The sequence below is a fragment of the Pezoporus wallicus genome, unplaced genomic scaffold (assembly GCF_028554395.1).
Source record: "Pezoporus wallicus isolate ANWC-B61680 ecotype Strahan unplaced genomic scaffold, APGP_CSIRO_Pwel_v1 contig_360, whole genome shotgun sequence".
Classification (NCBI taxonomy): domain Eukaryota; kingdom Metazoa; phylum Chordata; class Aves; order Psittaciformes; family Psittacidae; genus Pezoporus; species Pezoporus wallicus.
Window position 1 is genome coordinate 4,861,329 of NW_026640059.1, and position 143,311 is coordinate 5,004,639.

The 143,311-nt window shown below is 39.0% G+C and overlaps 2 protein-coding genes across 18 annotated transcripts; both read right to left on the reverse strand.

Moving 5' to 3' along the window:
* Positions 1-380: 380 nt before the first annotated feature.
* On the reverse strand, positions 381-83,383 carry TRIP12 (thyroid hormone receptor interactor 12). Of its 16 annotated transcripts, XM_057417098.1 has the most exons (43): positions 83,171-83,380; positions 52,506-52,652; positions 42,857-42,982; positions 41,239-41,897; positions 41,101-41,160; positions 33,398-33,503; positions 32,048-32,184; positions 31,033-31,116; positions 29,578-29,673; positions 28,431-28,579; positions 28,105-28,140; positions 27,919-28,014; positions 27,419-27,511; positions 27,120-27,281; positions 25,357-25,425; positions 25,089-25,254; positions 24,130-24,247; positions 23,834-23,990; positions 23,372-23,525; positions 22,605-22,833; positions 21,766-21,884; positions 20,743-20,950; positions 19,484-19,584; positions 19,185-19,359; positions 18,639-18,780; positions 17,528-17,719; positions 16,474-16,625; positions 14,938-15,110; positions 14,291-14,364; positions 13,988-14,187; positions 12,993-13,120; positions 12,578-12,729; positions 11,981-12,123; positions 11,253-11,409; positions 9,959-10,057; positions 9,320-9,434; positions 8,988-9,142; positions 8,332-8,496; positions 6,941-7,105; positions 3,365-3,478; positions 2,337-2,431; positions 2,033-2,136; positions 381-916 (listed from the first exon to the last, which is right to left on the reverse strand). In XM_057417098.1, the coding sequence occupies exons 2-43, from the start codon at positions 52,601-52,603 to the stop codon at positions 720-722; spliced, it is 6,120 nt and encodes a 2,039-aa protein (XP_057273081.1). In that variant the 5' UTR covers positions 52,604-52,652; positions 83,171-83,380; the 3' UTR covers positions 381-719. The 16 variants fall into 16 exon arrangements, with proteins under 16 accessions (XP_057273081.1, XP_057273080.1, XP_057273074.1 ...); XM_057417097.1 differs by having other exon boundaries at positions 14,938-15,095; positions 41,101-41,897; positions 83,171-83,379; XM_057417091.1 differs by having other exon boundaries at positions 41,101-41,897; positions 83,171-83,379.
* A 36,423-nt stretch (positions 83,384-119,806) lies between these two features.
* Positions 119,807-128,986, reverse strand: SLC16A14 (solute carrier family 16 member 14). 2 transcript variants are annotated; one of them, XM_057417122.1, is made up of 5 exons: positions 128,893-128,986; positions 128,337-128,613; positions 127,507-127,650; positions 122,900-123,895; positions 119,808-121,206 (listed from the first exon to the last, which is right to left on the reverse strand). In XM_057417122.1, exons 2-5 carry the CDS (start codon positions 128,596-128,598, stop codon positions 121,058-121,060), a joined length of 1,551 nt encoding a protein of 516 aa, XP_057273105.1. In that variant the 5' UTR covers positions 128,599-128,613; positions 128,893-128,986; the 3' UTR covers positions 119,808-121,057. The 2 variants fall into 2 exon arrangements, with proteins under 2 accessions (XP_057273104.1, XP_057273105.1); XM_057417121.1 differs by lacking the exon at positions 128,893-128,986 and having other exon boundaries at positions 119,807-121,206; positions 128,337-128,802.
* Positions 128,987-143,311: the final 14,325 nt, after the last annotated feature.

A 143,311-nucleotide genomic window follows, 5' to 3' on the forward strand; every position in this document is an offset into this window, starting at 1 on the left:
ATCCTACCACTACAGTAAAACTATGCTATAAGAAAGGTTCTACCTAGTTACAAAGGCTGAATTATATTGACAATATATATTTGATTTCAGTAAAATTTAAATTATCTTAATCAGAGAAAGAGGCATGGAGCAGTTGAATGCCCATGCTAACCAAAACATAACAATTGTTGAATGTTGCACACAAAAAGAACCAAGTGAATTGCACATCAGACAATACATGAGGATGGGCAAAATTAGAGGCAGGTGAGGATACACAGAACTAGTCTACTAAACTAGATTCATCAAATACATGGTGTATTTAATTTCTGTACTTATGTACAAAAGTTGTCTTTGGAGAAAAAAACTTCAGACTTAGCTAGATGGATACACACAGCCCAGTATTAAACTGCACAGCGACATTTATTGTTCCAGCCTGGAAAAACATCCCTTTTTAAATTTCACACAGCAAAGCAAGTTAAAAACTTCACTCATCAAATAAATGATAATTTAAACAAGAACTTGCTAAAGAAACCTTGTCACAACAACTTTTAGGGCCGGATCACTTTAAGTCCATAGGGGCCTTTAATGAATATCAACCAAGTGTCTTTGCTTATAATCTGCAAGCCGTTTTTCTACAACAAGAAGGCGTAACACGTTTCCTTGACTCAGGTGATATATTTAGAAAAGAATCATGAGTTTTTCTTTTGCTGTAACAGGCAGACATTGTACTTTTATTGTGATCAGGAAAGATGGAATGACTGCTGCCCTTCTCTTGCAGCTATCAAGAGTTTTTCACGCATTATCTCAATAGTTGAATAGTCCGGCAATTTGAGATAGTTCACACAAGTCATTACTGAGGGTAAGAAATCATCTGGATTCTCTGTAGACTCAAATGTCTTGCGTACAATTGTCAATGGAGGATTCAAACTTCGAAAGCCTGTCAATGAGAAAAGACATTCAGAATAAGGTTGCTCCCCTTGAAATCACACAGAAACACTGTACACATCTACCAGTGACAGAAGCATGCATCTCATAACTGACAGCTCCATTTTTCAAGTTCAGAATATGGCTTTATAAGGCCATGTAGAAAGGTAAAAAAAATACCTGAAGTCCTGCCTGTAGACTAGTTTACCAAGAGGAATTAAAAATACCCCAAACAAATCAGTGAGGTTTTTACTCTTGTATTCTATATGTGTAAAAAAACCTATTCTAAAAGCAGCCTTTTTAAAAGTTTGTTGGATTCAAACACATTTTCCAAGTTTCCCAGAAGTTATCTATGACTGGTACCTTATTTATTTTACTCCAGACCCTCAGCTCTGTCTACATCATGTGTCCCCCACTCCAAAAAAAAAAAAAATTATAAATTTTTTTCAGCTTTTTCTCCCAAACCCCAAGGAACACAAGTAGTGGATCATATGCATAAATTCTGGGTTTACTTGCAAAGTATTTAGCTGCGCTTACAGCAAAATGTGTAATCTATAACAGTCCCTAGCAAAGATAGAAATTCCTCAGTTTTCTCACTTCATTTCACCTAATTTCTGAAATTCAGAAGGGAGAGAAATTAAAAGTTTATCATTACACTAGTGTAGTCTCCTTTCTAGAAAGGAGATTGTTTCTGGGTAGCAATGCAACATTTTGTTTGTTGTCATAACTTGATGCACCTCTAGCCAATGAATACCATATTACAGGGTTGGTTTTTTGTTTGGGGTTTTTGTTTTGTTTGGAAGGGGGGAAGAGGGGGAAGGGGTTGGGTTTTGTTTTGCTGTTGTTGGGGGTTTATTTTTTTAAATTTTGAACTATGTTTTGCCCTTCAATAGGTTATATGGTAACATAAATTAAACCTGGACAGTCAACTGAAGCGTCATATGAATAATGCAAAGTTGATGAGAATTCTACCTGAAGTCTACCCAACCATGTCTGAAACTAGAAACGTGAAGCAAGTACAAACATCTAGAATACACAAGTAATTGTTTCCTATACTAAAATAACCCACTTATTCTGAAATGCATTAATAGTACTTATTTCATATATAGTTGTATGTAATAAAACCTACCTCCTACAGGCAGTCTGGGGCTACCTGTCACAAACTGAAGAAACAGTCTCTGCTGCTCACTATCAAAGCTACTCAGAATTTCAAAGAGATACTTCACTGCTCGACTAAAGAGGAGAAAAAGGTAAGCTATTATTATTTTGTTTATGGTGAAGATAATTGTATCAGATTAATATTCATTGCAGAATGAATATTTTCAAATGAATGTCATAATTCCTTTAGCCTGAATAACAGTATATCAGTATTATTTAAACATGTATTATCTATTGCTAATACTTATGTTTTAACAAGATCAACACCATACTACCTGTCATGTGTATAACCGTGATCTGGCCTGCAACACTCCATTAAAGTCTTTGCATCCCAAGTGTCTGTTTTACTGCCGCACAGAAGCTGCTCCAACTATAAAGTTAAAAAACATGGAATTAAGTTTTCCCTTTTCAAACTTGAGACAGAAAAAGTATTGTCTGTTCTGACTACTAGTACAGCATTCAAGACCAGGTTGGACGAGGCCTTGGGTGATATAATTTAGCGTAAGGTGTCCCTACCCATGGCAGGGGGGTTGGAACTAGATGATCTTAAGGTCCTTTCCAACCCTAACTAGTCTATGATCCTATGACTCTGCTTCTTGGAATCACCTACTGCAAAATAACCTTAGTCACCCCAACCAATCCTCTCAAATTCTTTGAATGCAATCGCTCCATCCCAGTAACAACCTCATTTGCTGAATTTGCCTTTGCATACACATTTAGCATCTCACGTGGTAAAGCAATAACAAATATTTATCAAGGAAAAGATATAAATATCTCATGCTGCTGCTATGCCTTAATTCTGATTAACCACATTAGCAGACTAGCAATAGACTAGTGTCCATATTTTTAGATTTCCAAGTAGAAGCAAGCATCAAATCATACCAAACAACAAGTTGACAGAAAAACAGCACCACTGTCCTGGGTTTGTTTGGGTTTGTTTTGTTTTGGATTTTTTCAATAGCTATTAAGAAGTACTGCAAAACAAGGAATTAAAGTATCCACACCAATATAAAGAACCTGAATATATACATTTCAGCACTTTGCTCAGAAAAGCTGAATACACTCAATTTTAAAGAAAATGGAGCTGTTCATAATAAAAGCCTCAGATAAACGATAAACGATCACCACTGAAAACTTTAACATGTAAGTATGTGATTTAAAGGACACCAACATTTTGCTAATGTGCATCAGAAACGTTATGTAATTGGACTGTCACAAATGCACTGCATCCAGTACACACCTAGGTTCAGGCTGTCCCTACATATAAGGTTATAAAAGCATCAGTAAAGATACATTTACCGACCTCCTCTGGATAGAAGTACTGAAGATGACTGAGGGGAAAGACTGATTCAAATCCATCTCTGAATGAGTCAAACTGCCTGGCAACACCTTCATTTAGTGCCCAAAATATAACCAACTGCAGGGAATGGAAAAAAAAAAATAATACAGTCATTCTAATGAAGTGTGTAATGATTACCTCTGTTTAAAAAACTACAGCTGCAAAAGAAAACTCTACAGAAGCCTACCCATATGCTCACTGTAGTTGTGGCAGAGTTTGAACTTTGATTCATGGAGGTGTTCTATGGCATTGCCTCACTCTGCCTTAACTCATAACCTCATACTACTGTGTGCAAGTGCTGTGCTGCTGTAATGCAACAGACACAGAATTTGCCGAGTTTCTTCTTTACAACTTTCTCATGTAGTTGTTACAACTTTCTCACTGAAAATTAGTACAACATATTTACAATACCCTAAGCACGCAATTACTGCAGAATTTAAACAACATATTTGTCTTGATTTTTGACAAACCAAGGGTTAATACATGGAGTTCAGAATAGCTGGTTAAATTGAACCTATTTATCAAGATACTTTAAAACAAATCCAAACATTTCATAGATATTTTTAGAAGCCTAAGCTAAATGTTCTTTCTGTACACAGACATTTATTTGAAATTAAGTGACTGAAACAGAAATCCTCATAACATCATTACCAGTATTATATTAGTTTCCCCCACAGAAACATACAGGTCCCTTTTCTGATATACAGTTACAAAAACTAACTTTAGTCTTTTTGCTTTATTAAGCAGCTTAATATGGGGGGGAATAAATAACTTCATTTCATGTTTCTAGAATTCACCTTCCAAAGTGGACAGCACATACTGAAACATTAATCACTGCAGGTGTGGGGAGGGAAGAAGGAGACATGACAAAAACAAGACTAAATTTATTTTAGAACTCCCGCAGCCAGTATTTCTCCACTATATTAAGAAATATATTATCCATGGCAAATGCATCTTGTCAGTTAGTGCTACTGATAATTACACTTGGCTTGAATACCCTCAACTGTGGCAAGAAAGTAATGCTGATGTGTTGTCAACACACGACTAGTAGTTTTTAAATGTATTAAAAGCTTTCAGCATTCCAGGCAAGATTCTAAGATTTCTAAGGATGCATCTGAGTATGATTAAAAGCCTCACTGATGCTGAATTCCTGAAGCAAGTCTTTAACCCTGCCCCAACAACTGAAGGGTTAATTGTTCCCGAAAGCTCTGTGTTTGGAAAGCCTACTAGGATCCATTGACAACCTTTCCTAGAAAAAGGTCAGGCATTGAATTTCAGGTGAAGTACATACCCCTACTTTCACACATCAGGTTGCAATACTGAAAAGGAAGCTAGTAAGAATCAGCAGCACAGAAGGCTGTTCTGTAGCGTAGAATATTCTATGGCTATTGTAACAGCCGAGTTGCTTACTTCAAATTGTGATTACTTTTTATGACCAGGAGCATATGCAAAATTAAGCTGCACTGTATTCTTGTGGATTCAAAGAGGAGATCAAATTTACTAGGCAAAAAGCTGCACTCCAGAAACTTTTTGTCCACAAATTCAGAACACGCAAGTTAGCCTCTTTCTTTAGTACAGGGGAAAAACAGCAGGGGGAGGTGGTGTGTGTGAAGAATAAAGTCTTTCACTATACTGGTAGCTGAAGTAGTTCTACTTTCTGATAAAGGCAGCTCCTGTGGGAACTGTCCTTGGGGCAGTGAGGGGCAGTAAGGGAAGTGGAAGGTATAATGACACGACTGCAGGAGAGGCATGAAGTACCAGTAGGATATTCTAACTACTTAAACTACTTTCAGTGGTAACCCACACACAAGATTTTAGCGAAAATGGTATTTTCAAGAGCAGGGCAGCTAACCCAGAGGGAGCTGTACAGGCTAGCTGATAAACTAAATATACTGTTTCTAAATCACAATTTATCATACTTAAGAGACAGATGACACTAATTTTCTCTCCGAAATCTTTTCTATTTCCTTGACATCAAGTCTGTAGTGCTAATTACTGGGATGTGGATTCCTCTATAAGGTGAAATATAAAGATGAAAAACCTCACAAGTGTCCTTTCAAGAAAATAATTCCTAAAGCTGTTTAGAAAGAAGCAGAGAATAAATTTTCTGTAGTGATCTGCTTTTCCTTTAAAATGCTAAAGGTCTGTGACAGGACAACTACAGGACACCAAAGACGTCTGCAAGCCTTTCCCTGAATATCAGATACCGGATATGTGTTATCTAGATGAAAAAAATACCCTGATTTTCATACAGCTTGCTCTCAGACCTGAAAGCAACCTTGCTCAGCTTTCCCCAGACTGCAAATGCTGTTTCTAACAAGGTATGGTCATTAGCACTGCCCTTCTGCAAGTATGCAAATAGCTTTATACCCAAATATGTTTAATTAAGTAATTCTGGACTAGCAGAATTTGCATTCAACAAATAAAAGATATGAAAACTGATTATGTGGCATATGGAAGATCAACTGTAACTGCTAAATTTTCAGTTGTAAGGATTATGGAATAATTTTGCAAAGTTCTCAGTTTATATGCAGGAGTTTATATGCCTCTTAATGATTCATTTCCACCAAAGCATCAGATCTGTGTCTTATACTTGAAAATCTTAACAGTCCTCAGAATGACATTGGCAGCAGACTAACTTGTCAGAAAATGCATTATTTAGGATTTGGAATAACAGCTTTTTCATGATGCAATCGTTCTTACCTCTACCCCACTCACAACTCCATGTGATAATATTGCTTTCTTCCTGCCACTCCCCATCTCTCTTCCAGGCTGTTTTTTACCTATTCCCTTTAACACTTCATTATGCGGAAACAGTTTCCTACCTTAGTCCAGCAGTATCATCCTTCTCCTTTTCTATGTTTTATGTCCCTTCTGACATTGGAAGATATCAATACACGCGTGTACTGTCAACTTACTACAGCACCATTTTGTTAACTGCTCCTTTACCCTTTTTTAATGGTTTGGGGTTTTGTTTGTGTGTGGGGTTTGTGTTGTGTTTGGGTTTAAAAAACAGAACAAAACAAGAACAAACAAAAATGAACAACTACTGCTCTCAGTCTCACAACCAAGCTGATGCTTTCTAGCCAACAAATTTCAGTATAACAGTTCAAAGCCCACTGAAGCATGAGTAGCAGGTGCTAAATCACTATTGCAAACACATTCATTATCATACCCAGATGTGTCAACTTGTTAAAAGATTCTGAAAGTCCACAGCCCACAGCTCAAATTACTTCAGTTACTACAATGCTTTTTATCCACAATAAACCAAGAAAGCACTATCCATCCTTCTGATTACTTACTTCATTGTGTATATACCAACTTTTTTGTACTATAAAATTTTCAAGTCACATGCACTGACTAGGATTCAAACAGTTTTTTTCATAATAATGAACTAGTACAGAAGAGAAGGAGTCAGTAGGAAAACTATTGCTGTGCCCAGCTCACAAGAATGAACTGAAATATAGACAGAAACAAACTACTGGGGAGCAGTCTGAGGAAGAATAAAGAAATTTTAGTCCTAGCTTTGCTGTAACATACTCTGAGATACTCCTCTAAATTGTGGATAGTGACAGGTGTATCTTTTCCCCCTTTCTTCAGTTCTATATTAGGGAACCCAGGAAGCGTGAAGTCCAACCCCAGATCTTCCACCGAGCAGCCGTTCATAGTCAGAGCCTCCAATGCATACTGTAGACTTTCTTTGGTCTAAAAAATTGGAAATGAAAACCAGTGAGAACAATTCATTTACACTGACTTTTTCAAAAGTTATGACTTTTTAAGCAATTTGGATTAAGTAAAAATTAAAATTAAAAAAATTACTATTAATTATTTTTTTTTACTGTTACAGTACTCCTTGCTTTACTTCTACATTTTTCATACCAGTAAACCAAGACAAACTATCTTAATGGATAAAGTTTAAAGAACGTAAGAGTATACTTTTTTCCTTTCAAAATTACTTCTGGCATACTGCTGATTTAGAAAATACTACTGCAAGAGAAGATGTGTGATACACTAAGGCTTTTGGCTGTGTTTTTAATTTAGAGTAGTTAATTGCATTCATATTTGGCATGCATACTGACATTTTTTAGCTTTCATCCACCAGGTTTCAGGTTTTTCAAACTCTTTTTGGGAAATTAAAAGGGGTGACCAACAAGAAAGAGACAGTGAGGTAAAGAAGAACAAGGGTCCACACACTTGGAATAGCTTCACTAGTAACAAAGATGTGTTAAGAGTATAAATCAGGTTATTGCTACCTACTACTTATTAATGGATCATAGCAAGAACATGCATGCCAAAGACCTTTTATCGCTACTCTGCAACAGTCAGCAATACTATTTAAGGCTATGAGTGAAACCTTGAAAAATTAGGACTTCTCTGTATAGAAGAACCTGCATGCTCACATATGAAGTCAGCTTTACATCAGTTCTGCATACAGCTCTTCAGTGGGGGTGGCGGTTAGGTGGATGGGAAAAAACAAAAACCACAACACAAAAGCCACTTTTAAGAATACCTGGAAGTTTGCCTAAACCAACAAATAAAAAAGTAAAGCCTTTCGAATGTAAAAAAAAAAAAAAAAAAGAAATCAAGGATAGATTTTTTCCTCTGATCAGTTTGGTTAGCTTTTCAAAGTGAACCAAAAAGAAGTTACCTTCAGCAAACATCTGGCAGTTTTAGACATTTCTAGCCTGTGTTTAATCACACAGAAGAATCTCATAATAAGTTTCCATTGTTAGAGTCTACATTACAAAAAGACAATATTGTAATTACTAACCAATGATTTAATAACATTAAAACTACTCCTTTATTAGAATGAAGTCATTATCACTATTATTATCAGTAATAAGCACTATTGCACACTTAATTATGGCTACTTTATAAAATCCAAATGTGTGTGTAGAAATACTCGTCCATTTCTAGGGTTACTTTCCCACCTGTGTTTTGTCCTGTTCAAGTCTTTTCTTTTGTCTTACAATATCTTCAAGGTGATATATTGATTTGGCTACTACTGGATCAATACTGAACAAGTCATGTGATGTCAAGGAAGTTTCCTGTCGTAGCATCCACTTATAAAAAGGGAGTCCAAGAGGAAGGTCCACCTGGAAATTCAAATGTAAACATTGTTTAGTATTGAACTGTCTTCCAAAACTGTATCTTTAGCTATCTTATCTCTTGACTAAGTCTAGAATTTATTTACCAATTCATAGTTCTGACACATAACAGAACCACATGTCTGAGTTCTTTTACCCGAGAAATTTGCAGTCGAGAAAACCCTAGTGCATATAGCTTAGAGCAATCAGTAAGCTAGCAGCCGGAATAATATGTCCAAGACAATCTTGAAAGAAGATTGGAGAAAGATTGCAACACATGGCAGGCAATGGTTCTTTCTTTTTTCACTATGATTTCATAAGCCACTGTAACAAATCTTCAACATGTACTATCTTTTCCCCCTCAAAACTTCAGCTGCATTCCCCCTCTCCCCCAAGCTGCTAGAGCCAAAAATAACTCCATGCCCATCTTAATGTTTTTTTCCTCAGACCTAGCATTTTCATTTAACCCTTCAGAAATACATTTTCCATTTTATTCTCACCAGTCTAAAATCCATGATTGCCTTGGCCATTAGTTTCCCCAGAAAGCGGAACTTCATTTTAACTTTTGCAATGTGAGCTGGCTTTGCTGTTCTACCAAAAGGAAGTGCAAAAAGGCCTTGAAGGTTATGGATGTACTTGGTACCTTCCTGGCTTCCTGTTGAGGAAAAAAATGAAAAAAGTTCAATACATACACAAAGATAATTAAACACTGTCATGAGGCATATTACCTGACCACAAATTGCTCTTTCAAAGCCATTCACATAATTAAAGTCAACTTAAAATCAGTTCAGTATTAGATCACTATTGACAGTTTAGATAGTAAAACATTTACCTTTTGGATTGGCTAAAGTCACTTCTTCTCCCCTCCAAAGGCCTAAGTCTGCTCTCTGTAGTTCCTGAGATACAAGTGCATAGAACTCTAGTGTGGGGCCTAGGCCTGTGCCAACCTTCAGGGGGAAGGAGAATGGATGTGGGGAAGAGGAGAGGGAACAAGATAAATGAAGAGCCCATTAGGTCAATTTGAATTATCATAATCTTTACTCAGTCTGAGAAATACAATACAATATTGGCTATTAAGAAGATTGTTAAAAGCATCTAGAAAACCTAACTATGCCAACATTTACAATATGGCTGAGACAACTTGGAAATACCACGTAAGAGAGGGAATAATAGTGGAATAAAAAGTATTAACCACCTAATGATCATATTATAGAGGAAATGCACACAGCTGTTTGCTTAGAGGTAGAAAAAAATCTGCTCTGCAGAATAAGACTGACTGTGAAATATAGATCAGAAAGAGCTTCTCCTAGCAACTAAAAATCACTACCAAGTGAATTAATAGACAAAACTTTGTGGCACCAGAAATTTGAAGGACCAAGTGCCTGACCAAGTCATTCTAGGAAAGGTGTAGCATTTTTTTATTAATCTTCAACAAAAGGGACTTAAATTAGACTGCACTGATATCACTTACTTCATTCTCATACTGGATTTCCAACATGGCTCTTGAACTGCCCAGATCTTGCATCACAGATTCTGCCTGTTTCAACAGCTCATCTCTGTTCACAGTGCGCTACACATTAGAGAAGTTTTAAGTAGTGAAATTATGTCTGTAAGCTCCCAAGGCAGTTACAACAGGAAAAAAATCAGTTATGCAAGTTCCTCCACCTGTGCTAACAGTTCCACAGTTAAAACAAATTGTAAGCTTATACTTTGATAAAATAATTATTGTTTCTACATGAAAACATGACAGAATCAGAACGTTCAATACAAAAAAAACAATGCTTTATATTTATATAATTATTAGGTACTACTCTTGCCAAGAATCTGGCAGTGGGACTGTAACACATAGCACATAATGGAAATGTTATCATGTGATGTTACATACTGTACATGGGGAAGAAAACACAGATTAAAGATGCCAAACTTCAGCAACTAAATGAATATTCTTATACCCTGCCCTTGCAGATTCTCTAGTAGGGAAAATGGCAGGTTTCAAAAACTCCAAAACAATACCCCCCCACGCATCCAAAAGAAAAAAAAAAAAAAAACACAGACCAAACCAAAACACACACATGCAAAAAACTCACAATAGCACTGGGATTCCTTCATGTTGGAAGCTATATTCTAGTTGAATTAGATTCTCATGTCTCCTGTCTTCCCCTATCTCCCCCCAAGGTATTCAAGACTATGCAGCAGATTTTAGTTTAAGATAACATCCCTCCACACTCCAGGCAGACACCCGAGACTCCCTCAATTTAAAACAGTCACAGCTTAGTTTTATTATGTTGTGACAGGAAGTTTAATACTCTTCCAGAACAAAAGAACAATGTTTTTGTTTAGTCAGCTAACACTTAATGGTCTAAACCCTATTACTTGAATTCCTCTGAAACTCTAAAAGCAAAACAGATTTACAAGATAATACGTGGAAATGTTATTAGTATTACCTAAAGCTTAGAAGTTCATTCTCTGAATATAGTTTCAGAAATTATGTAAAGACTCCAATCCAAAATTAAGCAGACTATGAGAAAGCAGGGTAGTACATTCTTTAGCTCCGTCTGCCACCTTGTGGCAGACACCGGGAAGACAATGTGCTTTCTACTCCCAGGCTTTTAAATAAAAACAAACTTCCCCTTCATCAGTATACTACCAAAACATGAGTATTCATTATGTTCAGCTTTCACATGAATCTTCCCTCAGTTATATTCGTAAAGACAAAACAAAAATAAAAAGATCATTCATTTAGTTTTTAAACAAGATATACCTACTTTTTTCCTGTCCAGTCGCGGTGCCACTCTGCTATCCTGAGAATCTGATTGATTGATTTCTGGATTAGTATCCAGTAGTCTTTGCATGGCTCGATCACGATCAAAAGCAGTTACATAAAACAGCATTTGACGGGTATCAAATGGAAAGAAAAATGGGCTGTAAAGACCATTGGATTAGTTAGCTAGGTTCCAACTTGCATCTGTGACTATAGTTCAGCTTAGACAAAGTAGAGATGTAGTATGCCCGAAATGAATATTTTATTAAACAGTGGTGAAAGCAGCCTCCAATGGAAGGCTTTCAGAACACATTTTAGTTTAGTTACAATGCTTACAAGCAAAGAGTCTAGAGATGAAATTTAATATAAGAAGAAACCACAAAAAAAAAAATCCAGACCAAAATGCCATTAAGAAGTTTAAGGGGGAAAAAAAATACTGAGTAATCAAGTACTAGGATTTCAGTAAGGAAACCTCAAATTTGCCAGAAACTCCTGTGAGAAGCAGACCAAACTTTGTATCTAGTCTATCCCTTTGTATTTTGCTTAAAGTATGCAATGTATGTGTAAACATTCATTCAAGTGTTACTATGTAACTTAGCAAGACTTCTGTGACTACATTTTAATCTCCCCTAGCACTTTCAAAAGCCTTAGAGTATATGATGCACCTGAGCTGCATAGCCAGGAGACCTACAGAAGTCAAGTTAGAAATACCATACAGTAAGTCATTCATACCATGTTTTCCCAAGTTCTGTCAGCCACGTTGGTATGTTTCCTGTCATAATTACCAAAGGATCCTGAAGCTGCCTGTTCGCTTTTGCTGTCAGTTTACTGTTGATAAACTCTGAGGTTGGAATTATCTCCTTGCAGATTGCATTCTGTATTATTACATAAAAACAATGTATTTCTAGTTAAACAAATGCTGGAAGAAATAGCAAATCTTTGTTAAGCGGAGTTTCTTAATGCTTCCAATTTGCTTGTAACAAGAAAAAGAAACTAGCGTTGTCAATTTGGCCAGAGTCTAAGCCTTGAAAGAAAGACTTGAGTAGATTTTTACTACTTTCTTTCCTGGAATAATGCTGCTCTTTGAACTTAAGTAAGGAAAAAGCATGGAAAATTTGTTTAACACACTACAGAGGAAAAATGATTGACTGGAAGAATTAATAGCCTTCAGCTTACCAGAATTTAGAGAAATAGGTAGGGGAATATAATAGTATTTGCATTATTCTGTCTTGGTGGGGGCAGTAGACAGAGGAAGAAAGCTATTTTTAAGGTGTTTCAGGACAGAGTTGTCTATCAATATGAAAATGATTTTAAAAGTGCTTTACTCACATCATACAAGTAATACCAGTATCGACTGATAGCATGTAAAACTCTCAAAAGAAGAATAACATCTAATGAGGGATCTTCAAACGTTATGTTTTCAGGTGGAGTAGATACGAGGTAAACTTCGAGGGGATTTAATACCGAAGGGCATACACCATCTAGTAGGAAATGAAAAAAAAAAGGAGTATTTTATCAAAACAAATCAACTAGAAGTCTTCCCAAGATTTAATTATCAAGAGCCTAGGTAGTCATAGCATTTACTTAACTACCACACCTTAAGACAATTCAAGTAAGCATCTTTTTAGCTTTAAAATACACATTATATAGACAGATATATATGCTTACTTTTCTTACACTGTGCTTGCTTTAAAAGAAACACTAACATCTCTAAACATTCCTTCTCCCCATCCAACACACTCACCATGCCACAATTCATCATGTTTTTTAGAATTTCTAGGGGAGGTTTTCGTGGGAGCAGTCTGTGCTCTTCCTCTTTTACCACCAACACAGTCCTTATTACCATCTTCATCCTCCCGCACAGGTTTATACCTAAGAAGTAATTAAAAGTTAAAAACATATTTGTGAAATACTCACATGGAAACAAAAGCAGTTATAAAAGTGTTAGTTCTTTTATTACCAGATTTTTACTTGAATGACAGTTAAAAGCAGAAAGACAAGAACAATGCATTTAGGTATGATCCAGCCTTTGCCCTCAGAAGCAAAGCATGTCATGGGGGAGAAAAAATGGGGACCCTCCGGCTCCATGAACTGGAAGAGAAGCAGAAGGTATAGAGAAGAAAAAAAAAAAAAAGAAAAAAAAAGTGGTTTGTTCTTGGTTTTGCTTTTGAATAACACATTTAAATATTAGCAAGAAAAAGACACTGCTGGAACATTAAAACATTTGGCCCAGTCATAGGTCAATACTGCTCCTTCCAAAATATGGTCACAGAATGCATATACCTGCACAGCAATCAACTACAAAAACCAGTATGAAGTTTACCACTATTTGTACACTGCAGACAATGTCTCTATGGTTCGTAGTTAGTTACCTAACACTAAAAACAATTTGCCTCCATCTAGCAGATGCTATTTAAAACTCATCATTTCTTGTTCACCAGCTTCACTCATGAGCTAAAAAGAACATCAGTAGCTAGAAATGAATTCTTACTAAGATTCAAGTATCTCAAGCACATCAGGAAACTCAAAGCTACAGTGTGGTGGTTTGTTGTTTTGTTTTTTTTTTTGTTGTTGGTTGGTTTTTTGTTTGTTTTGGGGTTTTTTTGGAGTTGTTTTGTGGGTTTTTTTTCCTGGGGGCAGAGGCAGGGAGACAGCTATATTCCAATTTCCTTTAGATACACACATCTAGGGAACTAGAGAAGTTGAGAAGTTGCCCCCTGATTTCTCTAGCCAACTTACCAAATAGTATGTGTTTTTGTCCAAATCCCAGCTCTTCCTAATGGGTTGCTTTCATCATCTGTAGACTCTCTCTCCTCCTCAGCTTGCAAACTGTACTGCCTCACTGCTTGATACACAGTCATATTGTATGGCAGCAAGTGATCTCCGATGTAAAATTGCAGTCTGTGTCTCACATTCCCTGAATTTAAGAATTGAGCAGCCTGAATAAAAAAAAGCCACACTAGTTAGGAAACTCGTTGCTAGCTTTTCTTTAATCCTCTCCTCACACTGTTCCCTCCTCTTACACTCACAGCAAAAGCTTACCAAAGATTCATCTATTTCTTCATCTGATCCATCATCATCACTATCTTCATCATCTTCTCTTACTCTTCCATAGCCTGAGGCAAGAGAGGAGAAAGATATCCTCATCTGTTTTCACATAAAATGTAGCAATAGTTTTTGTACTTTGAATTTTATAAACTCCACTGTTTCACACAGTTCCAAAATACATCAGTAAAAAAAAAGTTCATATGTGTTAGTACAAATTTCAGTATCTGGCATCAAAAATGGCAAGTTATAGCCAATCTGACAAAAAACAGATAATACTTCTGTTGGTATTTACATTAAACTGTTTACAACAGGAAAAAAAGTTTGGATCAGAAAAGGGAAGATCTCCCCACCTGTGAGCAAGATACACTTAAAGGCATCTCCTATGTGTCTTCAGTAGAATCCTCAGTTTTTTTGGTTTGGGGGCTTTTGTGTTTTTTTCTTTTTGGTTGTTTTTTTTTTTTTGCTGGGATTTGGGGGGATTTTGTTTGTTTTTGTTGTTGTTTGGTTTGTTCTGTGTTTTTTTTTGTTTTTTTGTTTTTGTTTTTTTTTTAAAACAGACTCTACACTACTGACAGTACTGACTTTCCCAAGAAGCAAAACACATGCGACTGGAGGGGAAACAAAATAATATAGATATATACCTCTAACTACAAGGTATCTTTCAATGGCTTGTACCAAAGCCAGCGGATCAATCTTCACAGGTCCACCTTTCCACTGTTTCACATTAGCGCAGTCTGGATGTCTTTGCAGTTGGCATTTTAATTGGTGTGTATTGAAGAACTTTAAAGCTTGCGATCCTCTGTTGAGAGAAAAACTCAAAATAATTTGTGAAAAAAGTTGCTACTCAAAGAATCTAACAAAAATGTATTAATAGGTTTATATGTGCATTGGCAAATTCACTTGCTCAGGTTATGATCATTTCTCAGTCTATTTCTTTAAGATTTGGATAAACAGATTAAAAATTTTATTCTAACAAGACCACCAGAACCCAAGTTGGACAAAATCTGTTTCCAGTGGAAACTACATGGATTAAGAGAAAATTTAGTCTGTGATCTGAATACCGTATGGCCTATACTGACCATCTTTGAGGTCTGATGAGATTTACAGCTGTGACTACGTGCAGTGCAATAAGGATCAGAATCGGGGGTGGAAAATGCAAGTATCTGTTCATATGCATTTTTAATAAAGACAATGCAAAAGCTCCTAACTTTTCTTGCGAAGTATAGTTTACACACGTGTTCCATCTCACTAATCAATACTCAAGATAGCTATTTTCATACACAAATGCCTTATCTTAGGCTGCTTCTATTTCCAGGTGCTAGTGAAAGACTACCAAATCTTAACACCTCAAAATCCTCATTGACATAATCTACAGTAAAACTAGCAGTCCGACTGTTGTGGCATTTCAAACTTTAAAGAGTATTTTTCAACAACTCTTTTTTTAATGTTCCTTCCCTCCTAATTTCTAAGTAGTCACAAAAATGTCTACAGTCAAATTCAGCTTTTAGCCAGCACCATGAAGTACTTTCAATGCTTACTGCTACATACTGAATGAAAAATAGAGCTGATTTATTAAAGAGGAATACAGAGAATAGATTGTAGAAATAGTCTTCAGTCACCCAAATTTGTTACTTGAAATGCAAGTAACATACTGGATTCCAAATTTAATCTATTTTAAGACACAGGGCAGGTCTACACTTAAACTATGTTGACAGCCAACACCTACCACTCAACCCACTATCATCCTAGAGAATAGAACCAAGCTGAATAACAAAATATACCACTATAATACAAGCTCTTAGTAGTTTAATTACTTCCATAATAAATAAAAAAAAAATTACCAACAACAGTACATTTGTTGCAAAGATGTTATTTTTTTTCCCTGTGTTTGTTACATGGGTGCAAAGGCAACATTTGAATTTTTCACGTCTGAATTTAGATTGCATTTAAAATTACACTTCCACCCCTAATTGAAGTGAGAGAAGTTTCAGGATGGTAAGCAAACTTTTGGTTAAATATTCTATATTCCACTGAATTTAAAAAATTGCAAACTGTGTAACTGCTTTTGTCTTTAATAGGTCAGAAGTTTCCATTACCTCTTGGAACATTTAGGGTTGAAACAAGTTTTTGAAAACAAAAGCTTCCAACAAAACTGTTACCTGAGCATTAATCCTTACCTGCTCCCAGTTCCATTTCCACTAGGGAAGTCATGCACTTTGACAGGAAACTGTTCCATCTGACTGAGGCAATTGTTCATTTTATGGACTAATGCCAACAAAGGTGCATTTTCTAATGGCTCTAATCTTCCAAGGGGTTCTTCTCCCGGAAGCTGAAATATATTCCAGTCTTTCAGTTATGTGCTTAAATTAAGCCATCTTAAACAATTCATACCATAAAAAAAAAATAAAAAATTAAGATTGACTACTCTCAGTTAAGTAGCAGCAGAATCAGTATGACCAGATGACAAATTTATGTCATAAAAAATGACCTGTTTCAAAGAATACACTTTTCTCTCCTGGTTTCTACCTAATAGCCCTAGAGATTTTAAACATTTACCCTTAACCTTAAGCTACAGTTATCTACTTCCCTCCCCTCCACTTCAAATTTCTTCCTTTACAAACAGGACAATCTGGTTTGTTGCAGTACTTAGGACTAAGGGAACAAATGGCAAGATTACTATCTAAACTCCCTCCATACCAACTTCTCACCAGGCAGAAACAACTTCCAAGTTGTTCAAGACACACAATTGGCCCTTTTGGAATTTATTTCCACTGTTGTGTGGAATCTCCTGTACTGTAAACTTAAGAAGGGTAAGTTCAGGTTAGATATAAGGAAGAAATTCTTACTGCAGGGGTGATGCACTGGAACAGGTGGTCCAAAGAAGCGGTAAATGCTCCATCCCTGGCAGTGTTGTACACAGCCTTGGGCAACAGGGCGAGGCATCCCTGCCCATTGCAGAGGGGTTGGAACTAGATGATCTCAAGGTCTTTTCCAACCCTAACCACTGTATGATTCTGTGATTCTAATTAGAGGTTATTCTAAAGAGTTTATGACCTATAAAGACACAGGGCCATGTGAATATCATAGTGTTACACAGCTTAGGCACAAAAAAAGTCCTTCCATACTCCATCTTTAAGTCAAGGTAACTGCCAAACCTCTCAGATGGTCAGGTAAGTACAATGTGAGAGAAAAACTATTAAGAACAACAAAATACAAATCAAGAAAACTTACTGGAGAAGAAAAAAATACATGAAGAAATCTTTTCAATCTGATATCCCTGCTTACAGCATCTTTCTCACATTTAGATGTCAAATAATGCAGCAGTTGTTTAACAAACCCACTATGCTGGATTTCAAATGAGGAGACGTCAGACTCCGAGACAATGCTACGGATTTCTACAAGGCACTCTGTTCCACCATCCACCTGGAAAGTATGAAGATAGTATTTTACCACCCAGAACAGCTTAAAAGGGAGGAATAAAAAGGGAAAGTCTGGAGTGTACAGTAACTCAATACAGGCAATGACAGGGCAAATAATAGGATAAAGGATAAATAATTTCTCTACTCGGAAAGAGACGTTACAGGCAACATTCTTATTTCCCCCCTTTTATGAGAAATGCAAGGTCCCATTTCTGCCTCATGCAGCATAAAAATGAGCTCCAAACGGAGGGATTATTTTTTTAAATAAAAAATAAATTAAAAAAATAAATTTAAAAAAAACAGAAAACATACAACCCAGATTGGCATATATTTTACATGGCATCTGTGTGGGAGAAAGAAGTTTCATATTTTAACAACTGCTCAGATCAAAGCACAGAACATAAATCAGCTGTTTAGCTATTTTAGATGTTACAGGTTTAGACCACCTATCAAGTATCACAATTGTCTGAGAAGCAAGGCTCAAGTTCTTCAAATGCTAGTAGATTCCTCCCAATCTGTATTTCTATTCTTCCACCAAAATGCTACTTCTCTCTTGTTCGCCCCTGTCCTCAAAGTTATTACAAACTGTGTTCTTAACGTAAGTCCCTAACATTTAAAATGCTAACTGACATACTTCTAGGAACCAATAACACCCTTGTTAATACTAGTCATTTATCATGAGTTTTCTCTCTCATTTGTCATGAATTACCTGTGTCAGAGCTTATATGCTTAAAAAAGAAAAGGGAAAAAAACCAAACCCATAGCAAGCATCATTGTAATGTAGCATCATTTAAGATAATGGAAAAACTATGCTTAAAATATTGGCCATACTGTCCAAAATGGTCAGCGCTTCTCTAGTTTCTTCCTAATATTTCTACTGCTTCCATTCCCACCCCCATTGCAAGCAATTTGCCATTTCTAACCTGGAGGTTGAGTTGTTCAGTTGCAGTGCAAAGTCTCTGTAATACATTTAGTGCAGGATTGCTTCCATCCATATTTTCAGAACTAAAATAACGTTCTACAAATTTATGGGCTTGCTCCTTAATCCAGCCCTTAATTTTTTCTCTGTAAAGAAGCACAGAAAAGGCATTTGGCTACATTTAGCATTTGAGTACTCCAATACTTCAAGTAAACTCCGCCAGAGTATCATCTTCCCCATGCTTATTAGCCATCAGACAAAACCCCTTCCCCTCTTGCTCCAACACAGTAAAGGCCTATATTCTCTACAGATTACTTGCACTGTTTTTCCCAATTCTTCATTTTTTCTCCATCATGCTACTTTACACCATTAAGAGATTATTTTCTCTACCTTAATCTCTTGATTCTTCTTCCAGTTATTTTAACAGTGGTTAAACTCAAACTTCTTTGATATATGTTACATAACCACCCAATACTTTACCGTAAGAAAAGTAGCTGCACCTCAAAGTCAACACCATATTTACAAGTATTTTGATGTTTTTTGTGTGTACCTGTTATTGGAAATGGTATCCTTGGAAGCAGCCCTTGCAAGACCACTTACTCCTGCTGTTCGTGCTGGTTCAATATTATTACTGTTGGACTGTGTGCTTAATCTTCCCCATGTTTTAGGATTTAAGCTTGCCAAGAAAGAAGATTTAGGAGACTGAGTGGTTGTAGGGCTTTTAGCTGGATGAGGCACAGACAAAATTAATAGAATTAACAACTGTATTACAGCTAGCACTTTTGACATGTTATAAGCTTACTTTTATAAATAAAAGTGATAAAGTAGCATATTTTAAGATTTATTTACCTTGATTGTCTACTTTATCATCATCTCTTGGAGGAGAGTATTTTGGTCTCCGGGGCCCTCGTTTTGGCAGTCTTTTTCTTTTTAGAACATCACTCAGTCGTCTGTCAAATTTAAAAATAAAGCAGCATGTTTCCATCTACCATATTCATATTCACAACCACCCATCTGCTTAAGATGCATTTGCCACCTATTTCCTCAAGAATTAGAAAGATTATTCCATCCCATAACAAGGAGGGCTCTAGGGAAGAATGAGCTCTGGGGGGAGAGGCCTCAATTCTGTTTCAATTGGAAAGACAAAGTAACTATCCAGAAAAAACAGGTTTTGCTTGCTGTCACCTTTCAACTATAAGGAGCCAAACACAGCAAGTGCCACTAAATAAAACGTTTCACATTACTTTCATACTTCTATTTGTATAACAATAAGATTACACATTTATTTTAACATACTCAACATAAAAAAATCCACAAATCTCTACTGAACAAACACCAAGAGACACTGGAAAGTTGACCTGTTTCCCCTGAAAAAAAAAAAAAAAATAAAGCCCAGAAAACACTTTTTCCAACAATTTACAGTTTGTTCTCAGCAAGCCCTACACTTTCCAAGTTCAGGTATTTCAATTCTGGTTTGAAGTGAGCTTCCTTCTTATACCAATACATTTAGACAAATATTCTACCTGTAAAATAAATGCAAACTGTGTAACTCTGAAGTAATTTATTACCACAAAAGATTTTAATTCTACGAAGTGTTCAAAATGACTGTATTCCAATAAAATAACTTGAGGATGGCTTCTTTTTTATCCTATTTCTAGCAGAAAGGAACCATGCACCATAGCTGTCATTTCTCTGAAAGATTCACTACATAACAGTACAGCTGTTGCTCTTGGCATTCTCCAGTCTATCCCAAACAGCAGATTGTTACATAGCATTACATCATAATTATCAGATCAGTAGTCTTTTTCTTTTCCTTAACACTTCATATAAAATGAGTAAAAACTGCCCATTGATGGCTCCAATACCACTCCATTTCAGCTCCTTAGAGGCAATTACCACAGCAAAATGCAAATGATACTGTTGCAGCCTCAATCAGACAAGACTTAAAAAAATCCACTCAAAAATGAAAACACCCAAAAAACACCCCACACCAAACACCACCACCACCCCGAACAAAAACAAACAAAAAACAAACCAAAAAACAAACCACAAAACACCAGAACAACCATCCCAACAGACTGTCTTTCCACAACAAAAAGTGCACTTACCCTTGTGGGCTCAGATCCAAAGAATCCTCCCTGCTGTGTTGTAAGCTAGGAGAGCCCAAATCTGCAGCTGCATTACTGGCAGCAGTGGCTGTTCCAGTACTTATTGTTGTAGTGGTACTCAGTGTTCCTGATCCATTAGTGCATACTTTCGGTGGGCTTGTTAGCAAAGCCTCAGACTCTGCCAAGTTTTTCACTTGGTGCATCACCCCTTTGCAAAAGAAAGGTTTGTTTGGTGGGTTAGTTTGGTTGGGGGGGGGGGGGTTGGCTGGTTAGTTGCTTGGGGCTTGCTTGATTAGGTTTTGGTTATTTGTTTGGGGGTTTGGGGGGGCAGGGGGTGGTTTTTATTTTGTTTTGGGGAGGAAGGTTTGTGTCAGCAAGGACAAAGAAAGGTGCTTGGAAAGGCAGAAGTTTGTTACTCAAACCTCTGTTTTGACTATGGCAGCAGTGGCTCACCCCACCCATCAATACTAAGTTTTAAAAGCAGTTCAATCATTTCTTAAAAAAGTCAACCCGCAAAGTTTCATTAAAAAAAACAAAAACAAAAACCCACGAACAACCCAAAACCCACACACCTACCAAAACTAAAAACAAACATCAAAAAAAACCCAAACCCAAACAAAAAAAACCAAACCCACACACATGACAGCAGCACAAACAGTAGCTAAAAAAACCCAAAAATCCCCAGTAGATTAGGACACTTTCTGCCAGAGATTTGTCCGTTTTGTCCAGTACAACTACCCATGTAATTTCAGCAAGCCATCTTCCACGCATTTAGGAAACTTGTACAAGCTTGCTTTAGAATCAGAAAAAACTCAAGCTTGCCTCCTTCAGAATCTTGGCCAGCTCCTCCCCAGTCATATGAGGGAGGACAGCTTGCATGTATTTGCCTTTATTACTGAAGTACGAGATTAATTTTTTACAGCTTGTGGTGGGGGGAAATAAAGCAGTAGATTAAGGATACAGATTCTACACACACATGCTTTTAAAATAGCAAGAAAGTGGGAAGAGGGGAAAAAGATTTACCTTCTCTTCTGAAGTAAACACTAAAAATGTCAGGTAACTTTTGCATTAAAATCTCTGCCATCTGCAGGGCTCCAACTACTATCTTAAGGTCTTGACTTGACAGCATGGAGGCAATATGACTAAAACAAATAATTTATTAGAATTAGATTGGTCTTTTCATTTTTTGCCCCCTTTTTTTTAAAATCAAGCCTGTTATTCTTGCATACATAGAATGGAAACTGAATATAAACACATTTCATTGTGCTTTTGCAAAAGCTATAAATACAGGGACTTCAAAAGTCCTCTTCCTGCCTAAATCACCTTTGCCAAGTTTTACATGTGACAAAGGTGAGTTTTCTTCCTGTAAAGTACATGGTGTTATGTAACTTGGTATTTAAATTAGTCAGTTTATTTTCTAACTGCATCCTTTTATCTAGGTCCCCAATTTTATGGTTTAACATGTAGAAGAGGTTCATGAACAGAACTTACCAGCTGAATGCCATGAGAGTCTGTTATTGTTCACATTCTATTACCTCAAAAGTCATCTTGCTCACAGAGTTTATAGTCAAGTTTTAGAAATCAGGAAAACAGTCAATGGTAAAGTTAGACATTGCTAATGCATACAGCCATATAGACAATTTAAGTTTCTAGTAATTACGCCTCCAGTCAGAACCTACTGAAAAGTCAAAGATGCAAAATATTCCATAATAAAGAGCTAGCAGCCTCAGCTTTTGGAAAATAAGGAAGAATTTAAAAGTATTATTTTCCTTGACATAAAAACAAAAAGTTCAAAAATAGTAAGCACAAGTTTGAGTTGTAAATTCAGAATTAGTTTCATTCTCAATGGTTAATGAACCAACCTTGAAACAGCATGGTTTTTCAGCACATCCTTCAGAAGTTCAGCATCAGCAAAATAAATTATCCTAAGAATTGCTCTAAGGCACTTGTGTCTAACAGCAGGTCCAGCTGAAGAACTATATACTTCATAAAGAACACCAAACAGTGTTTTGATAAAGGATTTTGCCAGTTCTGGGTCTTCTTTCATTAGCTGTGCTCGGGCATCATCCTTCTTCATTTCTGAATGTCCACCTGTAAGAAATTGTGCAACAAATCATTGTGTGGTTCTTTGCATCTCTGCTCTGACGATTACTGTCTTTTGTTAAAACTGAATTAGTTTAGCTCTTGACTTGAAAAGATGTAATTTAGGAATCAGAAGTGAAACTGACGGCAAGAATGCAGGTACAAATCATCCTCTTTCAAGGAGTCAATTTTTTTTTTCTTCAATCTTCTTGTATGTTTCTATACAAAAGTAAGAAGTCCTCACACAGTCTTTGTGAAATAAAAGACCTGTATGTACTAAACTGTTTCAGAAAATCCCAAAGCCAGGAATACCTCCAGCTCCCCCCACAATTTAATGCATTTTCAGTTCCCAGGAAAGGAGTTTACATCTTAAAAAGAATACATTTCAACAGTTGTTTTGTTGTAAAGCTGTCTTCAAAAATGTAAATATGAACAGTTTGATTTTCCACAGAAACCATAAGAAACACATGTGAAATAGTAGACTGCTGCATAACCCAGCATAAATTAACCACAGCTATACACCAGGTGTCTCCTAAACTGTACTTACTAGTGTTTGTATTGGCTAAAGGGTTTGGTTTTCGCTGAATGGCACGTGCTGTTCCAGTATCCTCATTTATTTGCTGCATAGAATTAAAATCAATAGTGTAGACACGCCCAAGTGTAGATAGGCTTATCTCATCCTCACCAACCTGATGAGCTGCCTAAAATAAAGGAAGAGTTTAAAGTTAAAACAAAAAACCCAACAAATAGGAACCTATATGAAGAGAGGGGCAACACAGTAGGAAAAACAATGTCTGACAAAAATACAAGAACAGTGATTAAGCTATTCAGGTATTACTGAATGCTGAAATACTGCCATATTACAACAGGAGGTTTGAAGAAACTTGTGTTTCTTATTCAGAAAGAACAAGGCTGATATTTTCAGAACCATAAAGAACACACTCAATTCCCTATACAACCACATGCATATTCTGAAAAATGTTACCGCAAAAGTGTGTGAAATTATTACCTCTATTATTCGACTATCAATCCTGTTATAGGGATGCCAGAGGCCCCTGTCATCTCGCCACTGCCATATTGCACCATCTGTATTTTGTGCATTTCCTTTCTTCAGCATAGTATCAACAGCAAAGATGCCCTCTTTTGGCAGGCAAGGCATCAGTTCACTGCAAAGAACATTAAAACAGTATTTTACTAGAAGTATTAATAAGTCTACCTAAGCTGAAACATGTTTATCTACATTTCAGAAAAATCAGGGATTTTAACATATCAACCAGACCCAAAACCCAGGGCTGCATAACTTACCAGATAAGAGAAGTAAGCTCATAAAGTTCTTGAGGACTTCGTGGAACAAGGTCAATTTGTTCTTGACAACTCCCATTCGAGGCTCCACAAAGGAGGAAATGAAGCGTTTCTGCAATGTCTATAGAAATTATTACTCATGAGACTGCCCATATCAGAATATAGACTCCATTTTGTGCTGGACACTGTGAAGTCACAGTGAAGAGATGGACACTGCCCGAAGTAAACAAACAGTAAGACAAAAGACATCTGTTTGAATGTTAAGAAGTGTGTTTGTTTTCAGGTCCGGGGTATGTGGGGTTTTGTTTTGTTGGTTGCTTTGGGGTTTGTTTGGTGTTGGGTTGGGGTTTTTGGTTGTTTTTTTTTTTGTTGGTCTTTTTTTTTTTTGAGGGGAGTTGGTTTGTGGCTTGCTTTTTTAGGTTTTTTGTTTTGTTGTTTGCTTTCCTTTAAGGGACATCTAAGGAGGAAATATCACTCAATATACAGGGCACTGAAGAAAGCAGAGGAACATATATGGCAGTTGAAGTAACAAGTCAAAATTTATGACACTAATAGAAGAAAATGAACGAGAACTAAGACAGCTACACAACAGTTACTTTTCTTAATGTTTTATCTTAGAAAAAGTTCTTAAAAATCATAAGTTTCACCCACCTAGTAAAGACTACAAAAAGAATTATTCAACTTGTGTTGGAAGGAGAGTAAATTGTACAGCTAAGGCTGAAAGTTAGGCAAACACTCCACTGACAACAGCTAGAGACAGGAAAGGGGAGAAAAAACCCTTACAAAGTGAAAAAAAGAAAAATTTCAATGAGATTAACTGATTTTTTTATCTCAGGGAGGCATAGTAAAAGTGAAGAACACTAAGAATGCAACATTTGTCTAATCAAGTGTACAGGGTTTCATACTGGCTGTAGACATTAACTTAAATAGGTCCCCAAGAATATGGAAGAGTAAGAACTCACTTTGCTTCATAAGTTGGACTGCAAGTGTAGGGCAATTGGAGCACATTAAGGAAAACATGCGCACCACCATGATGAACATTCCGGAGCTCAGGATAGGAGGTGTCACTACCAGGAGTTGCTGGATATTTGTTAACAAGTCCTTGGAAGCAACCTGCTGGAGCAAGTTCTTCAGGAGGGAACAGCAAAATTGAAAACATTAGTATTTGAAAGGTAAGCTCTTAGGAGAAACTGAAGAAGGGAAGAAGGAAACAAAAACCCACACCCTTACCTCCTCATGCTGGAAGTTGTCCACTAGCCTTGCGAAACACAGACAAGTGCTTTCAACAGACTTTTTGTCCTATTATAAAAAATATATACATATATATATTTGCTCAAATTAAAATGTCTGAATTTCCATCAGATTACCCTGTCATTTTGAGGCATTCATAATTTTTTCCAAAAAGGTCAGCTGAATCACATTTTACAGGATATTATGGCTCTGAATTTTAAATTCATTGATACAGTCTAAACTGACCTCCTGATATGGCCGTGCTCCTGCATATTCCCTGGGAAACACCTCACACTTGCAATACAAATACCTTTAGGGACCTTTAGAGATGAATAAATGGATTTATAATATCATTTTTGGATTCTAAAAGGAGGAAACAAAATGGAAGAGAACTACAAAGCCAAAGGAACAGGAAATATAGGTAAATGAATGATGGCTTGACTTCACACATGAAGCAGGAGTAATGTGATAAGCAGGAGTGAAGCAGGAGTGACAATAAGCATAATAAGCAGGAGTGAAGGCTACTGTTCTACAGACTACATGAAGCCTGACTTTTATAAACATGAGGAGCAGCCAAGACAGCAAAAACAAATACACCAAGATAGCAAACATTCCTCTAAAAATAGTTCTAATTAAAAGTTCACTGAAACTATCAACAGAAGTCCCCCAGAACATAATAAAGCACTTTTACTGTAAGGGTGGCTGAATTGTGGAAGAGGGTGCCTGGGAAGGTTAAGTCAACTGAACATGCTCCTGGGCACTCTGTGCTAGTTGACCATGCTGAAGCAGATAACTGAGAGGTCCTTTCCAACCTCAATTATCCTTTTAAGAGCTAACTCAAGATTGTATTTTTCCTGCCAGAAAAACTCCACTTCAAAATTTCTAGACATCTTACTTTTGTGGGCTGTAGCTTCTCTTCAGAGAGCAGGAGTCAGTACTTGTCGCTACTACTATTGAGAATGGTGCTTCCCATTTCCAAAGCACCATCTAAAGCCAACATTTGACTTCTGTGAAGATGCCTCAGAGACTCAAGTAGTCTCTCAGCAAAAAGATGTTGGCAAAATTAAGAAGAGCACAAGAAAACAAAAACATTACCTGGAATCTTCCATTTAGCTGCATTTGTAAAGGAACAAAATATTTTCTCCTTTTCCCCATTTATAACAGGGATCTGTTAACCAAGGAGTATGTCCAAATCTCTTTTGGTGCCACAGTCATTGTGAGTGCTCATTTATGTAGCTGCATTGCAGGACAGGTAGATCTTAGGAGCCCCATGATTTTGGATTCATCACTTAAAACTAGTGTGCAAGAGTAGGAATTTCATTTCTATAAAAGCCACAAGCTCTCCCAAAAAGTCATGAGTGAAGGGGAAGGGTGTGTGAAAGGATTGAAACTGAAGCTTGTATGAGTTTGAACAGGAAGGGAACCTTGTAATCCCTCTGTTAAAGAAACAGAACAGTAACACTACTGGATTTCCCTCTTACAGGGCAACAAGGATTACAAACCCGTTATTATTCATGCCCTAAATTAATTTATCTCATTTTTCAAAATTAATAGGGATGTCATGAATCCTTACAGTACATTTACAAAACACAAAAAGTCCACATGAATGTTAGACTATCACAACTTGACAGTATAGAAACTCTTAAGGCAATTACCACACTGCAAAGCAAAATGATACCCAACAAAGAACTAGATACCTGTAAGCAACTTTATACTACTTACAGGTCAAAATCACAACTTTTCATTTTATAATAGATTCTTACCTGATGGGTTAACCTTTGTGTAAGCAGTGGCAAAGAGTCTGCCACAAAGTGAAACTCATCAGGTGTTATACTCTGGCAGCAGTTGGCAGCAATAGCTAGTGCATTCCTCTGTGCATTTATACTGAAGAATTCCAGATACAGCAAACAGTCTGCCAACCCACCCTATAATAAAACAAACAAACATTATTACTCTCAGTACTGCTAAGAATCACAGAAACTCTTCCTATTTCATCTTCACAGAAGATCAACAAGATGTAGAACTACTAGAGGTAAAAGTGCTTTCTTCTTTTTTTACTTACTGCCTGCAGAATGGCTTTACTATGCCTGCGTGATAACATCTCCAAAGCTGTAAGTGCCTGCTCTGCCACATCAATGCACTGAATAACTTGCAGCTACAAGAAAACAAGAAAGCATGTAGATCAATTTCTAAACCAGTATGTAAGAATAACAATCTTCATTAACACATGGACAATTAGCCTGTACTAAGACACATACACTAATGCAGCTGCACTACTGGATGTAATCAAGCTAGCCAATAAAAAGCTAGATCAACTATGTAGCTACTCAAAGAGTTACCAGTTTTTATAATTACACAGTATCTTTGTGATACCAGACAAAGTTCTCAGAGAATCAGATATGTTTACTCTGTAAGACCCTCATTGAAAAGCACTGTTTTTAAAAGCTTCTCACGCATTATCTTATAAGCTATGGAGACATTTTCTTAATGGTATGTGCTAAAACTAAAACAAAAGATAAAAACCCCTCAGGTAAGTTTAACACCATTTTGATTTCATTTTACCTTTTCCAAGAAGACAGGAATTGCATCTACCACTACAGCAGATGACCTGGGAAGTGCTTCCATCATGTATGTTAAGGCCCGACATGCATGGTTCATCTATTAAGCATACAGATATTTGTTTTAAAATACAGATGATACTCTTTTGTATTTAAAAAAAAAAACTCTTAAATATTACAGATCACTTACAATGTCAAAGTTGTGCTCCATCTGCAACAGCGTTATCTGTTAAAAAAAAAAAAATTGTTAGTTTTGTAAAAAGTACCTAAACATCTACATAAGAAGGGCACAAATCAGCATTGTAACTTTTGACTCAGGACTTGGAATTTTCAAAAGACCTAGTACCACTTCTTGAGCCAATTAAAAGAATTAATAAGAGTATCAAAATTTAGCAAAACATGCCCTCAAAAACCAGATAAGATACACATATAATTGAGACTATATAATAAATAATATTTAAGCAAGGTATTGAGTAAAATATATCCTCCAATAGAAATATGATATTTAATTTTTACCAAAGCTGGTACAACACTCTTGACTGGAAATCCTCCTAATGTTTCTTCATTTCCCATTACCAACAGCTGGCACATCTCAATCACTGCCTGGAGTTGCTGACTTTCATCAGTGGCTTGGAGACCTTGTAAAAGCTGTTGGGCTTTAGAACCTAGATAGCCAGGAAAAAAAAAAAGAGTAGGAAAGAAGATATTAGAAAACATAAGTGTTCAAGGGAATTGTTATGTTATACTTCTGCCAGAGTGGAAGACCAGAGACAGTTTGTTTTCCTCTGTACTTGTAGTTTCACTTCCTTTCCCTGTCATAAGAAGGGGGGATAGGAAAGGGAGGCAAAAATCTCACTCTTGGCTGTCTTTCCAGTGCAGACTGATCAGCACAAGGAGTCCACCACACTGCTCACCACAGCCATCTTGCCAACCTATAGCAGGTATCAGAACTCACACCACTCCACCTTCATTAAAGCAAAGGACTTTTCAACACACCCCCTGGATATTAAAGCACATGGAGTATCCGTGAGACCCCATCCTCCTCTTGGCAGGCAGTGTAACAGGGCGCCTTCGGCTCTCCTCAGAAGCCAGACTTGAACTAGAAGGTACAAATGCACCTGCATAATGCAGGTGTGGTGGAACAAGACTAAGGACCCATGTTCTCTCACTGACTTGCCTGGAGTCAGTTATTTATCTGAAACTTAAAAACACTTTTGAAACTATGAACAACATACCTTAGAACTGACATCTCCTAGAATTTTAAGCTAAATTAAGCATTTGTTTAAAGCTAGCAAAAACCCAAGGTTATTGGACAGATCTTTTGTTAAGCAGCCCATCATGCAAAAGAAAAACATAAGGAAGGGGTGAAAAGACAAGAATCCTCCCTTCCCCACCTAGAAAGAATATTAAGATACTCCCCCCGCCCAACAAAAAAAAAAAAAAAGGAAAGAAATAAAGCTAAAGCAAAGTCCTCTTCCGTATAGGAAGACAAGCAAATTAATATTGTTGACCAGAGGTCTAGCACTAACATAACATACACATATCCAACACATAAAATACGTTAAACTATGAAGCTAATACAAATATTAGCATTTACTAGTGGCTGAATTCTACTAGTCTGGAAGTGGAAAGAATTAAGTCAAATTAGACAAACTTTGCTTACTAGCTCCACTTCCAATTGTCCTGTGGAAGAGCTGCGACATCCGAGGACCAAGAGGGCCAAACAGGTGAGGAGGAAGACCCCTAGCCTCTAATAGAGCTAAAAGTAAACAGAGGATAACAGCCATTGTCAAAGCTTCTATGTATATTTTTAAAAGTTTAAATTCCATGATGTTATAATTTAAGACTACCAGAATTTTGATACTTTAAGAAAGAGTCAGAATTAGATGACTGCAGCTACGTCGATTTCTTAAAAACATCAAATAGATGACCTTTAAGGAACAAATGACTCTTTTGTATGCATCAGAGCATGAAGGTCCTTTAAGAAGTCACCCACTGAGTTTCCAGTCACACATTTCGCACAACAAACCTGGTCTATTAGATCATTATAAGTCTAGAGCTAAGTCTAGCAAATACACCAGACTAATTTCAAATCTGAGCTACACAAAACAGGTTAAGCATATAGCTACATTTTCAGGACCTGAATGGCACTGTAAGTCTGGAAAAAAGTGACACTGAAAAAACCCTTTACTTGCTGATAAGCAGAAGAGTGGGAAAACTCTGCTAGATATTAGGGTTTCCTGGTTTTGTTCTTGAACACTTTTCAGTAGTGTTGCTTAGAGGTAGACTGGACTGAGTGATTCTGATTTTTGATGTAGCAACCATGACTACTGCTGATCAATACAATAATGATTAATAGTATAAAACAATTTAGCTCAATATTCCCAATGCATACCTATGTTTACTGAGGATTACAAGCAAGTGAACTAGTAGTGACACAGCGCTCATATCCAGATTAACTGAAAAATGTCATTTGCAAGACAAATCCTGATTTGAGAACTCCTTGCAAGGTAGTTGCAAAATCATTTAAAACAGTTGCAAACTGGACATGCAAACTGAATTTATACCTGTCTCTACTCTCAGGTTTTGAGACACCTCAATCCTTTAGTTCAAGCACAAAAGCAAGCATTTTAAGAACATTTATATTTTGTCTGGTCAAAGCTTACAGCAACATGGGTATCAACGACAAGCACAAAAAAATGTTATCCAGAAGCAGGCAGAGTAACAGTAGGCCTAATCTGGCCTGTCAGCTTAAAACATTCCTGCAAAGACTTATTTTCATGTTTGAGCTCACACACTTAATAGGACTGAGTTCAGTTCTCTCCCCCCCACCTCCTCCTGAAAAGTCATGAATAGTGTAATACACCATGTAAGTGAAGGACACTTTGCTACCCCCTCCAGACATCATTTCCAAATTGTTGCATCTTCAGCAAATTAAGGCTTGTAAGCCCATACTTCAGAACTACCATAACAAAGAAAATACAGCCCTTTCATTACATATAATACAGAAATTTCCTCACTACATATACTACAGATTTTTGGGTAGGTACCACTATTTATAGGCTGCAAAGAAAATAAAAAAATAAACAAAAGAATAGTAAATTAGCAACTTTTATACCTTGTAGTCTTCCCATCTCAGAATCATCTGACTCACTTTCTCCAGAGGTTGTCATACCTACAGCTCCAGCAACAGAACTAGAAGCTAAAGAAAGAAAAAGATTAATGCAAGTTACATTGCCTTTAAAGCTACAAAATCCATATCAATTCCACCATCAAGGAAAATGTTCACCATCTCTGCATTTAATACTGCCACCCCCATACTCTTGTACAATTGTCACTTTAAATAGATCGGTCTACAGGTCTAATACTTCCCAAAGGCTGAAGAGAGAGGTTATATCGACACAAGACAAGGGAAAAAAAGAAAAAAAAAAAACCAGCTACATCATCAAATTGTCTTTCAAAGACATCTACATGTATCCTTGGTAAATCTACACTTTTCTTACTTGAGTGCAAGGCTGCACTTAGTTTACATTAATTCTGAGGTTTTGTACTGCTGTAGCTAGCTTTAAGCAGAGCATAACTGCTGGAAAGTAACTTTGAACTCACTATTGATTAGGACCACACGATAAAATTAAGTACCACACAATCAGACTGTGCAAGTAATAATATTTAACTTGGTTACAAATTTCTCCAGTACAGACATGTTTGCAATTTCAACAGAAAACTTGCAGAAAATTTATGAGTGTAAATGAAAGAACTTTTACAGGTAAATGCATGCTTTCTGTATTCTGAGCAGTTTGGTGTCTCTTCAGTTGGCAGTAATTTATTTAGCACGAGCTGAAGTTACTTTTAAGAAAAACCAACTGTAGATGCTGAAAACTAAAGTGTAGTTTATCAGATGTAGTCTGGAGACTACAAAAAAATTGTAACTGAAACACATACCAGATATCCAAGAAATCAGATTCAAAAGTAAAGGCCTCTCTCACTCAAAAACCTTCAAGAATTATTTACCAGCTGTACCAGCTTAAAGAATTTCTACCCACAATTTAATTTATTTAATTATTTTTTAAAAGTGATAAAAATTTTCTATCAGCATCTGTACTAGAAGTGCTTCAGCTGGAATTTCTTCTTACCTGCAGCACCCTGGGGAGCCTCATCTGTACGCGCAGCTGAAGAGTTAACTCCATCCTGGTTGTTGTCAGGATCAGCCATCTTCTCCTGTCGGCGAGCTTCAGCTGCTCCTCTTTTGCCCAGGCCAGAGCCTCGCCGACTAAAGATTCAAAAAACAAATTTTCAGACCTTATTATGCGAGACAAGAGATTTATTAATGTGAGACTACTCAGAACCACATAACATTTATGTAGACCACTACCACAAAGCTGCACAAACTATCAGGTTTACATATGAATCAGTCTTCACAAAATTATCCATCTGTTCTTTACCCTCACTGGCCTGCACCATGGTGTTAATTTGTTTACATCCATTATAGCTAGGACCTTACATTATTCTAGTAGACTGCTTTGTCTTGAAGGGTATATAACTGTAAAAATGAGCAAGGACTAAAATGATGGCTAGTTACAAATCACATTTAGGTCTGATGACAGAGTGACTATCTTTAAAGGAAGTTCTGAACTACTGAAAGCACAAAGAACTGTGATGATAAACCTGATTTTCAGTGCCAAAAAAAGTTTGAGGGAACAAGCCTTTTTAAATTTGGTGGGTTTTTTTTAAAACACTACTGTCATCATCACTACAAATATATATGCCTACAAAGTAGATAGTCAAATTCAAATGTACACTTGACAACAGAATCAGACTTCGGAACCTTTTTTTATGGCATGGAAAAGGAAAAAGTTTTGCAGAGATTACTAAATGTAGTTTAGGCTTAAGAAAAAAAGAAAACTTGTTAAGGCATCATAAGTCTAGCTTCACAATACATGCAACTACAAGAATTTTTTGCATCAGAGGACTTTCCCTTCCAATTTAATCTACCAGCTGTTTAAAATTATTAATTCAGAGCTATTTTTTCCCTGCATCAGAAAGTATTTAAGTACTTAGACATTTGTAGTGTTGTTCAGATACAGTTGCTGACAAGCTTAGTCAGCTTAACTATGTACACTATTGAAACAGACTCCTGCATGGTACTATGAAATCTTTATTTTTCAGAATAGTCATCTATTTTATTATCCATGATGGACAGCAGTTTAGCACTCTGTGTTTACTGTCTTTTTAAAAACACTTCCCTAAGAAAGGATTACTTAAATCTGTGGTACTGTCTCTGGATGTTTCCTAGCCTCCACCCTACCAACTGAGGTGATGGCTCTCCATGACACTGCTGTACAGAGTAAACCAGAAGGCCTGAAAAAGCTACAGCTACTTCTAACAATAGCAAAGAAAGAGATAGACGGGCCTGTTTTCATGCCTGAAATTGACATTAATATCAATCCACTGCAGTCATCACATTTCATTATCCAAAGTTTTACCTGGTGCTAGCACAGGAGCCCGTGGTCTTTTGCCGTGTGCTCCGCCGCAAACTGGGGAGCTCAGCAGGTGGTGATTCACTGCGCTTCTTTGTAGATTTTCTCAGACCTATGTAATATGTAAAAGAATTGAGAGTAAATCAGTCTTTCAATACACAACAGTTCTACGAAGAAATGAAACTTCTGTGTACAGGAAACTTTAATGCAGAAGAACAGCTTCTATGTAAGAAGCACAATAAGCCCATCAGCTTTTAGTTGCCTTACACCAAGCTGCTCTACCAGTAAAAGAAAGGTTCAGATATTTACTTTTACTCCTTAAGTAATATTAGACATACTGAACGCAAACTTGTTACCTAGACACTTTTTCCTAACCTACACATTATAGTTACAGAACAGCTTCCAAGTTTCTCACGATACACAGTTTTCACATTACGAAATACAAGTTTATTATTCCCACACATCAACAGTCAAAACACTTAATATGCATTACCTTTATCTATAGAAAGGATAAAAAAAAATAACACTGCAGGAGAAGGCAGCTGTGGTTGCATCTGTTTTCCCCCACCACAAAGTAAGCCTGTGCACATAAACTCACCACTAGCTGAATCATATTATTTTAAGTCAGTTTTATTCAGATTAGTATGGCTTTACAATAACTGCCTTAACCCAAAACCATGCTCCCCTCCAGGAGTCAAGCACTGCCAGTGCCGAGATCTGTCGTATGTAGTATTTGCATTATTCTTTTACCTACATCCCTTCAGCCCCTATCACTGTCATAAGGTCTTCCTTGATGCAAATAATCAAGCATATCTTCACAGCATTGGAAAAGGAGTTCTCAAGTTTTTTATTTTGGAAGTATTTGCATTGTTGAGGACTGACTTAACTGGTATTAATTCACTCTAGGTTATGAAGCCATTTTTCTGATTACATCCCACTGCATAACCAGGTAAATCTTAAACACACAATAAACCTACACAGTACATTTTCAGATGATGAACAAGCTTACTATCAGGTGAAATATCCCGTAACATCTTCTGAACTAGTAGGCTGATAATGAAAGTGTCAAAAAAATTAAAATCCTTGAGGCTCAGCTTGGCATTTTAGTCATGTGTCTCCCCACCCCACATCTGCAATAAATAAATGAGAACCCCATAGCATTCAATTTAGGCATACTATTACTAGAACAGATGTAATTAATTTCAAGAAGATGAGAAAGTTAGATCACTGCTCCCTCTTCTGACAACAGTTCAGAAATAAAACCTATTTAAATGGGCAATGGTTTTGAGAACAGTACATATCAAACTGGCTCCTGTCTATCTCCTTAATCCTAAAGCATTCCAGGAATGCTGAGTTGTGATATCAAGGGATGAAATGGTAACTATGCAGCTTCTGACTGGATATTTAACAGAAAAGGGAAAGTGATCTGAAAAGCCATTACTGACTGTCCTGGGTTCAGCAGCAGCAGTCATTTTTTTCTCCTTCTTGGTAGCTGGTGCAGCACTGTGTTTTTGACTTTCAGCCTGGGAACAGAGCTGGTAACAATGATGTTTTGGTTTGGCCAAGGACTTTGTGAGCCTCATGCTCTGCCAGGGAGGAGGGGAAGCCAGGAGGAAGCAGAGACAGGACACCTGACCCAAACTGACCAAAGAAGTATTCCATACCACAGCACGTCATGCCCAGGATGTAATGGAGACTTACCCAGAAGGGCTGGGGGACTGCAGGGTTGGACTAGGTATCAGTTGGTGCTTGGTTGGGCTGGGGGGAAGGGGGCAAGTTATAGGTTGGCTGGTGGTGAGGTGTTGTATTCTCTTCCCTTGTTATTTCCTTTATCATTATTATTATTGGTGGTACCAGCAGTGGTTTGTGTTATACCTTAGTCACTGGACTGTTCTTATCCCAAACCATAGGAGTTACATTCTTTCAATTCTCTCCATCCCTCCAAGAGCAGGGAGGAGGGATAGGGAAGGGAAGAAAGAGGGGAGGGGGAATAGAAACTGCATGGCTGACTGGGTTTAAACCATGACACTGACCTAACCATTAGTCTGTCCTTTCAAACACAATACTGTATTTGACCCAGTAACACAATGCTGCGTGCAGCTCAGTTCCATGCAGGTAAAGGTTAATCTGATATTCATGCATTTACTACATACCTGGCTTACTAACTGAAGAAATTTGGCAACCTTAAGAAAATATGGTTCTGTATTTAATAGCCACCAAGCAATGAAGCAAAGCAGACCAACCAGTTGAATTTTCAGATGGTCTGTCCATATGGAAGAAAACACATAACTTTTTCAAATACTCAAAAAACAGTGGCATTTTTACTACATATGTTTTCAAACCAAAAGATTTAAGTTGAAGTTTCTACAACATAAATATACAACGACCCCAACCCTATTTACCTACAGTAAGATATTTTCAGCGGCAGAGGGGAGGGGAAGGAGTGTGTCATAAAGTATATACAAAACAAGCCTGAAACAGTTGCAGCAGTATTTCATGCCATAAGCTTCCTAAGTACAACAAGATACAACAGAACACCCCTCTTAGCTGGTTGTATTCTACACTAGAAAGCACATGCTTTAACTGGCACTGGGTACAGCACTATTTCACTCCACAGGTAACATGTTACCACTGAGTTCACCTTACATACATGGAAAAAGTAAGCTACCCCGAACCTGTAACAGCCATGGTGAAATTCTAAGCGAGATGTACTTTAGCTTGACATTTAGAATAGTAAGTTAATCACCCTATTATAGTAGAGTTCACTGGAAAAATACACAAATGTTTTAATTCTTTATGTCAGCACACCACTTACCACTTCGAATCTGTGGGTACTCATTTTCAAGTAGTTAGACCTAAATATTAAATAACTCCATACCAGCTTAGCAATAGTGTATCAATGAGACACCACACAAGCATTCAAATGAAGTAAGACTGCCTTAACTTGTATCAAAATCAGATTTCTCTTAAGGGCAAAGGTTTCACAAAGCAGCAGAGCTTACTGTTGTTTAACAGTATGAAACACTAGCTCATGACTTACTCACCCCAAACCAATTCTAAAATGCACAAAGTGCACACCCGATACACACTTTCCTGTTCCGTAAGTATTCTGTCAGTTTGTTGAGCTGAGCTTGCTTAACACAGGTCAGATGAGCACAGATACCATGAACCAGTAAGGCAATGAAGCTGTGAAATGGGTTGTCCTTTCCTTTAAATAATTAAATTAGCTGAGCCATCTCTTCAAACTGAATTCATAGAATTATGGAATGGTTTGGGCTGAAGGGGACCTTACACACCATCCAGTTCCAACCCTCCTGCCACGGGTAGGGACACTTTCCACTAGACCAAGTTGCTCAAAGCCCCATTCAATCCACCCTTGAACACTACCAGGGATGGGGCAGCCACAGCTTCTTTGGGTAACCTCTGCCAGTGCCTCACCATGCTCAAGGTGAAGAATTACCTCACTAAGAGGATTTTAGAGAATTTAGAGATGCCCATTTACACCTTGGTGGACAAACTCCATAATACATCACAGCTTGAGCACCCAGAAAAATCAATCTCATTTTCTCCTGCTGCTCAGAAGAATGTTCTGCTTCTCAGATCTTTTTGCACGTTTCTCTTTTCCCAAGTCTTCACTTCTCTACCTCTGCATATGCCCTAACATCATCCTATTTGCATGCTAAACACTCACATTAATGACTCAGAAGGAAAACAGACCCAAACAGGCTAAACCTGAAACAGTGCAACCTAACAGAAATCAAACAACAACAACAAAAAAGTCTTAAGAACGTATTCACACTAAAGTGTGTTTACCGGTCAGCTTCTTTTTTTAAAGGCATTTTTCAGCTGTGTGAGAGGACCAAGTTCTGAATGCAGCCATACTGCATTCACTTACTTCAAGTATTATCCAAGCCAAAACAAAGTTAGTCAAACTTTCACAGTCCATAACCTGGAAAGCCCTTTATTTGCAGTTCAAAAAGATAATCAGTAGAGATGAACTTGCTAGAACTGGAAGTTTAGACTTCAGATTGTCAATATTGGGCCACTCTCCTGCAATAAAGATGGTGAAAATAGCTGCAGCAGGGGAAGGCAAGACAGTTTCCTGTTATTTTAATGCTCCACTATTCCCCTCCCTCAGTACCAGCCCAGACATCCCCAGCTCTTGATTACAGCCCTACAGAGCCCATCACTGCAATTAAACCAAGTATCTCCAAGCTAGTAATCTATTTCCTCCACCCTAAATCCACAATTCTAAGGCTCAAACTACCATCACACAGACAGCACTCTTGCCCACAGTCCCAAATAGACTAATTTAGACCTATTTTCAGATTCTTTTCTCCCTCACCTCTGCCAAATCCCTTGAAGCCAGAAGTTACACCATTCCTGCTCTGTGTTCACCTTCAGGTGGCTTTTCTGTGTATCCCAATAAACTTTCCTGCTAGCCCCCCCCACCCCCAAATCGTAAAGTGTTAGGTAGAGGCTTCTCAGTCAGGAGCAGCTACCCTAAGCTACATTGCTCTCAGCACTGTCTCAGCCATCACTGTCAACTTCCTTCCATTTAAGGGCCACAAGAAACTACACAAAGGGCAGCAGAGATTTCCCTAATCAAGGTTGGGTTTTTATCCTTACATAATGAGTAAGCTGACCTGATCTGTAATATTTTAAAAGCCCCTACAAAATATAGGGCTTGAAAGGGGTGTAAAAATAGTCACATCAAACAAGAGAGCAAAACAAGAAACTTGCTTCCTCCCCATCCCTGTCAAGAAATACTCAGCTACAAAAAAAAAAAAACAAAAAAAAACAACTTTGGTCTAGTCTGTTTTTATTCTTCCAATAAATTCTATAGCTGTTTTTCAGTGATGTCACTGCTCAGTTAGACTGCTGTGTAGCTGAGGACTCCCAAGAGTCACCTTGGCTGCATATAACACCTATTAATTATCCAGTGAGGACTGCATAAGAAACCTCAAGGTATACCCCTACAACATCTGAGGCAACCCCATCTCTCCTCATTCTTCTCATCAGCAGAGCAAGCCAGCTCAGCTCTTCAAGTTCTTCCTTCAGAGATCACAACTACTAATCACTCTTGTACTTCCTGAACTGCAATACCCAAAAGTGAACAGCATTCTATTTCTACACATAAGTCTAGTGGAAAGTGTCCCTACCAATTGCAGGGGAGTTGGAACTACATGATCTTTAAGGTTCCTTCCAACCCAAACCATTCTATGATTCTATGTTCATCAGAATCATCTTCCCTCTTCTCCCACTTTCCTTCCTAGAACCACTCCCCCCACACACATTTTTTTCCCAAAAATTTTTTACAGCTCCTTACAGAACTATGTTTGTATGTTTATTTATCTTTCACTAATTCTGTATTTCAAACTTCTTCAAACATCTCTTTTATACCATACCACTACACAAGCCTACAGAGTTTTAGCTTTCACCTTCTACACTGGATTACTATGATTTCTAAGGACATGTTTCCAGGCAGAGGGGTGTACACCTCAGCAATTTAATCTAAACCACTGTTTCCCTTACTACTTCAGAAAGCCTCAGTGTATTAATACTTGTGTGAAAAATTACCTACTTGTGCTCCCTAATCCTCTAAGGGTACTAGTGTGCTACAGAAAATAAATTTTAACTTACTCATTCTTCCTTAAAAACCTACCCTGGACATATTTTCTTGACAGTTCTCAGTGTTATCCAAAATTGTTACCATATTTCAAATTTGCCTCAGTATTTTTGAGTTAGTGACACTGCATGGCAGACAAGTGGGTTGTTTTTTTTTTTAAAAAGGGGCTAGAGCTAACAATAGTCACTATTAATCCCAAAATCACTTCAATCTGTTGTCACAGAGCTCTAACACACTATTTGAAACACTGACACTATTTTTAAATATCAGTTTAACACTTTTCTTCTACTCCGAGTTCTTACTCTTACTGATATTCAGTACAATCACTTACTCTGATCTAAGATTTTCAATACAAAAAAACACTGTAATAAATTTTGCTGTAATTTACAGTAAAATAAAGAGGCATTAGACATTTTAGGCATCTTAGCATCACCTGTTAGTACCTCCCTCCCCAAACTGGGATGCCAGCTAAAGTAACTTTAACCTCTACCAAGTCTGGAAATGTCTCACACCATGCTTTGTGCCCCTTACCAGGGACACATACATACACACACTCCCATTCAAATCCATAACATCTTGGTTACGTGACATATACTCAAATGTATTAGATCAACTCAAGTTTATCTTTTTGCAAAAGATGACTTTCAGGTCCTGGAAGAGATAAAGCTAGTCAGGCTGGCTTTCCCAGTACATTCTTTGTAGAGACAGATTAGGCTCATATTCCTAATGCTGTTTTTTAAGCTACTCAACACACACTCCCCTTACATTATGCCATCCCACCCTTCCCGTTCTCACCCCTTGGTGAAGTTTTGTAACTTGTCAAAAATTACTCTGCCTTCACCTTCTTGCTGTTCACTTGTTGGAAACAAATTTTCTCTCCTCCCTGTTGTTTTTCATCATAGCCAAGAAGTTGCCTATAACGAGGACAGTCCCAGCTAGTAACTTGCTGGTTGATACCATTCTTGTGTGATTCCTTCCCACTTCCCCCTCAGTCCATCCTAAGCCAATTCAGTGGGCTTTTGTCTGGATTTCATCACCCAAAAAGTCTTGAACCATGGAGCAAGTAGATAAAGCCTTACTATAAAGAAAGTAACTTCTCCCCCCTTCCCCAATGCCATTCTTCATCAATTGTGTTAGATCATTACAGAATTAATACTCCAGTCCATAACAAGCTTGTTAGGTCAATTAAACTTATTTTGATTATACAGGAAGGCATCCAGTTGCTCTTGTTTATTTCCTGCATTAGTACTTGCTATAGACACGCCACAGTTGTTAGAGGCTACTCCTGTTCATGTCTGGTTAAAGGAAAAACCATAAGCAAGATAGGAATCCAACTTTTTAAATGAAGTTTTAGAGAATACATGCTATAAATAAATCACAGTACACAAAGGCAGAATAATGATTTCAAAGAAATTTTGTTCAAGGCAACATTGCTACAAGCATATCTGCACACTACAAAACAAATGCTCTGCTTGGAAGCAGCCTGTACTTCTCAGTGACAATGTCCAAGAACTGCAACTGCTATTCAAATTCAGCATCAGAGGACGTATTTTGTAAGAACAATTTAAAAGATAAATTTACTAACATTCCAGGCACTAGGTACACTAGGTTTAGAAGGCTGCTTTTCTTAAAGTAAAATCACAAGATATTCTCACAGTAAGGAAAAACTAGGAAAGTGGACTTGCAACAAGAAACTGCATTATCTACTTGTTTTCCAGCATTTACCATTCCCACTTCATGACAGAAAGCTTAAGAAAATAAGAAAAAGAAAAGTCTAACAGAAGGAATACACTCAAAGTTTTACAATGTGTGTCCCCACCAAAACATGCAATTATTTTGCATATTTTTAATTGATTTACAAGACAGAAGCAACTTGAACTTATAGAACACTAACTGTACTAAAATAATTTTCTTTAGCTGTGAATAGTTTCAGTCACAGCTTTACTTAAAAGCTCAGCAGAACACGCATTTTGAGTTTCTCTACGAAGACCCCAAGAAGCCCAAAAAGAATAGAAATACTTGTTCAGAAGACTTGGGCTTAAAACATATGTACTTATTCTTTTACAGAAGATCAACTTACTTGCTAGCTTTGCCTGTAGTCCTGAAGGTCCAGGTTTTGATGTCTCTGACTTGGAAGAGCCTGGTAGAGACAGTTTTGTTTTAGGGAGACTGACTTTTGGGCTGAATCGAGCAGCCCAGTCAAACTTTGAAGAGCCACCTGTTTTACTCTGCTCTTTGTCCCTGCTACTCCTTCTTGGACTGGGGCTGGATGCAGAACGGGAACGTCTAGCTTTATTCTGGTCCTTTCCCTGTTTCACTCTGGCACCCTGAGGAACAGTAGAAGCAGAGGCCACAGCAGAAGAGGAGGAGGATGTGGAAGCTGAAGAAGAAGAATCAGTGATGGTGCTACACCCAGCTTTGGCTGAGGTCACCGATTTTGAAGCCAGCTTGGAGAGTTTTGCTGACTTCTCTTCAGCACCAGTTGATTCAACCGCTGAACCACTCTTTATACAAGACAGATCCTCTGTCCTTTTCCTTTTCTGACTTCGGGAGCTACCAGCAGCTCCACCCTTCCTGGTGTGAGCCTTGCTTGTTGATGGCAATTGTGCAGACTTTGGCTGTTCTTGGTCTAAGTGCCTTCTCTTAGACTTAGTATGCGGCTTGTTAGTTTCCAAGGAAGTTTCACTGTGTTGAAGTGCTTTGGGTTTTTTAGCAGAGCTAGGAGAATTGGTCCTCCTGTAATCTGGACTAGCACTGCGTTTAACCCCTCGAGAATTGTCTTTCTTAGGCACTTGCCCCGTTTTTTGCTTTTCTGAAGTACTGACTCTCTCCGGATCTTCTTGCTGTGGTATTAGGCCAGCAGATGAACTACAGCCTCTGTAGAAGTAAGCAGGAACAGTGTTAGTGTTGAACTCAAAAAAACTCAGTTGCAACAGTTTTGCAAGATAAATGTTAACACTCTCTAATAATCAAGGAAAGCACAGGTAAGAAACACTGTTGATTAAGCTTATACTGAAACAAACAAAAAAAAAAAAAACAAACAAACCATGCTTATAAAGAACAGCCATACAGCAAATCTTTGCTAGCATGAGAACTAAAATAAACTGCAACATAAAAACATAGCACACTTTTTTTTTCAAGAGAAAGGTACGAGGTAACTCGGACAGATTTTACTCTATTTTTATAGATATGTCAAACGGATTAGAAAGAAAAAATAAAAGCCATGAAGCTATTAGCTGAAAGTTTGAGAATGCAAGTTCCACAAGAGAGTAAGGAGCATTCAGTAATGCATAACTAGTCATAACTATTCTAGTTCAAGAAGTCTCTTAATGAAAGGATAGTATCTCATCAATCTTGAAACTGAGGTAATGAATCACACAGAAAAATGGCAAGTCTCTTTGACAGAAAACTATTCCAGTGTGTATATAGGAGTGCACTAAGAGTGCACAAAGCACAACCAAGTTGATTATCCTGAACACAGGCATACTTCTGATTATCCTATGTTTCAATTTATATTGGACATTGCTCAAATTCCTTAAGCAATCTTCTCCAACATGAAGCAGGAAAAGGGGAGAAAGACCTTGAAAGTATTCCAAGACTAGTTATGCAGAAATTGTTTCCTCCCCATCACTGATGGAATGCTTAGTTGCTGAATAAGAAAAACAAAGCACAAACAGAATGTGAAACACTGAAACATATCCACTGAATGCAACACCTAAATTAGGTAAAATCTATTAGTCATACATTTTACAAGAACTCTGTATGACTAGATATATTATGCACAGTTGTGAAGTGCAAGTAACACTGGTTAACATACGAATATGAAGTACAATTACCTTTTAGAAAAGTGTCCCTTGGACTGCTCAGAAGGAGTGTTAGACTGCACTTTGGGTGTCTTTGAAATAGATTTTCTACTCTCAGGAGGGCTATGTGCCTTATGTTTTGCCTGCCCTAAATGTGACCTGTCAGCAGAAAGTCAAAACAGAAATCTATCAGGATTTCAAGATACAAACCTGTAGGTAGAATTATTTATTTCTCTGGACCACTTAAAAATGTTAGTTTACAGCTGCAACCCTTTCCATATCAACCCTTAAAGACATTTCAAAAGAATCATCTGGTGCAGTTAAAAATCACTACCAGTGCAACTGTTTTGTAAAGCACACAATTATTTAGTCATTTTAAATCAATAAAACATCATCTCACACCCAACCTGTGTAGGTAAATTTGACATTTTCTGGTGTGCAAGATTACCAAATTATTCGCTTGAGCATTAAGTTAGCACAATAAGGCACAAGACTAGAGCACCTGTCAAAGACGTCTTCTCAGAAACACCCATCAACCTCAAGATTCCATACATCAAGACTATCCAGTGAGTGTTTACAAGTATCTCTTTGTTCTTCAGTTTAAGAAAGTCAAATGCTCAGAACAGGAATGCAACCATTTACTCAGTAGGAAAGCTCAACCCTGCCAGTTATTTTCTGGCTGCAGATCCAACTAGTTCAAAAGATAAAGAGCTCTTCCATAACAGAGGAATGAAGAAACGCATTCTACCAATGAAGGCAGTCAGATGAGAGGAAACCTGTCATGTCAGAGAAAGGAATGATTTTCATACAGGTAAGCTACGAAAGGTCTTCCAAGCAGCTTTCAGCTGTATGAAAAAAAAATGGTTTATTGCATAAGCTGTTACTGGAGGACAAAGATCATAATATGCCATAGATAAAATTTAAGACATCCTCACATATTCCACATCTACTTTCAAGCCCAATCAGAATTACCACCTGCAAGACTCAGAAAAGACAGCTCTCATCAGCATTTGAAACAGCATAGCATAAATAACTGCTACAGCAAAAAACATGTCATTTGCACTTCCCCAGATATAACACATTTTTGACTGACTCAGCTGTCCTCAGAACTCTAATGCTCAAATCCCACTAACCTTCATGAGACCTCCAACCAACCTAGTATTAATGCTGAAAGAAGCAATATTTCAAAAAAAAAAAAAAAGTTGCTTACACACTATTAACCTAGGCTATCTAGTCCTTCGAGTTAAGCTATACAAGTATCTTTGAATCATATGGGAGGAGAAATGCAGACTTCAGATTTAATTGTCTTCTCCAACCCATGCCTCCTAACATCAAAAAGTTACAAGAGTACACCTTTACAGGAAGATACAAATTTTCACAAGCTTTCAATACCTTCTTCCAACCAAATGACAAATCTAGCAGAAAAGGTAGAGCTAAGCCTGCTACTTGACCAGAAAGTTTCATCATCCTCTTAAGGATTTTAACACAAACTTTAGTAGGAAAAAAGTACCACATCTAACCTAAGTGACAACCACATGATAATATCCTTAAGAGTCAAAATAGTAAAAGTTCAGTAATATGACTGGTTTTCTTTACAGCTTTCCTTCCTCTGTTTTCTTTCAAAGTATTCTTATTTAGTCAGTTGCTCAAAGATATAAAATGCACCTAGACAAGGTGTTTTCCTGGTTTCAGCTGGGATAGTTAATTTTCTTCCTAGCAGCTGGTACAGTGCTGTGTTTTGGCTTTAGTCTAAGAATAATGCTGATAACACAACTACATTTTAGTTGCAGCTCAGCAGCACTTACCCTGATCAAGGACTCTCACGCTCTGCCAGTGAGGAAGGGCACAAGAAAGCAGGAAGGAGCACAGCCTGACCCAGAGTAGCCAAAGAGTTATTCCAAACCACACAGCACTATTCCCAGTATATAAACTGGGGGGAGTTGCTCAGAAGGCCCAGATCACTACTCCGATCAGTTTAGGTATCAGTCAGCAGGCACTAAGCAATTGTACTATGCATCACTTGTGTTTATAGGGTTGGCTTTTTCTCCCTCCTTTCCCCTTTTAGCTTTATATTCTCCCCCCTTGTTATTTCCCTTATTATTAGTAGTAGTAATAGTATTGTACTTCAGTTATTAAGCTGTTCTTATCTCAACCCACAGGTTTTACATTTTTACAATTCTCCCCCTCCTACCCAGAGAAAGGGTGTGAGTGATCAGCTGCATGATTCCGAGTTACCAGCTGGGCTGGTAACTATGAAAAAATAAATCTAAGAGGGTAACAGTCTGAAAAAATTAACAGCATCTTCTGCAAATTACTCCAGTAATTTGTTTTTATTTCTTATAATAGAAGAAATCACTTTTAATATCAAAAGCAAGTGAAACAAAACAGATCTCTAGCTCCTAATAGCAAACTCCAAGATAACCTTGGGAACCTTTCACCTAATCCCGAGTGTTTGGATTTCCCTTTTCCCAACAAAAGACTAAGGCGTGAAATTTAATTTTCCCACTGAAATGTTTTTATTATGGGAGTAACAGAAATTGTTACATAATTTACACTTGGCAGGAACTTCATTTTTCATGTAAGCTAATCGATCAGGGTTCCTTTATTCTGAAGTATATTTTTAAAGCTTATTATCACTTAAAGATATTTTGTTTGCTTTAATTACAACTGTATTCAATTTTGTGCTTTAAGCATTCACACAATTTAAGATCTTTTCAACTAAAATATGACTAAAGGAATACATCAAAACATCAACTATTTAAATCATGCACTGAAGAGTTTCCACTTGTTTCAGGCTTTCCCCCTTCCACTTTTATTACCTTCAGGGTCTTACAAGCTTTACAAACATGATTTCATACCATTGTCCAACTTATGCAGACCAAAACAGCTACAACCATACCCTAGGGATTGTAAATACTGTATCATGCAGGCTATTTGCATTTGCTTTATTTTATTTATCCATCAAACCAACCATAGAAATAACACTCATAGCCAGAGCAGAAAGGTTATACTGGAAATATATATAACAGGGAGTCAAAGTGATAAGTATTTTTTTCATTTTATTATTAAAGACCTATTGTGCTCTCACTTCTCTTTAGTTTAATGATTCACTTGCATGTGTTGCAAAAAGAAGATACAGAAGACAACAGCAACTCTGCACACAGTAGCATATCAGTTAAAAGGAGCATGACATTAACTCCCCTTCTCCAAGATCGACATGCCTGACAGCAAGCAAACTGACAATTTGGAGAGACTGCAGGATTAAATTAAAAGAACTTTAACCAAGTATCATTGTCCCAGTTTATATTAAGGCTGTGACAGCTTGCCTAAGGTTTTGTTAAAAGTTAACTTATATACAAAGGTATGTTGGAATACTTGAGCGAGAAACAGAGTAATGCTTAGAGAACTAAGCGCTATGAAAGGTACAAGGGCAGTTAGAAGACTGATTCTTGTTAAAGGTCGTAATCTACTTGTGCCTTTGGCCATAATTTGAGACTTTTACATTGTAACTTACCTAGTTACAAGCTCTTTATTCTTTCCATTAATGTATCATTCACTCAGAAGCTTTACTTAAACCAATATTCCAGCACCAAGCATTTTGAGAGCCTGCTCCTCATTAATGATGAAAAATGATAAGTATTTATGAGCTCGAGTTTGTCCATTTCAACTTGCAGTGGCAGGTCCAAGAAGACTCAGCGCTTGCTGCACCTTCACTTGTTGCCTCGGGGTTTCTTGGTTTGGTTTCTGGGTGGGTTTTTTTGCCCTCTTTATCCCCCCCCCCCCCCCCCCCTTCTTTATGCTTTGGTTTGGTTGTTTTGCTTGGGTTTTTTTCCCCCAACTTAAACACAGTTTCATAACCCACCCCAAGGCTTCACTCAACCAGGCAAAGCTGTCTGCTGACATATAATTTAATTCAGTCAGTTTAGAATAACACATAGGTAAGTTGACAAGTGATCCACCATTTTGCAGTGTTTACATAAACAGCCCTTAGCCTTCCTTAGAAAACCATAATAAAGAACCAACTAGAACCTGTCCTCAAAGAGTTACTCAATGCATATAAAAAAAACATACCTTTTGAAGTTAGTTAATAAACAAAGTGTTTCATCTAAATCATGTTCCTCAGCAGCTGAGGTATTAAGTATTTCCAAACATGAAGTCTACAAAACTAAACACCCTTTACTTCTGTCAAAAGATGATTTAAAAAAAAAAAAGCAATAGCAGTAGGCTGTGTAAAAAAAACTATTTTCTCTCCTCAGAAATACATCACTTGTCTTACCCATAGACTCAAACATTAAATTTAGTTTATGCACAAGTCTCAGGATGTTAACATTTAATATATTATCAAGACTGGTCCAAAACCAAATCTTGTTTAGAAGGTAAGTGGTGTAAGTGACAAAAACATTCTTGTTGTTTTATTATTTGGAAAAGGCCAGTCCAAAGTGTTTGAGATACTACTTATAACTTATGTTCTCTATGAAATTAAAGATTTCGTCTTCAATCTCAAAGGCACAAAACTGAAAATCTGAAAACTTACTTTTATAGCGTATCATACTTTCATACACAACTGCAACAGCATAGCAGTCAATCAAACTGATATCCTACTGAGATACTGTTCCTAAAGATTTCAGAAGAATGACAATATGCATATTAAAAAAATAAGTGCCACTGTCATTTCATGAAACTAAAATATTTGAAATGTTCTACCTCATAGGACCACTTCCATTACTCCATACCAATACACTGAAACATTGCTCACAACTGAAAGGAGCAGTCAAATGCATCTCTTTCAGAAAAGAAGTTACTGTGTGCTTCACAAGATAGCTTCCAAATTGCTCCCATTCAAAGTAAATAATATGGCATCACTGGGAACTTAAGCCACAAAGGCAACAATTCCTCAGCACACATGGTGACTACGTAGACAGTTAAAGTGACAGCAAGTACCTCCTCCTGCCCCCATGAAAAGGGTGCTCTCATTAATGCAACTGCTTCCCACTCCTCTTTGGTTTACTGCTGCAAAGGGAAGCTTTAGCATCATTACTGCTTCCTTACAAACCTGCAAACAGTCATCCTTCAGTGGTAAGTGCTGGAAGATAGTTCAGACAAGAGTTTATGCTGTACAGTTAGAAAGGTGCCATCATAACTGTAACTGCAATTAGAATGGTAACACTAAACATTTTGCAAACTGTTAGTACTGCCATTAAGAACTATAATATCCACAAGAGCAGAAAGTCATCCAAAGCACAAAGTTACTCCAACCTCAGTACTGATAACAGAAGAATCGCATTAGTCCAACTTCACAAAGGCCAGTTTGGTTATAGAATCATAGAATAGTTAGGGTTGGAAAGGACCTTAAGATCATCTAGTTCCAACCCCCCTGCCATCAGCCAGAACACCCCACACTAAACCATGTCACCCAAGGCTCTGTCCAACCTGGCTTTGAACACCGCCAGGGATGGAGCATTCACAACCTCCCTGGGAAACCCATTCCAGTGCCTCACCACCCTTACAGTAAAGAACTTCTTCCTTACATCCAATCTAAACTTCCCCTGTTTAACCCATTACCCCTTGTCCTATCACTTACAGTCCCTCCCCAGCATCCTTATAGGCCCTCTTCAGATACCGGAAGGCTGCTATGAGGTCTCCATGCCACCTTCTCTTCTCCAGGCTGAACAGCCCCAACTTTCTCAGCCTATCTTCATATGGGAGTATGTGCATATATGGGGAAGAAAACAGTTCATCAGTTATAAGTCTGTTTTCAAATACATCCTCTGCTTCCACTAGAGAAAAGCACACATAACGTATGCCAAGCTCCCTTACAATTTGTGCTGCGACAGTCATCTTACACTATCTGTGATACTGTGTTGAATGTTAAATTGCTAGTAAAACTCCAGCAGAAAACACATCATGGGCTTCCCCACTCCTTTTGACTGCAAGTATTGATGTTATTAGGGTGACAGCAAATAAGCCCAGTCTAGACAAAAAAGGGTTTGCACTGTTGCTTCCAGGTTAAGAGAAATCTGCCAGTATAATATGTCACAGGAGGAAGATTAAAAGCATTTATGCTTTATGTACTAGACCAGAGAGGAGTTTGGAGTTTCCCAAGTCCTCAAGCAAGAGAACAGTAGCTGTTCAGCAAGTTAAACTGATAAAGTTTTAACAGAAGACCTTTAAGCTGCAAAACGGTCAAAGACTATATACAGAAGGACATGCACTAGCATTTCAGCTTGGAAGTGATGATACCATTCTCCAGCCTCTCTGCTTACTTTTTAACACCTTATTCAACCCAAGCCTATTGTAGTGTTCACTCCATTTGGAACGTAAGAGACAGAGGCAAAGCTAAGGCTATTGCAAAGCCATTTGGCTATACAACCACACACTGACATTCGAATAGGCGACTTCACATCAAAGTCTGAAATTGCAGTACAAGTGACAAACTGCACAAATACTCTAAGTTTTTGTCATTTATTCTGTATTTTGAAAGTATGTGCACCTCAGCCACAAGAAAGCTTCAAGAAAAAAGCATTTCCAGCATTTAGAAAGCTATTTATACAAAGAAAAAATGTAATCAACTACACAAGTTCAGACAGTATTGAAACTTGTCCTCGCTCAAAGGCGTATGACTGCATATCTGTGACCAAAGTGAAGTAACCTTCAACACTTCAGAAGGCGTGGCCCTTAAGTTGCTTATAAACTTTGTGGCTAATTTTAAGCATGAAGCAACAACCCCCTACAGACTCACATTACTGCTTAATTCCCTATACTGTACTAAGTTTTGACGGGTTTTTTGTAGGGTTGGGTGTTTTTCTGTTTTTTTTTTTTCTTTTTTGTTGTTGTTCAGTTTTTTTACATTTGTGCATGGGGTTTGGTTTGGGTTAAGAAACACATGGATCTAATAAAGTGACTGAATAAAATCTCCTACTGCCTGTACAACCACATTAATAAGTAGTGCAGATCAACAGACAAAACCATAAAGCAAGATAGCTGTCATTAAGGACCAACGTCCAACAGTTATGCATTTCAATAATTTCTACTTCAAAGGAGAGCAGACTACAACCACAGGTGACCAGGAGGCAAGAGCTTCTTTCACAGAGCACAACTCCCAGTCTGCCTTGATCCAGAAAGATTCCAATTCAAAGTACTCCAAGACTATCTTCACTATGTTAGCCAAAACAGTAGGTAAGGATGACACATTTGCTTGAAAAGAACATTCTCAACTCCAGCTAAAATACTAACATGCATCCTAAGCCCACAAGTTTTTTTTGCACAATATAAGCATATCATTGAAGCTGCTCTTGCCACAGTTTCTTCATTCTATTTAAATGAATTTACAGTTGAAATTGAAGAGTTGCATTTTATGGATGACAAATGTCAAAAAGATTAGAAGTTAGTGTTCCAAGTGTTTAAAAAAAAAAACAAAAACCAAACAACTAATGTATGAAAAGGTGTGTTTGGCTGCAGGGGAGGAGAAAGGGGGGCACTGGGTTGGTGGGTTTGTTTGTTTTGGGGTTCCCCACCTTTTTTTTTTTAAAAAAAAGCCAAAGTAGTATGAATTACCACGGTACAGAACGGCTTAATGAAGAAGGTACATCAAGCTGTGAACTCTAAACCCTCCTAATGTACTGCTCAATAGCAGAACTAGAAGATACTATGTCACCTCATGCGTGGAAGGATTAGTCCTGAAGTTTGTGTCTAAAGCCAGGCAACCAGGGACAGAGCGACTGTTATCAAGAGCCTCTGCCTCCATTTAATCTACAAAATTTTCAAGGACCCGATAGATCTGTCTTGCATTGTTCCTTGCACAATAGCCTTTTCTGCCCAGCAGCTTACTAAAGAGGAAACACAGAAGACAGTAAAAGAAATCAAGTTCATTATAAAGTTTATATTAACCAGCATGCTTTATGCAAGCCTTTTATATTCTTTGCCAGCCAGAAATGCTTGTTCAGAGATAGAACAGGACCTGCCCTGACTTTCTACAGAGCCTGTATTTTCAAAGAGACTTGTAATCTTTCATCCTCTTCACTTAAGCAAAGAGCTTTGGTTCTGATAAAGGTCACAGTTGAGGAGTACAATACACTCTTGCTCATGGAAGTCTGATACACACAGATTTGAGGAGGTCCAGTCATTTAAGATAAGCTGCATCTTGAACCATTGTGTGATAGCTTAAGTAACAGATCACAATAAAAAACAGCAGATGAGTAACTTTCTTGCAAGGAAAAAGTGCTACCCCTAAAATTCTTCAATTTGTCTGATTCACTGTAGAAGTCTCCCTGGCATTCTGCTATTAAATCTGAATAAATAGTAGATACCTGAAAAATCCCCACCCCATGCCCAAATAACTGGGCTCTAGTCTTTTATTCTAGGAAGAGGATTATTAATTCCAGGTCAAATTCAGTGGAAGGAAAGAGCTCGTAGGGCAATATCCTACTAAACATCCATTCAGATGTAGAGATAAGACAGAACGGACAGAATGGAATGAAGAAGGGTTCACCATGTCAACATGTCTCAGTTAAAGGAGTATTCTATACAGACAATTCTAGCTTGCAAAATAATCAGCTACATAGGGCAGCAACTTCCTCCTCATTATGCTACAGAAGCCCAAGAGAGAAGTCTTGCGTTTATCACCTGGTTTTCCACTTGTGCAGTAGATTAGTTTAGAAAAAGTGAAGCTGCCTTTTGCAGACTGAATTAATCCCTGCAAGGTTCTTTGGAAGAACAGCTAGCTTCCTTCACCCATTCCACAGTGATCTCATTCTCAGACTTTGTATTAGTTAAGAAATATACCTTATCTTCATTTTCATTATAGCCTGATTTCTTAATGGCAAAAGAAAAAACAAAAACAAAAAACACCACCCTATTTTGTGCCACTGACCTGCAGTACTTTAATACTCTTATAACCCCCTCCCCCAAAAAAAGCCCAAGATACACATATTCAAACAACTGCACCAGTAACACCTCTGAAGAAGCAGAATATAAACAGATGCTTCCTACCATGATACTATAACCATTTTTCATAAGATTAATAATGTAACAAAATTAAAGCAGCACCTATCCATACAAGCTCCAGTCAGACGAAGACTCTTAATTCTTTAAAGAACACAACAATAACTATACAGTCAGCTTCCACAGAAAAGTTTCAAGGATCATCTTTGTTCTGCATTGTAGAGGCATCGCTTACAGAAAAAATACAATTTGGTCCACTTGGTCACTAGGGCAAGTATATTAAAAGAATGGCAAACCTTTTGTTCCTGAATTATTCTAAAACTGTACTGGATTAATATAAAGTGCAAGGGAACAGAGAGGTGGCAGTTATTCAGTCTTCTCTAACAGGGACACAACTTTTTTCTCAGATTACACATATCAGACTTTCACTCCCCCCCCCCCCTTTATTTTTTTGTTATCAGGAAAGGAAGAGGAGAAAGGAATTTACTGCTACCTGTGATCTGTGGAATGTAGCTCAGTTACACTTTTTCTCCACAGATCTGCTACTGCTATTCTAGCTAAACATGCATGATTGAAAGTTTTTTATGTCTTCAACTCATGCAATGACAGTACAGATAGCATTTCAGGGGCAAGAAGTTTTTAAACAAGTTTCAGTGCTTGGAATAGAGGATAGAAAACATTCTCTAATTAAATCACATCAACCTTGCTTTTACACATTAAAACACACAGACAATAGCCATACCTTCCTCCTACTGCGTCGTCTTGTGGCTGGGCCCCAGCAGTGTTCCTCTGTGAACGTCGCAGTGACCCCCCTGGATTGTTATTAGGCCGGTTGGACATTGGCACCTCTCTCCTGAAGGGACATACCCTTTCTAGACACTATCATTCACTGAAAGACAAGAGAGAGATAATCATAAGAGACATGGCATGAAGCTCACAGCCATGCCTCAAGAGGCAAATGTAAAATGCTATTAAGACAAAAAAAACTTTGAACAATTTTTAGTTAAAAGACAAATAGATCAAGATCCTTCTCAAGAATCTTCAGACCCTTAATACAGAGCAACCAGTTCTCAATATATATACACCATACAGATGACCCCTTGGACTAGATGACCTTTAAACGTCCCTTCCAACCCAAACTATTCTATAATGACATGCTTCTTTTCTGACAGGCTTTTATAATTATTTGAAGGAAACAAGACAAATGCAATTTAAGATGACCTGTATTTGTCAACACTAAGTAAAAACACACCAAGTAATAAAACTCAATGCCTGATAGAAAACAATAGTACTTAAGCATTTTATTGTGGGAGATTACAATGCCAGTTTTGAGAATAAACAGCAGTATGCAGAAGATAACACAAGTAACTTAACTAATTTGCTTTTAAAGCAGCTTCTTTCTGTAGGCAGATTTATGCAACTTCCATTTGTGTAAAAATATATAGTTAAATTCAGGAAAAGAGATCTAGCTATATAAGCAAGTTCTTGCTCACCAGAGCTTAGTTAGTGTGAAGAGGTATTTGAGACAGAAGAATTAATGAGTGAACATATTTAAAAATAAAAAATAAAAAAATTCCATGTGATGGCTTTGCATTGCTAATTGTGGAATTTCTTTGTGACTGCTATGGATCTACACAGTATTTTGGTAGCTATTTGTAAAAGACTACCATAACACCAAGCTGCAGGCCTCAGAAACAGAGGTCTTTCAGGATCAAGCCTCACTTGGATCTTCAGTGGAAAGATAACTTTTGTATACTATTCTAAATTGCAATTTCTATACAGAGAGCATAGCAACAAGACCACACAATTGTCTATATGCTGATTCATTATATCTATAACACAGTAAACAAAGAGTCTGCCAGGAAAAAGTTTAAAACATTTCAGCTGCAGATAACTAAGGCTCAGTTCAAATTTAAATGCCTCCAATAAAATAATTCTGAAGATCTGGTATTGTCAGGAAAGCCAGACAACACTTCGCTATATTTATTCCTCTCAAAAAGCCTTATGGAACTGAACATAAGGGAGTGGTGGGGGAGGAGAGGCATCCTGAATTATTCTGTTTTACTGTAGGCCATAAGAAATCAGGACATAAACTGGTATTACACAAAACATTACCTCACATACCTAGTACAATGCCAAAAGGAACATACATACAATCAAGACACCTGCACAGCACACATGGTTAGTAATCAGGATTCTGCTGGCTAGATCCAGTCTTGTTACACTGTAAAAATGCAGCCCAGTACCGAAAGCTCCCAGTTAGCATGCCAGAAATATTTTAAATAAACTCCATGAATCAAAGAACAGAATTTAGGCAGAACTGCTCCCCATCCTAATCCTAGGAGTCAAAAGCATCTTTTGACAGTTCTTACATTCTTCCTACTGAGAGGTCCAACACAGACATAGACAGCAAAAGCCAGAAGTAGGACTGATTAGCAAATCGCCGTATTTACCTTATGCTTAGAAGCTTGGAAGAATGTAAGTGGAGCACAAAATACACAATCCCACAAAACATTGTTCAATGAACCTCACAACTAAAAAGTCTTGATGACTGGGAAGTTGAGAAGGCTGTAAACGCTACTCTTCAAAAGCTGAGCTTTTCTTCTTCATGACTATTTTTCTTATTGTAGTTCCTAACTCCTAGCAAATACTCCCACCAGCTTTCCAGTAACACAACACCTTCAGTCTACAACTTCTGATGCTTTAGAGCACAAAGATTTACAGTAGAACAGAAAAAGCCTCCTATAGCTGGAAACTATGACAGCTTGCTGGTGCAGGCAGATCAGTCAGGCTGAGGAGAGAACAAATAGTGGCATTCTCTTCAGAGTATGCTACAGATGGCAAGACAAGAAGCCTAGCATTAACCAGGCTGAAAGTTGACCAAGGTTCCAACACTACCTAGGGGGTCTAGCTGCAGTCAGTCACAGACACTGTCAAATGCCATTATGCATTCTCTAGTATTTTATATTCAAACAGAAAAATGAAAATAAAAAAACAAACACACCCCCCCCCAAAAAAAAAAAACCAACAAACGATCTCTTCATAAGCACCAGCAAGCAGGCACATTCTGTGCATTTTCTGAAATGAGGGAGTACTGCCCTCTACAAAGACCAACTGAAGCTGAAATTGGGTACTCCTGTCAAACTATGGTATGGTTGCCATTATCTATTGCATCACCCTGTACTGACTGTAGGAACGTGCATTCCAGCAGGTTTCATTCTGCAAAAGAATCAACGCTCACTCTGCAGCTCTGCTAGATCAGCCACATGCCTTTCTACCTAGGGCCAGCACAGGGCCTCCTCCACCAAACACGAGAAGAGTTAGGTTGAAGAAAACATCACACAAGCAACCCTGGTGCTGTCTAAAGAAGCTTCAGTTTAATGTTTACCTCTCTGCATCAGCCAGCCATTTTAAGTGGTCTGTGCTTAGAAGTTATTCAGCACAGTGTGTTGCCATATTTTCAGCTGTGTAGAAGAATGAAATGGCAAATGGTTTATCCTGTAAGGCATCTGTCAAGTCAAGATGATGTCCAGAGTTACCTTCTTTATTCAAAACTCTCAACTCTGCTTCTTATTGTGTAGTGTGTAACCATGACTCCCAGTTTGCCTTTAAATATAATGCTGCTTCATGATTCAGCTATGACCTTTAACATCAAAATATTAACTGAAGTCTCACTGCAAGTATATAAAGCCACACAATACCATGTGTCCAGTTAGTCTAGTACAGAAAACATCTTTTCAGTGGGTCACAACTGTCTTCCACATTCTACAACAAGAGCTCCAAGGATCCTAAATTTGAGCTGTTCTCTTTCAGACCTGTCCCTCCACCTATAGGCCTTACTACCAGCACCTGGCTTCTTCCCCCATTTAGAAACCTCAGTTCAAAGTAGATGCGTAACCCAGTAGATTAGCTGAATGTGCCAGTGCAGTCCTGTCACATTTTAAGAGTTTTCTCAACTATAGTGAGCATTTTTCCCCACTCCCCCAACCAAAAAAAGCACTACAACTGTACATCAGACCTCCATGCTTCAGTTGACAGACTTTGCAGTTTGCAAATTTTAAGTTCAGGTCCTCTTCTAGCGTAAAGTTTTGTAAACAAGCCATTACAGTCCCAGCTGTAATGATGCTAAAGCACTGGCCCAAAGATGCTCTCTTCATAAGCAGACTCTTTAGATTGAGGATAAATTCTAAAAGCCAGCATTTCAAATAAATCCACAACACATCTTCTGAAGATATCTAACAGCACTGGCATGTAACTGTTATTTTGTTGCATAGTATTCATGAGTTTTAGTAAATGCTTCAAATACCATTAACAGTGAGTGCCCTTTGCTACGGTACAAGAAAGAAAATAGAGTTCCTTTCTGTAGACCTATTACAAACACTATAGCCAATGTATAGCTAACTACTTAGGTTCCACAGGAACACAAGATACAAAAAACACTTGATAACTTGCCGTGAAGCCTTTACCTTTCTTCTCATGGGAAAGCCAATACGAAAAGACAGACACTTTTCCACACCTTTAAAGCAAAAAGATGAACTAGACAACTACAGAACAAGCCTGTATTGGCTTTTACCTAACGGAAATCACTACAGTTCACAGGGAATTCCTTCAAGGGAAGGTAGCCTGTTGCTATGTAGGCTACAGTGAGGAAAAGAGTGAGTAAACTGAAGCACTCCAATAGGCTCTAAGGCCACTAACAGTGTAACAAGGCACACCAGTAACAACACCTGTAAAAATGGATTTGAACCTTTTCACAAGAAAGGGCATTCCACACCCTCTACATGGATGAGCTCTAGAATTTGTCTGGGGGGTGTGTTTGGAAGGGTTTTTTAAGTTCTTAGCAAGAGTCTTGGTAGTACAGGAAACATTCAGGCATTTACACTCCAATTTCCTGTATATTTAAGGATATGCCTAGAACCTCTGCCTGTAACACTTCTTAATACCCATTAGCAGCTTACAGCTGAGCTAAGTGCACTGGTCAGTATACTCCTCTTTTGTACCTTGGCCCCAAAACCAGTGCCTTACTTCATGCTGCTCCAGTAATCCAGCTTCTCAAAATTGCAAAGACTTACTACTCTGCAGTCAGTATTAGGCAAAAGGGAGGGAGAAGGAAAAGATGAGGATGTTTATACGCCTTGTAAGTTCAGATCATTTCTTCCAGAAAGTTGCATATCTTGACAGTCGAAACCCAGAGTTTAGCATACTCAACAGAAAACATTAAGTCTAAGACTTCAAATTTACATTCCTTCAATATAAACAACAGTGATTTACTTGATCAACTGTATCTGTGATAAACCTAGTCAGTTAAGAAGCAGCATTCTAAACACATAAGCATACAATATATTTGACACTATAATTGCAACTGAACAACTTAGTGCATATGGTTTAGTAACTATTGAATTGGTTTTGACCCATATTACTTAATTTTAAATTGATCTCACAGCTACACCTCATTTTTGCTCACTGCTCACAAGGTTCTCATTTACCTGCAAACATACACACCTATTTTCCTGCCTTGCAAGCAAGCACTTGCAACCACTCAATTACTTCTACTACACTACCTTGACTCAAATATATTAGGATGACTTTTTGGACCAGTTAGTTGCTCTAAACTGAGTCTCGTGCAGCTGACTTTGACAAAACATTCTTCCTCACTGTACTCTCCAAATTCAGCAGTTATTCACCTGCCCACTTTTACCACTGCAGTCCTCATCCCCAAACATAAATTTCATGTCAAAGCTCCATGCAGGCAGAAGCTTGTATTTTCAGTGTAGCTACCTCATGCCCCTTCTGCTTGTAGAAATAGTTCATGGAATAATTTAGGGTAGAACATCATACTGAAGATTTCTGAGAAAACTTTTCTGTGACATCTCTCACATTATCATCCCTCCCTTCTTACTGACAGCAAATTCCTACACACAAACAAGGGGAAAAGATATTGTCCCATGAGCTGCAAGGTGCTGCACAGTAAAATGTATGGATTTTGGCTGTGTTCATGCAAATCCTGGATTACTCAGCTGAATGAAAGCATTGAGCCTTAAGGAATTAAAAATGCTTCTTCAAAAACAAACACAACAACAAAAAAAACCACCTCAACACAGCACACCAACCAAACCATACACAAATACATGCACAGACAAACTAACTAGAACAAATTCAGTACATACAGAAAGTCTTCAGGACAAATAAGATTTTACAGCCTTCTAGTATTGTAACATTACCTCACTGCTGGGAGGACAGACAAGTATCAAGGAAGCTGCTTCTTAAAACAAGCATGTCAAGTGGTAAGGAAACAGATTTCTATATCTTTTGCAGCACAAACTTAAACAATTCTACATGCACCACATTTGTCAGTTCTCTTGGAAGACATTAGTAAGATATAGATAAGACAACAAGCAGAATTTGACAGCGCATAGAGGCAAACTCCTCTTCAGACCAGATGCCTTCTTGATGTAGGGTTCAACTGGAGTAACAAGAGTTAAAATCATTAAAAAAGCCATGGCTGGAAAGGATCTCAAGATCATTTGGTCCAACCTCTTGTTGAAAGTAGGACCTCAGATTAAAGATCTTTCACTCTGCTGAGAAATTATGATTTCCAACCATGATGACAAGATATAATCTGAGTTCTGAGCAAGAGCACAAAGGCAAAAGGTGAATCATGAGAGATACCCTGAAGAAAGGGGAAAGGAAAAAAAACCCTATTAAAAAAAAAACAAGTAAGATATCGAAACATCATACCAGGTACAAAGGCATGCAAAGAAGACACTAACAGACTATCAGAAAACAGTATTTTCAACAGAAACATTTGATAAGTAGTTATGCGATATCAGTTAAAGTAACCAAATACCTCAGATCTGTGTAGATCTAAAGGTGTGCAGACACATTCCCCATCACTCCCAAGGACAACCTTTCTGAGAGGAAAAGAAACACTCTAAAAAACTGCTATACCATATAGCTCAGAAAGCACTCCCTTCCCTTCAGTTCCTCAAAAATACAACCCAGTAACCTGGACCAAGGTGAGGAAGTGAGCAAAATGGGCATGTAAGCTGTAAATATCAACAAGTCCAGTCACTGAAGACGTTATAGACTCAGGGCTAGCTCACATGTCCATTTTTACACTGGGTAACTTCACACCAAAAACAAAAAAAACTCACAATAAAAAAAAAAACACAGTAAAAGAAAAACGCAAACACACACCACCAAACTTTAGCACAATGGAAGCTCTTTTTAATTAGCTACTCTGAATCATTAGAGTGGAAGCATTTCTTGACCATTTCAGAAACATCCTGTATATTAAAAGGGGTATGGATAACAGATACTGCAGACAACTACTTCTCAATTACCAGTAAGGCTATAAATACACTCAAGCGATGAGCTCCACAGGGGCAGAGGAAGGGGGCGATTATGAGGACAGGAATCGCAGAATCAACTATGTCGGAAAAGACTTTAAGACCATCAAGTCCAATCACTACCCCAGGACTGCCAAGTCCACCACTAAACCATGCTTGCTCCAGCTATGCTTTTTTATTTTTGACACCACTTCCAGGGACTGTGATTCCACCACTTCCCTAGGAAATGGTAAATTAGTAAAGGAAGCACAGTTACTCCCTATTCAACTCACTGACTTTACAACAAACAGTCATCAGAAGATTATGGCAACCTTTGGGCCTTGCATTAGGAAGAAGTCAACTTTCCTCTGCAGTCTTTCAAGAGCTTAGACCTTACCCAGCCTTCTAGCTGAGAGTGGCAATGCAGAAGGCTGCCTTCACAGAATCAGCAAAACCAATGGGTAGGAACTTGAAAGGATATTAAGTGCCATGTTAAGGTTCTCTAGACTGCATCTATACATACGTGTCTACGATGACAAAGAATGGGAAGAGAAAGTTCTGGCATGGAAGAGAAAAAGGAAAGAGCTAAAAATACCTTAATTTGTGATCTCATGGTTCAGAATTCGAGGAAGCTATACTGCAAATTGGCAGTTAGATTATCACTGCCTCAAACTGAAGATTCTCAAGTTCTCACAATATATTCTCAAACTGAAAATGCCTCTTTAAAGATGCACAACACTACTCACTAGAGGAATGCCCAGGTTGTTAGGACTGTGTGATTCAACGGGTTACACATGCCATGACCCCAAGCCAAAAAATAGCACCCTTACCTACTGACTTCTACCTGGTGAAAGGACTGTAAGATAGTTGTGCAAAAGATACCATAGCTTGAGAACACATCGTCAGGGGAAGTAAGAGGTCAAGTACTGTTCAAGGAAAAAGTCTAAACACATGCTATCACATGCTCCACTGTTGATAATAGTTCTGTGACAGTGGGAAGACATTCTGAGTTGCAAAAGCTGAAGAGCCTCCCCTGCTTCAAGGAGGTCAGTTGAAGTCTGAGACTGCAGAGACTTTGCTGGGCCTGATATGGAAAAGCAAACTGAAGACTTATTCTGCAACCTGGAGAAGCTTAAAACCTTGCTTCATAATGATTACCAAGACCTGGAACCCATCACTGATTTAGAAAGAAAATGGTGGATTGGTCTACACACCACAGCCAGAACCTCAGCAAATCCTTTTGGACTTTATCAAAAAATTAAATATCACACACGGCACTAATTCAAACTACAGACAAGAATAGGCACCACTGGCAGACTGCTTTATAACCAGCTACCAGTACAACTGGCTGTATAAGAACCTAAACATCTCAAGAACCAAGAGAAACCTATGCGGGGGAGGCACAAATCAGCAAAAAAAATAAAATGCACATGGGGTAAGTTACACAGCAGAATATTCCTGTTCATCTGGACAGCTTAAAGGAACCAAAAAAAACACTAATCATGATCTGGTTTGCATATGGTTATATCGGATTCAAAGTTGAGCTCAGGTGTCTCAGGTCTGTTTGTATGACCACTGTGCCCAGCTCATGGCACTCAGGAATCCATAGTTTTCAGTACTGAAGAAAGAATCACCCTTTTAGTGCACTGAGAAATTAAACCAGGACTAAAGTTTAACTGAATTCTTGAGATTTGGTTAAGGGGCCTACCTAACATTAAGACTATAAAAGCCTTTACCTCCTACACTCCTTTCCTCTGGAAGACCTGAAGCTGCAGTTTGAGAAGAAAAAGTAGTTGCATGGAATAAACAAAATACAACATTGTTTTCAGGGCATCCCCCTTCAGTTCTGCCACCACACTGTGTTTGGTTGGGGTTTTGTTACCTTTTCATGTCATTGTAACATGCTCAAACTAGTTCAGTATAAGTTTTCCATCAGTGTATGGTTTGACTTGAATTCATTAATAGAGAGAATGCTCTCTTGGTGGCAGAACACCATAATTTAATCCTTGAAGAATATATTTTCATGTTTACAACACATGTAGTTTCTTGGTCTTCAGTGCTCTGTTTTGGTTTGTTTTTTTAACCAGTCAAGCATTAAATTCTGTTGCAATACAGACAAATCTGCATCAGTTACATTTTCTCAGCACTCAAATACAAAGACTACAAAACGTCTAAAATGCAGAAACTTCTGAATTAATCTATATTCAGTAAAAGAATAATCTGAACTGGAGAGCTGCAAGTCAGCCAGTGACAGCTCAGCTTAAGAAGCAGCCCAGAAATATTTAAGCCATCTCAGTAACACAAAAGATTTGTTACACCACATAGAGAGCTAGCATACATAAACATAGCAAACATTAGCTGCAGAACACTGAACCACCTTTTGCTTCTGTTGACAGCTCCTTTTCCCTTTTAGCACAGCAATGGTAAAGGGAGGAGTGCAAAAAGGAGCAAAATTCCTCTGCCAAATCAGACCCTCTAGCAAGAGCTTGACTTCATCTCTACAAGAACTTTAAGATTACTGTTACTGACAGACGGCTAGATGAACAAATTTACACTAGGAGAGTCTCATGTAATTCTCCTAACTGCTGCTAATACAATTGTGATTCCAACTTGCTAGCAACAACAGAAATAACATTTTTTCCTTTTTTTTTAATTAAACAAAAGCAACTGGTATCTCTTCAAGGGAAAGGGCATTTTTTAGCAGCCAAATTCTAAACAAAACTCTATTTGTAGTGAATGCTACAGAGTGAATTGATGAGAGTTCTTTGTTTTAGCAGACTCCCAAAAAAGACATCACAAGCAGTACAAGTAAAAATCTCCTCTGCCCTTCCTTTTCAGCTTCACTAGAAACTTTGGTTTAGTAGGAGCCAAAATTCACTATCTGTGCAATAGTGGCTTAAGCTTTCACTAATGGCATAAAAACCAAACATGCCACCTTGGCAAGTGCAAGGAAGAACATTCTCTTCAGAAGAGGGGAACAAACTTGAATGAGGAGTTTTTCCCTTCTGTGTGACAACACAAATGAGAACAGAACTCTTCATGCAGTACACACGACTGAAACCACCATGAACAAAGACAGTAAGGTGTAGGTAGATGGTCAAATTAAGACCAAGTAAACAGGCATGGCAAAGCTGGGGGCAGGGGGGCACTTATTACCAGTGAAGAAAAAAAGTCAGTTGAGCAGTGAGTGAAAATTTTAATTTAGAAGCTCTATTTCAGTATTGGCATGCACGTGAACAGAGAAGTACCCAAAATCATCACCCACTCCAAGTCTGCCCTGCCCAATGCTTAATGCCCAGCTGCTTTTGAGCTGCATAGCTCGGTTTACTTCAACATTGTGAGTCTGAATGCAGAATCTATTGCTACAACACCAAGCCTCTTCCCCATTCTAACCCCACACACCAGATGGTGCCTTAGTTGCAGTCTGCTGTTCACCTGCATCTGGCACACGCAGCCCTTAAGTAAAATCAAAGTGCAATAGCATAAAACAAACACTGACACGGTACATACCCATGTCCTACCTGCAGAGCCTGTTAGACAATATATGCCCCACATTGCAGCCAAGTTCCTCATCAGCTTCTGCCAAGGTGTCTTACATTACAGAGAGAACTGGTGAGCTCAGTGGCTAGTAAAACACAGTTTGGCCTCTCAAAGTCTAAATCAGCAAAACCACTTTAATTAGCCACTAGAACTAAGAAAAGACTAGACCTTACAGAAGTTACTGGATTTGACAAGTACCACAGACAAACCCAAGTTTATAGGGCATTATGTAGATGTATCCTGAAAACAAGGTGGAGGGAAGAGATCGAGTCTTCGTTTTTACAATATTCAGCTTCAGCTTGAAACTAGTTTACATACAGAAATGCCCAAAGTAGAGAAGCCCAATCACTCATACTAGCATGGCTTAAAGAGAAACACTTAAAAGATAAAAACAAATTTAATAAAAATAATAAAAAAAATCCTACGTTTCCAGGGGAAGGGGAGGACACATCTATTTTCAGCTTTACTAGAACAGGTCTCAAGTTTTTGTACCTTCAGAATGTCATTTAGAAGTCTGGACAAATAAGGAGGATCTCAGGAGTTTCTCTTGGTTTTTTTAATCACTTGTATTTAGCACTGACTCAAACTGATGTCTGTTAAGGCTTCCTTTCCTACATTGTCTCAAGCAGGTTATGCTATCCTGAATGAAGTCTTCTATCCAAAAAAGGTCATAGGCCTACTGCATAACAAGATTCCTATGCCACATGATACAATCTGGAAAACGGTTTAATTGTAGCTGTTGAGGAAGAAATCCAATTAAAACAGGTTAAGTTTCCGGCTTCCTTAGCACTGGATCTGCATACAGATCTTTAACTATCACAAGGATACTGCAACACCAAACAAAGGGATTAAAACATATTTAAGGTTTCTAAACTGGGTAGGTGCTCAATTCCAAGATGCCACTGGCTCATGTGCCACAGGTACATCTTCTCAACCTAAGAAAAATTTAGACATTGACATTATTTAGACATTGATGTAGTAAGAGCAAGCTCCAATACATATACCAAATCACTGACACAGGCACAATCAAAGGTATTTACCTTGTATGAAATCACATACCAAACTACCTACCAAATATCAGTTTAAAGAAACACAAGTTCTCTGTAAAGCTGAATAAAAGGAAGTCACACCTAAAGAAGCACCTGTTAAACACTAAGGATTAATCTGTCTTTAAGCTGATCCTATCATTGATAGAATCAGAACTCCATAGTACTCAGAGCTATTCTGTCATGGTAACTACACAGAAGAACACACAATACTGGTTTCCAGAACTGCATGTCAGGAAGGCTCCAACCCTTACAGTCATGGAAGAAGCTGTCAAAAGCCTGAAGGCATTAAACTTTATGCCATACTTTGAGGAGATTGTCTACTACACACATACGCATGTTTTCAGTACTCTACAAATAAAACAAGTCTGTAAGAATGAGGCATTGTACAGGGAGATTACCAAGTATGTGATCAGTAAATGAATGCTCCCAGAACCTGAATGCAGAGCATAAGATACTGAACTTAAGCAAATCTAAGTATTAGAGGTCTTTCAACTGCTTTTTAGGATACCAGACTTAGCTTTAATTTAAACTAGACAAGAACTCACCATCACCAAACCTTAGTACTGACAAAAAAAGTGTCTACTACAAACTCCTCTCTCCCTTCCCATATGTGCAAGTACCACTAGCCTGTTCCTCACCAATGATTTTTACCTCCTCTCTCCCAGGCTACCCATACATTTTCTTTGCATAAGGAACAACTGTAACTATACACATCTTTTATAGTTCACTAGATGAACATATTTATGCTAATAAGGTACTTCTGCTCAGGGTCACAGCATGGCCCAGTTGTCCTAAAACCCTTGCTGATAGCCAATCACTTCAGATTGAAAGAAAGGCTACTTACTTCCTGGCAAGATGTTCCAATAGATGCTGCCTAAACCTGTTACCTCCCAGCTAAACTGCTGCTCCTTAATACACTGCAAGGATTCACAGACTACCAGTAATACAGAAAACTAATCAGAAGAAGAAGTTTTGCCACAGTTCCAAGATAAAGAACAAGCAGAGCTTGAAGCTTTCTACAGCTTGACCTTCGGACCAAAATTATTATTTAAGAACTAGATATTATAACAGCTGATTTGATAAGCCTTTGCTCTTGCAATTTGCTCTGTGATCCAATCAGAATACTCAAAGGTTGCCTCCCAGTACAGGTGACCTTTTATCCTACACTAATGCGTACCTATGCCTCACAAGTAAACCTACAACCTACTGCCCCCAAACAACACATACTGATTCTGGCTTTGCCTAGGATTGCAACAGAACATGACAAGGAACAGGGGAAAGGGAAAGAGTTTCTTTTAGGTGCTTCATGCGCAATCAGCAACAGTATATCCTGGAGTAAGGCTATGCATCCATCTCGCTACACTCCTGAAAGCAAATTTTTACAAACAAGAAAATAATCCCATACCATTAAGACAACAATGGAAATGGAAGTAAACTTCATTTAACTCCCATGCAGGATATCATTTTGTCTTTCTGGTGTTTGGGTTTTGTTTTTTTTTTTTTGTTTGGTTTGTTTTTTTCCCTTTAGAAAACATCCACAAGACTTTTGTGTATCTTCAGAACTATTCCAGATGTCATCCTCTTTACTATTTCTTTTAAGCCATTTCATAAAATGCATGAGTAAAAGAGACAAAACAAACAAAAGAATATTTAACTGCAAAAGGCATATTCATCATGATGCAAGACAGAACAACTCTCTTTACAACACTTTAGTAAAAACCATACAGGGAATGGAGTGGCTTCAGGGAAAGATTAAAGAAAGAATATGACGTAGACAGGCTTGTGAAGGAAGATGGAAAAGAACTGTAGGCCCATAAATGAGCAGTTTCTTCCTTCCCTCCCCTCTGTACAATATCTTACCATATTAAATGCAAAATTTAGGTACTTCAGAAAGACTGGAGCCTCTCTTAATCCTACATTTGTTTTGCTAATGAAAGATACTCAGCTAAGAGCATGCACACAAAATCACAGAATCATTAGGGCTGGAAAGGACCTTAAGATCATCTAGTTCCAACCCCCCTGCCATGGGCAGGGACACCCCACACTAAATCATATCGCCCAAGGCCTCATCCAACCTGGCCTTGAACACTGCCAGGGATGAAGCATTCACAACCTCCCTGGGAAACCTATTCCAGTGCTTCACCACCCTAACAGGAAAGAATTTCCTTCTTATATCCAATCTAAACTTCCCCTGTTTAAGTTTTAACCAGTTACCCCTTGTCCTATCACTACAGTCCCTAATGAAGAGTCCCTCTCCAGCATCCCTATAGGCCCCCTTCACATACTGGAAGGCTGCTATGAGGTCTCCATGCACCCTTCTCTTCTCTGGACTGAACAGCCCCAACTTTCTCATCCTGTCTTCATACGGGAGGTGCTCCAGTCCCCTGATCATCCTCCTGGCCCTCCTCTGGACTTGTTCCAACAGTTCCATGTCCTTTTTATGTTGAGGACACCAGAACTGCACACAATACTCCAGGTGAGGTCTCACAAGAGCAGAGTAGAGGAGCAGGATCACCTCCTTCAACCTGCTGGTCACACTCCTTTTGATGCAGCCCAGGATACGGTTCGCTTTCTGGGCTGCAAGCACACACTACCTGCTCATGTTCATTTTCTCATCAACCAACACCCCCAAGTCCTTCTTTGCAGGGCTGCTCTGAATCTCTTCTCTGCCCAACCTGTCGCTGTGCCTGGGATTGCTCCGACCCAGCTGTAGGACCTTGCACTTGGCATGGTTAAACTTCATGAGGTTGACATCAGCCCACCTCACAAGTGTGTCAAGGTCCCTCTGGATGGCATTCCTTCCCTCCAGGGTATCAACCAAACCACACAGCTTGGTGTCATCGGCAAACTTGCTGAGGGCGCACTCAATCCCACTGTCCATGTCAATGACGAAGATGTTAAACAAGACCGGTCCCAACACCGATCCCTGAGAGACACCACTCGTTACTGGTCTCCAGCTGGACATTGAGCCATTGACCACAACTCTTTGCGTGCGGCCATCCAGCCAGTTCTTTATCCACCGAGTGGTCCATCCATCAAATTGATGTCTCTCCAATTTAGAGACAAGGATGTCGTGTGGGACAGTGTCGAACGCTTTACACAAGTCCAGGTAGATGACATCAACTGCTCTACCCCTGTTCATCAGTTCTGTAGCCCCCTCATAGAAGGCCACCAAATTGGTCAGGCAGGATTTCCCCTTAGTGAAGCCATGCTGGCTGTCACCAAGCACCTTGTTGATTTTCATGTGCCTTAGCATGCCTTCCAGGAGAATCTGCTCCAAGATTTTGCCAGGCACAGAGGTGAGACTGACTGGTCTGAAATTCCCTGGGTCATCCATTTTCCCCTTCTTGAAAATGGGGGTTATATTTCCCTTTTTCCAGTCATCGGGAACTTCACCTGACTATCATGATCTCTCAAATATGATGGCCAGTGGCTTCCCAACTTCATTGACGAGCTCCTTCAGGACCTGAGGACTTGTGCACGTTCAGATTTTTGAGATGGTCTCAAACCAGTTCCTCTCCTACAGTGGGCGCAAGGTCTTCATTCTCACAGTCCCTGCATCTGCCTTTCAAGACTTGGGCGGTTTGGTCAGAGCTTTGCCAGTGAAGACTGAGGCAAAGAAGTCATTCAGAACCTCAGCCTTCTCCAAATCCTGTGTAGCCAGTTCTCCCGAGAGCTTCCTGAGGGGGCCTATGTTCTCCCTAGTCTGTTTTTCATTTGCTATGTACGTGTACAATCCCTTCCTGTTACCCTTAATACCCCTAGCCAAGTTTAATTCTAGCTGAGCCTTAGCTTTCCTAACCTGGTCCGTAGCTTCCCAGACAACATCCCTGTACTCTTCCCAGGCCACCTGTCCTTGCTTCCACTTACTATAAGCCTCTTTTTTCATTTGAATTTTCCTCAGCAGCTCCTTATCCATCCAAGGAGGTCTCCTGGCCCTCCTGCTGCACTTCCTGCTGGTTGGGATGCAACACTCCTGAGCTTGCAGCAGGTGATCCTTGAATATCAACCAACAGTCTTGGGGCCCCTCTGCCCTCTAGGGCTGTATCCCATGGAACCTTCTGAAGCAGGTTCCTGAAGAGGCCAAAGTCTGCTCTTTTGAAGTCCAGGGCAGTGAGCTTGCTGCACGCCCTTCTCACTGTCCTGAGGATCTCAAATTTGAGCATCTCGTGATCGCTGCATCCAAGGCTGCCCTGGAGCGTCACATTTCCAACGACCCCTTCCCTGTTGGTGAGCACGAGGTCAAGCACGGCACCTCTCCTTGTCGGCTCCTCTATTACTTGCAGAAGGAAGTTGTCTTCTACACAATCAAGGAACCTCCTGGATTGCTTGTGCCGCGCCCTACCGTCCTTCCAACAGATGTCAGGGTGCTTGAAGTCACCCATGAGAACAAGGGCCTGCGAGCGTGAGGCTTTTCCTGTCTGTCTATGGAGTGCTTCATCCGCAGGTTCTTCTTGATCAGGCGGTCTGTAACAGATCCCCACAGTAATGTCTCCCATAGCTATATTCCCTTTAACCCTGACCCACAAACTCTCTGTGGACTGCTCACCTGTCCCCAGACACAGTTCCATACTCTCCAGCCTATCCCTAACATAAAGGGCTACTTCCCCTCCCTGCCTGCCAGGCCTGTCTTTCCTAAAGAGCCTGTAACCTTCCATTCCAACACTCCAGTCATAGGAGCTATCCCATCATGTTTCTGCGATGCCTATTATATCATACCCCTATAGATGTGCACGCATCTCTAATTGCTCGTTTGTTCCCCATGCTACGGGCATTTGTATAGAGGCATCTGAGCCGAGCTCCAACTGAAGCCGGCTCATTGGCTGGAGCGGCTGGAATATCTCTGCATTGCTCCAAGCATTTATTATAGGTTCTGGCAACTGACTGGGTGTGTTGGAATGGAATGATGCCCTCCTCCCCCAACACATCTAGTTTAATGACTCCTTGACCAGTCTGGCAAGCCTCCTACCAAAACTGCTCTTTCCCTTCTTTATCAGGCCAGCTCCACCAGCCCCCACTAGACCTGGCCTACAAGCTTGGGTCCCGTGTTCAAGACACCCAAACCCCTGACTATGACACCACCCTTTTAACCATTTATTAACCTGGCTAATCCTCCTAGCTTTTTTTAGGTCCTCCCCTGTATCCTGGAGAATTGATGAAAAGACCACCTGAGCTCCAGAGCCCCTAACCACCTCCCCCAGGGCTCTGTAGTCTTTATGTTCCCCAATCTACTACTATCCATATCCCTAGCACCCACATGTATCACCAGGAGTGGGTAATAGTCCGTGGGACTTACTAGAGCAGGCAGCCTCTCTGCCAAATCCCTGATCTGTGTCCCCGGTAGGCAACACACCTCCCTTGAGACGGGGTCTGGACAGCAGACAAGTGTTTCTGTCCCTTTCAGTGTAGGGTCCCCTACTACTATGACCCACCGCTTTTTCCTAGCGGCACCAGTAGAGATCTTTAGCAGTGTATCGGCCAGCTGTTTCTGGCTCAAGTGTGCTTCCTCATTAGCCCCCTGTAGGACAGCAAAGCGGTTCTGCGTGGGGACAGGGGATTTAGGGGGAAGCCCCTTGCTTTTGGTTGTCCTTTTCCTTCTTTTTTGTTGGTTTTTTTTGTCACTAATTCCCAGCTTCCCAGGTTAACGGCCTCCTTCTTTCCTTCATGAGGTAGAGGTGAAGCTCTGCACTGCAGCCTCCCCTCTCGTCGGCTCTCTCTGGGTGCCTACGCTGCCCACCGCCGGGGCAGACAGAGCAGAGCTCCCAGACCGGGCCCTCATCATATGAGGAGCGCTCACCATCCCGCCCGCCTGCCCGCGCAAACTGCATCAACGCTCTACCCGGTCTCTCGCCCTCCCTGGGGCAGGTTTTTAACCAGTCAGGGCTGGTGCCGCTGCTTCAGGCTCCCCCCCGTGTGAGTCAGCTGCTCGCTCTCGTCAGCTGAGCTTCCGGCTCCCGGGCAGGTCCTGTCGAGGACTTGAGGCTCCCTCGGTGGCTCTTGTCGCTCTGAGTTGAGGCTCCTGGACGCTGATCTCCCCCCGCTCCGGTGTTGAAGGCATCCTCTCTCGAGCTACTCACCTCAGCAATTGACCCCTCACCTCAGCAACTGACCCAATCTCCATCCCACATAGGATTAATGAGCAATGAAGTGTTTGAGTAGTATCTTTACTATTTCTACTTCCTCACATCAGGTCTTTGACATCTTTTCTCCCATAAATTATTTCCTAGCACCTCGAACCTCCATCAGCTACAAAAAATGCCAAATTAATTGTACTAACTTTGGGTCTTTCTTCTATGCTTTTCAATCTTTATTTGTATGTTTTCTTTGTATTTAAAGGCTCCTCTGGCAGAACAGTTTGGGGACAGATACTGTGTACTGCAATTTGAAAACAGCCTGATCTGTCCCGCAATTTCCTCCACAGATCTCAATGGTAATGAAACCGCTGCTCACCAAACTGGCACTATTAAGAAATAGCTTCAACTATTTCCTATCAAATGTCTATTTTGACTAATTAGAAAGTAGAGAGTACAAAGCTTCTAACACGGGACTTTTAAATGAACAGTCTCACCCTACCAAGTACAGCATGTGCCAGTGGCATACACTAATATAAAAATATTTATTATATTGAAGCTGCATGATGAGAGTCTACACATTTCAGTGGTGCTTTTTTTCACTTTCAAGAAGAACATTCTGGATGCAGTATAGTAGTGTGCATTTCATAATGGATACTTTCCTAATTTAAAAGTCAGCATAAATATTCTGCACATATTCAAGTATGACAGACATTGAGCCAAACACTTTTTTTTTTTAATAACTCCATTAACTCTAAGCTTAATAGCGATTACACTTCCTTTTACTCTTCGACAGGATTTAACTTACACTACAGTTACACTGCAGACTAAGGACAGAAAACCTGAACAAGACAGACTTGGAGGCATTAGAGCTATTAGCCTGCACTACAGTTTTTCATCTGAACTCCACCCTATCTTTCAAAGGGTGCCACAACACTGATGTATGCTAAAAAAACAGCTACATTTCTCGAGAGACTTCCTAGCGAGTGTGGTCATCTAAATAAATTAGAAAGGAAATTTAGGTCCTCTAATCCATAAACTAAGTAGAAATATTGTGTACTTCATAGTAGTTGGAAGCTACCTTCTATAAATATTTATCCAAAGTTCCTACCTTTGAGTAGGTCATTATTTCAAATCCCTCTACTTACACAAAAACCTCAGAAAGTACAGGAATAGAGTACAATTTTAGTTTTACTCTAATGCCTGGGCAGATCATTTTTGCTTAAGAAGTCAGCACACTGAACATCAGGAGTTAGTAAAAAAAAAAAAACAGATTGCACCCGTACAAGTTCATACAGACAATTTAAAACCAGATACTTTAAGCTACCACCATCACCAGTAAAAGCCTTCAAATTCTGCTGAAGCAACCAGAAATTACATCAGCTTCTCCACCACAAATGATATTCTCATCTATGCAAGCATAAAGAACAAAGCAGCTTAGATGATAGCCAGCCAGTCACAAATATGTATTTTTAAATTATTCCCACCTCAAAGATGGGCCACCAACCTTCCCAGCCACAGAGCAAACACGCCAAAAGTACACACAACTCTAGTTTGTAGCCATAACCTGGAATCCTGTTAAGTAATGACAAACTAACTTGATTCTGGATGCACCTTAACTAAACTGAGACATTTAATTCACTATATCCTGCTATAGATTGAGCTTCGGCTTCTAGCTGGCACAGGTCTGGATTTCCACAGGTTACCTTCTTATTTTGATATTGTCAACAGAAAGACCAAGCCCTTCTGAAGTAAGCTTTTTAAACAAGTTAAATAATATACATAAAGCAAAGGTAGTGGCTTACAAGCCCCAATTCAGCTATGTTTCACACAAACTATCTGAAAATCAGAGGAAATACAGTAGTTTCTCATCTTTTGTACTTGTCACACTCTTGTTTCTGAACAGCTTTCATGATTCAATGGGCACAAAACTCCAGGTCCTTAAATTTCCTTGCCTGAGCTGCTCTAAGCTTAAGCAGCAGGTTAACATCTTTAGAACACCTTCATTTAAGAGAACTAAGCACAGAGATCCCCATGGGAGCAACTACCTTTCATGGTATAGCTACAACATTCATGACAATACAGCTAGAGTCAGTGGTATAAAAACCTTCTATATACTTGTGAGCTTTGTTTTTTCTCCTCCTGTTAGCCTTTAGCTAGCAACTAGATATTTGGCACTAAAAGCCTGGCATTTAAACTACTCCAATCTAAAATGACCCCAAAACACAGTAAGGAACCACTGTCCTTCTGCTTTACAAAAAAAAAAAAACCAAACAATTAAAAAACAAACTACTATTTAAAAAAGAGATCCCATTAGTGTTGACAGCATTTCCAGGAATATGTCCTTTCCTGACAAACTAATATTAAAGATTGGTTCTTTCAAACACTTCTCACAGGACAGACTACTTTCTTTCACCATGTCAGTAGTGCCATGAAATTGTATTTATTTACTTTATGAACTTCTGTAGATAGATATTCTCACTGAACTGGAGTTTCACAAAAGAACTCAAGTACTCTTTGGCGAGGACTATTAAATTACAGCCTTCTACCTGTCAGTTTCAAAGCTGTGCTACAGCAAACAGCTACAGCAAGAATATTTTTGTCTAAAACACTTCTATTTTTTAGACATAGCTGGACTTAAAACATACACAGATACAGTGAATGTGCAATCAGAGGCCCAGTGTTGAGAAAAATGGTTGGAAATGACAGTTCTGTAAGCTATGGGCACTTAACCCCTATACATTTGTAACACCTGAAGACAGGCAGTATTAAACTTGGAATTAAATCTTGAAATCGTCATTCAGTAAACAACAGAACATCAGTACAGGACAGCAAAACTAGACACTTGGTACTATTTCCAGGCTTACAGAAGAGACGGCATTCATTATTTTGTTTCTGTTTTGTTAAATCCAAAACTACTTAAACAACCAACTTCTGTTAAGTAGCATTCAAATAGAATACATCATTGTATGAGTGTAGCAGAAAGTATTCATAATGATAAACACACTGTTACCCATAGAAGGAAACTATGAAATTTACTGTTGTTAGAGCTTTATTGTTTATTACAGCATTGATTATTTCAATATAACTACACAGGTAATATGGTTACCTAAAGCCAGAGCTGTTCCCTCAAAATTCCCTTTTTTTTTTCCCAAAACTATCAAAACTTGCAAGTTACCTTTTCTCTCCTCCTTCCCTCTCCCAACATAAAAAATATGCATTCAAAATACAGAACAGTGAATTATTCCAATAAGACACTTGCAATGCTATAAAGTACAATAATACCAAGCATCATGGAAATCCTATCCCTCAGCACTAAATCCAAGTTTTACTATAAGCCAAGCTTGTGAGCTGACATAAGCATTAGTCACTACGTGCTCCAGTTACTCACAGAATGATACTGGATGGGAAAAGAGTGGGGGAAGGGTGGAGTGAGGGGGAGTGGAAAAGGAACCAATGCTCATGTAGATGTACCATTACAGAGTAAATAAGAACTCTCCAGTGCTTTTGTACAAAAAGCATTTATCTGGAATACTCTACCCCATCACAGTTGGCCTTGGTCAAGAGAGATGAATTCCAGTTGAAAGTACGTAAGAGTGCTCTCACAGGAGGTGACTAACAAAACCTGTATTATTTAGCCTGGCAACAAGGTTATAAATGCTTTAAGTGCCAATGATAAAATACCAAGAAAAGTACTTCAAATAAGAGGATAGCATTGATACAGTTAGCAGGCAAAACAGTTATGACAAACTTTCAGGCTGGAAATTAGATGATCCCAAATTTCAAGAAACAACATGCTGAAAAAAATCTCTCAGGAGGACTGCAGAATCAAAACACAAGTATGAGACTAAAACCAAAGCACTTAGTTCCTTTTTAGACAGCTGCAAGTTAGATATATCAAGGGATATACCAACAACATTAACAAGATTACACTTTTGAAATTATAAGGTCTTACTAATCTTATTCCTAGACAGTAGTTCTTCACTGTCCTCACAGAGAACTGACAAATAACAAGTTCTGTTGTTCTACTCGGCCAGTCACAGAGATGAGATGCTCACGACTGAGACACTTGGGTATCAAAAGTATTTTGAAGGCTCAGCTCCTAGAAAAAGCTAGTACATCCACTTTGTTCTTTTTGAAAAGGGAGTAACCAGAACACCATTCTTATTATCATAACACCCATTCTTTCTCAGAATGGTAAACTCAGAGAAAACACTGCAAAGAAGCAAACCAGTATTATCTGCAGTTTGTTAAACTGTTCTTATCCTGTCCCATGGTACCTACCACTGAAACTTTACTGTGACTAAGGAAACAAAACTTGTCCCCACACATTCTGCTGAGGAGGAGGGGTGGAGGCAGAAGATAGCTCTCCTCAAAGCAAGTTATTGCAATACGCAGTTGAGTTCTAGGATTTAAAAATAAAAAAACCACAAACCACACACCACTCTTTTGGACAGCGTTATTCCATGCAGAGGTTGTTTATCCAGCTTGATCCTTCTATTGCTGTGTCACTCTGTCCATATGTTCATGTTTGATATCTCACAAGGCGGAGGGGGGGGGGGGGGGGGGAAGGGAGGGATATGCCAGAGTTAATACATTCAGGAAACCAAACCAGTTACGCGATTTTTTTTTTTTTTAAATAGCTCCATGTAGAACTAGCGAACAAAATACAGGAACTCTACAAAAGTACAACACCGAGATTCTATAATTGAGTTATTAACAACTTTCAAAGATTGATTACAGAACATAGAAAGTCAAAATACTACTCTATGTTGTCAGGTCAACTAATAATATCACCTGCTATCGTTTTGATGTACCATCTTACCGAGCAGACTTTCCAAACAGCCCAACATAACTTTTGTCAAATAAAAAAACACTGAAAATCTAAAAAAACTCTAAGGAAGAAACCACTTCCTACCTGAAGATTTACAGCTTTTAGAAGCAAACACATAAGCAATTTTGTGATGCACAGCAGCCTACTACTTGGCTTACTTTTGATTAAGTTTTTAAAATGCTCCCACACCACTAAAAAGAAAAAATAAATAAAACAATGAATTTAACTGCATTAGTAGTACAAGTGAGACCTAAGCTGCCTTGAAATGGCAACAATGAAACAGACCACAAACAGAAGTAACAGTACTTTAGAACAGACGGCTGAAGAACAGGTTGAAGGATTTGACAAAGTATTTCTGGTGACACTACAGCTGTTGACAGCAGGAAGCACAGTTAGAATTTAAATGCGAGATCTCAATCCAACAGAGATCTGTCAGATAGAAACTCAGACTTCATCTGAACATTATGTAAAAGAGTTTTGTAAAACAGATGATAGAACTACATCACATTTTTTCTACTGACATAAATTACCCAACAGGAATCTATTTAAAACCGCAATAATAGTTTTTGCAGGTTTTGACTAAGTCTGTGACAGAGGAAAAAGCCTGATGCTCCCAGGGAATTTACTTTACTCTAGACAACCTCTGGGAGCAATGAAGTATAGCAAGAAGTATGTTCATTGCTTTATAAAGTGACAGATTGAGATTACTTTGAATGCCACTTCAGTGAAGTCTCATAGGCAACTTTATATTTACTTTAAGTGTGCTCTCAAAACTTAACTCATCACTACATTTGTATTTACCTCAAGTTTCCAAATACAGTTCTCAGGATCTATCTTACTTGAGCTCCTCTGCATACAGCACAGTTAAATCAAAATCTTCAGTGCCCTTTCTGTTCTGACTCCAGTTCAGTTTTAGCAGTATTTCATAAACCCCTAAACTACTAAGGAAAAAAAAAATCTTTAACACTGTGACCATAGTGCTCAAGAATCTAAACATTAGTGGAAGGCACCTGAGTTTGGATATAAGGAGGAAGTTCATTACTGTAAGGGTGGTGAGGCACTGGAATGGGTTTCCCAAGGAAGTTGTGAAGGCTCCATCCCTGACAGTGTTCGAGGCCACACTGGACAGAGCCCTGGGTGACATGGTTTAGTGTGAGGTGTTCCTGCCCATGGCAGGAGGGTTGGAACTAGATGATCTTAAGGTCTTTTCCAACCCTAACTATTCTATGATTCAAGCAGTACTGTTTCTTCACACACTAAATTCCACAAAATCCATCTTTCCTCTTCACAGTTAACCTGAAGAATGCTCAGTTTCCACTCTCACTATGAAGTACTTCAACATGCATATTGAGGCGTGCAACGGCATTTCTCTTAACAATGCTTCTTCCAATTGTAGTTACAAAGCTCTGATGAAAGTTTTCAGCTGGAGCCCTGTTGACAGTCTAGTATAAAACACAGCTACATTCAGTTGCAAGACTACAAACATGCAGCAGAACTGTATCAACTTAAAAGCTGTCATATAAGAAATTTGAAGAAAGCATATTTGCTATGTTTATTTTTGACATAGAAACACATCTGTTCTTCTGCCAAGCTTTTTGTAATTGAGTGTGGGAATGAAGCTTCTTTAATCCATAATTTTATGGCATAACGCAGGTCTTAATTTTTATTAACAGTGTTTTATTGCAGAAAGTTATCCACTAAATAAATCAGACAGAATAGTATCAGAGTAATATGTGGCAGCATGTACTGTTATTACATAAACACGAAAAACACTGTTGGACAGACCAAGCACAACTTTTTAACCCTTGGAATCCTGGCTTAAAGTCTGCCATAATTATGCTGTTTCCATCACTGTCCAAGGTTCAGTTGAAATGGCATTTTCTCCAAAAGTTTTTTTACTAACTTCAACTGAAGTTGCATTTTTACATATACCGACAGTGTTCTTGCACTTTCCATTACTTGAACTCATTTATTTTGATTACTGGTATTACCTTAAAGATATGAAGCCTAGCTACAAGAGCTTCTTCTCAGTTGCTATTCACCCAGGCTTAATTCACACAGACTATGACTGTCTGAGTGCCCTAATTCAAGTTATCGATTTCCCACCTTCCCCTAATCCTTAGGATGGATGAATTCATCAAGCTATTATACCTGAAACAACTGCAAAAGTCAAAACACATGAAGTTTTGAAGAGAAATTACAGCTCCCAGTCAGTTACTTTATTAAAACTGAGTATATCCTCAAAATAAAGAGGAAGAAAACATTCAGTCTCTAATGAAGGCAGAGTTCCAAGTCCACATTCAGATTACAGCCTATTAATATGCACATTCAGTTACTTTCTTCATTAGTTCTCTTTAAATGCATAGCCACATCTCACCCGTGATCAGAGGGTTCAGTTACACAGCACACACCTTCCAGGAAGGGATACTTTCTATACTAAATAAACTAATTTCATAACGGATTTGACATTAGAAGACACAGAACATTATTAACATGGATAAGACGTCTATTTTTGGATAAGATGATTTTTTTAAGATGTGGTTAACATCAGGGCTAGAAGATGACATCTACCACAGATTCATAACCCACAAAGATATATAAAACAGCTTCTTTCTCACTAACTCCAGAAGTTACAGCAAGCATCAAGGACATTGAATTAAAGTTCTCTTATAGTTGGTGGTGGGCCACATGTGTGCAGTTTTTCTCTTCTTTTGAAGGGGGCGAAGAGGAGAGAGAAGGGGTATGGAGAATGTTGAAGTCCACCATCACCAGTGGTATAATGCATTGTTTAGATCTTTCTTTTTCTGGTGCCTCAACTCATTCATATTGCTCCTAAACAAAAATTATTTAAGAGTGGTCTTTTGACTTCCATATTAATTTACCTGTACTTCTACTTTTACACGTAAGCAGTCCTGGACCAAGGCAGGATGTACAGAACAGACTTTTAAGCACATAAGCCCCTGCATTACAAAGAGATAATTTCATCTACTCAAGAGTGGGTAAGACAAAGCACAACAAGCTCGTAGGAAGGCAAAAAAGGCAGAAGTTAGACATGGAGAAATATGACGGAGAACAAGACAGCACGCATGCTTTCTAAAGGCAACAACAGCATAAGACAGGACCTAGTTATCTTGGAAAGTATGTACCAGATGACCTGTGACAGTTTGTCCCAGGCTCTTTTTCCTAATGGTTTTGCCTTTAGCAGCTATCCCTAAAAATTCTTCATTGCGGTTATTCTCTGCATTAATAACAATTGATATTAACCATGCTTTACACATACATGTCAGTCACAAATATGAAGGAGATGCACATTGCTGATATTGAGCCTAATGCCCTTTTCACTACTTAACAATCTTCCGGAAGTTTAACAACTTTGTCCCCAAATAACACCTACATCAGAAAACAAACATATCTGTAGTCTTTCATTTCCACCTTTACAACAGTCTAGCAAGTAGTTGCCCTTCTTTACGCTAAGTTTATTTATCTGGATGTTATGCAATAAAAGAAGGCTTGTCAGTAACAAGTTGCTCTGAAAGCAGAATAAACATGAAACGTGTCTTTTCTGTCTGATCTTAAAGAAGCCTTCTTGTTCAACAAGTACCAGGGACCTCAGCTTCCATTTTGAAACCAAATTGCTCTCTATAACTCCAGGTTCACATTCCAAGAGATGACTCAGAACCTTTCATACCTTTTAAGAAGGTCAAATCTTTGCAGTTCAGCATGCACACTTTATTGTGGACACCATCAAAAAGCAGACCAATCCATCCAGAACAGTGAATTCCCCCAGCTTCTTGAGACAGCATTGTACTGCTACACATTGTAGAATCCTTCCAGTTTCCTCTCCATACACACCCACATACCTTTTCAGGTTTGTTGTTGCCTTTTTTTTGGTGGTGGTGGTTTTGTTTTGGGGTTCTTTTTTTGGTTTTGGGTGGGTTTTTTGTTGGTTTGGGTTTTGGTTTTCTTCCTTTCTTATCACTCAAGCAGATGGAGCTGTTTTATCAGTTCAGTGAGCAATGAAAAACTATTTAAGAGTAGATAAAGTCAAGTAGTGAAGGGGTCACATGACCTCCAGGGTCCTTTCTAAACCAGCTTACTCTATGAATCACAATAACAATGGCTTTTTTTAAGTAACTGAAGGCAACTATGGCTTGAACACCATTGCTAGTACTTCTCAAACTTACTCAGTATTGAAGTCCAGTATTAGATCATTGTGATTAACACTTCTGATATACACCTAACTTTTTCAGTTTTCCAATATAAAAGTCTTCACTTCAAAAGTTGGTTATCTACTGCTGTTATACATGGCAGTTCTCTACCATATTTGTACTGAGTGTGCTCATGAATCAAGTAAGACTGGCAACAGTCAGTATATTGCAAGACAAGCCTTACTGTAAACAGTGAGAATAAACAGAGTGGTTATATGTGTGCTTGAACCCTGGCTGCCAGACAGAATTGAAAGAGAGTAAGACTGAGTATTTACACAGTTTCTACCAACTTGATGAAAAACATTTTATCATGTGGCAGGATTAGGAGAACAATTGCTCCTCAAAACTAACCTTCACACTGAAGCAACCATCACTGGTATCTGAAAGCATGCAGTGAGAAGCTAGCTGACTTACCACTATCTTTCACTGACTGTATGCTTGATACCATGTGTAGCTAGGAATTTTTTATTTACAGAAATTAATTCATGTTTTAAACTTAATCATAAAAAAAACAAGACACCCTGTAACAAGCAGCTACACATAAGCTTTTGCCATGCTTGATAACCAGTAAGAAGTCTGAAAATAGGTTTGCTTCTTAAGAAACACATTCTTTTCCTCCTGCTATTTCTTCTAATTACATAAAGTTAATATGACTTAGTTTTGCAGTTATCAACCTCATGTTCTGAATTAAATATTCACTATGAAAACACTCTGCAAGGAGTTTATTCATATACTGCTGTAAAACTGCTATGATACTATATATAGATTAAAATATTAAGAGCAGTTTCAAAGTATTACTTCTTCAAAAGAAAAAAAAAAAAACACAAAACACCTCACTGACTCAAAGGTAATCTGTTGCCCTACCAAAAATTCAGATGTACTTCTTTCTTCAGTCAGTACTGAATGGGGCAGTGACAGCTTTATGAAAAGTTTCCACTATTAGGAGTGTCACAGAGTCCACAAAGTGCTTTATAGAGAATGTTATTAATTTGACAGGTGATAAACAAGACACAGATGATCGAACAGGGCAATGGGAGATCCCAGAAACATTCGGCTTTCTTTTTGACAACGTGATAGTACACCATGTTGTACAACTTCAGGATTTGATTGTACTTTGTCAAAATAATTTAGTCTCAGTGTGACAGAAGACAGACCTGTGATCAGAAGTGTTCTACATGATGCTTACTAATTAGCTTGTTAGAAAATACAGCATGGCCTATAAGATTAACACAGACAGTTCCGAGATTTGCTTATGCTGCAAATTAAGAATAAACATGTAGGTTAGTCAAACAATAACTTTCCTACTCATGCTTCAGTTTCATTGCTTAGGAACAAAAGGAATTCAGTCAGGTTATCCTCCTGAATTGTCTCTAAGTAACTGTACTTATCAGCGATGCAAAGACACACAAAAATTCATCTCTTTTTTCATTACATTAAAGTCAACTGCATTACATTTTTGCTAAGCAGCTACAGAAGGAATACAGTCTTTGTTGCCTGTAGCTTTGAGCCTCAAGTTTACAAATGGTTTATTAGAACAAGTTTTGATCATAATTTTCCTATAATATTTACATTCTGAGTTTGAATAGAGTCAAAAAGCAATATAAAATAGGAAACACTAAAAATTAATTTGTGCATCATTCCCAGTTGAGAATGACAGTTCTGATTATTCGTTTACTGGGAAGATACAGGTTGTTTCCCTAATGGTCACTTTGGCCTAAAGAACTTTTGCAACACATCAAAAGACTCCATTTTCATAAGCCTCTTACTCAACAGGTCGGCACTCCTACTGAATTAGATTTGCTATATTAGTAAGTAGTAATGTCACACTGTGGGTGACCTACAATTTTTCTACTAACAGCTAAGACCTGGTTAGGCTTCTACCTATGAAGCCATCTGGAGACTGAAGAACATTCAAAATTAAAAGTTACCAATTCAAGCTTAGTATTCCCAATTTTTTTAGACATCCTCAGAGAGAGCAGCAGGGGAGAACCCCACACATTACCTGTAATTCTAACACAGTCACCAGATACACCAAACAGCAAAAACTAAAAATACCCTTCCATTTTAAGATCAAAACCAGTGTATATGCAGAGCCAAGCCATTCATAATCAGCTACATTTTACAAATTTAGAAACTATTACAAATTTAAAACACATGCCTGAAAACCTGAAGTATTTACAGTATTTACTCACCAAAACAGCTTTTAAACATCTTAGTTTAAATACAACATTGTTAAAACTATTACCTTCAAGAACTGAAATACTAATATTTTCACAAATATATTTCATTCCTATCAATACTTAGTAAATAAGCTACCAAACAATAGAAAGGTACATATAGCTATTTTTTTCAAATACTTCTTCCATGTTAGTTATGCATATTTTTAAATGTAGAAAAAAAATGTTAAAACTTCTATCTTAATGAAAAAAAATTAAAAATTCAGAAGTCTGAGCAGAAATCAAATACCAAAAGCCAGCCCTATACAATCAGAAATCTAGACTTGGTGGGGGTGAGAGAGGAGAGAACTGGAGAGAATATACCAGAGATAAACACAAGTAATCACAGCAATTCTTGCTTTTAGGATCTTACAAATTAAGTATACCTTCAGTGACAGTTCCCTACACAAAGCTTGTGAAATTAATTTAAGTGTTCAGAATTCCTCTTCTCATTACAAAGGATGTACTTCATATTTGTCAGGTGGTAACTACTCAACTCCTCTTTCTGACTGCCTTTAAAGCACCAGGAAACTCAAATTCATAATACACACAATACATAAACTGTGGAAGTTACCCTGTTTGAGTAAAGTTTTGTGTTACTGTGTTAGAACTTCTGGATCAATATTATTTTTGCTGAACAAGGCAGGAATTTAAAAAAAAATCTTTTGGAAAAAAATAAAAATTATTGGATTGCTACACATCATAAAAACGCCCTCCAAACAAACCACACACACTCTAAAAATGTTCCCGAGTTGCATGCCAGACTTACAGAATAAATTTAGGCCAGTACCAAGCACTCATTTCTTCCCCATGTGTAAATGCGACACAATCAGGCCTCACATGCAGGCCTCTCTCTCCAATACAGGCAGGACCTTTGTTCGATACGTCGATGTTTTTCCCCCAAAGCCCTTGACATAACTTTCCATTCTTTCCCCTATTATTTTCCGGTTCACAGTCTAGACTTTCGGACTCCCGTTCTGTGAAAACCCCTGGCTGTCGAGAAAGCCAGTGCACTCGGAAGGGGGGGGGAAGGGGGAACAATAAAAAAGTTGAACAGCAGGAAGACAGGCCTACAGGTCTCGCGAAAGCCCCGGTATCGGTTTGTTTCCTAGCCCCAGAGAACCAGAGCATTTACCAGGAGGCGGCTGGCGTCGGTACTAACGGTACCTCAAAACTTCTCGCGCTCCCCAGCCCCCCGGGGAAGGGGGAAGGAGGAAGAGCCAGGCAGGAAAGGGAGAACCCAGCGTTTGATCAGCCTCCAAGTACGACGCATTATGCAAGCAAACGCGAGGACCAGGCAACTTGCTTTTTGACGAAAAGCAACAAAAACATCAGTTCTTAAACGTTAACGGCGAAACCAACCCCTTTCGTGGGCAGCCGACACTAACTCCGACCCCACAGGCGCCTCCATTCTCTTCCCACCTTCTTCCTCCGCCTCCCCACCACCACCACCACAAGCTTGTGAAATATGGACGTCGGCCGATTATTTGGCATTTTTATCGAGCTGGGCAGGGGGGAAGGAAAGAGAAGTTGCTATTTATTTTTCTTCCTTTAAGATGTTCAATAGCTCCTTCGCGACCCCCCCCCCCCAAAAAAAAAAAAAAAAAAGCCATTAGGGAAAAGGGGGCCAAGCGGAGTGGGGGAGAGAGAAGACGGGGAAGGGCATACAAATCGGTACGGCAGTATCAACATCGACACTGCCCTTTTGTATCAGCAGCTACACAGGGCTTCGAACGGGGAGGCCGCGCTCCCCCCACCGCCAGGCAGACCAAGCGAGGCGAGGCGATGCGGTGCGCAGCGAAACGGGATGTCCCTCGAACGGGCCCCGGTGACTGCCTGGCCATTTTGTCAGCACCATTTCCACCCCTTCCCTCCTCCGCGAGGGCTCTCTCCCCTCGCCCCATTACACACCCCAGGCCCCACACACACACACTCACCAGCGCGACGTTGTGTCGTCCCCGTCTCCCTCCCGCCTCCCCATCCGCAACAATGCTCCGGGATGGCGCTACTCCCCTCCCCCTGCCCCGGGCCGCCAGGAAGGGCAGCTCGGCTAACGCCGGGGATGACACAACAGGCCCGGCCCGGAGGCTGCCGAGGAACCAAGCACCGCACTACACCACCCCCACAACGCCCCCTGAAACAGCAGACGGGCCCCGGGTACCTAGTTTGTCCCGATACGGCCTCCGCACACTCGCTGTGCCGTGCCTCCCCTCCTCCCGGCAGCAACCGCCTCTCTTCCCTTCAATTATCAGCTGAAGCCGAAGCACCGAGCAGCGCCGCCTCCGCCGCCGAACCCCTTCCAACAGCGCGAGGGGGAGGCTAGGGGACTACTTTTTCCCAGCGCTGGGGCCCCACCGGGGCCCGAGAGCCCTCTGACCCGGCAGGCGGTCCAACCCCAGCTGCCACCCCCCACGTAGCCCCCACTGCGGCCGCGTGCGAGCCCCGATCCCTGCGTCCGGCGGAGTCGGTGCCCAGCGGTCAGTATCCCTCCGCCGGGGTCGTCACCCCTGGGTCCGCGCGTGTGCCTCCCCTCGGGTGAGGGCGGGGGGCGAAAGTAGAGGGCGGAGCCGGTGGCGGAGCGAGGCTCTGCCGGTGGCGGGGCCGAAGACCCTGCCAGGCCACCACGATAACACCGGCCCTGCGCCTTTAAGAGGGGGCTGGGCTCCCGGTGACCCCGCGTGATGTCCGCCTCTTCCTGGTTGCTATAGATACCGCTTTCCAGCGTCCAAAAATGGCGTCGATGCTAAGAGAGGAAGTGCTCGGGACGCGCGGACAGGCCCCAGTCCTCTCATCAAGTCGTTCGTCATCTGTATTGGGCTGGTGGGGAGCGTTCTCTGCCCCGCCGGTCTCCTCACCTTATGGTTGCCGCTTCTTCTCTACCCGGGAAGGAAGAAAGGAAGTAGGGACCTGTCGCCGGCTATTGAGGCAGTAGTGGCTTTAGTAAGGGCCTGTCCTTGGGGAACGACTGGCGAGGAGCAAAGGGGCTCGTAGCGCCATGCTGGGGGAAGGCGGGATCGCTTCTCAGTGCCACCAGATAGCGACCCGGGCGGCGTAATCAGTGAGTGCTGCTGATTCGGCCTATCCAGGGTTGAGAACGCCTTATTGCTGCCTTGTGATGAGGTGGTGGTAAGTACCTGGGAAGAGTAAGGGCTTGCTACCGAAAAGGTTTTTTCCTAGCATAGGTGAAAGTGTGTGTGGGCTAGGAGGTTCTCTGTGGGGGGGGATTCCTTCTACCTAGAGTATCCCAAGCCTGTGGGAAGGGGCTCTGGGTGAGGACCAGAGGAAGGGGAGGGGAGGAAGATCCATCAAAATGGTGAGTTTGTAGTCTTGCAGAGAAGTATATATACATCTGTGATTTTGTAATCTTAATGCAAATTTAAGTCTAGTCTCAGAAATACCTCATAAATAAATGAGGTACTAACATTTAAAGTAAATATAAGTAACAAATCCGTAAGTAACAACGCAGTATTTCTCATAAGGAAAGACAAGTTTAGCTGCACTTTCAGAGTAACTAGACTTAAGGCAGGGGGAAACAATAGCCAAACATCTCATTCAAGAAAAATAAAATTAAACTGCCTAACTAGGAATGGGAAGACTGTGTATATCTTCCATAAGGTACCTGAAGATGTTTAGGTGACCTGCCTTTTGCCTGTGTAGATGACTGGTTTTCCAGTCAATGAAAGAAACACTGCTTAGACATCCTGGAAGAAAGGGGATTTTTTTAAACTTTTTAAAAATATTTTGCAAAATTGCTGTATGGAATGTTTGACAGTAAATGAATGAATCTTAACAAATCTGATTATGAGTTATGAAATAATAATGAAAATCATTTTTATTTCAACCTATTTTTGACTGGGTTAACTAGATGTGTAAGATACAAAATTAAAAGAAATTTCCAATAAAGTTTTTAAAATATCTCACTGGAACAAAAAAAAAAAGTCCACATTTTGAAACTAGAGGAAAGGTTTGGTTTTGTTTTCCAAGAGTAAACCAAAATAGTGAACATATTTTCTTCTAGAGGTGGGAGAATTGTCAAGTTTGTAATTGAGAAATTAGAGGGAGGGAAAGCTGATAAACTGAAGTTCAGCTGCAATTCCGAATGATCTATGCTCTGTATGTTATATGCTCCTTCTTTTGTCTGCCTGGTGCCAAGACTTTACTTTTTAAATCACCAGTTTCCAAAGGAGTTTTGGTTTCATTTTTCCTCAGTATCTTTTTTTTTAAGGTAGAACCACATTCCACCAAAGCTGCGAGTAATTACAGTGCTGCACAGTAGCTGAGGAATACATGCTTTTCTGTAGCTGAAGTCTTGTAATGGGCCTGTCCCATTAGCTTTTTCCCCTGCGTACTAGGGAACTGGCATTTATATTCCGTCATGTAGCCTGATACGTTAGCGATGTTGTCCAGAAAGTGTTTCAAAGTCTGATACTGCCTCAAGATCAGTACAGTAGGCCCAAGCTATTGTATATTATTGTCGTGGTTTAAACCCAGTCAGCCATAAATCAGCCACAGTTTCTCTCTCACTCCCCCCCTTCTTGCCCTCTACCTACTCCCGGAGGGATGGGGAAGAGAATCGAGAAGAATGTAACTCCCACAGGTTGAGATAGGAACAGTCCAGTAACGAAGGTATAACACAAATCACTACTGCTACCACCATTAATAATAATGATAAAGGAAATAACAAGGGAAGAGAATACAACACCTCACCACCCGCTGACCAATAACTTGCTCCACCCTGCCCAACCAAGCACCAACCGATACCTAGTCCAACCTCACAGTACACAACCCTTGCGGGTAATTCTCAGTTACATCCTGGGCATGACGTGCTGTGGTATGGAATACTTCTTTGGTCAGTTTGGGTCAGGTGTCCTATCTCTGCTTCCTCCTGGCTTCTCCTCCTCCCTGGCAGAGCATGAGGCTCACAAAGTCCTTGATCAGACTAAACATTTGAGCAGTAACTAAAAACATCAGTGTTATCAGCTCTGTTCCCAGGCCAAAAATCAAAACCACAGCACTACACCAGCTACTAAGGAGAAAAATGACCGCTGCTGCTGAACCCAAGACAATTATACAACTTAAAATTAATTGGAATTGCCAAAAAGTGAAACAAGGGACATTTCTGAGAGCAGAGTTAAGCATACACTAGGGAGTTTGAAGCTAACTATGGCTCAAAGAGGACAAGACAGAAAAAAAGAGTATCCACAGTGTGATCACACAGGAGCACACATCCTCAGCTGTAGGCATGTGAATTATTCTATTACTACATTAATGAATTGGAAAACATTTATTGCTTTCAATATTGTCAGTTGTGATAATAGCAAGGTGTACTTAAGCATGCTTGCTTGTATTTAACTTCAATCTACAGAAAACAGGACACCTGGAAAAAGGAAGCAGGGCCTGCTGTGGGCAAGCAAGGTATTGAAAGGAGACAAAAGCAGAGGCTACTTTGAGCATTTCTAACCAACCAAATACAACGGGGGGGGGGGGAAGAGTTAGAAAGACACCCACTTGTCTGTGTGGGTGTATTTGTGTCCAAAATGGGACAGGGAGACCCTGATGGTCACTTCCTGTTTTGCAGGGAAGGACAGTTTCTATCCCAACTACGAATTCAATTTCCATTATATTTCAAAATTAGAGCCATTAATCGGGGCTCCATAAACAATGGTATTGACTACTCAGTAGCAAACATGCAATTCCTTTGAAAAGTTAGGGAGGGAAGATTAACAACTATTTCCTACATAAGCTACTTCAAGAAGGAAGCATAAGCAGAATGTGAGAGACATATAACTCATTGCAAATAACTCTTCTAAAAGTAGAGGTACAGATGCATAACTGAATATTCACAGAATACAGTTCAACCAGTTGGATTGTGTAGAAGGAGAGATCTTCTGAACCATCAGTGAATTACTGCAATCAGAACTTTACAAATGCAGGGAAACTATCCCATATATTTCCCTTGTGTGGACATTTACCAGTCCCACTGCAGAAATAGAAGACTGAAAGAGATGACTTCAGGTCATCAAAGTCTAGTCCCCGCTGTTTCTTCCTGCCACATAATAGATCTTCATATGATGTATGGGACTTGATGTCTTTCAAAGGTAGTGAGGCTTTTTTTTGGGTGCTACTTAATGCAGAGCAACTGCTCCAGATCATCATTTCTCTGATGGTTAGAAATGCAGTTATACAGACTAATTTACAGCTTATTTGTGTGTGAATATCTTGTAGCTTGAATACTGCCTTCTGTGTATGTAACAATGTTCTATATGTTTGTATATGTATGTATGTGTAGAATGTTACATATTTAATAAATATGTCCTCTTGATAGGGTTTGTTTTGTTTTTTCTGTCTCCAGTTGAGAAACAGAGTCTCTGCTTCCTGGTCACTTTAGTATCTTTTTGCTGCATTTCGTCCTATTAGAATCTTTGTTCTTTATAATAATAAGTATTACAAGTGTCTTGTGCTATTGTTACTGCCTTGCATCTCCTGGAAAATTGTGTGATTTATATTTTAGGTTTATATTTAACTGTTTCTACCAAAATCACATTAGTGAACTTGATCACCCTCTGGTAAGTTACTATTCCAATGTCTTTCTCCTCTGTCAACTTTCAATTTATAGCTTTTTGGTTTATGACAGAAATTATTTCTAAATGAATTACTTTGCCCCTTGTACTTTTCAATTTTTTTTTCCTTTTTCAATTTTTTTTTCTTTTTTCAACTTTTCTTTCTTTTTTCAATTTTTCTTTTTTTTTCTCTCTCTTCAGGAGTGCTTTCAGTTGTTATAAGGGAGAAGTTAGTGTACATGTCAAGATAATCATACTAAATAGAAAAACATGCTGTTGTGGTTTAAACCCAGCCAGACAGCTCGTTCACTCACTTCCCCCCCTTCTTGCCCTCCCCCTACTCCCAGAGGGACGGAGAGGAGAATCAAAAAGAATGCAACTCCCCTGGGTTGAGATAAGAACAGTTTAGTAACTAAGGTATAACACAAATCACTACTGCTACCACCAATAATAATAATGATAAAGGAAATAACAAGGGAAGAGAATACAACATCTCACCACCAGCTGACCCATAACTCGCCCCCCCAGCCCGACCAAGCACTGACCGATGCCTCCTCCAGCCCTCCAGTCCTAGCCCTTCCGGCTAACTCCCAGTTACATCCTGGGCATGACGTGCTGTGGTATGGAATACCTCTTTGGTCAGTTTGGGTCAGGTGTCCTGTCTCTGCTTCCTCCCGGCTTCCCCTCCTCCCTGGCAGAGCATGAGGCTCACAAAGTCCTTGGCCAAACCAAAACATCATTGTTATCAGCTCTGTTCCCAGGCCGAAAGTCAAAACACTGCACTGCACCAGCTACCAAGAAGGAGAAAAATGACTGCTACTGCTGAACCCAGGACACACGCTTGGCATAAAATGTTTGCTAGGAATCCTGTTAAAGTTCATGGAAACAATGGATAGTATTGTTTTGTGTGACTGCATCTAATATTACATAGAATGGGAGAACATTTGTGTCTCAAGACTGACATCAAGGATGGCAACTTGTTTAAGATATGCATTTACCTTTCTCTGCACGTGTTTTTAAAGCACTCTTGAAATACTAAATTAGTGTTTGATGTGCCAAGTATAATTTGGTGAGCTTTGTCACAGCAGCAGTAGGCATTATCTGTTTGTACAAAGTAAGCAATAAATCATATGGTTTCCAACAGTAAATATAAGATTACTTGAGATAGCCACACAAATAACCTTGCAAAATAATTTTTTTTATAAATTGTGTAACAAACAATAAGTACAGGTTTTGAAAAGTACCAGGGAGGAATCCAGATGGTGGGGTAGTGTAGAAAATGTCAGTTGCTCATTTTGGTCAAACAAGGAATATAGACACACACCACAACCCCCTCCAAAAAAAAGGTCTGGTGCTTAATCTGGGTATAGGATAGGCTGATAACTAGAAAGAGGAGGCTGGTAACAAAAGAATATAATGGGAAAATTATCTACTCAACGTGTAATTAATACTAGCATCTGTCACCATTTAATGAATGCTGCACTAATCAGAGGATTTTGTCATGCTAGTAAAATGTTTAGCTACTTATCCGTAAAAAGCAGGCATCATATGTATACAAAACTCATGCTGTTCTGTGCAATATTCCACGTATGATCTGTTCATATAACAAGACAACTGAATTTTATCAAATACATAACTGCAGAATCGCATGTTTAGTCAGAGATTGGCAACTAGATCGTCTTAACAAATATAGCAGGACATCTAGATGAACAAATAGTGTAACTAGGCAAACAGTTCTGATGACTGTTCTTGTTCTTTACACATCATTGTTCCTATTGTTTAGTGTACATTTCTACATCTTCAATCAGCTTTTGATTAAATCGATTTATACTGGTTACAGGGTATTATTTTGAATACTGAGAACTACAGTATTTTCTTAGAAGATCCTGTAGTTGTTTTAATTGTTTTAATTTCAAAAATTAATTAATTTAAAATTTTAAAAAAAGGCAAACCTGCCTTTTCAATAAACTACCAAATTCCATGTCAGATCACTATAAACCCTAAATTATTAAAAAAAAAAAAAAACCAAAAACCTTAGTTTCAATAAAATTTCAATTTTAGGAGACGATAATAAGTTACCGTTTTATTATTTGTGAGCTGGTTGGTTTTCAGTTGTGAGTACCTTCAGGCTCTACTGAAACCTGCAAGGATAGTTGCTCCATTTTGAAAAATGGTATTATACATTTAACTAAGTATTACCTTTGTATCTTGGGCTTGTTTTCAAGTCTTAATAATGACACTTGATATATAACCTATTTGATTGACAGAAGATGCCATTTGAAGTGCTTAAGCCAGATGGATGGGGGGAGGGTAAATTAACAGATATTATAGTAATTAAGCTGAAATTAACTTCATGTTTTAAGAAACAATTTTTTGCAAAAGAAGTCTGTTTTTAAGTAAAGATGTGTGGGAGATGAACCTTTTCCAAAGTCATACATGTTTATTTGCATTTGAAACCTGAAGGATGCCATAACAGTTATTGCCTAGCTGGACCAATTCTTTTCAAGTCTCTTCTTTGACATGTCAAATGGTTTGAGTTCTGAACAAACAAGAGTGTAGAAATTTCACTAGCAGGGGTTTAAAAATAATAGTTTTATTGTGAGCTATTTGTATAAAGGACTTTAATTGCATAAAACTAGCAACTTTTTGTTGTCTTAAATTAATATCATTTTAAGCATAGATTGATCACTTCAGGAGAAGGAAGCCGTTTTGTTCGAGCTCAAGAAATTATCTGTGCTGAAAAAGTGTATTTCCAAAATAACTGAACACTTTCATGGTAATGATATCACACAGTATAAGCAATTATTATCATGAGAATGTTTGTTAAGCCTAAAAAAAACAGAGAAATCTCCTTTGCTTTTTTGCTGTCTTTAGTTCAGATATATAAATAAACAATAGGCCTGCTTGGAAAATGGAAACATTTTCTCTGGGGAAATAATGCTGTATTGGAAAAACATGAATATTATTGTCAAGCGTTTCTGTGCAAAGCTAAAATATGTTGGTTTAGCAATGTTGTGATACTGTGTCATAGTCTGAATGTGTGATAGTGTATCTCACTTCTTCCATAATGCACCACCGCTGGATGTATGCAGTTGCTAGATCTTATTTATACATAAGGTTTTGGGGAAGATTTGTTCATGCTGCAATTTTGAAGTTGTAATCCAGAACAAGAACCCAATTGACAGAGGAAAATTTGGACTTTTAAAAACTGAAGTACAATTTTTTATGTGTTGTAGTAGCAATGTTGGCATTTCAGGGCCTTCATTATTGGTGGATCAAGGTTTCCCTACAGAAGACATCAGATAAAGCAACGTAAGTGGTTGGGTTTTTTCTTCCCCAAAGAATTCTCTTGGGTTTTGGGTTGCGGGGTTGTTTGGGTTTTTTTCCTTATGAACATTACTAAGTGCTTAACCCTGTGAAAAATTCATTTATTGAATTTGAATTTAGAGATATAATTTATATTGATCCCTTAAGTGGTTATTACTTGTGAGGTTCAGTACATACAGGCTTATAAATCTCATTTTTAAATAGTGGTTGAGCTGTTACTTAAAGATGCAATGGAGTATTTTCATATCAATTTCAACTGAGGTATGTTAAAGATAATTTTAGGTAAGTCTCTGTTACCATTATTTGCTATTATTTCTGTATCACTGGTAGCCTACAGATAATTTTTTCTTTTGTTTAGGCTGGTTTTTGTTTACTTATAACCATCTTTAGTATACATACAGCAGTATCACACTGAATTGTAATGTTTAATCTCCCATTTAAGTTTTATGGATGGCTTTATTATTTGTGGCTTTCTTCAAAGGTGTCATGCTCAGTCTAGTTCTACATGGCAAGAATGCTTTTCAGGTCATGAAGGTGTAATAGTTTATCAAGGTAAGCAATCACCACTGTCTTCTGCTTAATGAAGTAGATGTTTTGTACTATACCTGAGTATGTTCATTATTGTCATAGAAAGATTTAGTTATATTCTCTACTTACCTTATTTTAGGTAGTACATCCCTTATCCCTGTTGCTCTTTGTCTTGGGAAACCTCAGGAATAATTCTATTTTTGTGTTACCAAAACTATGTTTATGTTTCTGTCTGGTGTCTTGTTTCCATTCTTCCTGCTTCAATTTAGGAAAATAATTATGTCATGTTTTCTATTGCCTTTATTAACCAAGAGCAATTTTCCTTATTTCATTTTTGGCATACCCAGCAGCATTTATCATGAAGAACCACCAGATATATTTACTTGACTAGGTGTACTGTGTATTTCTACTTTGTTCATTTATCAAAAATCAATTATGTGCACTCAGTAATGTGTTCAAGAGAAGGAAAAAGGAAAGAAGGGTAGAAGGCAAAGCTAAAAAAGGATCAGGATTTTTATATCAATGTGTGCTAGACTATGAAATGTCTTATCTAAACATGTTCCAGTGTAATTTAATTTTTTTTTTTAAACAAACTTGCTAAAGCTGGTTTAAACTGCTCTATGGATACTTATTGTAAAGATTTACTTGATTTTGGTTGGGTATAAACTACATCAATTTGTGTTAAACTGAAATAAGTGTAAATTAAACCAAAGTAAAAGTGTGTGCAGCTTTTGGAAGGACTTCACTAAATTAGATTAAAATTGTGCATTTGGGTGCAACCAGTGTAAATGTCATTTGTTGGATGAAACATGAAGTGTAGTAACTACAAGAAAGAATGCTACACAGTAAAATGAGAAAAATCACTTGTGAAAGAAGGCAAAATGATAGAAGCAGAAGCCCAGGAGAGTGTCTGAAGCTGGAGTTCTAAATAACATAATAGGATGATGGTGAACAATAGAGTGAAAGGAATGATAGCAGATGGGGATTGTAGGCAAGAGAAGCTGTGTGACTGGAAAGCATCAAAACAGCAGGCAGATACTTGTGATGGAAAATGCAGTGTATGTTTTTAATATACATGCACATCAAATTATCCTGACAGCTGATAATGGAAGGATAGATTTCAGCATTTGCTAAGTTGGTGCTGCATCTGAATTGTGCAGTTGTTCCCTCCTGTGCAGTTTACAATGAGACCGAAACCTACAGGTAATGAGTGTTAAGTTTAATGTAAAGTAATTAAAGTTGGACTGGAGCAAACAATGTTTGAAGAAACAGAAAGGAAAAAGTCTTTTCAGAGAGCATGTTACCTATAGTACTGAGTTGATAACTGATTAAAGAAAAGGCATACTTGTTACCATGGCTTTTTCTGGAAACTGGAGAGATGGGTAGAAATCGAGTATATCTGAATGCCTGCACAATGTGATGGATTCTTTAGTATTCCTGTAATTTGATCAGGTAGAATTAAAGCTCTAAATACAGCAAGGGAACTTTGAAAAGCACACTGAGATTATTAGTCTGTTTTTTAAAAGTGTGATGAGGTTTAGGGGCCAGTGCAATAGATGTTTTTTAAAATTGTCATGGTTTAAACCCAGTCAGCCACACAGTTTCTGCACCCCCAGGACAAAAATTTAGAGTAAAAGACGGAAGTGAGGGGACCACAAAAGAATATCGGAAAACAGTTTTCAACTGGTGTTAGATTAGACTGATTGCAGATACATACAAATCAGGATGATAATTATCCAAGAAGAAAGCAGTGCATCATTGAACTAAGATTCATCTTAAGGATTCATCAAGGATTGCCAATTACATGCACATACCCTGCTAAAGGAGATTTAAGGCATAAACTAGACCTGAAATTGTAACAAGGAGACCTTGAAACAAGTGAAGAGGACAAAACTGAAAGAAATGGTTTTAAATGAAATGCGTCAGTATCTTATCTGTCTAGAAAGGAATGTATGTCTTGCACTTAGCTAGCATCCTTTGTTCTGTTAAACACTAGAATAATCTCTTTGTGGCAGTCATATCTAGGTCTGTCCGTTTAATCACATTAATAAATGGCAAGTATCATGCTCGTAATTGAAGACTCTGATCCTCAAGAGCAATTTCTTTATTCCCTCTGATAGTGTTGCTTTCCCCTCATTACATACCCCCCTCCCTTCTGCATTGTCTGTCACTCTTATGCTCTTGTAGTGTTTCCTCTGTTCTTGTGCATAAGCCTGTACAAAAGTTAGCCTCCAAAGCACCTGTGGTGTAAGCATCTGTGAATAAGATCTTTAGCTTTTTTTGTTTGCTTGGTTTTGCTTATTTTCATGCTTTTTTTTTTCTTTTTTCCTTTTTTCCATAAGCTCTGAGGAAAGACACAAAGACAGAAATAAACCAGGTATTAACTGAGAGGAAGGGGAGAGTCCATGGTAAGGCAGCAGATTTCTTGCTCAACCATAACTACTGCACTCCCCAGGGGAAAAGACAGTTATTTTTCCCAAGCTTTTTATTTCACCTTCCTTCTGTATTTTACTAAAATGTTTTTTAGGTAAGTGAAGCCTTTGATATTCACGCACACACATGCATGCAGAGCTAATCCCTTAGTTTAAATGGGCTGATGTTTCTGAGTAAGAGTGAAATGTGGAAAAAATTAATGGCTTCATACTTGCTATGTATGAAATTTTGAAATTGTGACATTTCTCTTTTTCTCCATGCACTTGAAATATGAACAGTTTGCATTGACGCCAGGAAGTCATCTTTCTTTCCATATGCCATTGTCTTTACAGTTGTACCCTACTGGATTCACTGTTTTATTTTTGTTTGCTAACGAATGTGTAATGACTATTGTGATCCTGAGAAAAATCTGTATAAACTTTCAGGTACACACTATTGTCCAAAACTTCAACCTGATGGTCTGAGAGAACTTTTTTCTTTCTTGTAGAACAGTTTCTTTGCACAGCATATGAGGTTTTGCTCTTTAGACTCTTTAGTTACCTGAACTGGACATCCAGTAGAAAGACTGAAAAATTGACTATGTCTAATAAGTACCAGAGACCCCTATGTTTTCTTCCCTCATAAATGCACAGAAGAAGGAAAAACCTGTCCTGTACAGATGTGATCCTATCAGTGTAGACAAAATACTAATTTGTATAACTTCCTCTACTGTAGCAAATGCAAACATAGAATTTTATAGCAATTGTCAAATGAAGCACAGGTGTTATAAGCCCTACTTTAAATTTGAATAAAGGTTATAATTTGCCAAAAGAACAGCAAAAAGCATCAGATTTCACAGACACAGCATGCAGCAACTAGTACCTATTTGATTTCACATTATGCATGCCAGAAATGTGGAATGACATCAGTGCATGGGTAGTTTAATTTCCATTTGATGAACTCTTCCACTTTTCTTCTACCCAGATGTAGTTCAGTTTTTGTTCCTGCTCCTAGAAAGTTTTTCTTCAAAGACTTCTGGGAACCCAAAATAAGTAGAGGCTTCATTAACTGCAGCCTGTTGATAATGAATTTTACTACGTTATACAATGAAGCAGCTCAAAACCTGCCAGCCACTTAGAGGTACACAAGTACTATTTCAGACGTACACACTCCCAGCCCAAACACAGTATAGTTCCTTTGGCCAGACTACATTTGCTGGTGAACATTTTTCACATTCTTGCTCATTAACTAAATCAAGACTCAATCTCCTTTGGCCAATCACAGAAAAGAAACATGTTTTAATTAGAAATGTTCAAAATCAAGCAGAAAAATAAAATCTTTATTTAAAAAGGGAAAAAAAAAATGAAAGGTCAAAGCAATCATAACAATCAACTCTGATTTCTTCTGTACTTCTGTCTCTCTGATTAAGAACTTCAAAGCAAATTCAGACCCTTCCTGAATCTCTCTTTCTCCAAGACAGTAGGAAATATGCTATCTATTGTTGTAGTTATGAAATAGTTTGTGGAGTTTGTAATTAAGGCCACTGGATATTGTTAAAGAAAACAGTTGCAATGGAAGTAGCATTGCTGGTTTGTTATATTTGCTGTAAAGGCTAGAGAGGCAGTATTGCATTCTAAATATTTCCAAAGAAACATGCAGGTCTGCAGTTCATACATGTTGTACTTTAACATCATTGCAGGACTATTCTTCACTGCCTTGAGATTTACTCTAAAAGTAATTTAAGTAGGTCTTAAGTTTTAAGTGCATTATAAATGTTCTAATTTTAATTCGCACGTATTCTATATATTTCAATCAACTGAAGAGTTTTATTACATGTGAATTTTAGTATATCAAGAAGAAGAAATAATGGTGAACTGTGAAGGCAGTATCTTACTACAGATAAACCAGTTTTCTCTTTAAATTGCTGATAGTTTACAGGAACCATTTTTCTTATGCACATATTAACATCCGTATTTATGTACACATGTGTTTATTGATTACTTTAGATTTGAAAACTTTAGAGTGCTGATTTATCTTTTTTTATATGTTTCTATTATATATAGATATAAAATATATTTATAAACCTGTTATAAATAGCAGGGGGCACAAATATATACAAGTAACAGTACTGATACTACTTAATTAGTCAGAGGACAGGTGGGACATTGTCCCTGAGCAGCCAGTCCGAAAGTAAAAGAATGTTTAAGTGTCTGTGTAGCAGCAATAAAAGCTTGCCCACCTGCTAGCCTTAGCACAGTTGGAGACCTACTGTAATTGGTGAACGTATTAAGTCTTTCTGTTGATGTAGTGTAATTAGGAGGGAGAGAGGTCTTGCTGGTTAGGTTGTTCAGCTTCAGTTACAACTATTTACACAACACTGTCCATTGGGAAAAGCAGTGTTAAATATTACTGTATTAATTTGCTCTTCTTCATAGTGTCCTTCTACCTGTCTCATACAGTATTGGTTTTTTTATTCTGATTATCCTACAAGACTCACCAATATGTCCATTCATTTTATAAATGCTGAAATAGCAGGATGATCAGGTTAAGGAGATGGATATAAAGCCACAGTATGTTACAAGGAGTCTTCTATTCTGTTTTTCATTGGTAAATTAACAAATTATTTGGTAAGATATGAGTGTTAATCATTTTTGCTATAGTACTGGCGAAGTTGTATGATATGGAGCTAATAGTTTAGTGCAAACAGTACTGCTGTATGTAAAACATTTAGATAATTATTTTAGCAGTAGTTTTGGAGTGTTTTGTCTTCTATTGAGCTATTCATGTTTATGATCTTAAAGCCCGATTATAAAATTAAGCTGGTTTTCAGTTCTTTAGAAGATAAAGATGGAAGTTAACCATTTTCAATAGCAATGAGTGGTCACAACTGCTTTTCAGCTTTGATGCAACCCAAAATCCCCAAAATAAAGCAGAGTAAAAAATATACAGAGTTTTGTTTGAGTTTTGTTTTTAAAATCTCACTCTTACATGAAATAGGGAAGCTGGAAATAACTTTCTCTGTATGAATCATTTTTTACAATCTAGGTCAAGCTAAACCCTGTGAGGTAATGATGCTGTGCAGTAGGCCATCCATGATCATTCTTTGCTGGCTTTTCTCCATATTCTTATATTTTCAAAGGACTGAAATAGCCAGCTGAGCATTTACCTTATATCAATACATATTATAAAAGCATGATTATGCAAAAGTTCATATTTTCAGGTGAGTGTCCTCAGGTGATCATACTTGCCAAAAATTTCTGTACAACATAAATCAAGAAGTAGGCCACAAAAGAGAAATCTCAGTGTTCACAGATTGAGATGCTAATGGAATATCATAAAACTGACTAAAGATGCCTCTTTGATTGCAGGACTTAGGTCCTCCTACCAAAAAAATATAAAGGAAACTTACTGCAAGCAATGGATGTGAAAGAGCTTAATTTTTGCCAGATTTTTGTGTAGCCATCATTAGCTGACTTAAACATGAGAGTAACGGCTATTTTCTTTTACAGAGAGATTGTGAGGAAATTAGTAGAAAAAAGTCGCTATGTAACTCTGCCAAGATCATGGTATAAATACTGGGTAATATTTGTTAAATGTCCTCTGTAACTATCAATTTCTCTGTGTCACAACATTTTGTGACATACCTATTTGTTGCTTGTTATGCTCTGTGAAGGCACAGTGGAAATACTTCTTTAAAAAAAAGGGTATCTTTTCACACTGGTTTTGGAGGCAGAAGGAAAAAAAAACAGACTTAACAGATTCTTCAGTTCCATAAGATCTCCATTCCCCCTTCTAAGTTAATCAAAATATGCCTTTAGTAGCCTAACATGAAACAATTGACCATGTTACAGTTCTTCAACAACTTATCCCACAGGGATCAAAATAGCCTTTGCATTAGTTGCACTGGTGTCAATGCATAAGGATAGCCTCACCCTAGCTCTTTATAAAGTTATTTAACATTTTGGTTTTGTGCTTTTGCAAGTGCCTGTGCATTGTTGGTGCTACTTGATTCCAATTTTTAGATTGATTACAGTACTTTAAATACAATACATGGTTGCCTCTTGGTGAAAAGTGAGTAAAATTTTAAGGTATTTTTCCATTTTTTAAAGTGATGTAGACGCCTAAGCTTCATTCACTTGCAAAATGAGCATAGCTCTGTCAAAGCCTGAAGATTTCTATTATCATATTCAGATTCTCCCATATTACTTATGCAGTCAAAGCTGTAGTATGGCTGTAGCTGCAACTACGTGGAAAAACTTTACAATACTACAGTACCCACTTCTCAATTAGATGCAGCTATGTTAGAATAAGAATAGAAAAATCTATAACAGTAGGAGTGCTTTTTCATAAGTAAAATTGTATCTACACTAATAGGAACTGGAAAGGTGAAGGAAGCAGGTAAGCTGTGCTAATTTCAGAATTTAAAAAAATGTCTGGTGAAGGTATTTGACCTTGGCTTGGAAACTGAGCTTAGGTTTACAAACTCTTAGCCAACAGATGAGCTGATACTGCCTTCAAGAAACGAATTAACTGAAAGATATTTAGTTATACATATCATAGCTTTAGAAACCTCTATCTTTTAGTTATCTTCTTGAAGATGTTTCAGTAATGCTGGTATTTATTTCACATTTATTTTGTAAAGATTTCTGTGAGGGTAAAATGGGTGATTTCTATACTGAGGTGCATGAAAAGGCCATGCTTTAAAACAATAGATTTATCTGAAATTGCAGAAAAAAGGCAACAATATTCTGCAAGAGAAAATGAAATAAAATGAGGGACAGAAGCATTTGGATACTCTAATTTTGAAATCAAATAGTAAGGCAACATAATTTTTTATGGTCTCCTCCAACCCACAAAACCCAGGCAAAAGCAGATCTTTATTTTTTTTTTTTTTTAAAGTAATAAAATATGGGATAAAACAAAATGGGAGAAGAGATTTAATAGAGGTAAAGTCTCTGAGACTAGCAGAGAAAGTGACTGTTTTACTCAGTGGAAGACAAAATGGCTCCTTTGCTGCGCAGAGGAATGAGAGCTTGGACTGCAGTAACAAATCCAAGGTCAAAAAGAAAGACTGTCAGTTTAGGCTGTTCACCTGGGACAGAGGAAAACATTTGAATTTAGATCTCCTAAATCTTAGCAAGCACTATTTTCTAAACTCTGGAGTTGCCTTCCTCCTTCAGTGAATGTTGAACTACTTAAAGAAGAACAATTTAAGAAAAAAAAACGGCAAAATTACTCTCCAAATAACCTGTAATCTGAGAAATTATATTCTGAGTTACTAATTTTAAGCAAGGCAGAAGCTGAGTCTGGAGAAGTTTGAAATCCTAAAAATGTGTATTGGAGGAGGAAACAGTTTCTCATATGTGCATTTCTAACAGGGTTTTGAAATTCACATCATCTTTCTTCAGCTTCCCCTGGAGGTTTCTCGTTATACGGTATGAGTTTGTCATGTGAAACTTGTCTGTAGTTCTGTAACTTCCAAAATAGATTAAGGGAAGGCTGAGCCCAGCATCCACAAAAGATGGCTCACCATGACAAACTTCAAATATTCTTTTCTCATAAAATGTAATTAGTACTATGCTTCTGGTAAGCTGGAGTTCAGAACATTTTTGACAATAAATACTAAACTAAATATTTTTGTTCTTAATTTTCACTTAAATATTTTAGTTGTTTAACCAATTGCTGTGACTTTTAGTTGTTTAACCAATTGCTATGACTTCTTATCATCTGAAGCCATGGCCACTTGCTGCTGTTTAGATTTGGTTCTCTTCATCCTTTTCTCTTTATTTTTTTTCATGAAGAAATGACAATGGAGTAAGCAATGTAGTAGGGAATTGCTTTAACTCTTGAACCTCCATGGTAATCAGGATGCACTTACAATACTTCCCATTCTTCTGCAAAAAGGATAAAATGTATGTATATATTTTTCTTGGAAATAACCACATGCAAAGGAATTGACAAGGTAACTGTAGTTTGTCCTGGGTATTTGTACATAAGGAAGTTTTTAAATGGAATAGTGTTATCATCATTTTTCCACAGTAAATCAAAGAATAATCTCTAGAAACTACACAATGGAGTGGTGTTTAATGAAGTTACTTGAATATTTTACTTTTCCTGTGCCTCTGCCTGTTGGCCTGGTGTTCCCATTCTGGCAGATAGCTCTGGGCAGTGTGCTTCCTTGTGTAAATATTAAGAAAAGGAAAGATTATTGAAATACACATGTCTGTAATTTTTTTAAGTTTTTTAAGTTGGTATTAAAATGCTTTGGCATTTATAATTGTACAATACCACAACAACAGTACAAGATTTTTTATAACCAAGTCAAAACATCTATTGTAATTTCTTAAAAAATAGGACAGAGGTATTTAATTTCTAGGCTATTGACTTAGTGTTCCATTTTAGGGTTAATTGGAATGTATAAAGGTACAATCTTATTCTGTATACACATATGAGCACTCAGTGTTTGAATTAAATATCTACGCCCATGTATACATAAACTTACAGATAAATACAGTCATAGCCACAAAATACTAAAGAAAAATATATAGAATTCTTACTATGAAAAGTTCATCTTGATTACGCCAGTACAGAATTTGGGCAAGCATCTGCTCTCTACACTTAATTTTACTGTACTGTATATCCTAGACTGAAAAGTATATATTAATGTAATTTGTAACAGATCACAACACATTGCAATCTGTTGTGCAACATGGTTCTGCTTTTTTAAGAGTTGGACTTCTAGATTTGTGTATAGTTAAATCTGTAAGATTATGCAGAAAATTGATCTGAAGATTAGTTAGATGTTAGGCATTGAAGATTAATTAGCTGTTAGGCATTGAAGTTCAGAAGTTGAAAAGCAGCAGTCATTGTTAATTTTTGGTAAGTGGTTTTGGGGGCAGGTGGCTGTTTTCTTTTTCAGTTATACTTGGGATTTCCATGCTGAGAAATGGGGGGTTTTCCTGGTAGTTTTGTGGGGGGATTGTTTGTGGTTTTGGGGGGATGTTTGTTTGTTTTTGTGTTTTTTTGGTTTTTTTTGTCTTTGGTTTGTGGTTTTCTTAAGAAATGCCACTTCCAACAGAGAAGGCTGAGAGCATATTAACCACGTTTCTTTTCTCCTTTAACAATGATTTTTTTTCCCTACAATATACTATATTCTTGCATACCATTTTGAAGGGTATGCAGCCTGAGGAACATATAGAAATACGTCTTTTCTTTCACCATTTGCATATCAGTTTTGTTCTGACCTTATTCTCACCTCTTGTTTCTCACAGATAAGAATGGAAGCAGCCTTACATGCTGATTCTCCCTACATTGCTAGAGATAAAAAGAACTTTCGGATGTACAGTACAGTGCAGCATTCACTGTCCTGTTATCCCTGTAGTGGACTGCAAACAGACTACTTCTAAAGCTCTCCCACATAGGAAGATTGTCCCTGAAACAGAATGACAAGTGGCTTATAACCTCTTTTGCATTGAATCCTCTTATTACCAGTGGTGTTATTTTAGCAACATGGCAGTGTATACTGTGTGTGTACATTACAGAAATGTTCATTCTCTTATAAAATGTTTCAGTGGTGTAATTTACTTTTCATATATTAAATTCTAGAATGCAGATTGGAGGAATGTGGGGGGGGGGGTTTGCCTTTAAAGAGGCAACTGCTTCACTGCAAAGGAATAAAGATTGTGTATGTCACTAATTTAGGATGAACAACTGAGTAGGATGGGTTTCCTTTTAGTCACATAATAAGGGTTATTTTCCAGAGTATTGTGGATATGTTTGAGAGTTAAAGCTATTTTGTATGTATGCTATCAGAAATATGATTTAGTAATTCCAATTACACCCTATAATGATATATTAGCCACAATAAACATCAAAATGATATAATTTGGTTGCCTACAATTGACGTTCAAATGTAGCCTTTATTCAAACTTATTTACTGTTACTGCTACTTATTTACTGTATATGAGATATCAGCAGTATACAAACAAGACTTGAAAAAATATAGAACTGATTGGTGTGGGCCTGCATTAGATTGTCTGGAATCTGAGCTTTAATTTGAAAATCAATTATCAAAGTGAATGCAACTCACTGGGAGTTACAAATCATAGAATCATAGAATAGTTAGGGTTGGAAAGGACCTTAAAATCATCTAGTTCCAACCCCCCTGTCATGGGCAGGGACATCTCCTACTAGACCATGTCTCCCAAGCCTCTGTCCAACCTCACCTTGAACACTGCCAGGGATGGAGTATTTACCACTTCTTTGGGCAGCCTCTTCCAGTGCCTCACCACCTTTACAGTAAAGAACTTCTTCCTTATATCCAATCTAAACTTCCCCTGTTTAAGTTTTAACCCGTTACCCCTTGTGTTATTGCTACAGTCCCTGATGAAGAGTCCCTCTCCGGCATCCCTGTAGGCACTCTTCAGGTACTGGAAGGCTGCTATGAGGTCTCCACACAGCCTTCTCTCCAGGTTGAACAGCCCCAACTTTCTTAGCCAGTCTTCAAATGGGAGGTGCTCCAGGCCCCTGATCATCCTGTCAAATTTAAAATATGCATTTAGACATAAAAATACTGGAGAGATGTAAAGTAAAACTCATGTTTAGCTATGTAAACCGCTGTTGTCAGATCTAAGATTTGTAATAGTAACTTTAAGTGTCTGTTCTTCAGCCAGTATATGCAAGTAGTCTTCTGTGGCTTATTGACAGTTAACTCAAGACTTGCTTTTCATTTTCCTTTTCTACATGCCAGTAGAAAAAATAAGACTCTGTGGAGTGTAATTTTTTATATGCAATTGTGTTTATAAACGCACTAATCTCATTTGTCAGTTTTCTCAGTGTGTCGGGAATCCTCCTATACATACAACAATGTAAAATCCTCAGTTTTCTCAATGAAATGGCAGATTAATATTACTAAAATTACAAGATTATTTTTTCAACGTTGCCAACAGCAGCAAATGAATCCTACTTTTGGCTTGAAGTGTTATCTTTGCTAACAACTTCTGTGAAGGAAGAGAAATGATTATGACTTCACTGTCCTGTAGACCCAGCTGTGACGGCAACAAAATGAAAGTCAGTATTAAAAGCTGACACATTGTTCAAGCACAGATTTAAGGGAACTCTGAGAAAATGACTGATAGGCAGTGCCACTTGTTCTCCATCATTTCATAGCTACGTAATTTATTGTTCATATAAAGCATTTGTTTCAGTTGCATGCTTTGTAACGCAGGCTTTCTTTTCCTGACTCTGAAAATGTGAGTTGAATGTGTAATTCTGGAGAGCTTTTTCCAGAGTTTTCAGGCAGTCTAAGTGTTGAGCTTTGAACTGTCCTATAAATTTTGATGTTAACAAAATGATAAAATGACAGTTTAATTTCTAATAGGGCCACTTTTGAATACCTGAGCTGTTGAATGGGTATTTCTACTTAAACACAATTCCTGATGAGCTGCATTTCTGTGACTAACTGAAAAAAACAAAAGAGAATGTTTATGGGTATGCAGGTTGAAGTGTCATTAATCGTGCTTTAATTTCCATGGCCAATTTGCACACAGGGGTGGGGAACATTTTCTTTGTATGTAAAAACATTTCACATTTGTCTAGGTGCTTTATGGGATGCTTATTGTTTTCTGAAGCGTGTAGTAAGGCCACTGCTAATGTAGCCATTATCTGATCTCTTATGATAACTTTGTTTTGGGAATGTAGTAATATTTACACAACTGGAGTCCTGAATCTTAGCCATGTATTTATCTCATGGTACTCAATCTCTTTTTCATTTTTTCTTTTTAATTCTTCCACAATTGTAGGTTAAAAAGGTGGAAAATCTCACTTAGGAATGAATTTAGTGAATTAAGACCTTGAGAAATTAAAGAATCCCAGGAGGACTTTTTGGATGATTCGTCTCTTCATAGTAAGATGACAATAGTAATTACATATTTGCTATGGCACATAATGGAATAATCTAGCAATATTGATCTGTAATAACTTTCACAAAAGATATGATTGCTTTGCTAATAGTCACTTTTTTGTATGAATTTACTAATATAAATTAACATATGAATACTGGAAAAAAAAAAAGACATGACAGTAAATGTAGCATAAATCCCAGCAACATTGATAGTTTCATCATAAGACAGGGACAGAGGTATTAGCAACAAAAATAAGACAGTAGTATTTTTATTGCTAATAACTCAGTTCTTAAAATGCTCTGAACCAGCACATTTGTTTTTATGGCCATGTCATGTGTCACCTGGATTCCCAATCTAATTCAACATGACACCAAGTGCAACAAATACTTGGGATTATAGAAGTGCAACATGACTGTAGCAGCATACAGCCAGAAAAAGAAAGTCATTAGGGACACCACTAAAAAAAAACCTGAAAATGTAGATTTATAAAGCTGGTTTCCAACCTGTTCCTGAAAGACTGGCCACTGAGAACACCTGAAATAGTTCCGCTTTTTCCCTTTCCCCAAAGTTCCATGAGGCTACATATCACAAGTAGTTACTGCTCTGCATCTTATGATCTTGGTTCTCAAAAATGGGTTAGTTTTTAAGAGATTTCATGTCACAAGGTATGGTTGGCTGTGGCTCACAGAGGAAACAATCTCCTGAAAATAATAAGCCGAAGACACATTCATTCAGCAACTGCAGTGAATAACTAAGGTCTGAGCTATGACCTCTCTGAAAATGGAGAACTTCATAAATGCACCTGCAGAGACTAGATTGAGACCTGAAGCTTTTGTCGCCCAAAAGAGTAGGTAGCATTCAAGACACCTTGCATTGGTGAGATTTTCTTTTTTTAAAATTTTAAATAAGCTGCTCTTGTATTCTAATTACGTACAGACATAAAAAAAAATAATTACAGATTGTCGTGGTTTAAACCCAGTCAGGCAACTCATTCACTCACTCTCCCCCTTCTTGCCCTCCCCCTACTCCCAGAGGGACAGAGAAGAGAATCGAAAAGAATGCAACTCCCACGGGTTGAGATAAGAACAGTTTAGTAACTAAGGTATAACACAAATCACTGCTGCTACCACCAATAATAGCAATGATAAAGGAAATAACAGGGGAAGAGAATACAACATCTCACCACCAGCCGACCGATAACTCGCCCCTCCAGCCCGACCAAGCTCTGACCGATGAGCCCTCCTCCAACCCTGCGGTCTCCCAGCCCTTCTGGGTAACTCCCAGTTACATCCTGGGCATGACATGCTGTGGTATGGAATACCTCTTTGGTCAGTTTGGGTCAGGTGTCCTGTCTCTGCTTCCTCCCGGCTTCCCCTCCTCCCTGGCAGAGCACGAGGCTCACAAAGTCCTCGGCCAGATCAAAACATCAGGCCGAAAGCCAAAAACACAGCACTGCACCAGCTACCAAGAAGGAGAAAAATGACTGCTACTGCTGAACCCAGGACACAGATGTGACTTCATATTTATCCTATTTTTATTATGAACTTGAAAGATGTAATTTCTAATTGAAGTCCTGTTTCCTTTATCAACAGCTCTGGTAGACACCATCTTATTTACACCTAGGCAGAGAAGGACTGCTTTCCCAAGAAGTGTATGAATCTCAGGTGTGTCCTGGGTTCAGCAGTAGCAGTCATGTTTTTTTTTCCTTTGTGTTAGCTGGTGCAGTGCTGTGTTTTGACTTCCAGCCTGAGAACAGTGTTGGTGAAGCCGATGTTTTCGGTTGTTGCTAAGTGATGTTTACCCTGACCAAGGACTCTGTGAGGCTCATGCTCTGCCAGGGAGGAGGGGAAGCCGGGAGGAAGCAGAGACGGGGCGCCTGACCCGAGCTAGCCAGGGAGGTATTCCATACCACAGCACGTCATGGCCGGGGTGGGGGGTGACTGGGAGTTACCCGGAAGGACACGGGCTTCCGGGTGGGACTCGTTTCTTGGCCGGTGGTATTGTATTCTCTTCCCTTGTTATTTTCCCTTATCATTGTTGTAGTTGATAGTAGCGGTGGTTATTTGTGTACATTGGTTGCTGGACTGTTCTTGTCTCAACCCGTAGGAGTTGCACTCTCTCGGTCCTCCTCCCCGTTCCTCTGGGAGTGGGGAAGGGGAGAGCCCCGGGGGGGGGGGGGGGGGGGGGGGGGGGGGGGACACGGACCTCGATTGTTGTCAGCTCGGCACCACACACTGGGAGTGAGTGAACAAGTTACCTGACTGGGTTTAAACCACGACAGTTCCTTTTGGCGCCCAACGTGGGGCACGAGGGGTTGATATAAGAACAGATCTGACTGGATTGATAGTCACTCGTCACAATGCTGATTTATTGGCTCTCAAGGTTGTTCCTCTTGATCTCACAGTTTCAGTATATCGTATCTTACTTCCATCTGGTATTTGCTGTATTAGTGTTTTTCAAGTGTGGGGCTTGGGCTAAGGTTTTTGTCTCATTGTACTTTATGGTAATGACTTGTAATACAATAGAATCATTGATCATGAAACTGATCTGGCTTATGTTCCCAGTGTGGTCACCACCTTTATACTTTGGGAGGTATATGATGGAGGTGTTTAGCAATTACACATCTTTTTTCTCCTTCTCAGGTGCTCAACCTGTGAAGGAGACATCCTTTTACCCTCCCAGTCGTCCCCCCAGACCATTTACATTTGAGAGTTTTGAATTTTTTGAATGGCCTTTTAATGCTGTTGAGACGTGTTTGCTGATGGTGATGGGAATCACCATGCTAACACGCATACAGAGTGTGTTTTGCCCACTACTGATTTCAAGAGTTAAGCAGAGTCAGGTTTGGGTCTTGTCTGGGGTCAAACGACGATGTAGGAGGACCGAGAGATTTTCCCTGAGGCTGGACAGTCATGAGTGGCAGGGTGTGTGGGATGGTATGGGCAAGTATCTAGGTCAGTGGGCCCCTCCAGTACTTTGGAATTTCACTACCAAACAACTGCAAAATCCAGAAGAATTAGTAAAACACTTAAATGAGGTGTGTGGTCATTCTGGCCATACCAGAGATGGACAAATCACGGCAACGTGCTGGGGCTTGGCCTATGCTTACAGGGCCTTGTTCAACACTATCCAGCACCTTCAAAAGGAAAAGAATGTCAGCGGATCTGAGGGCAAAGCAACAGTCGCTACAGCAGCTGCTCAAACTTTGGCTGCAATGAACTGCGCAGCTACCCCAGCAGTGGCAAGTACAGCAGCTGCTCAAACTTCAACTGCAACAGACAGCGCAGTTACCCCAGCTCCAAGTACAGCAGCTACACCACCCCCAGCAACAAGTACAGTTGCTACTCAAACCACAGTGATAATCACTGCAGCCAAACCAGAGGACCACTTCGTACCAATATCGGTTGCCCCTGTACGCAAGAGAACAAGCAAAAAGGAGGCAAAAAGGGTGAAGCGAGATGAAGAACCAATGAATTCACCACCCGGTCCAGAATCTGATCAGGAGTCATCCTCACATGACGAAGAAGAAGAAGAAGAGGTAACTTCTCGACCTCGGACCTCAACCGAGCTGCGGAATATGCGAAAAGATTTTACCCGTCAACCAGGGGAGCACATCATCACCTGGTTACTCCGATGCTGGGACAATGGGGCCGATGGTCACGAACTAGAAGGTACAGAAGCCAAGCAGCTGGGATCACTTGCTAGAGAAGGGGGAATTGACAAAGCAATTGCAAGAGAGAAAAAGTCCCTCAGCCTTTGGAGGCGGCTCTTGGCAGCTGTGAAAGAAAGGTTTCCGTACAAGGACGATGTTACGAGTCGTTCGGCCAAGTGGACTACTATAGACAAAGGCATCCAGTCTCTGAGGGAATCGGCCATCGTAGAGATGATCTATCACATCAAGCCGAATAACGGGGATACACCCATAGATCCAGATGAAGTTGAATGTACATGACCCATGTGGCGAAAACTTACACGGAATGCACCGTCATCATATGCCCATTCATTGGCAACAGTAACCTGGAATGACATAGTACCACTAACAGTGGATGAAATGGTTCATAAACTCCGAGAGTTCGAAGACAATCTCACCCCTTCCATCATCTCAGCTGTGGAAAAACTGTCCCAGGACCTCGAACAATTGAGGGACAATCTATCTGATTTATCCAGCTCCTCACGTGTACCAACACACGTCTCAGCTATTAACAAAAGGCGTCCTATTGTTCAAGAGAGGAGATATAGGAGGTATACGCCACAGGGTACCCTATGGTTTTACCTGTGGGATCATGGAAAAGGCATTACAAAGTGGGATGGAAAACCTACTTCAGCTTTGGAGGAACGGGTGAGTGAACTGAAGAGGGGAGCAAGGGCCAAGACTGATCATCCCATGAGAGCTACAGCTTCAGTCTCTGGTGAGCAGTTTCCCAGATGGAGTGGAAGAGCTGATTTTACTCCAGCTCCTGTGATAACGAAGAATAATCCCTTTCACCACGACTTAAGTGTCCAATGCTGTGACGACCATTAGAGGGGCCCTGCCTCCAGCCAGGTGGAGGTAGGGGACAATCGGATTTACTGGACTGTGTGGATCAGATGGCCTGGCACATCAGTCCCACAGAAGTATAAGGCTCTAGTAGATACCGGTGCACAGTGTACCCTGATGCCATCAAGCTGTCAAGGGGTGGAATCCATCTATATTTCTGGAGTAACAGGAGGATCCCAAGAGTTGACTGTGCTGGAGGCTGAAATCAGCCGGACTGGGAGGGAGTGGCAAAAGCACCCTATTGTGACTGGTCCAGAGGCTCCATGCATCCTCAGCATAGACTACCTCAAGAGAGGGTACTCCAAAGACCCAAAAGGGTACCGGTGGGCTTTTGGTATTGCTGCTTTGGAGACTGAGGAAATTGAGCAGCTGTCCACCTTGCCTGGTCTCTCAGAAGATCCCTCTGCTGTGGGGTTGCTGAAAGTTGAAGAACAACAAGTGCCAATTGCGACCACAACAGTGCACCGGCGGCAATATCGCACCAACCGAGACTCCCTGATTCCCATCCATCAGCTGATCCGTAGACTGGAGAGTCAGGGGGTGATCAGCAGGACCCGCTCACCCTTCAATAGCCCCATATGGCCAGTGCGAAAGTCTAATGGAGAATGGAGACTAACAGTAGACTGTCATGGCCTGAATGAAGTCACACCACCATTGAGTGCTGCCGTACCGGACATGCTAGAACTTCAGTATGAACTAGAGTCAAAGGCAGCCAAGTGGTATGCCACGATTGATATTGCCAATGCATTTTTCTCAATTCCTTTGGCAGCAGAGTGCAGGCCACAGTTTGCTTTTACTTGGAGGGGTGTCCAGTTCACTTGGAACCGACTGCCCCAGGGGTGGAAACACATGCTGTGCCCCATGCCACTGCCCGGAACACCATCCTGGGCCTTGAGAAACAGATTTTGTGGCGACACGGCACCCCAGAGAGAATTGAGTCAGACAATGGGACTCATTTCCGGAATAACCTTATAGATATTTGGGCCAAAGAGCATGGCATTGAGTGGATATATCACATCCCCTACCATGCACCAGCCTCTGGGAAAATCGAACGGTACAATGGGCTGTTAAAAACTACACTGAGAGCAATGGGTGGGGGAACTTTCAAGCATTGGGATACACACTTACCAAAGGCCACCTGGTTGGTCAACACCAGAGGATCTGCCAACAGGGCTGGCCCAGCCCAGTCAGAACTTTTACATATTGTAGAGGGGGACAAAGTTCCCGTGGTGCATATGAAGAATTTGCTGGGGAAGACAGTCTGGGTAATTCCTGCTTCAGGTAAAGGCAAACCCACTCGTGGGATTGCTTTTGCTCAGGGACCTGGATATACTTGGTGGGTAATGCGGGAAGATGGGGAAGTCCGATGTATACCTCAAGGGGATTTGATTTTAGGGGAAAACAGCCAGTGAACTCAATTGTATGCCGTTGCCTGCTGTGTAATGCTTTTATAGCCCATCAACTAGATGTCTCCAGGTCACCAGCGACTGGCCCTGACTTCCCTCCAGCCATCATCCCAACAGAGAATGAACTTGGAACATCATGGACCGAATGGACTCGGCAGCATTATAGGGATTGGTCCATGCACTAAGAAAATGATCTTTTCCTCTTGGTCTGTATGTATATGGATGTATATATATGGGAGAGCGATGGTGTATTGAAAATGTGGGATCTGAGCACGACGTGAATGGTATGGAATAAGGGGTGGATAATGTCCTGGGTTCAGCAGTAGCAGTCATGTTTTTTTTCCTTTGTGGTAGCTGGTGCAGTGCTGTGTTTTGACTTCCAGCCTGAGAACAGTGTTGGTGAAGCCGATGTTTTCGGTTGTTGCTAAGTGATGTTTACCCTGACCAAGGACTTTGTGAGGCTCATGCTCTGCCAGGGAGGAGGGGAAGCTGGGAGGAAGCAGAGATGGGGCACCTGACCCGAGCTAGCCAGGGAGGTATTCCATACCACAGCACGTCATGGCCGGGGTGGGGGGTGACTGGGAGTTACCCGGAAGGACAGGGGCTTCTGGGTGGGACTCGTTTCTTGGCCGGTGGTATTGTATTCTCTTCCCTTGTTATTTTCCCTTATCATTGTTGTAGTTGATAGTAGCGGTGGTGATTTGTGTACATTGGTTGCTGGACTGTTCTTGTCTCAACCCGTGGGAGTTGCACTTTTTCGATCCTCCTCCCCGTTCCTCCGGGAGTGGGGAAGGGGAGAGCCCCGGGGGGGGGGGGGGGGGACACGGACCTCGATTGTTGTCAGCTCAGCACCACTCACTGGGAGTGAGTGAACAAGTTACCTGACTGGGTTTAAACCACGACAAGGTGACAGGGGAGAGGGTAGAACTTTCCTCAAGAGTATATACCTGTTTTCAAGAGTAAACATCATTTAGGGTCAGAAATAAGACCAACACGTGTTTCCTATGGTTTGCGTATTAAAATCTAGCACTTCCTACAGCACAATCAAGAGATTGTGAGTCCTGGTAAGTTAATATGGTCTGCATCTCTACGTTTATCCTTGTGTTTCTGATCCCTATTCTAACTTTTGTAATAGACCAATTTCAAGTGAATTTGATTGAAATAAAACTTCTTAGGCAGTTGGGTGGAGAGCTGCTGTTAGTGCTCTGTTGATGGAAAGATTGCACATTCTCAGCTCTAGTGACTGGATTTATGCACAAACCGTGGGAAAAGTTTCAATCAGCACTCAGAGTCCATGATAAAACAAATCTTTAATTCAAAATTATTACTACTTGTTTTGACTAAAAGGGGTTAGCTTGGGGAATTTTCCTTATTACTTATATAAGATTTTCCTGTGGTATTTGCTATTAATATAATGTCACAATAAAACATCTGGTTTATATTACCTGAGTGCAATGATTCAAATAGTTAAATAATTGTTAACATACAGTTCTCTACTGGTATCCTGTGTATTTTCAATACATTACAAATAAGATCTGCCCGCTTTACCTTGAAAAGTGTTAGTTCAGTTTTCTTATCCCATAGGAAATATCGAAAGCCACAGTTGCCATTCTTTCCTAGCATTTAGTCATTTCTTCCTCCTAAAATTATCTTTAAAATTATACATGGGGCTTTCCCTTTTGTTTTTAGAAAAATTTTAATATAAAAGTGGTTTGTTTTCATAAAAAAATGCTAGCATAAATAGAAGCATTACAACTATAAATTACTGTGTTTGTGAGAAGTTGTACTGTTATATTGATACTATTTCTGTCCATGGCTCTTGCTGTTCCACACAGTCAGATGTTTTTACACCTCCTTCTCACCTCCCATTAAGAGAAGCTTTGCTGCTGTTCTCATAAGTATTCACAGATTTTTTTTTTCTATAATTCTCCACTATATATATATATATATATATATATATATATATATATGCACACACTGAAATAATTTTCAAGTTGTCCTTACTGAATTTTTTGGCAAATGAGGGTTCAGACAAAAGACTCTTCGCTAGACCCATGGTTAGCTGCTAAATATTTGGCACACCCCTATCAGCAAAATGTTTATCATCTGTTGTTAAGAATTAATATTTCCTGTTGTTATCTCCTAGTTCTCATTTGTGAGATTTTATCTGTTTTCACCTGGTCTGGTCAGAGACTTTTAGAGAAAATTTGGGGAGGTTTATTTAAAAAAAAAAAATAAATGGAAAAATGAGTGGGGCTGGATTATTTCCAGTGATCATAGGGAAAATTAGTCCCCCCGCAGATAAAATGTTTTATCAATATGCCATACAGATATTTGAAGCATCCAGTAAAAAACTAAAGAAGTTTTATAATAAATATTATCATTTTATTAAATGTATATGAACTACCATAAAGCCATGAAGATCTGTGTTTGTTTTGAGATATTTTCTTTTCCTTTTTTTGGACAGTGAAGTAAAGTATTGTTAGTTTCTTTTCATAATCTTGACAGAGCAAAGACAGAAGAGCAAGATTTTATATATGGTTAGATTTTTGTTAAGGTTTTGTAAAGATGGAAAATTAATTGATGATAGTATAAGGCAAGAGAGGTCTATTTCAATTTTCAGATGAATGAGCAAACAAGCAGTCATCAAGTAGTATCCAGCACTCGTAGGAAAAATATTTCACAGAAAACCTGAAGTTCAGTATACTTTCAAAGTTAGTTCATCATAAGCTGCAGATACATTTATAAAGCAAGATAAATACAGATAAATACATATTTTTAAATAGCCAAACCAGGTCACATTATTATTTCTAGAAATAATTTTCAATGAAAACTCGAGCTTCAAATATTCATGTAGTAGCCTGCTTAATCATTCAACATTAAATAGATGCACACTACAGACATTATAATTGTCATTCTTAGGATGTGAAGATTTGGATCATTCTGATGTATCAGCTTGAATTAGATCAGGCAGACAATTTTAGTTGACCGTGTAGATCATTTTTGTTCTTGCATAAGGAGTTTGAGAAGAATTACTACATAGAACTGAGATGGCATGGAAAGTAAAAAGGCAAATGAGAACGAACAGCAAATTGTTCGCACTTGCAGTATGATATAGCAACAAAAAGAAAGTTTGAACACTATTGGGCCATCTACCCAAAGACATGAAAGAAGATAAGGTTATAGCTTCCTTCTACATAATTACCTTAGAGATATTTGGAACAGAAAGAGAAAAAAGTCTTAATATCTTAACTGCAAAATCTCATTATTTGGAAAGCTCTTTCAAATGTTTCACATAAGCTTGAGATTTGTCACTAATCTTACAATATATCTCAGAAGGAAATTTGCCGCATCAAAACTGGATGCACATACTTCCTATATTCAGTATAGTTTCAACTTCCAAGATTCTGATTCTCCTTTTATGACTTTAACATACACGAGAAGATAGACTCTAGCTAGTTAAAAAGAAACAAAAAAACAAAAAACAGTAATTCTGCTTTAAATTTAAAATCTGATCCCCACTGTGTCCCTGTACGAGGAAAAGAGGAAAAAAGGAAAAAAGTCCTTTGCAAATCTGGATGACTGCATTCATGTCATCAGATCTTAGGGAACAGCATGCAGCTCCAAAATTTACCACTGATCATTCGTTAGAAATGTAGCAAATTGAATTCAGGATCACATTCTATAATGAGCTAGTGTTTTTTTATTAGAGCTCTTTAATAAAATGGATAAATGATCTGAAAAAACAGTGGTAAATTTGAAAGACCAGGTTGGCCACTGAAGCAGAAATAACTGACTGTATGAATGTAGAATCAGGAGCAGCTCACTTAAGTAGATCTATAGAGAAAAAATTGGCATTGTATTGGATCACAAAGTGAATGAGTCAAAAAATGTCATATCACTGCAGAAGATGACTGTCTTCAATTATATTTTAGAGGTTTGACTGTACCTCCATGAGATAAGAAGCAGAACTGCAGGGACTCTTAATGTCAGAGCCACCATTACTTTCCCCAAAACATACAACAGAGGAGGTATTTTTTTACGGTTGTTTTACTAACCTCCTCCGGAGTAAATAGCACACTCTTTTTGTAAATAAATGTATATGTATGTGGAAAAGTGAACAAAATGGATCTGGACAAGTTTCAGTTCAGCTTTGCGGCTGTTTTAATGCTCTTGAACTGAGACTAGTTTTTTTTGTACACTGGACAATGTACAGTCTTTTAACTAAAGCCCTGTTTTACTGCACAGGCTTCCTTGATGCCACTAGCAGCTCTTAAGATGAATTGGAATACTATGTATTACTGGTGTTCAATATAAGGTATGTTATTTTCTCTAGAAAACATAAATTCTGATTTTTGTAAGATATATCTGAACAATCTGGGATTATTGTCAAAAAATTTCAGGCTTTTAAATTCTGTTGTCCATTGGGTTTCTTTGTGGGTTGTTGTTTGTTTTATCACAGTTTAGGTTGCTATAGTGTTTGGTGCCAAAGTTCTGGAACGTGTCCTCAATCTCTGCCGAGGTAACTGACTTCCTGGAACAGTTTCCTGTCCCATTGCTCCTGTAACATCATTTCATTTCTGGAGCTTGAACATATTGCCAGGTTTTCTTAAGTTTCAAGCAGATTTGAAATGGTAAAAAAAAAATAAAAATGAAAAAAAAAATATATATATATATAATTTCTTTTCAAATTGTTAGGTCTTCTGTGCAGCATGGTGGGTTTGATTCATCTCATGTTAAATGTAATCATCAATAGTCTGCTTTACTTAAAGTCTGAGACAATAAATTGATCATCTGTATACAAACAAGTGAATGGGTGTAGTAAAAACTAGAAAGGCAATTAGAGAGACTGCAAAATTTTATTGCATATAATAACACAATGATCCAGGTAATTCCATTGTAACCCATGGTTGGGTGTTATGCACTACTTCCAGGATTAAGTATTTGAAATGTAAAATCTATGGTTTGCATTATGATTTGTATTATTGTAATGTCTAGAAACTTCAACCACAGACCAAGATCCCTTTATGCTAGAGTCATTAACAAACAAAAAATCATTGCCATTCCTGGAGAGCTTGTATTTTAAGTACTTTACAAAAGACAGGAGCACAAGGAAAGGGATTTTTTTCAAGGGTTTTTAGATCTCACAGCGAGAAACTGTAAGAAACACAGGAGGCTGATTGGAGCTAAGGGCAGCTTCTCAGTACTCAATGAGGGGTAAAAAAATGGGAGGGATAGCCAGGAAGTCCCAGGAGAATGAGGGCCAGTCTGTTGATACAAAAAGAGAAAAGTCATAGGATAGCTTAGGCTGTACTGAAATACCATCTATTCCAGCTTCCTAATCTGTGCAGGGTCAGGTAATCAGAAGGATGGTAAGACAGTATGGTCAAAGCTGTGATCTAGGAAGTTAATTTTTGCGGGGCTGAATACCTCAAAATTGTATTTTCTGTCCCACTCAGAGCCTGACAAAAGGCTGGTGCAGTAATTCTGGTAGGGGGAGAAAAGGGTTTTAAGTTATGAAAATAGGAAGAGAAGCATATTAAAAATAACTTGATGTTTGTCCCCAGGGCTGCTGTAGGAGCCTAGAATGAAGCCTGTCAAGTTACGGGTTGTATGGTTACTGAAACTGTTAGTAATGGTAAGACCTCAGGAGGAAGATAAAAACAGGTTTAGTAATCTTCAGTCTGATCTGACAGCTAGATACTCTATGAAAGACTTCAAAGAGACAGATTAACCTGTTATTTTGGAGAACAGGACATGTTCTGGTACAGAGCGCATCTCCAAATTGTCTCAGGATGAGATTACTCGCAGGGTTTGTATTATTTTGAGGCCATGTGGCCCAATATTTCAAGAAAAGTTCTGTGGAGGACTATTGACAGTTCAAGAGGACATGGCTGTACTGCTCCTGTGGTGTAGCTACAAAGACGTTACAGATGCTTTAGGGAGAGCAAGTTCAAGTAAGCACAGTCAATAGGAGATGGTGCAAAGAAAACACAGGAGAAAATGGCAAGATAGCAAAATAGTGTATGTCGTGAATTTAGAGATGAAGGGCAGATAGAAGCAGATAAACTTGCTGAGTTCTGGGCTTTATTTCAGTTTGAAGATAAAACAGTTGATATTGTGACTGGGAAACAATTGGTAGAGGATGAGAGAATAAAAAGAACTAAAGGAGAGCAAGAGAATGAATAGAAAGAGATCAGGAAATGATTTATTAGTGTATTTGAAAGCAATCTGTCATTTGTAGAGTGCACGCTCCGTAGGATGAGGTACTGTGGAAGGCAGTAAACCTTCCATCATTTTAGCACAAAGCCTTGGATATTCTGGAATCTAAGGAAGTTCTAGAAAGAATTAGTTGCATAATAAAAAAGATAAGGTTTTAGCACAGTGAAATAACCAATTGCAACTAGTAATGCCATATTCTCTTTCATTTCAGCAGCTTTTTAAGGAATTAAAAATTTGCCCCAATACTATAAGTTTTAATTTCAAGATTAATTGACATGTAGGCCAGAATAATGCTCTCTGTGGAGTTATAGCATATTCAGATTTTCAAATAGGGAAAAATAGAACAGTCTTTGCACTCAGGATTGAAAAGAGGAGTGTGAGAGGCTCTGTACATACATCCTTTGCGATGCATGCATCTCTCATACTCTGAACTAAAGAGGTATCTCCATTTGTTATCCAAAGCATGGCATTTCTCTGACTGTGTAGTTCTGAACATAAAGGCTGCTTTCCAGAGCATTCTGATGCTTTCAATATGCATTTCAGAGTACTTCAGATTGTTGCTAGGTGTTATTTTTAAGGGTTGTAAAAGAAGCTCCATCTCAAAAGAAAGTACAGAAGTCCTAATGCAGACACCACCGTTGGAGCACTGCGTGCACTTTCCAAACATTTTTCCCGCTAACTGCTGTCCTGCGATGTGTCCCGATACAAGCTCGGGGTTAGGTTTCGTTCGGCTAGCCAGGGTAAGCAAAACGCCGGCTCTGCCCGAGCTCGGGACGCGCTTCCCGCCAGAGGGAGCCGGGCGCGCAGCGCACGGCCAGAGCCGCAGCTTGCTCCCGTTGGAGGAAGAGAAGTTCTCATTGTTATTACGCAATCCAGAAGCCGCTGGCAGGGAAAGAAAACCGCAATAATGGCAGTGATCATGCCTTTTTTTTTTTTCTTTCTGTATATTTTTTTTAACAGAGCACCGTATTTGGAAGTCTAAATCCATGACACTAAATCCCAGTCTCCGCTACTTTTAACTTAATGGTGTCCATTTTTCATGGGAACTGCAGGATGGTGAGACAGAGAACAAGCAGAAATATAACAAAAACTTTAAAAATGCATATAGTATCATTTCAGGCCTTCTACAGCAATCTTTCCCCAATAACCCCTGCTTTTCCTTTGCTAAAATATGCCAGCATGTTGTATGTGCTTGCAGTCTGATCACTCTCCCAATTCAAGAACAATAGTACCACGAATAGTGTGATACAGCTTTGCTGTAGTTAAGTGAATACAGTAGTTTAAGGTATCCAGCCACATCAGCAGTACGTAACAGAAGTTATACCAGGACTTTTGCTTGACTCTTTCTGTTACTACTTGTGATGGACAGACCAGCCACTTGCATTGCAGTAATCCAGTACGACTCCTTGCAATTACACGTTTAGAAAAATGGAATGTTTGGGGGAAGAATCAATGTTATTTGGCTCTGGTATAACTTAAAATAGGGAGATAATATACAATTACACAGTATCTTCCTAATTATTTTTTATGATGGCTCTGTCACCTAACAAATTGTGTGACTTTTTCTTCCTGTTTATAATGTAGTACTTCCACCTGATTCTGTTTATGGAGTCATTCTGAAAGAGGAAGGTATCTCCTGAGAAACAGTCTTAATTCTACATTGCTTTGGAAAGCTTCCTAGGATTGCATTTCCAGTTGTAAGTCCAAAGGCAATTTGCTGCTTTTACTTACCTTGAAAACAGATTTGTGATTGTGATGTGATTTCTAAACCCTGACAAGTTCTTTGGCATAATCATACACAGTTTCATTGATTCAGTGGGCCTGTATGAATTACATGCAAGGAGAGTATGTTCATTACAGCTCCTTCTAGTGTGGCAGAAAGGCCTTTGATACCATATGAAAAGAAGTTCCTCAGATTTTCCACAGAACATGTGGTATCTTGCACTGGCAAAACTTCCACTGATGTCATTATGAATTTTAACTAATACCGTGTCTTTCAAGATAGGTGGTCAGTTTGCACTACAAGTGACCTTCATACAAGGCACCTGTGTTGTCTAAATGCTTTTTGTGGAGTGAAATAATCAGCAATGAGTAAGCCACTCAGCAATGATTTTAAGCCTCTACTTTTAAGCCAAATTATGATTCCAAGTCTCCTAGTAGAGATTTGAAACAGTAATGCGTTCTGGGAAAAATACTGTGGGGAACTTGTGTAGCACAATTACACCTGAAATGAAAGAACTCGCACAGGAAATGGCCTGGAATCAATTCTTCACGGTCTTCAGCTACAGCTGCAGCTTAGAAGGAGGAGACAGCAGCAAAACACTCAGAACGAAAACCAACTGAATGAAGACCCAAGTATTAAAACCAGTCATTGCAGTATTTGGATATACTAGCATAATGTTCTAAGATTGTATTATGCCTACAATTTTTGAACATGGCAAGTATTAAACTTGAATTTTATAAACTGATTAAAAACTATGAATACAGGGTTCTTAAATCAGTTTCTTTATAAAGTGTTATTTTAATCCTTCGATGATATTTGCTAATTTAGATTAAGAATATTTTGTTCTACAACTATATACCAATATTCTTGAAGCATTTGGTGACTGTAGATCTTTAGATAGAAGAAGCTGTTAAGTATATTCTTTCCTCTTTGTGACTATTTCCTTTTAGGACAATGACATAAATATCATGATGTGCATAAAATACTGTATTCATAAAATTTCTGTTCTGTTTAATAAAACACTGTAAAATGTAATTTTGCTTTAGAGAGGTGATTTTAAGAACTACAGTATGTGAGCAGAGCTACTAAACAGCAGACCCTCTTTTCTCACTTTCTGTCAATTTACCAGCAAGTAATTTTTTTCTTAGCTTGTGCTCTCATAACAGATTTAGGCAGTTTCAGGTTAGGAAACTAGAACCCATGGAGTCAATATGGACTGATTGAATATTAGTTTTAAATCCTAATTTAACTTGATTTTGACAGGCCACCTTCTCTTCTCCTTGATCAGCCATGTACCCATCCCTTTTTCTAGAAGAAATAAGAATTATTTTCCAGGAAAATCTTCATTTTAAGTTTAAAAAAAATAATTACTAAACAAACAGAAAGTGAAATTTTGGGTAATGTCAGTTTATTCCATTATATGGCCCAGTAAGGACTTCTATAGAAAGGTATATTGCAGATACCATAAATGAATGACATATTATGCATTACAGTAATATGCAAATAAAGTTGATCTTGACAAAAGACAAAGTGAAGATCTAAGTATAAAGGGTACATATCTTCCAAAAAGAAAAAAAAATTGGGGGAAATCATCACTTCGATATATATTACACCAATATAAAATAGCTCAGTTAAAATAAGCCAGCAGCAGCATTCGTACCAAGAAGACATTAAACCTGTAACAAAAGAACTGATGTGAAAGTGTAGTTTACATGACCATTTCCTCCAACAAAAAGGCTGATTTTAAGACATGGCCGACTGCATGTTCACACCATGTGTTGCAGTTTGCTGTCACCTCAGTTGTTTTAACATCAGTTTTAAAGGCCATACATAACTATCCTGTATGATTGAACAGATCTAAGTCTTCAAGTAGTTTGGGGGTTTCCTAAGGTTTTCTTTTTTAATTTGGCTCATTTCAGTGACACATTTTAAAGTATGACCCTGCCAACAGTTTTACAAGTGTGAAACTACGAAGCAGGTGAATTGCAGTACAGAACAATATAAAATATGTTTCAGAACTTTTTGTTAACCAACCTTGCAGCTATGAAAAAGATTCGTATAATGATATTGTTACATACTGAACTGTTTCCCAATATTTGTTCAATATAATTAAATAGTATCAATTGCCCCTAAAGATTTCCAGCAGCTTGTATCAGTGTTAAACTATGTACTTGATTTGTTACAATAAGCTTTCAAAAAGCTAGCAGGAAAAAAAAAACACAGTGACCTTTATTTGATAGGAAAGTTAACACCAGACTCAGCTCTCAAAGCTGAAAAAAGTGTGTCCTGCACCACCATAAAAAACATTCCGCATTGATTACCAGATATTTCATGTTAAAAATATTAATTTGAATATTTTAAATGGTCTTTAGCTCTGCCATGCTCTGCATTATCTACTTTTCTAGTGAACAAACATCTCAAAGGTGATCAGTCTTAGCTCATGGTGTGCGTTATAAGCAGCAATACAACCGTTCATAACGTAACAGATTTTGTTATTAATCTTATTGCAACAAGATTTAGCGTGCTGTAGTCCTGTTCTTTCTTAAAAGTATGTTTGGCCAATTTTGCCTAGCTCTCTTTCTTTAGTAGCTTACTTGACAAGTTCCATGGGAGGAGTCAATTGCAATGTTATGAAGTTCTACAATACCTCTAATTCGGTAAAGCAACCAGAAACTTCCAACTGTTTCTGGAAACATTTTCCCCTCTGTGAATAACAGTAGTATTTTTCATATGTTGCCTGTTTCTGCTTTTATGTTTTACTTCAGCAGCATTAAGTGTTACAGCATTTATAATGCAGCCTATATTGAGGATGGCTACTTTATTATGCAGCTGATAATTAAAAAATCCTTGAAGAAGAGAGTAATTTCAGAAAAAATATAAGTACTTTCCTTCAGTTTTGCATCACAGAAATAGTAACTTCAGTGCACTGAATTAACTGAATTATTGTACTAGCATTTCAACAGTACTTGACTAGCCAGGTAAGAAATATAGTCATTTTCTCATACTCAGTAACTAATCTTTTATCAGACAGAATACATAGCAAGAAGGGCTTTTAGAAATCATTCATATCATGATCAAATTCTCTTATAAGACCAGTGTAAAACAGAAGTAACTGCACTGCAGTCAATGGAGTTTCACCGGTGTGTAGTGGTGAGCAGTAAAAAGAGAAGCAAGGGTAAAAGGCTTCTAGAATTGTTTCAAGTTTAAAAGACTAGCAGGGTGCTTTTAATCACTTATTTGTTAGTTCTAAAGTAAAATAACTCACTTAAAAAACATGTTTCTAATAATTTACTAGCATTTTGGTGCACATTTGCTTTTCACTGAAGTATACTTCAATGTGGTTGGTTCCATAAGAAAAACAGCTTCATAATGTCATACAATAGAAATGTGAAAACAAAGAAAATTCTGTAAAAAACCTTATGGAATTTGTTCTATACTTGTGCTTCTTCCGTAGATTTTTCTTTTGGTTGTTTCTTTTGAATACAAGGTTGTATAAGTAAAAATACTATTCCCACCATGTATAGCAAGCCAGATATGTAAAAAGAGTAGTCATATTTCTGTGTGATGTCATAGATCCAACCTGCAAAATAAGGACAAAGCATGTTTGTTACAAAGCTTGACAACAACGTACGTTGCATGGGAAAACATGAAAAATACTGCACATTTCTTTCATGACATTTCTGTCAAACCTATAGAGGGGTTTTGCGGAAAAAAAAAAAAAAAAGAGGTGGCAACTGTCCCCTCCTCTAGATGCTACAAATGGAAATGTATTTACAAAATCCCTTGTTCATTCACCAGAACCCCAAACTAGTGCAAATCCTATTCCCTTCATTTAAGTATCATGGAAGACTTAAAACGGGACCCTAGCTATGTGCCACCCTAAGAAGACAAGCAGCCTTCTCTCTAAAACTGTACATTTTTCAAACAAGTTGTCACAAGCCTGACTTTAAAATAGACATTTTGGAATCCCAAACCAATTAGTTCTTCCACCATGCTACTGTTCCTGTAAAATGCCCAGTACTGCAGTTCAAATGCTGTGCTTTGTGCAAGCAAACGCATTCCCAATAGCTTTCTCAAAGACTTGTATACCAATAAAAGACTTTTCAAAAGATACAGTCTCCGTACTCTCATGCCAACCTTAATTCATCTGCAAAAAATACATTAAAGTTACTTCAAAAAGGTTTGAGGGCCCAACTAGCAAAATTCCCTCATGTCATGCTGGCTGCATTGCAATGTAACCTCAAGTTTAGAAGCTTTTTTTACATCAACTAATTTGCTTTGTTACTAATGCCAAATACAAAGACATGTTCAGCACAGACTGAGAGGTGCTGAAAGAATATATGGTAGAAAAAGTGCTGCTTTTTAATGGGAGTGAGTGAGCTTTCTTATAAATCATGTCAGTTCACTCAAAGGTGAAGAGAGAAGGTGAGAGCATTCTCGCTTTTCTTGGTTGCTTGTGTTTCTAATAGCTTCAGTTCAGCCTCCTGGCATCCCTGGTTGACCATGGCCATTACTCACAAGGTCTCTTACTGCTTTCTTCTGATTTGCATCTCTGTGAAAGATAGCTGAAGTCTGGCTATAGTATTGACAATCAGTACCTGCATCTCTTCTGTACTTCTCCGCCTCTTTCTATGAGAAAATTTAAGAATGTTTGTTTAAGCCTAAGAAACTTAATGGACAACATATATACACTTCTACCCTCTGCTGTGCATGGCAGTAAAGAAATTATGAGCAACACCGTCCCCAAAGGAGATATTTCTGGATGAAGGAAGGCAAAACTAAAAGTTAGTTAAATCAACACATCCATTGGCAGCTTAGAGTGGTGACACCCAAACACACTTTATAGTTCTTAGGGGCAATACTATGGTACAGACACCTGCCTACCTTCAAAACCATTCGTCATGTTTTCATCTAGAGGCATGAGTATGTACAGTGCCTGCACAGCACAAAACGCATTTAAATAGGTTGAACGTTTCTCATTGTAAAGAAGGTGTATGATAATATTTTAAGGAAACATACCATTGAAAACATAGATTGTAATAGATTTGAGGCTATTTGCAAGGATTGTCATTTGTACTATGTGAATAGTGAGATGATACCCAGCAGATGTGACCTGTACATCTGCGCAATGTAAAGCTGGATGCTACCACCCATTCTGGAGCAGCTGTAATTCTGTTAACTACACATGCTCATAACATATGAAAGCTTAATAATATAATGAGTCACATGGTGATTATACAAACATCTGTTGGTCAGCAATTTGAACTTTTTACCTGCAAAGGGTGGTCCAAACAATGCAGATATTCCATTGGCACAAATGATGATGCCGTAAGCATTTGCAAGGTGTTTAGTTCCAACTAAATCTTCAGTCACAACAGGCATTAGAGAAAAATAGCCGCTAGAGAATCCTATTAGAGCACAAACCACAGCCAGGCTAACATACGTTTGCATTAGTGGCAAAGTAAGAATGCAAGTGACCAGAGTAGAGTTAGCCATGAGGAAGACATTCCATGTGCTGACGCATGGGAGATCAGAGATAATTCCAAGGATCACTTTACCAAAAATATGAACAATGGCTATAATGGATGTCAAAGGAAATATATTGTTCTGACTAGACAAGTTGTACTGCTTGACTATTTCTGGAAGATGAATAAAGGGAATGACAAAGCTGCTATAGGCAAACAAAGCCCAAATTATAAAGGCCACAAATACTCTATTCGTAAACAGCGATGCAGCTCCAAAGTAGCTGGAGTACCATATTGCAAAGCCCTTCCTGACTGTAACTGTCAGCTGGCTCACTGTCTTAAGAATGCGCAGTCCATACATGCTCCTTCCATCTCTGGATTTACCTCCAGATTCTATGTGCTGACCACTGTCAAGCACTTCTTCATTTGTTGCCTCTTCTTTTTTTTCTGGCTCTTCACCGAGGACTCCGTTAGATTTTATAGTCTCTGCAGAATGGGACAGAGCTTTTGCTTGGTTATCTTCACTGTTACTTCTCACAACATACTTTTCACTAACTATGTCTTTGGGAAAGAGTGGTCTCATAAGCGCCCCGCAGACACAAAGGTTCAGGGAGATGGCACCCTGGATGAACATGGCGCTCCTCCACCCAAACTCGATGCAGAGGTACTTCAGTAACGCAGTCATTAGGAAAGCTCCAAACCCGGTTCCTGTGGTACTGAGTCCTTGTGCAAGCGCTCTTCTCTTCTGAAAATACTGCCCTACCATGACCACTGCAGGCAGATAAACCATGCCACTTCCAACGCCTATGGAAACAAAACCCAAATCAATCTGAATTTTTTGCTAACAGGATAAAAAGCAGTGAAAAACACATCTGTTTTATTCCCAACTTGTGCACAAGCACAGTGGTGAAAGTGAGAATAAATATTCAATTCTCATGCTAGCTTTCATTTCCCTCTTACAATATTTTCCGAAGTCTGCAATACTCATGCCAGTGAGAACACAATACTGCTATTTAACTGCTGGAAAAACTGAAACAGATGGAAAATAAAACCTTTACGTCAGGTCAGCATTACACTGCTGGAAAGTCCCAAACATCCCACAATAAGTCAGTGACAGTTAATGTAGGGGACAATTATAAAACCCTATTTTGAAGTATCTGTACTTGTAATACCTGCATCTGGCTGTATCAGCAACCAGAAATCGCTTAGTGGGCACATCCTGTGCTTTTGCCCAGGTTCACCAGCAATGAAGACCCAAACTGAGTTTTTGTTCTTGCTTTGTAACTGTGGAGCCACAGTGACCATGAGGTGTTTCAGTAGGCACAGGCGGGTTAGCCCAGTGCTGGGACCTTGGGTGCCTTCAGGGTTTCTCTCTGGGCACTCCAGGGAAGTCCAGGCAGAGCGACGCAGTAGCTACACATTCTTAAAAGGCAGATCTCTAATTCTGCAGAAAATCCCTCACTTGTAGTTTAAAAACAGGATATTGATAGTACCCATTTCAAGCAGAAAGTGTTGACAGTTGTGCAAATACATCATTAAAGGTAAGAGTTGCCCAGTTTTTTTCACAGCAAATTCCTGACAGAGAGGATTTGGACATGAAGAGGTGGTAGGCAGAAGGATTTGAACTGGAAGGGGCTTATGCAGAAGATGCTTCCAAAATCACTGTGACCATAATTTAGAAGTGTTTTGGGTTTAAAAGTTTCCCTAAAATAGCTGGTAACGTAGCTGTGTGCATCTACATTGGAGAAAGAGCAGTTTATTCCAGCAAAGCCTGAAAAAAACCCACCTCAACATCACAGCAATGTACAATGGTCAGAGCTGACCTGTTTTGCCTGTTAGAAGTATATACTTCTTTGCTATGTATAGATATGATCAGGTTGAAATAAGCCATTTTTTAAATTCTGTGGACTACAAAGCAAAACATACTCCTACTCCATGCAAAGACATGCCCTCTCCACAGGTAGACACAGGGCCACAGGCCTCCCCACTCCTTTTCCTCACAGATTCGTGACCCTTCATCATCATGGCAGCCTCACGGCTGGCTCTGCTCTCCCTGCCTTGCCCCACACAGGGCCTCAGTGGACATTTTGCCCCCCACTCCACAGGGATTCCCTGCTGCCAGGGGCTCCAGCACCCACCCGGGGGCTCCCCTGGAAGGGTGATGGGGAAGAAGGCCTCTCTGCCCTACTGCTGCTGCAAGGAAGTAAGCCAATGGAGGTGGATGAAGCAGCTGACCAGCAGGTAAGGAGACAAGGCTGTGAGGAGATGGGGGTGAGAGCCACGCTGAGGTGAGAGGCACATTGGGAATGGGAGCTGAGGCAGCAGGATGGCTGCTGTTGGGAGACAAAGCTGGGGTCATAGGGACATACTGTGTGAGGGCATCTGGCACAGTGTGTCACCACCAAAGAGAACAGGAGCCATGAGTAAGCCCACGAGCACCTGCATGGAGACCCAGAAGTCATGGAAGCAGAAGGTGGCCACCATAAGTGAAGAGCAGCCTTACATCTAGCAACCAGGAGAACACGCAAGACGCTTCCCTGAGGTGGTGGTGAGTGAGGTGACCGTGAGCAAGGGGATGGGAGTGAGTGGGCAGGGACTAAGACAGTGAGTGAGTGAGGAGATCATAAGTGCAGGGATGATGAGTGAGGGGATGGAAAGTGAGGATGTGGTGAATGAAGGTCTCCTGGAGCTGGAAGAAACATCTCAGGCATCTCTACACTGGTTTTATTCCTGCAGCAGCATCTCAAATCTACACCTCATCAAAAAATTTGCATCCGCTTTTTTCTGAAAATCAGGTTTTCACCCCTCTTTAAGTCCACTGTACAATCTCTGCCTTTTTGTCTGGTATTTTGTGTATGATCCTTCTGAAAAGCAGCAAGGCCTGAGAGAAAGAGTGTAGATTCCTGTCTGCTTGATTATATCCTATATATATGGAAGCAGAAATTGCAGAGAGAGCAGAACCCTGCCTGTAATTATTGTTCTTTGCTCAGGAATTTACATTACTGAAATCTCTGGTATGGTGGTATGAAAAGTCACCACAACAATCCTTGCTAGTTTCATTATTTTATTTTTTTCCATCCAGAGAGCTAGATAAAAAATTATGTAAAGAAATTCTGCAGATACCTATGAAATTCTGTGAAAGGATAGTCTGAGGGAGTGGAGGGTACTGAAGCTATTATTAGTATTGCAAACAATTTGTCTTTTTCACCATGCATCTGTGCATCGCACACAACATAGATACAATGCTTCATTTGCAAACATAACTGGAGTAAAGAGTACCTCAAAGCACCTTAAATGGCTCTGTGTTGCTCAGATTATAATCAAAGGCCAAATTTTGTATTTCTTACTTGGATCACTTTAACAGTTTCCTTTTCTATTAACAGTATAACTTTCCAGTAATGAACAGTGAATAGCATTGTGTTTTAAGTAGATCCTACTGGGTTCTTCTACATGCCCTGCCAGTGACTGGGCTGGGGGTGCACAAGAAGCTGGGAAGGGACACAGCTGGGACAGCTGACCCCAACTGAAGGGACTGCAGGTATATCCCCTACCAGATGGTGTCATGATCAGCAATAAAACTGGGGGAAAGGAGGAGAAAACGAGGACATTCCGCGTTGTGCTGTTTCTCTTCTCAAGTAACAGTTACACATGTTGAAGCTCTTCTTTACTGGAAATGGCTAAACATCTGCCTGCTGATGAGAAGTAGTGAATTAATTCCTTGTTTTGCTTTGCTTGTGCATGCTGCTTTTGCTTTACCGATTATTATTTATTTATTATTATGGGGGTTGGAACTAGATAATCTTAAGGTCTTTCCAACCCTAAGTATTCTATGATTCTACCATTCTATGATGCTATCATTCTATGATTAAATTGTTTTTATCTCACTTTTACCCCTCTGAATCTCTGCTCCATCCCACTGCAGGAGAGTGAGTGAGCAGCTCTTTGAGGCTTAGCTGCCCACGAGCAGTAACCCACAACTCCCTTTAAAATGGGGTTTGAAGCAGTGCATAGTTAGCATAATCTGGTATTTTATTAATGTGGAGCAACTTCCATAGAAAACATTTGCAGTTTCTTCCTGTGAAGAAGAGGGGAGTTGGCTAGATTCAACACTGCTTCAACATCTTTAAATTCCACTTCTTAGAGTTTGGGTTACATTAAAACTTCTAATTAAAAATGTCCTCAAATATAATCGCTTGGAAGAAACTGATAATACCATCTTTACATTGCAGATTTAAATGACAGCAGAAGTCACTGGCTCCAAAACAGTGAGTAAATAATAAGTTTTTTGAGGCTGTAAAGAGTGTGAAAGAAAAGTTGGACTAACTTTGTAGTGTAACTTCCCTCTTTATGCACCCAGATAACCTTCAAAGGGACAAAAAAACGAAAGAACTTTCAAACACTAGTTCAGCTCTTACCGGCTGTCACTCCAAATGTAAGGAAGAGGTAGTGCACATCTGAGGCACAGGCGCTCAGTATCCAACCTAGGGCATTCAGTATCCCTCCAATTATAGCTGTCTTGCGGCACCCACACATGCTGATGAATAAACCAATGAAAGGACCTGTTAAAAGACATGAGAAAATATTATAATTATTTAATTCTCTATAATGTTTAATAATTTTTTCACAGAAAGACTCGATGTTTTAAACAAAATGTTAAACATCATGCTGCTCATGCAATTCATTTTTGTCCCCATTATTATTTAAAATTGTGGGAAGAAAAATTCGACCAACCAGCCAACCAAATACTTAGAAAATACCCACAAGACCTAAAATCACAGTTGCCCTACAAAGAAGGGAAGACAGAGATGTGTATATGCATGTATGCACAAACATACCCCTCCAGGTATTATTTTGGGTTGATACAACTATAACTTAAAACATAAATTTTAGTTCCGCTGCCAAACTGAAATATAAACTGACCAATCTCAATATCCTCCCAGATAATAGCACAGGGAGGACCACAGCCTTCACTGATCATCTGTTTTCTTAATTCTAGTGAGACCTTGAAGTCATAGCCATCCTTTCCTGCTCATGATGTCTCCTGGTATAATTGCCTTCTCTATCATCTTCCCTCTTGTTCCCTTACTCTCCCTAACTTGTAAAATTTGTCCTGTTGACATTAAAAAGGCAACTTGGGCAACTCTGCAAATAACATGGAAAACTATAAGAAAACACTTGAGGGATGAATGGCAAACATATTCTAAAAATCTTACGTAGTTTTGAAATAAATTAGGCTGGAACATACCTACAATAAGTGTAATGCCCATGCTGAGAGAACTAACCCATGCTGTTAAGCCACGACTTTGATTAAACTCTTCAAGCCACTCCATGTTGAGTATTCCAAGAGCCATTTGGGACCCCATGATAAGTATGTGCACAAGGAAAGAAGAAAGCACAATCATCCAAGCCCATCCTCCATCGATGTTTGGATTAGGCTTAATTGGCTTACTTCCAACTTTTGAGTCATCTCCAAAATCATATCCAATATCCTCTCGACTAGCATACATTTTTTCCAAGGTATTCTGAAACAAATGCAGTAAATACCTTCAAAATACATACAAAATGCTCAGATTTTGTTGTTTGGTTATCTTGAATAGCATAAATCACTAACATATTTCACCGTTGTGGTTTAGTGCAGTTGTAAAGCGAATACTGTGTTTTCATTGATTAAACGTAAAATGCTTAGAAAACTCTGCAACTAATGGTTTTTTTTTGTGTACTTAGTATCATGGCTGCCTATGCAGGATTATTAACAGGATGACAACAGGCTGCATTATTTCCATTCTATATACTTAACTTACTTTTAGGGGTCTGAGAGCACTCACTCTTCATGGATTGACAGGTCACAAAAAAGGCTGGTCTCTGTCTGTATATTCCTCTTCTGTATTACTTTCTCAGTAAGATTTGTATTCAACTTTGTAAAGCTTGGGAAAAAAAAAAAGAAATCCTGAAGAGGCAGATAGGTGAAGTTATCACCTCTTTTCAGAGGAAACCAGTTTTGAGATGTATTTCTTTCTTAGTAATGGAAGAGCAACAGTGAAGACAGAGAAAGATAAAGATTTAAGGTTCTTGATTTTCAAAATGCTTTGCTTACATAAGTTGTAACACGGGGATTGTTACCACCTCTCTGGCAAGCTTTTCATTACAGTCAGCCTGACAGTTTGCTACTATGCTTTCAGTTCCATAGTTTTAATCCATATAATCCTACTAAAACCAAAGAATTCTTCCAAATCAATGTCAATGCCTATCAGAATCAAACTGAGCGGCAGTTATGTGCATAGGTGGGTGTAGGATCAGGCTGTAACAACTTAATTTGATTACTTTGATTTCTTCCATTGTTACTGTAAGTGAAGACTGCAACACAATGTGAAAATAATTTCAAAACCATTTTATTTGATTAACAGGCAAGGTGCAGAACCCAGTCTTCCCTCCATGCTATTCCTGCTGCAACACATTGAAATTTTACCCAACTGTGGAACACCAAATAGGTTTCCATGGATACTAGAAATGTAACAATACAAATTACCAGAGATGGTAATTTTTTGTCTTCTTTTTTTTCTCCAGAGAAATAAAAAGAGCCATCAGCTTCACAACTCTCAAAAGAGAGAAGAAAGTTGTCCAAAATTGACTAAAAAAGCTCTTTATGTCTTTTGTGAGCCCTCAGAAGGTATGGCTAGTTCCTCACTATTGAAAACTGGTAGTGAATGGAACAACTCAGATTTTGTACTAACTGAAAATCTGGGCTGTTCTCTTTAAATACATGAACATATTTTGCTTCTCAAGTTACTACCTTTCCAAACCATTCTACTTTTTTCTTACTGCTAGATAAACACACAGAGAATGCCTTGAAGTATTTCATACTAATACATCAATGGAGTCAGAGCTGATTGGTCAAAGCTAACACAGAAAATGGTGAAAACCTGCCAATATATGTAACCTTTCCAGGCTGGCTGCTGCGTAAGTTAACTTCGTAGTTAAGTGACACATATATCTTACAGTACAGGTAATTACGTGTAACTAAGGGCAGCTTGAAGATGTAGGTTCCTCCAAGAGCAAACTGGTTTGCCTCATACTGTGGATTGGAGTTAAAATATGTTGTACTCCTGGTATGACATTTTCACAGATGGATACTGCTTTCAAACTAAGGTGTCAGTACTAACTCAGCCATGGAAGGTATCGGTGACACTGAGGAAGAACAAGAACTGCGCACATTTAACATTTGCTGCATGAGCAGATAAACTGGGAGCAACTGTTGTGTCCACACCTCAGTGACAGCAGAAATACACACTGAAATGACTTACTGGCTTTATCTTTCCAAATCAAGAGGCAGAGAGAAGGGGGCTTATATTTAAAGGACTTTATGGAGCTCCCACAGGGTGTTTGAGGCAGGAGAGGTAGGAGGGCAGCAAGCCAGAGCCATGCAGTGGGTACAGGGTTTTTTTGAACATAAGAGGCTGGCCTGGGACAACCTTAGTTAAAATCATACTTCATCCTTCCTCATATGTAGGTCTTAAAGGCGACATCTCAACTCTTTTCTGTTAATGTACTTGCAGCTAGATTGCCCATTGATGTTCAAATGGCTACTTATGGAGGATTCAGCCAACTCACAAGAGAGAGAAATACTAACTGCATAAAGGTAATAAAGATAGTGAATAACCATGCTAATGGGAAGGAATGAGAAGCAGCAGAATGAAGACAAACTGCAAGCTGTTAAACATGCTCTGTGCAAGATTAATGAAAATGTATGATGGATATTACAGTACATCTTAGATAATGGAAAACAAAATTATGTAACTGAAGATTCAGTGTCAGGATTAAATGTGGAGCTTCACCTTTCTCTTTCATGCTTTTGACTGGTTTTGTGTGCACTTGAATACTAATACTGGATACAAAAGTTTCTTTTTTGAACAGGAAATATATATACCTTTAATATATTTTAAATTATTTAAAGCAAAAACAATTGAGATGCAAACGTGACACTCATCTTTGCAATATTACTGACAGAACAGGCTTAGATTGAGTAGATGCAAGTTAATGTCAAGCTTGTATCAACCCCCACAAATCTTCAGAAAATGTATGTATTTTCCTTTTGAACTGAATTCCTACTTATTACTACTTTTATACTACTAACTTTCCACTAACATCACAAGTTCAGAGCACTACACTCAAAAGCAGGGGACGTCATCCCCAACAATTGGTCAAGCTCTCAGGCTCTGGAAGAAGCAAGGACTGTATATCTGGATCCTCTCTCCGGTGTTGACTCACCACTCTGTGGCCCATCACACCTAGGAGAAATGCACTTTATCTGCCCTCAGCCTTCTTCCCACACCACACTGGCATTACAGCGCCAAGAACAAAGCAAGGAAAGAAGCCTAAGGGGCTCTTTGCAACTGTGAAATCCTTCAGAAACTGCAATGAAAACCACAGCAGCTGGTTTGTGAAGCCAGCCACATTTCCCTAGTGAGCAAGGTGGTGAAGACCCGCTTGCAGCAACAGTGGCTGAATACAGCCCCTCTCAAGGGACTGTGTTTAAAGGCAGGGGAACCCAAATTCTTGTTTGGTCATCTGGAGAAGGACTAGGGGTTGGGTGGGGATTTTCTTTTCAGAAGGTCCTATTATATTGTATGCACACACAATATGCAGAGCTCTTTGAAAACTGGACCAAACACTAGTGGCCACGAAGATGCCGAGCTTTCTTGAAACCCTGACTCATGAGCTATTTTAGGGCCAAATGCAGGTGCTGTAATAAAACCAAAGTTAGCAGCAAAACACCCAAGTTTGCTGTAGCATCGCTGTAGTGAAACTATGGCTCCCTGACTTGTAGTTGAAATGGATCAATGAAAAACATCCGATCTTGATGTAAAAAGTCCACATGATGAACAATAATATACATATACTTGGCTGACTGCTTCCAGTACCTGACTGGCTCAACTATAACATAAAATCATAGTTTAAAGGCACTTACAATGGATAACTCCTAAATGCATTATAAATAGTAATGGGTTTTGCTTCACAGTGTTCCCAGTAGACATGCCACATGTAACTATTTGTCTTTTGAAGACATAAAAAAAACCCAAATTGTTAAAAAGGTAGTTTATTTGGGGTGTTGGAAGTGTTGGCAGTCTAACTTCAGCTTCCTAATACACCTAGCACTTCAGTTGTCAGTGGCTTCACTGGAGACGTGGACACAAGCAACTTCTGCAGATCCCAGCACGTAACTGTGCATGCTCAGGAAGGAAGAGAAAAACAGAGAAATTAAATGTTTAAAACGCTAATCTAATTGCCAGGGTCACAAGTTCACATGAAGTCATCGCCTGCTCCTTTCTCAGACTCGGCTCTCCCGGAGGCCGTGTCTCAGGCCCCGTTCAGACCTCTCTGGGAGACCCTTCGGTACTGCCGTGCCCCGGTGAAACCCACCAGCGGAGCGGTGCCGCGTCCCCAGGGATAGCTCCAGTAGGCTCACAGAGTAATTTTTTCTCCCGGTGGTGCCAATGGAATAGGCAGCTTGCATCCAGGCGCTCTACCTCTACTCCGTAAACCGTGACAGGATGCTACAGAAGCAGCCCCAAGGCAGAGGACGTTCTTCCCCCCACCCCACAAGATAATAAATGCGGGAGCTGTACACGTTACGCGCTCCCCACCACTCAAGCTCATGTACGCAGAACGCTGCTCAGAAAGGGGCTGTGGGAGCAGCTCCTGTCGCCCAGAGGCTGTGGCGGGGGCCCGGGCTGGGCCGCAGCGGCCTCCCCGGCCCACGGGTGCTGCGGCGGGGCCGGGCGGCGGGGCGGTGTTGGGAGGCCGGCGCGGCTGCAGGCACCGCCCGCCGCAGCACAAAGGATGACCGGTAGTTACCCCGCGGCGGCGGCGCTCCCAGCGCAGCGCGGAGGGGCCGCCGCCGCCGCTGCTTTCCGCTGCCTCGGCCAGACCCGCGGTCGCACCGCACTGCACCGCACCGCGCCAGGCCAGCCCAGCTCAGCCCAGCCCGCCTCTGCCGCAGGCGGCGCGGCTGCTGCGGCTTCTCCCGCCCGCACCCGTGCCGGTGCCGTGCGGCGGGTCCCGGCTCCTCCCCAGGTACTCACCGCTCCGGGCGCCGCAGCCCCGGCCCCCCACGGCGCTGAGCCCCCGCCGTCAGGCAAACCCGCGGCGCTGCTCCGCGCCCCGAGAGCTGCTGCAGGCTCCGATATCCACCTGCTCCCGGCTCCGCGCAGGGTGCCCCACCAACTCAGCCTCGCCCCTGCCCGCCGGCCCGGGGCTTATTCTCTGCAGAAGTGTGGCACCGGCCGCGGGCCTCTTGTCCCCCGGGCAGCTCGTCTGCTGCACCGCCTTGTCTCCATTCCCTGCAATTTCAAATCTCCACGCTCTTTCATTCCTGCGATACCGGCTAATTCTGGTTTGGCAGAGGAGATTGGCAATCCTCTCACAGGCACACTCTTGTGGCTGAATGAAGTTTATTGCTGCACAGGTTATCGCTGGAAATCTACATCTGAGAGAGAGGATATAGTCCAATACAATCAGCCAGTATCAAGATTTTAATGCCCTTTGGATTGTATTTACTTCAGAGAGGCTGGTTGAGTTTATGTAGTCAAACCACCCTAAGAATGAAGCTTGAAAGCTTTATGGTACAGTACCTTATTTGTGCAAGAAATAAGCTTCAAAAATATTCCCCCCTTAGGAGCAGAGTAGCAGAAATATGCTCCTACTTTTTCCAAAGCAGCATCCAGACCCCAGTTGTATATTTCTGAACAATCTGACATTAATGAGGTACACATTTTGCAATACATTCTTTTGACTATTTGCAGATAATTTACCAAGCTAAAGTGATTGGATGCCACTGTACAAAACTTTCATCACCAGAGAATCTGTGTCCTACAGCACGACACTGAGTAGCATAAATAAAGGCTGTTGAAGGAGATGTAAGAGGTAGTTTGAGAGAAGATAAAATGAGGAGAGACCAACTGGAATGTTATTATGGTATTATGCATGCTGTCTATGTGCATAACTTGGTGGTTCACAATCTGTTAAAAGAGAATTGGGGGTTTTAAAAGGACTTGTTTGGGGGTCTTTATGTTTTTTTCTAGATTTCTGCTTGACCATACTCTTTGGCCTGTCTGCCATTTACACAAGCAAATCTCATCTGTTTTTCAGAAATGTTTAATGTTCCATCATATATCTAGTCCGTCACATTTATCAAAACACTTTTATCTGGTTTTGGTTCAAGTGTGTGGAAGACCATGGGCTATTGCTATGTCTTCAGTTTTTACTTAAATCTTATACTACTTTGCACTGTAGTCTTAAAAGATATTCCTTTTCCAGAATAAATAACTAGTCTAGTGTCAGAGACTTGTGATTGGGTCCATTTACTTCTCTCTAAACAAAACCAGATTTCCCATTTGAAAAGACTATGGTGTTCTGAAGTATACATATTCCTCAGCTACTTTGTGTTTTACAACACTTTGCCCAAGTGTATGAGCATTTTTATCCCAGATTTCAACTTTGGCATTAGCTTTTTGGCTGGAGTCATGTTTCTTAGAAGTTTTAATGCTAGGGACTTGTAATTTGCTGTTCACTCGTTAGTGGTATTGCCCAGGTTTGAGACACATGCATTTTGATTTGTGAATCATCTTACATGCTAACATACTTTCTTAAACCTACCACAGAAACATATTTACTGTTGTGGATTGTGGGATGATTGGTCACAAAATTATTTGTTTAACTGGCTCTTAACCCCAGTTTCCTCTTGTACATGGGATGCCACCTGCGTGCTTAAATCCCTGAGGTAACAGAGGTTCTGTTTCTACAGTTTGGTCTGATGGAGAATTCACTTAGCTGTGTCATACTGCATCAGCAGTTCTCGTTCCTATGTCATTGTGGCTGTGGGGTAAAATTTTGGCTTTATGTTATCTCTTGGGAAGATGAGTATGTATGGATCTACTTGAATTTTAACCATTAAATTGTGCAGATACAGCAGCGAGGGTACAAATCATGTTCAATAAGTGTAAAAGTCTGTTTTGTAAGAATGGGAAGGACAATTCTGCAATACCAGAAACAGTCTGGAGTTTTTAGCAAGGACGTATAAAGTGCCTAATCCACAAAAATAAGATATAAACCAAGTCTGACAAGCCTCCCATTATAAGACAGCCTTTCTGGGCAGTATGTTTCTGTGCAGCACCACCCATGCACAATCACATGCATCCAGTCACCACTCCAGTGGCTCAGTTTGTGGCCTTTGCTCCTTGTTTTCCTACTTGCTAGGAAGAATAATTCAGGTCAATGATTTTTGCCTTCAGGTAGTTTTAGATTGTTATCACATCTGCCCTTATTTTCTTCATTGCCAGGCTTTGCCAAGCCCAACTTCTTCAATATCTCTTCACAAGTCATATGCTTTAGGCTGCTTATCATCTCAACAGCCCTCTGCAGGCCCCTGTCCTGTTTCTTAACATCCTTCTTGAACTGGTACTTGAACTGAACCCTGAACAGGACCATTATTTCAGGTGTGGACTCACTAGCACTGACTAAGGAGGGATAATAATTTCTATTCATCTGCTGTCCATGCTCCCTTCTTAATGTAGCTCACTCTGTGGCTCACTCGATTCACAATGAAAACACCCTGTTGGCTCATATTCAACTTAGTGTCCACTGTGACAGCCACATGCTTTTCAGCTGGGCTGCTGCTCAAGCATCCTGCACTGGTGCCTGGCACTATTCAACCCCATGTGCACAATTTTGTACTCTTTGTTAAACTTCATCAGGTTTCTGTTGAACCAATTTTTAAGTTTCTCAAAGTCCTCTCAACTGAAGAGTCCACTGTTTGGTTTGAGAACCACCCCTTCTAAGTCAGTATTGTCTGAAAATCTGCTGCAGGTTCATCCTGTGTCACCATCCAAGTTCCAGTGAAGTTAATGAACATTAACACATTGATTGCAACCATTAAACCCAGCAGTCCATCCAGTTTCAACCTATCCAGCAGTTCATTCATCCAGACCATACTTCTCAGCTTTTTCTCCACCTTGAGATTTAGTCACTTGCTTAATCTCCATTGCTCAAACTGACAGCTGTGCTGGAGATCTTACAGACTGTTCAGCCCTTTGAAAATGTGTATTGATGAAAATATAAAGTGCTGATTTAGCTTCCCAGCTCCTTCTCCTCTACTAAGGCTGCAGTGCTGATTACTCTCCTCCCTAAAGTTCTCACTAAGTATCCACCCTACTTCCCATTAAATGGTAATACTGCAGTGATTGATATGGAAATAAAAAATTGAAATAGCAGCTTGCTTCCTGCAGCATCAAAATACAGAACAGAAAAAGCATCTTTCTCCCAGCTTTGTTTGATCCCTGAACTATTAACCAGTGCAAAGTATCACCAAGTAATCTGGTCAGTTCTTGCTACACAGTTATTGTTGAAAAGAAACATAATTTATGGTACTTACAGATTTCATCTCCTCTTTCTTTCAGTAAACTCTTTGTCTTGCTGAAGGATTCTCTCTATTTAGAAGGGAATGTTACCTTGGGCCTGGGTTAAAGAGGTATAAAGAAAAAAAAAAAAAAGAAAAGGAAAACAAGCCAAACAATATTTTAATTTGGCATAGAGATTGCACAGTAGTACAGCTTTCATATGACACCCTAAAAGCCTGTGATTCCTCTTCATTTTGGCAACTTCAGACTGCCAAACAGAAATAATGCATATTTTCTTGGTTTTCCCACTGCCTTTCTGAAGAGAATCCTTGGTATCTTTGGTGGGTTTACCACAAAACAACATCCTCAAAGAATACCCTGAGCAAGTATGAACATTTTCAGCAATTCTCTTGTCTCCTTCAATGATAGCTTCAGAGTCTTACCCAAGTAAGAAACAACTAACTTGATATCTTCAAATTCACCCAAGACTGAGGATAGACCATGGCAATGGAATTAGAAAGTGGAAGAAAAAGCAACATTTTTATCATTGCTGGTATGGAGATTTCCATTCAGACAATAAATACTTGTCTTTTCTCCTTCTTCCCTCTCCAAGACCTGATGCATTATAGCAGCCATAGACACAGGAGGGATTGGGAGGTCCTGTCCAATTTGCCCAGATCCAACATCAATACCAGCAATACCATGTCCAAAATAGTATTTTGTGTATCCTGTGAGAGACGTGAAAGTCTGGAGTGCATTAGAAGGACAAAAGGATGATCCTCAGCATATGGGGATGCTGAAGAGGTTAATAGTCTTGCCTCAGAGTGGAGTGGCTATTTCATCAGTGCTTTGTCAAAATTCACACTGGAGATTCCCCCAGAAAACCTGAATATAGCTACTCCACACACAAGGGATTGGGGCCAGGTTCTTCCTGCCAGAAGTGCAGCAAGAATGAAGGGGAAGAGTGAATAGCAAAAGGACACTGAGCTGGAGAAGAAGCCTAGAGTGCTGGTAGGGTACATTGGATAGGCAAGAGTATGCATAGTGGCTTCTTCTTCTGAACTGAACTGAATGGCTGCCACCCACATACTTTAAAGCTGTTTAGGGGCAGCAGCAAACTTGGGCTTCCAGGTTGTAAATGAAGAGGCCAAGGGTTTTATGGCTCCTTCTAGTTATTTCCCTGCTTTAGAAAGTCACAGGAGAAATGGCACTTCCTCACAAAATAAAGGAAGATGTGACAAAACGGGTAATTTCAGCCTTGTGCATTAGCAATCTAAGCTGCATATTGAGAAGGTAAACTATCTTATCAAAAAATCCTATTAGGCGTGAAGTGCTATTGTAACACTAACATGTTTTGCACATGGAGATATTTTTCTGGTTTAAAACCTGTGAGCATAAAGGTGTGGTTGCAGCTGGTTAAACATCAGAAGTACAGTGCTGAGAGAAAGAACTCAGGGGCCCTCTGATATGACTCACAGTTGCGCTGCAGCTTCCACTGGGTCAAACCTGTGCACGTAAGAGATCCCAGAGAAGTACAGAGGGCTGTATGACTTGGTCATGGGTTGTACCTATAGCAAATATACCAAATTAATTGCAAATTCCAGTAACGTCAAATTAGCACCCATCTAGTTAATATAGTTTATTGATAATGATTTATTTCAGTGGCACCAGCATTAAGTCCTTCAGTCCATGGCATTCAAATCACAGTATTAATCTGTGTGCAGCAGCTTTCTAAATTTTCACTCTCAAAATATTTTACTACAATAGGTACAAAGTAAATGTATTGCATATGTCTTGTCTAAACCATTAAGTTTGTTTCTACTGCAGATAAAGCATAGTGTTTTAAATAAATTGCTAGCTTTGTTCTGTAATTTCCTTTATGCTTACCTTGACAGGCACTTAGGTCAAAAGAACCTCCTGATCTGTAAACATTTTGAGAGTATTAAAGTATTACATAAAACACATGCTTGTAAAGTACATATGCTTGTAAACTTTCAGTTCATCTGACATAGATTTGAAATGTGTGATTTTCTTTTCTGTTTCTCTTTTTATTCTCTGTAGCACCACTGCCAAAGTATTGCAATTTTTTAATAAAAAATTGAAATATCATAGTTTTTGTGAAATACTAACATCAAAATTTTACCAACTTAATATATATGCAATTCCAAAGCAGTATCTTTTCAGAAAAGGTTGTTTGTTTTTTTTTTAACACAAGAACTGCAATAATATTATGATTCATGAGAATAGAGCAAGTAGACAATGATTAGAGACAGAAGGAGAGATATACACTGTCCCTGACTGGAGCGAGAGCTGTAAATATTTTAGCCAAGTTACTGTAGATAACTGTGTTCACAGCTAAATTGCACTGTGTGATTAGCGGGTCAGATCTCATAAGGTTGTCTGGAACAGTACTCAAACCAGGTATTTTCTTGTTGCAGGAAGCTGCTGGGGTGTTCTCTCCCACTGTTCCTGGACTTTACTGCTGTTACACTCTCCAAAGCTGCACAGGCCATTCTGAAGCGTCAGAGTGGGACCGATCTGCATTAGGCCATCAAAACCCTGAGATGCTGCAACAGAGATCTCTGTGTGAGTTCAGCCAGAACTATTTGTACAAAAGCTGACATGACATGTCCAAGATACAGTCATTCCTTCCTTCTCAGTAACTGTTCCCATGTCTCTTGCTTGTTGTGTTAGGGGTTTTCCAATCTCTGTCTACATAGCACTCATTTTAAATGGCCACAGTTTCCCTAAACAGATAGGGAAAAGGAATGTAATCCTTGGACCATAATTTTCCAATCTTTATCAAACTGCCTTAAGTTCTTCAGGAAATTTAAATACATATAAACAGGAGTGCAGAACAGAAATCTATTTTATGGTTCTTTTATTTGTGACAATTTTGTAAACTTCAAAAATAAATTAGAACATTTATATTAAGGCCTGGGTTATGTTTCCTCAGTAAGTTTTCATTCTTGAGCAGTAAACAGAGAGCTTCCTTTGAAATCAATGAAAGCCCAAACTAACCAATTGTTGCCTTCTTCTTAGTTTGTCTGTGTCTCAGTATGTAACAAAATATTTTCAACTCTTCAAGCTCCATTAAACTTTCAGTGCTACACATGGACCCCTCCCACAACACTTCTTTACCCTTTCTGCAGTACAGGTCTCCACAGAGTTCCAAGTCAACATTTCGACCTTTGATTATATGCCATCCATGGCAGTCCTGTAGGTACTGGGCATCCTGTGCCCGCTTTCCAAAAGACATTACATGCATCAGAAACTTGGTCTTGTTCAGTAGTCTCTAAACCTAGACCACGTCTCATGCTTTTGTGTGCTGGAGCAGTTCCCATGTGCTGCATGGGCACACAGAACACTATTGCTTGTTTCCTTACCATATGACAAGCTGCAAACCAACAGAGTCCATAGTACTAAAAGGGGTAGATCATTTATGTGGATATCATGGTCTGGATCATGAGGAGATTTATATGAAAAGAAAGCATCCACAAGTTCTGAGCAGTTACTGTCAAATTGTCTTTGGGGAGGTAAGAGCGAGTTTGTGAGATAGAGGGTGACTGTTGGGTGGAAGAAATCATGCTGATTTCTAAACAAGCAGTGAAAACCATGCAGTACCTGTAAGAACGTTTTCTGGTCAATACAGAATGGAAATTACAATATCAGTCACAATATAATTTCATTATCAAATTAGTAACTATTTTTTTCAATGTTGCAATTTCTGCTATTTTTGCTATTTCAGATTTTATATATATATATATGTTAACACCTGTGTCTAAAAAAAAAATCAACATGGTGTAGTAAATAGAAGTAAAAATATATGAATAATAAATTCGTTGATCTGTGGTCCACTGTTCATATTAAATTCAATTATCTGTTCATCATGCCCTCCTAATCACGGCAAAAAGTAACCTACCAGCAGTGAAATTTTAGATTTAAGGGATTTAGCATTTTAGAAATTAATTCGTATTTCGTAATATAGTGGGCCAAATTGTTCTCTTTCTCTCCCCTCCCCACTCCCAATTTGTCATTATTGCTTTAAATGATGTAGAATGAAACTGTTTTCAGAATCTGCCTAGCAACAAAAGATGTTCTTTCTCCCTCTAGTGGAGGAAACTAAAACAGTTTTCTTTCCGGTTTTGCATGAGTAAACCATGTAATAATGCTATCAGAGGTTGGAAGCTTTTCTGAACAAGAATATATAATAATTTGTGTTTAATGTGCACCATAATTGAATACCAGTGTAATAAGAGCTATTTTCATATTAATATTCTTCTGCAAGTGCACAGTTTTTAAAGTGGTCCTTAATGATATGAATTTTAAAACATTTACGTGTAAATATTTACAGATATCTAGACACATTTCAAAACAACAATAAAGGCCCAGCAGTTAAGATTAAAAATAACACCTAATCTCAGAAGTAAAACACAGTGTGCTTAGTGTTGAACACAGGAGCAGTTTGCATATTGTTATTTGCCAGATTGATCCTCAGCATGTTCCTAAATGCTGAAGTTCATGTTTTAATCCAAATGTTTACAGCATTTATGGGCTTCAGCTTGAGAAGGAGACTGTCACAACGCTTGGATGCAATGTGTATCTTTCTCTTTTTCAAAATTAGACGTTACAACCTACTCATTTATTTCATTCTCCTAATAAAAAAAAAAAATTTGAAGAGCAGCATAATATCTTCCAAGCACTTAGTTTTCATTGTAAGTGCAAAATGCTTATGTAAGTAATGATTTACAGGACTAAGTCCATAATAAGGGTAAGGAGAAAATACTTCCTACGTATTGCTGATTAAACAAGATGTTCCTATAACTACTCCGCTTCTAGTTTCCAAACTATAACAAGACTGTTGTGCCTTGGTTAGATTCCTGTTAATGTTTTCAGTGGAAAGTTTGTTTTCTTATTCTGCTGCTGAGCTTCTTTTGAGCATATTTTTCTATTTTATGTTTTTATTATCTCACTTTCTCTATTAGTAATTTTTCTTCCCCTTCCTTGTTGCCATGCAGAACTTCACACAGGTAGGTGGAGAAAGCTGCAAGGCCAAGGGAATCTGAAAGCCAATGTGTACATGGGTAACTTCACAGTCTTCAGCTTTCAGGAGAAGGGGCTTTCTGCACATGCAAGTGGAGGAAGTTCCTTGCACTATGTGTGTCACTGTGAGCATTTTAGTAAAAATGGATTTGAGTTTGTGTATTTGTTGTTCTTACCAAGTCACTAAAGTGTAACAAAGCTACTTAACAAGAAGTGCTGGATGAGAGTTCTGGGTTGCTACTGTCTCGCTCAAGTACCAGTGGTAAGTGGATCTCTTAGCAAGGAGGAAAAGCTTTTATCTTCCTGTACGGGGAGTGACTCCAAGGACTGCGGTGCAATGAGTCACTCGAGTTGTAATTGCTACAGAAAAAGAGTGGGGTGAAACAATGCACTATGAGATAACACAGAGAAGATGGAGGAAAGCTCTTCAGAAATGCCAGTATGGCCTCCTGACTAATGTGTACTTCAAAATGTCCTCCAGCGTGGAGAGGTAATGGTAGGCCAGAAGGATGTTAAGAGATACTGCTTTTGTGGCTGGCAGGGCAGCTCTGCACTTATGTCCCACAGAGACTGGCTGGTGTAAACGCATCCCAGGCTCTGCAATTTTACAAACTATTTACAGCTCGTTTCGTTTAAGCGGTGTTTAAGGGTGGGTGACAGAGAACAAAAAGCAGAGGAGCAAAGTGTGAAAGGGACATTTGTCCACTCGTTCATATGAATGAGGAGAGAGCAGTAATAGATTGCTGGCCAGGATAACAGTAACGCCGTCACACACAGCCTGTATTTGTTGGTTGTTTTCTCAAATGCTGTCCTCCTTTCCCTTTAGTATATATAAGAATGTAATAAAGGTTATTATTTGAGAGAGAGAAGGAGAGTGCCGCCCCCCCGGGCATTCATGGTTAGTTGTGAACCTTTCCCTGGTTTCAAAATAGAGTCTGGAGCTGTGGTAGTTTCCAAGGATCTGGCAGATGTTTGGAGATGCCCTCTGATGCACGGAATCAGACTCTACAATTCAAGAAGAGTTATAAAGCAGGTATGTAGACAAGGAGTTTCTGAAGCTAGCAGATGTTCGGGAGGCACTGTCTCCAAACTAACTGATAAATAGAAGGAAGGGGAGAAATAATTCACTCGTGTTAGTAGGGGCACTAAATTCTGTTATCTCACCATAGACTTACAGCACAAACATTGTTCTCTATTTTAAACCTAAGCTGGGCTAAAAGTATTTTAACCCTACCTTTTCCAGGCACTTGCTTTCCTTATATCACCTCCACCGCTGTGACAGCTACAGCTGAAGTGGCACAAAACACACAAAATAGGAAAGGGAAAAAAGCCTAATAAATATACTGTAATATAAATCAGTTGATCATCTGTGGAGCTGCATTAATGGGGAATGCAAATATGATTTTAATAAGACTTCATTTGTGTTAAGGAAGTCAGTGATTGTTAACCTTTATAAGCTTCGCTTTGGAAACGCTTTGTGTCCATGTTCTGAAATGTTTTTTCCCCCACTACTATTTCACTACTGTTCCTAACTTTGAGATGATGATTATTTCAGCCTCTTAGTAGCAGCATTTTCAGGTGCACTCTGTTTCCAAGATTAAATATTGCAAAATCTCAAGATTTTCTGTAAAATCGCACTTGCTTTATTCAGCTCATTTAATTACTGACCTGACAGCTCCCCCAGTTTGTATTTTTCTAATTTATTTCTTAACAGAAATGTAATGAGACTGTAATGAGAAGCTATAATTAGTATTAATGAGGCTTCCTGGAACGAACAGTCAGCAAA

Coding starts and splice junctions, on each gene's coding strand:
- SLC16A14 (XM_057417121.1), bottom strand. CDS start 128,598: ATGTATGCTAGTCGAGAGGATATTGGATATGATTTTGGAGATGACTCA. Junction 127,651..128,336: donor GGGCATTACACTTATTGTAG/GTATGTTCCAGC, acceptor GTCTTTTAACAG/GTCCTTTCATTGGTTTATTC. Junction 121,207..122,899: donor GTTTGGACCACCCTTTGCAG/GTAAAAAGTTCA, acceptor CTTATTTTGCAG/GTTGGATCTATGACATCACA.
- TRIP12 (XM_057417091.1), bottom strand. CDS start 52,603: ATGTCCAACCGGCCTAATAACAATCCAGGGGGGTCACTGCGACGTTCA. Junction 23,526..23,833: donor TTGATAGTCGAATAATAGAG/GTAATAATTTCA, acceptor CCTTTATTTTAG/GCAGCTCATCAGGTTGGTGA. Junction 3,479..6,940: donor ATTTAGAGGAGTATCTCAGA/GTATGTTACAGC, acceptor CATTCCCTGCAG/TTGGTTATATTTTGGGCACT.